The sequence below is a fragment of the Mus musculus genome, chromosome 8, assembly GCF_000001635.26.
Source record: "Mus musculus strain C57BL/6J chromosome 8, GRCm38.p6 C57BL/6J".
Taxonomy (NCBI): Eukaryota; Metazoa; Chordata; class Mammalia; order Rodentia; family Muridae; genus Mus; species Mus musculus.
Genome location: NC_000074.6, coordinates 115,574,011 through 115,718,189, shown reverse-complemented (window position 1 = coordinate 115,718,189; position 144,179 = coordinate 115,574,011). Strand labels below are relative to the sequence as shown.

General features: G+C 44.1%; 1 protein-coding gene, 3 long non-coding RNA genes and 1 other non-coding gene across 6 annotated transcripts in view; 4 read left to right on the top strand and 1 right to left on the bottom strand.

The window, feature by feature from the left end:
* Positions 1-2,268, bottom strand: part of Gm30712 (predicted gene, 30712) — a 14,087-nt gene extending 11,819 nt beyond the window's left edge. For both annotated transcript variants that reach the window (NR_168616.1, NR_168617.1), the window contains exon 1: positions 590-2,268. This is a non-coding gene — a long non-coding RNA (predicted gene, 30712). The remainder of the gene's footprint in view (positions 1-589) is intronic.
* The window catches only part of Gm51552, a 7,087-nt gene extending 1,268 nt beyond the window's left edge, over positions 1-5,819 (top strand). Inside the window, exons 2-3 of the long non-coding RNA XR_003947462.1 lie at positions 4,736-4,886; positions 5,523-5,819. This is a non-coding gene — a long non-coding RNA (predicted gene, 51552). The remainder of the gene's footprint in view (positions 1-4,735; positions 4,887-5,522) is intronic.
* Positions 5,820-11,295: 5,476 nt separating this feature from the next.
* Maf (avian musculoaponeurotic fibrosarcoma oncogene homolog) lies at positions 11,296-14,937 on the top strand. The gene has a single exon (NM_001025577.2). It carries the CDS (start codon positions 11,327-11,329, stop codon positions 12,437-12,439), a length of 1,113 nt encoding a protein of 370 aa, NP_001020748.2. The 5' UTR covers positions 11,296-11,326; the 3' UTR covers positions 12,440-14,937.
* A 58,363-nt stretch (positions 14,938-73,300) lies between these two features.
* On the top strand, positions 73,301-142,614 carry Gm39256. Its single transcript, XR_879215.3, has 2 exons — positions 73,301-81,416; positions 81,895-142,614. It is a non-coding gene; the product is annotated as a predicted gene, 39256 (long non-coding RNA).
* Positions 126,917-127,020, top strand: LOC115487016. Its single transcript, XR_003947653.1, has one exon. It is a non-coding gene; the product is annotated as a U6 spliceosomal RNA (small nuclear RNA).
* Positions 142,615-144,179: the final 1,565 nt, after the last annotated feature.

Sequence of the window (144,179 nt, the reverse complement as noted above, 5' to 3'; positions counted from 1 at the left end):
CAAGGCATCTTGAAGACTCAAAGCCAAGGTAGTCCCTGCATACCTGGCCTGTGTTGGCAAGGATTATTCAAAAGGGCTTGGTAAGTCTGCCTTCATATAGAAACCCTAAGATACAAGGACGGATCTCCAGGAGCCAGTAATTAGGACAGCAGGCAAGAAACACAGAGGGCAAGCAATTGCAGGTGAGTCAGGTCCTACAACTCAGGAGAGAGGAGAGCAAGGGAAGGAGAGAGGGAGGAGGGAGGGAAGGAGGGAGGGAAGGAGGGAGGGAGGGACAGAGAGAGACAGAGAGAAAGACAGAGACAGAGACAGAGAGAGACAGAGAGAGAGAAAGACTTTTTCCAAGATCCAGTGTGCTCTGAAGCCCACACTGAGAACCTGGGTGGCAGAATGCATGCACAGTCCCAGGCACACAGCAAGAGAGCACGTTCTTCTATGCACACCCCACCCAGAAGGCTCAATGCCCAGCACTGGGTACCTCTGTATGCCATACTCATAAGGCCCCTCTCTATCTCTGATTTTGAAGGAAAGGCTGACTCTCAGGATTCCTAGGTAAGGTTCTAATCTCTAGGAAAAACAGGATTCTTACCCATCTTTGGGCAGTGCCAAAGCAAAGCAATCTCCCAGGTCTAAGAAGTAGCTGGCTGGTGATCCACAGGAGTCGGTGAGGGTTTTTTTTGGTTGTCATAGTACCACAGAAGGTTCAGAATGATGTCTGCTTACACCGGCTGCTTCTTAGTGTGGAGATGCAGCAGGTATGGCTCGACCCTTCAGACCCCATCTAGATGGTAAACTCAAAAAGAGCGTCTGACTTAGCTGTCGTCACCTATGAATGCTCCGCCGTGGTTTATCCTGTCTATGAGTGTCCACTTTAGTTACCTGTCTCACATTGAGGTTTGAAGTGTTACAATGGAAACACACTCCAGTATTACCTGGTATAACTCTTAGCCAATCTAGTCATTTTTGTACCCTGAAAGAGAGAAAACTTAGAGGATGCCATTGAGGAGCCTTGCTGGAGGAAGACATTGGACATGAGCACTGATCTTGGAGACAGTCCCCAGGTCAGGTCCCCCTTTCTGTACCCTAGCCTGCCAGAGTACTGTCACGTGACCAGAGCCACCAATCCAGCTTTGTCCCTGCTTCACATCTCCTCGGGATCCAAGGTACTGGGACTTCTCTGAAGAGTCTCTACCATTCTACAGGGCCCCGAAGTCTGCCCCCCAGCTCCCACCAAACTCTCTTTGGCACGAACCAGGTCATAAATAACTCACAAGCTGTTTGCTGCTCTCTCTGAAAGAGGAGGGGAGGCATGAGCCTCAGAGGGAAGGTTTTGCAAAAACTGCACATTTAGGTCCCTTTAAGAGACCAGCAGAGAGACAAGCTGCATTCAAAGGCAGACACATGGCACTCAGAGCTCTTCTGTTCCAGAAAATGCCTTGGAGCCTCCTGCCCTCAAAATTGGCACCAGAAAGAGGCAGGAAAGTTGGTGATCTAAGCAAAAGCAAAACCAGAGAGGAGAGAACTGATCTCCAGTAAGCGTTGTTACCCACACACAGTTCTTCCAAGTTGTTGCTGTTTCTTATTATTCTCAGAGGTCCTGATCTCAGACAACTGCTATGGATTTTGACTAGGAACACACAGGTTAACGCAAACTGTGGGTATTATCTAGTGATCTATGATCCCATAGAAAGCTTTAGCCATGCCATCTAAAACAGAAGTTGTTTTACAACCTACCAGCAAGATACGTGTCGGACATCCAGATGGGACAATTGACTGAAGTCACCACGGTGGGGCTGGGATGGTAGCTTGCCATGCAGGCACGAGGACCTGAGTTTCAGTCCCCAAAACCCACATCTTAAAAGAATTCATCCGCAGTAGTGCATGTTTGTTAGGAAGACAAATAGATTTCTGAGACTCGCTGGCCAGTCAGCTTAGCCCACTTGGCAAGTTCCAAGCCAGTGATAAACCCTACAGGCAATTAGTGGGGCTGAGAGAGATTGGATTCATCTTCTCCAGGTATGTGTCCCGGTTCGGTTTTCCAGTCCCATGCATGCAGTGAGTCCTAAATACATATACCATATATATAGGAACAAGAACATATAGGAACTCGTGTGTGTGTGTGTGTGTGTGTGTGTGTGTGTGTGTGTAAAACAGCAATAATTAAAGAGTAAGCAGCCATACACTTAATAATAGAGGCATGGGGAGAGTTGGAAGGGGCAGAGGGAGGGAGGAAATAAGATAGATACAGTATTCATACATAAAATTCTCCAAAAAAAAAAAAACCATTAAAGAAGAGGAAGGAGGAGGAGAAGAAAGAAGAAGAAGAAGAAGAAGAAGAAGAAGAAGAAGAAGAAGAAGAAGAAGAAGAAGAAGAAGAAGAAGAAGAAGAAGAAAGAAAGAAAGAATCTCTGCCCAAAACAGCAAAGAAATAAAGATGACAGCACTTGAGGACTAGCAGATAAGGTTGCCTTATCGGCTCCACCTGCACAACTACACACCCACACAGAGGCATCTGGGGCAGGTGCATATGTACACACATACACACACACACACACAATTATCAAACAGGCTGTGTTGGTTTAAAATATCCACTGAGGGATAGATACAAACGACCCAACGGATCACATCTGCAGTTACTGATGGATTACGGAGGAGCAGTCTCTCCTGGGAAGCCCAGGACTTTGGCCCTTCAAGTGTTAACACATCAGCAGAGTTAGAAGAACTTCAGAGAATCAACCATTTGTGCAGCCCAGTGGCCCCAGGCTACACCAGACATTCCCTAGGCACAATCACCAGCACAGTATACAAATCTGGTTCAGGCAGGTTAAGTCATTAACAAATAAATGAACATGAATTTCATTTGCAGCTGACTCAAAGCTGGGAAGCAAATTGAAACTAGTCAGCAGCGCAGTTCTCATCCAAAGAGATGAGGACACGCTAGAAAAGGGCTGGAGTGAAGAAGAGAGAGCCTTCTGGGGTCCACTGTTCATTTCTGTCAGAGGGCTTGCCAAGGCTCTGAGCTCACGAAGGTTAAGTAGCATATGGGAGATATGAGAAGCAGCCCGGGACCTGGGCCCATCACTACACATGTGACACAAGTTCCTGGAGTTCTGTGTCTAATGGAGAAGCTTGAGAAATGCTAGTCTGCAGTATAGGAGCTGACTGTGACCAAGGGTGGCTGATTGTCACATTTGCTGTGGAGTGGGAAGATTCCCTGTGCAGTTGGGCTTAAATCCTTAGAGGGCAGAATGATGATCCTGCGACCCTACCCGGAAGTCAGCAACCAGGGAGCATGGCTCTTAGAACCAGATGGACAAACGCTAGCAGTCTGTCTAGAGGAAGCAAAAGGCAGGGAAGGGGTTTTGATAGCCCTATACCCCTGCAGCACGTGAGAACCTTATCAATGCACATAAGCATAGAATATACTCATATACTACTCATATACGCATATACTCATAGACATGAGCCCACAATCAAAACTAATGTATAGCAGGGGGGGGGTCGACCCTAGTACTCAAAGAGAAAAAGACACAAAGCATTTTTAAACATTTTATTTAATATTTGTGTGTGTGTGTGTGTGTGTGTGTGTGTGTGTGTGTGTGTAGGAGCATGCACATGTCACAACTTACCCATGGAGGCCAAAGGAAAATCTTCAGGAGTCAGGTCTTTCTTCCCACAGTGGGTTCTGAATGGAAGTGGGGACTGAATGGAAGTCACCGGGCTTGTTTGCATGGGAATGCTTTTACCCACTGAGCCATCTTGCTGGCCCAACAATCAACATTTTGATTACCTCAGAAACTCTTGGAAAAAAAAAAAAAAGATGGGCAGTATTCAAGGCAAAATTGACAGGAAGTGAGCCCCTCATCACCAGGGACAAACGCGTTGGAATTGTATGGAGACTCTTGTAGGTCCTTGGCACTTTGACTTCTTCCATGGATCCCTCTCAAAAAAAAAAATAATTAAAAAATAATAAAATGTAAAGTAATTTATACCTGCATCTGTTTGGTAGCTGCTACAACCAAAACTAAATCAATATTCCTTTCTTTTCTTCTGGTTTGAAAAGAAACTCGCATGTGCTCTGCCAGCCCGTGAGAGAAATGTTCAATTGGGGATCTCCAAGCACCTTTGCCCCCATATGGGATTTCATTAGAAAATCTCTTCTTTCAAACAGAGAAGCATTCAGGGTCTGCTTTTGAGATTTGCATGGACACATTCTGAAGAGAGTACAAAGAGAGACGTATGTCCATGCCGTGACTCCATTCTGCAAAGCCCAGACTCCTGTACCCTAAATACGATAGAGGCTCATGCCAGAGGATAAGATCCAGGGCCTGGGGTAGAAGTGAAACCTGGCACGTCGTTTATTCAATATCTTATTTCTACTTAAACACTTAGTCAACAAAGAATGAACACCAGAGCTAGGAAATTGCCAGGTAAAATGTGATCTGGTCTATCAATCTGACTTTAGTTATTATTCGGGTAGGCATGAGGAGCGGTCTTTTAGAACAGAGGCCGTGGGGATACCACAGAGTGGCATTCACAGGACAGACAGTACAAGAGAAAGCCCCAGTGCTACACCCATGATGCATCCAGAAACAACACAAAATAGGACTGTCAGGGGCCCCTTGCCACCCTCCCCCCTTCCACACCCCCCCCCCCCACGCCAAACACAATCAGAAACAAGTTCAGTGCATCGAAGTGCGGTTGGTCTATGCTAGGACTGCATTCTTTTCCCTAGGTTGGATGGCTGCTAAATGCTCTGAAACAAAGGGTTACGCATCGTCCTACGGCCAGGTGGGCAGCACTTCATATGGCTGACCCCATCGCCAAGGTGTCCTGAATAACTCACCAAGAAAGGCGCGACCTACATAAAGATTCTTCTCATCAGTGTACGTATTCAATATCCCACCCCCCGGCCCTCCTGTCTCTCATCTCTCTCAGGCTTTTTTTTAAAAAAAATCATGTTTAACTCGAAGACAATAAAAAATCTTTAAAGGACTGATCGCTTTGGAGGCAAATGCCTCCCTTCCCCATATAAGTGAGAATGGGATCAAAAGGGGTGAGAGGGAGGCTAAGCAGCCTCTAATTGAAGGAAGGGGGAAAAAATCTGAGGAGATGGCTATGCCTCCGACAAAAGAAAGGGCAAAGGGAGTCAAGTGTGGAGATCGGTTAATTTCCACGTCAAGAGCAGAGAGCCCAGCTGAGTTTTACATCTCTGCCTACTGCCCGACACCCAAAGAAACCCTTTCATTCCGGTAGTCATTCGTCCCCAAAGCAATTTATTAAATTGAAGCCTCCTCCAGCCAGGCCAAGCCTGAAGTCTGCTGGGTACGGCAAAGGAAGAGAGATGAGCAAAACCTGGGGTGTCATCTCAGAGAACAGCAGAGTTCTCCACAACCCCTTGTGAGCCCCGAAAAGCCACGTGACTGATAGTCTAAGAAGGAAGCCTGGAAAGCCAAAAACACATGAAACAGGAATAAACTAAATCCCCAAACTCTGCCAATGCTATTAACTTGCTTTCCCAGTCCTCCACCCTCCCAGGTAGAAGTCATGAGTGGATTTGTCGGCTGTGACCGGAAGCTACGCTTTCTGTGCGCATCCTCCACTACAAACAACCTTAGGGTTGTTCGAAGAGCCAAAAGCCTTCTGCCATGCTCACACCCTGCTCCCCTCCGTCCCCCAACTGAATGTTACCCTTGGAAGTAAGCCCGCCTGCGAGTCTCATTTGTACAGCCTTTGCTTTCTCTATCTGCGCCAGGAAAAAGAAGATCTGGATTTATTGTACATCTGTTTGTGTTCGGCTTAATAAAAGGAAACCTATATTTTAAGATAAACTTTGTTAGTAATTCATGAAGTGACTATTTATGCTAATCAGGCAGAAATATATTCTCAGGCATAATGCATTACATAAATTTGAATGCAAAATGTTCAATTATGAGGTAAATACAGGTAACGCAAATAATAAATTACCTCTAATAAAAATTATGAAATGCGTGTCTTCAAAGAGAATGGCTCTAGCTTACAACTGTGAATTGCTTAAAGAGAGAAAAATTAATAAAGACTGAATTGCCCTGATGATTATTTCGCCCATAACTCACCTATTCATAACGACTTTTTTGGTAATCAGACTGTTGTTTCTTGCTCTCCGATGCAGGCAAGCCGAGGTTGTTTCCTCAGCAATTTTACCGTTATCAGATTATCTCATCTGATTCTATTAATTTTCTCCCATGAATCTGCTAACAGCAGCCTGTGATTTACTTACCCTGCTAAGTGAAGACGGCTAAAAGGATTTATCTAACACTAGACCTAGGAACTGAGCATGTCTTATCACTCAAGCCCTCTCCAGAACTCTGCCTCAGATCAATGGAGTCGGGTTCCTACTGAAATTTAGTGGACACCGGTTAGCTCGGCACCGTTAAATCAGCTTGCACATAAACAAAGCCCTCAGAAGCTTCCAGCTACATCCTGTTCACTTCAGAGTCTGTATGACTGATTTAAACGTGATACATTTGAGCAGTAGTAACTCAAGATCAGGGAGAGGAAAAAAAAAAAACATATTCCTTTTAGCTCCCAATCTTTGCAACTTAGACACAAAGGGCCTTCTACACCTTCAGCTTTACATGAAGCTACATATATATCAACCTGAAGTTATGGTTGTGTTTTCTGACGCTTTTTTGAGCCTTCTTACACGGCCAGCCCAGGGCTCTCCTTCCCATCCAAGCCGTTTTATAAATATTCATTGCTTGCAGGAACTTTAATGTTACCGGGTTGAACTGGTCAATAATGACAAGCGCATGGTTTCTAAATCACTGCATAGAGCTGGCTGAGGAAGCTGAAGTCTATCTGAGAGCCGGGGTTCCGATTTGTATTTGGATTAGGTTGGCTTGGCTAAAAGCGAAACAAACAGTGTAAGCAAAGAAGTCGCAAGCACTGTGGCCTGCTGTAATTGTGGGGAATCGCAAACCTGAATGGTGCTAAATTAAAATGAGTGCTTGCAATTGTTATCAAAGAAACGCTGCTAACAGCAAACTGTAAATGTTTAGACACCTCCTGCGCATCACTAAACAATGCAGTAAGGGGGGCAAACGATGGGACCTAAGTGCTAAGCCTGAAAGCACTCCAGCTTTCTTTAGAAAATATTTCTGACCTCCTCTCTCTTTTTCCTTCCAACAAAAGTGGGAGGTTGTAAAAGTCTCTGAAAAAAAGAGGAAAAAAAATGCTACGGCTAACAATAGCAAGAATGAAAAATAAACTGGGGGAAAAATGTGTAGCTAATGATAGTTAACTAGCCACACATGGCCCCTGAGTGTCCAGAAAGAGTACATATTTGCGATAATTGGTTGGGTGGCCATGGAGCTATAGGGCATGCTCTCCATCAGCAGCAATTTTTGTTTATGAGATGGTGCCTATTTATAAATATAGCCATCTCCATGTTTCTGGCCCAAAACATACATTTTTTTTGAAAGGCAGGGAGTATACTTTATAGTGTTTAACAAAACCTTCATGTCTAAAAATTATCATAAAAGTGAATGGTTTCTAAAGACACATGTTCATATACGCAAAAACATAAGCTTTAGGCATCTGTGGTTAATAATTTTTAGAAAGACCTAGAAAACCATGGCTAACCAGCAGGACATTTGTGTGATCTTAAACACTGCCTTCCCCTTCGAATGTACACTAGAATCCCTTAACTTCACTGCAAGGTAAAATCTAGTTTAAACGGAGGAAAACGAAGAGAGAAGTCTCTTAGGTCACCTCAGTATTGACATAGTCTTCACTCTTTCTTCCCCAATCTGGATCTAAACATAGCTCATGCTACCGTAACCAAACATTCCTATAAAGCCCAAGTCACCCTTATAAAGAGCTCTGCAGTTAACAGTGCAAGAAGAATGGCGTGTCTAGAAAAAGACCAGCAGGCCCTTTAGAACGAGGATGTCTCTACACGTCTCCCAGGGTGTCTACCAAAAGGGGTGCCAGAGTTTGTGGATGAGAAATGAACACTGGTCTAATCTGGTGTCCCGAGGCAGGCAGTGACACCTAAGGCCTCTTTCTAAACAGCCAAGAATGCTAGGGGCGGGTTTGAGACCACACTTAGGTGCAATGTTCACGAAGCTGGCTTAATATATGACTTAAGTGTCCGAAGTCAGGATTTTCTGAGAATTACCTTTCAGATAAACAATTTTAAGCCACAGCAGTAACTTTGCTTAGGAAAGATGTCTCCTCTATCACTGGATTCCAAGGAACTTTTTAACTCAATCGTTATTGCCACAAATCGGGTTGGAAAGCCTTGCCAGCCCTTTGAAAGAGCCTGGGTCCTTGTTACATGACATCAACAGGCACAGGTCTCTCAGCCAGAATAACATTCTCTGAAGACTGTCTGTGGACCTCTTCCCAAGCCACGAAAGGAAGCCTGAGAGAAAAAAAATTTCAGCACCTGCTCGCAGTGTCTGGAGGCCCTTCCCTGCAAGGTTGGCTTCCCCCACTGTGATCCAACTAGCTTTCTTGTGCCTCTTGCCTCTTTCCACACTAGGAAATCAGCGTCTCAAACCAGAATGAGATCAATTTTCAACTAAGCTTTGCCGAAAGGTGGCGCTGTTGAGGTAAAAACCAACTCTATCCAACAATAGTTTTTACTCGGGATTCTTTTGCAGTCTTTTTGATTCTTTTTTTTGGGGGGGGGGCGGGGGACACCCTCATAGATACCCCCAATATGGTTAAAACAAATACAATCAACACCAGATGCATTTCATTATTCGAAGGAGTCAAGAGTCCCAATTTCCAAGCAGGTGAGAACAGTCTTGCAAATGTAAGGTGGTTTCAGACAACCCTGCTTTCCCAGATTCAGCCTCCACTCTTCTGACTTGCCTATCGCTTTAAAATCTTAGAAACGAGTTGTTAGTTTCTTTTCTTTTTTTTTCTATGCCCACCCCCCCCCAATATTTTTGCATAGCTTTGGAAGAATCAATCAGTGTAGAAAACTGAACCGGTTATTAGCATTTGCAACGGGAGGGGGGCAACCTTACCCCACCCCCAATCTGGGTTTCCGGACTTGTCCGGAGGTGGGGGAAAATATTGGTTTAAAATTTAACCCTTGGAGAGGAGCCGGGAGGGCTCTGGGGTACTGCCCCCGCTTCCCCCCCCCCCCCCGCCCTTCACCACCAAGTTCTAAATACCAAATAATTAAGCGAGGTGGGAGTGCAAAGACGCTCCGGACCCTGATAAACAGGGTTCAGATTTCATAATGGTGAGAATGGTATGGTCAGGGTGTATGGGGGGGGGCATCTCAAGCAGGATTCAGGTTTCATAAATGGAAAAGGTGGTGGATTGTAGAGGGGAGAGAAGAGAAACGGCGGGGGGGGGGAGAGAGAGAGAGAGAGAGAGAGAGAGAGAGAGAGAAGAGAGAAGAGAGAAGAGAGGAGAGAGGAGAGAGGAGAGAGGAGAGAGGAGAAAATGAATATGAATATTTCTCAAAAGCCAAACTCCATTCTAGAGTCCTGAGGCTGAGGGTTGAGCCGGGATGATCAGGCTCAGGCTTAAAGTGTCCCAGAACAACTTGCTGGCACCATCATTCTGTCTGTCCCTCCAAGGACAGAAGATGCTAGGGGGCAGCTAGTCCCTATATACTTTAAGCCCCCTGCTTTTTCAAGAGTTATACTGGTTTTCTTCTCCGCGTGAAATCAAAAAAAAAAAAAAAAGTGCAGGCGCACTGCTCACTGATCCCCGCGCGCATTCTGGGTCCCCGCACCCTTGGCGCCCCCATCTGATCACCTCACTTGCAGAGAGGGACAAAGAGTTCAGTCAAGTTGGGCCCCTGGAGCGTCAGATTCAAGGAAGGAAAGCACTCGGCTACCCCCATCAACAGCCACGAAAGATGCAGAGGATGGATCAAAGATCGAAAACTGCAAGACAAATAAATGCACGTTGTCAGGGTGCGGGACCGGCAGGGGACAGGGGAGTTCTGGCGGATCTCTGCAGCATGAGAGCTGCGGTTCAGCCGGGCAGGCCTCTCTCGAACTCCGAGGAAAGCAAACCATCCTCCCGGGTCCTACCGGATTCCAGCCGCCCTTTTAGTAAACTCTGTCCCCTGGTGCACTAAACTTCGCACCGGCCGGTGGTGGGGGGTGTTGCTCCCTGGCTGCGCCCCAGTAGCAGCGCCGCAAGGGTTAAGCAAACCTGTCCCAGCTGACAGTCAGCTGATTGGGCTGTGATTGACAGCTCCGAAAAGTTTCCTTGTTTCTATACTATTATGCTAATCGCTGCCGCTCTCGCCGCCTCCCATTGGCGGAGAGTGCCAGTCAATTTCCCATTTGAGCCTGACGTCACGGGTGCTATAAAACTCAGCAATTGCTTTAAACTCTTCTCGCTGGGATCAGAGGCTTTAAAATCTCTTTTCATCTTGGAGCTGTAGCTCGGGCTGCTCGTCCGCTCGGCCTCTCCCCCCAACCCTTTTGCTCTCGGCTTTGCCTTGGCCCAGGACTTGCAATTTTGCTTTAAAAAAATAATAAGAAAGAAAAAAAGAAAAGAAAAGAAAAACCAAAACCAAAAGAAAAAAAGTGGGGGAAGAAAGAACTTAACTCCCCCCTCCCTTGCCTCCAGCCGGCCTGCACCTCGGTCTTGCACTTTGCACGGAGGGAGAGGGTGAGAGAGAGAGAGAGAGAGAGAGAGAGCGCGCGCACGCGAGGGATCCGGAGAGAGAAAAGAAAATAATAATAGTAACCATAAGAGCCAGGCAGAAGAGGAGAGAAGCGTGAAGTGTTAACCACTCCGGTGTGGAGGCCGGCGCCTCCGGGACAGCCACCCGCCGCGCCACACAGCCCCGGAGCAGCCTCCGCGCGCGCCCCGCCTGCAGCCCGGCCGGCTTAGGCGAGCCCTCCTTATGCAAAGCGCGCAGCGGAGCGGCGAGCCGGGGACGCCGCGCACCGGGCCGTGCTCCTCCGGCATCCTCTCTGCCGCTGTCATCACCACCGTCACCGCCAGCCGCGGAGGACCTTCCCGAGCCTGAAGCGCCCGGGATCGGAGCTCAGGGAGGCGAGCAGGCGAGGAGGGGGCCCGGGGCGAGCGGAGGAGAGAGAGCGAGAGAGCAAGAGAGAGAAAGAGAGAGAGCACATTGGCGTGAGCAGGGGGAGGGAGGGCGGGCGCGGGGGGCTGCGGGCAGGGCGGGGGGTGTGTGCACGTTCGAGCTTTCGGGCCACAGCCACCGCCGCGCAAGCTAGAAGCGCCCTAGCCCGGCAAGCTGGCTCACCCGCTGGCCACCCAGCACAGCCCGCTGGCCCCTCTCCTGCAGCCCATCTGGCGGAGCGGCGGCGGCGGTGGCGGCGGAGGCAGGAGGATGGCTTCAGAACTGGCAATGAACAATTCCGACCTGCCCACCAGTCCCCTGGCCATGGAATATGTTAATGACTTCGATCTGATGAAGTTTGAAGTGAAAAAGGAACCGGTGGAGACCGACCGCATCATCAGCCAGTGCGGCCGTCTCATCGCCGGGGGCTCGCTGTCCTCCACCCCCATGAGCACGCCCTGCAGCTCGGTGCCCCCGTCCCCCAGCTTCTCGGCGCCCAGCCCGGGCTCGGGCAGCGAACAGAAGGCGCACCTGGAAGACTACTACTGGATGACCGGCTACCCGCAGCAGCTCAACCCGGAGGCGCTGGGCTTCAGCCCGGAGGACGCGGTCGAGGCGCTCATCAGCAACAGCCACCAGCTCCAGGGTGGCTTCGATGGCTATGCGCGGGGAGCGCAGCAGCTGGCCGCGGCAGCGGGGGCCGGCGCCGGCGCCTCCCTGGGCGGCAGCGGCGAGGAGATGGGCCCCGCCGCCGCCGTGGTGTCCGCCGTGATCGCCGCGGCCGCCGCGCAGAGCGGCGCGGCACCCCACTACCATCACCACCACCACCACGCCGCGGGGCACCACCACCATCCGACGGCCGGCGCCCCGGGAGCCGCGGGCGGCGCGTCTGCCTCTGCGAGCGGCGCGGGTGGCGCGGGCGGCGGTGGCCCGGCCAGCGCCGGGGGCGGCGGCGGCGGAGGCGGCGGCGGGGGCACGGCGGGGGCGGGGGGCGCCCTGCACCCGCACCATGCCGCGGGCGGCCTGCACTTCGACGACCGCTTCTCGGACGAGCAGTTGGTGACCATGTCGGTGCGCGAGCTGAACCGGCAGCTGCGCGGGGTCAGCAAGGAGGAGGTGATCCGACTGAAGCAGAAGAGGCGGACCCTGAAAAACCGCGGCTATGCCCAGTCCTGCCGCTTCAAGAGGGTGCAGCAGAGACACGTCCTGGAGTCGGAGAAGAACCAGCTGCTGCAGCAGGTAGACCACCTCAAGCAGGAGATCTCCAGGCTGGTGCGCGAAAGGGACGCCTACAAGGAGAAATACGAGAAGCTGGTGAGCAACGGCTTCCGAGAAAACGGCTCGAGCAGCGACAACCCTTCCTCTCCCGAATTTTTCATGTGAGTGTGACACGCGATCCCAGCTAGCCACCTTGTTAAATGCTCCGTGGGGGTCCCGCTCCTGAGTGGGCTTGCTAGTTGCAGGGCCAAGCTCGCTCGGCCACCACCTCGCCCCCTCCCCTGGCGAGTTTGCTCCCCTTGGCCCTGAACAGACACACACACACACACACACACACACACACACACACACACACACACACACACCAAGCTTGTGGTGGTGGTGATGGCTCTTTTGAATTGGGGAGGGAAAGGGTGTCTGGCTCATGGATTGCCAACCTGAATTCCCCCGTAACTTGCTAGCTTGGTTGTTTTGTTCTTTTTTATTATTATTATTATTATTACAACTACTACTCTTTTTACACCGCCTGCCCCACACATACCCTGGACTTGCACAAGGGTCAAAGATCTGAGCAGCATACTTCATGTAGGGCATAGCTCACCTTTGAACCGGGCCATCAATTGCCTGTATATATATTTTTTCTTCTTCTTCTTCAGCTCATGAGCTGGTGTTCATTCTGTGTGTGTGTGTTTGTGTGTTTTATTTTGTTTGGATTTTCTTTTTTCTTCTTCTTCTTCTTTGTTTTTGTTTATTATTACTATTACTAATTTTTTGGAGCTTGCTGTGTTTCCCAGCCTCTGCCACCCCCCACCCCCACCCCTGCACCATGTTCTTGAGATAAAAGGAAAAAAAAAAAAAGCAGGGTTTTTTTTTCCCCTCCTTCTGAGTTCTTCTGATTGAGCTTGCAAAGGAAAAAAAAATGTGAAATGCTATAGACCTTGCAGCGAGCTGAGTTCCACGGGGGTTTTATCTTAGCATTGTTATGCTAAAACAGAATGAACTAAAGCCACTCCTGAACCTGCCACAATCAAGCCTACATCAACCTTCTGGGTGTGACTTGTGAGTTTTGGCCTTATGATGCCAAATCTGAAAGTTTAGTCTGCCATTAAACAACAAACAAACAAAAACACAAAAACAAACTTACTCTCATCTCATGCATTACGATGCTTGCTACTTTGTCTTAGCAACAATGAACTATAACAGTTTCAAAGACATTATGGAAAAGAGACATTATATTAATAAAAGAAGCCTGCATGCTGGACATGTATGGTATAATTATTTTTTTCCTTTTTTTTCCCCCCAATTTGGCTTGGAAATGGACTTTTGAAGACTTAGCGCATGACATCCATACTTTTGATTTACAGCCTCATGACTTTTTTGAGTTCCAAACAACAACAGAAAAAGTACAACCCCAGAGCCTTCTTCCCTTGACAGTTTGCTTCTACTCCTGACTGCTTTGAGTTACAATGAACTTCAGCCTCCCGTTGTACATGCACTGAAGGCGTTCCTTGTCAAAGATAGCAGAATGGGCTACAAATTTATATGGCAAATATTATAGAACGTAAATTAAATGTTTTCTTTTTAGAAACAATGATGCCTGCTTTGGGGCACTTTAAATTGTGCTATTGCCAAAAGCAGTCTAAATTTTCTTTGAAAAGAAAGAAAAAAAAAATCTGCCCCAATTATTTTTTGGTTGGTTTTATTTTTTTTTATTTTATTTTTTCTATTTTTTTTTTAATTTTTTTGGTTTTTGGTCATTGTCAAATGTGGAATGCTATGGGTTTCTAGTATATAATTTAATTCTAGATTTTATAATCTGTTAGCCCAGTTAAAATGTATGCTACAGATAAAGGAATGTTATAGATACATTTGAAAGAGTTAGGTCTGTGTAGCTGTAGATTTTTTTAAAGACCGATGCACTAAATTGTTTACTGTTGTGATGTTAAGGGGGGTAGAGTTTGCAAGGGGACTGTTTAAAAAGTAGCTTTCTGAAGCATGTGCTTGCAACTTAAATATAAGTTGGGTATGTGTAGTTCTTGCTATACCATGGACTGTATTGAAAACCAAAGTATTAAAAGGGGAAATGCCCCTGTTTATATCTGTAGGGGTATTTTACATTCAAAATGTATGTTTTTTTCCAAAATTAAAGTATTTGGGACTGAATTGCACTAAGATATAACCTGCAAGCATATAATACAAAAAAAAATCGCAAAAACTGTTTAGAACGCTAATAAAATTTATGCAGTTATAAAATGGCATTACTGCACAGTTTTAAAGTGATGCAGATTTTTTACAGTTATGTTGTGGTGCAGAACTGGATTTTCTGTAACTTAAAAAAATCCACAGTTTTAAAGGCAATAACCAGTAAATGTTATTTTCAGGGACTGACATCCTGTCTTAGAAAGAAAGAAAGAAAGAAAGAAAGAAAGAAAGAAAGAAAGAAAGAAAGAAAGAAAGAAAAGGAAAGGAAATCTTACCACAATAAATATAAGAAATCTTGTCAGTTACTTTTCTTTTACATATTTTGCTGTGCAAAATTGTTTTATAACTTGAGTTACTAACTAACCACGCGTGACGTTCTACATGCTTCTCTTTCATTTTCAATTCTGGTTATATCAAGAGAAAGAATAATCTACAATAATAAACTGCATTTTTTTTGATTCTGTTCCGTTTCTTAGTGTACAGATTAACTGGGTCCCATGTCTTGGAGCTTGGATATGAAATACAAAATGCATTCTCTTTGATTTCTGAACAAGGGAGTTGGAGGCAGGAATTCTATTCTGAGAGGCAGGAGATTGACACCATATAGTCAGTAACAATATTTAATATTAATACAAATTATGACATCTTATTTTTTCTCCTCACAGATCTTAGTTTCCTAATAGGCTGAGCTAGTAAGGAAAAAAAGTGAGAAAGAGGGACAGTGAGAGAGAAAGATAGAGAGATAGACAGACAGACAGACAGACAGACAGAGACACACACACACACACACACACACACACACACACACACACACTGAGAGCACATAGGAGCTTTCTGAACAGGACTCTAAGCTTCTGACGAAGGAGCACAGATAGAGGGACTGGGACCAGCAAGTCTGGCTCACCAGAGGTGCATGGGAACATATGCATTTAATGGTAAAGATAAATAATTCTTGCCGTTTGGCCAAAATTGATTATTTTTTCTTCTTCCCTTACATGTTGTGATTTTCTTGTTGGCACAGTCCTGACAAGACTAAACATAAACACTTTGCACAAATCAAAGTTGTTTGATTTTGCTCTTTTTTCCCCCTGTCATTTTTTTTTAAACTTTTCAAGTCACTTGTCCTAAATGGGAAAAAGAAAGTCTATCATTTGCACACAGAGTTTCCAGTTCACACCAGGTTTTATCTATATTATCTAACTATATTTCGAATAGTCAAAGAGCTGTCTCCAAGCATATAAGCTAGGGATAACTACATGAGTCCCCCAAATATAAATATACAAAGAAAACAACATTTTCATGGGGTGTAGGCGGTGCTCTGATATATTGCTGTTTGCCCCCAAAGCAGGTTATGAATGGGGTCTAATTGAATGATCACTTGGAAAAATATCTCAATTACCTTCAGTTGAATTCCTAAACCCTGACCCATTTAAAACTGACACAAATTCCTGCAACCATGTTACAAATACATGGCATTTTCTCTTTCGGTAGGACTCCCTGAGAATTAATCCCATAGTAGACAAAGCCAACACTGTTTTGGAAATATAGCGAAACACAAATGACTTTTGTCTGATTATGTTTTCGATTCTTTTTTCTTTTTTAAAATACTAGCTAATATTGCAACCCACCATGCAGGCCTGATTTCTAAGGAATCGGGTAGCCCTTCAGGCTGGGGAATCCTGGCCTGTTTCTCATGGGCCTTGGCTCTTTTGCACAGAACACAGACTGTTTACACTTCCTATGTTGGCGTCACTCGGTGAGCTTAGACGTGAGTCCTCAAAACACTTAGTTCTGCTTGACAGAGAAATCTTAATGGCAAAACTTCTCTTCTATGCTCTAAGTTAGCCGTCCTCAGCTTTAGAGATTTTCATCATCTGACTACAGCCAGAAAATAGGCACACATTACCAGTCTGGCGAGGAGGAAATGGGTATATCACTTGGACCCAAAGCTCAGCACCAGAAGAAAGAGTTTAGGCAAATATATTCTTAGGCACAAGAGGCATTTGTAACACGATGGTCGCAGTTGTTTATCAAAGAGTAAGACCTGGGTTGGGGTGGGGGAGATGCAATTATATATAATAATTAATCACTTTGATAGAGTTCTATAAAGCAGTTCAATATCAGAAGCCAGTTTGGGCCCTGGACATTAGAAAATGAGACAGCACCATCAGAATAAAGAGGAGGCGGAGTGACTGGCTCAAAGCAAAAGTTAACCTTCACTGAAAAGCGCTTTCAGACACGAGAGACTTCAGAAGATAATACTAAACAGAACTAAACGCAAAAAAAAAAAAAAAAAAAAAAAAAGACGTATCTTGTCCAAATGCCCATGAGTACAAATAGATTCCCAAAGGTTAAAAACAAAGGAAGGAGAGAAAGAGAAAGAAATCGAAGAATAAGAAAGTCTCCTTTTCCCCTTTCCCCTGCATTTGTCTAAATAGTGTTAAAATTCCTATCATTCCAATAATGAAACAGCCCACTGGCAAGTTAGAGTCATCAGCGGGATATGGCACATTTGGGAAGCCCAGCCGCGTGTGCCCAGTGTGAGTGTGTTCATAAAATATGGGATGCCCATAAGATGAATGCAAGCTGTCCATTTGAGAATATTGTTTGTGATTCTGGGGAATGATTCCCATTTTCTGTCCTTTCTAAAGAAAAATGTGTTCGAGAAGAAGGCTAATAAATATGTAGCCACCATACTAAACAATTAAGTAACTACACTCCTTGTCTGAAGGACTCCCAGACTCCCAGGAAAGGGCCTCTGCACTTAGCCATGTATCAGGCATACAACCAAACAGGTGTGATAGCTTTCCAGCTGTGACAATCGTTTTTGTTTTTGTTTTTGTTTTAATCTATTGGAATTAGCACCTCCATGTGTGCGCGTGTGCATGCGTGTGTATGTGTGTGTATGTATGTGTTATACCAACATATCTATAAAGAAAACTTTCCCAAAAGCAAACAGCTAGTATTTTTAAAAGCAAATTCATGCATGCACATTCCTGACAGTATATCTTCATTTTTATTGTTTTCCTGGCAGAGAATTATACTAAGGGGGAAAAAAAAAAGCAAGAATTTGACTTCTCTCCCCAAACCCATGTTAGGGGCATCAGCTTTCTGTGGATGGGGACACTTTAGGTTTTCAAAGGTCCTGGTGATACTAGTATTGATTGGTGTCAAACGTGTCATTTGTCAGACATAGCTGTAAATGAAACCAATTGTGGTAAAATACAGTTAGGTACACACCTTCCGGATGCTCCTCCGGCACACCCCCATATACAGTGTTTTTTCCTCTGAGGCGCTCAACAAAAATCACTTACTTTTAATTTCCTGGCATATGTATATTTCCCCTTTTCAAAAAAAATTCATAAAATATCCAACATATTAATATATTGATATCAAATAGTTGCAACCTCTTCCCAACTGATAAATCATGTGCGCATTTACAGCTTGGTGCCTGAACCACTGAGACCCCCTTTCCACACAGACACTACCTACAATGGGAGATGCTGTTTTTTTGCTGAATGTGTCTGGTGCTAACACCCTGTTCTTTCCTCCCCTTTACCTTTACCAGAGTCCTGTTTATGTGGTAACATCACTTCTAGATTTGGGGGCTTTTAAATAGGACTTCCTCTGGCCAAACCACCAATGTTACTGTTAAAAGCATTCAGATAGAAGAATGGTAGTCACCTTTACGCAGTTCGGCTCTCCAGCCAGGTTCCCTGCGTTTCCTTGTCTCAGTCACAGAAGTTGCTTGTGACGCACCCCAAGGCTTAGGAGCACAGAGCTTTCAGGGTCTTTGTTGTCTTACCCTGCTCTGATTGAGGGAAACTTACCCCCCTTTGCTTACACATTCTTAGCTTGATAAAATACTACTGATGTATATCAGACCAACCCATATTTTTAAAAGTCTGATTGCAACCCTGGCATCATTTGTTTGTTTGTTTGTTTGTTTGTTTGTTTATCATGAGTGACAGCATTTAGACATCTGATCACTGCATACCAAAACCTCCCACTGCCGCTCTGAGGCCTTAATGCTCCTACAAACTGTCCATGAGAGAGCCATCAGAAGTCAGCCCCCCTCGCAGCCCACTTTGGAGGGCTGATTTGCAGGACTTCCCTTAGGGACTGACTTACATTGGATTATAAAACTAATAATTTACACCCTTTCTTGGAAGAGGCACTATCGTTCCATTGTGTTGTTTTGGGGGATTTAGGGAAGTTTTCTCTGCAGTCGAAGGCTGTGGTTTCTACCACTTCAATTGATTCTTCAAGATCCTAACTGAATAACATGGAGTCTGTGCTTTCCTTCAAAACGCTGAAGTTTATTTGTGTTCTCAGCTGATCCTCAAGCTCAGAGATGTCCCAAGTCCAGAGTAGAGCAGCCATAGGGGACAGGGACAGAGTCCAGGGTCCTGTGAGTGGAACCAGGATTTGTTTTTGAATTTGTCTAAAACAGGAAAAGCCTTACTCTGCCTTCTCAAAAGGTAGTTTTTATCACTTTGAATACAGATCTTTAAAATACCAACATTAAAGGCCCCGGGAAGGGGGAATTTTCTCCAGCCGTTTCTCCATCCACACCCCTGAACAAATTAGTCTCTCTCTGGCATGTTCACTTTAGCCAGAAGTTGGAGACTGGTAGAGCTGGATTGTGGATATAAAGCAACGCTGTCCTGAGAAAAACTGGGGGCCCTGTTGCCCTCCAGGGAGGAGTGATGGAAAGAAGAAAGTAAGATTAGACTGCTCTGCACCGAGGATAGAAAAGCCAGGTCCCTACAGCTGCTGTAGGAACCGAGCAAGGAGGGAGACTCTGAAGGCATGGACCCCTAGCATAAACAGTTCTAGGAGCTTTTACCTGCTCAGTGGCCAAAGTCAATGCCAGTACACACGTAAGGCAGGACTCCTTCCTGCCCTGCTTCTCCAGCAGTATGGGCACACAGGAGTTTTTGTTGGTTTGTTTTTGTTTTGTGTTTTTTTTGTTTTTGTTTTAATAAGGATGCAAAGGGGGAAAGAGAGCTTTGAGGAAATCATTACTGTCTCAGTCTCAACTGGAGGGAGCATTTAAGAATGCATTTAGTTGTTTGTTTGAAAGTAGTAACATTTTGGACCAGTCAGACACTTTATCCCAGTATGTGTACAGACACTGCAAGAGGTTTTATGACATCGGGGCAGCTTTTGATCGGTTAAATTTGAGAGGCCTCTGTGTGTGTGTGTGAGAGAGAGGGGGGGGGGGCTGCCCAACAGAACAAGGCTGAGATAGAAAATGCACAGAACTCAGATGTTTATATGAATGCACATGAGTTGGACGGTTTTAAGAAACTCCCCAAACACATTTTCCAGAGGGAGTCCATGATAGGAATGTGGAGTTCCTCCCTGAAATCAGAGGGGGCATCTGCTGAGCACCTCCTCCTGCATCCAGCACAACTCAACTTTTTTTTTTCCTCCTGTCTGATTAAATCACAAATGCTCCCTACCCCCACCCCCACCCCCAGCAGACTTTAGATTACAACATAACATTCCTCCCCTCTGCACAAATTTATCTTGAATTTTTAGTAGCCCACGAGAAAGGGACATTAATTCAAGAAAGGGGACAGCAGTGGGGTGACTCCCTGCTTTGGAACGAAAAGAGCAGGAGGAAAGGAAATAGTTCTGAGAGTGCAGCTCTTACCCACCCTTACTCCAAGCCTGGCCTGGCTGATTCTGCCCCTAGATTTCCCCCATTGGAATCCATGCTGAGTCCCAGACAAGCCTGTTTCCAAACTGAGCTCTCAAATGAAGGTATTTTCTCACAGTTGGTCTAGGGAAGCAGCTACCATACCTTGCAGAACCAGGCAGGGAAGCAGGGAAGAAGAAACTGACATGGTCAGCTGTCAAGAACGGTTATGACCTGCGAGTCAGCACAAGGGTGTGCATGCCCCTTTTACAACCAATATTTACCCAGGTTCTATGCGACAGCATCTGCTTGTGGCCAACCTCCAGAAGTGGCACGGACTTCCCTGTGGAAACTTTAGCAGAAGAGACATGAATCTGATGGCCTCAAGACAATGGGGGCACTTTAATCAAGGCTTAAAATGCAGAGGGAAGGAAGAGATCCTGGCTGCCGGGGAAGGAATTACTGACAAAGGCCAACCTTGACCTGTGACTCCAATTGCCTAGGGTCAACTCAGATCCTCCTTAGGGACCCTCCCAAAAAGTATCTGTTGCTAGGGAGCACTGATAAGGGACAGACAGTTCCCTTAGCCTCACCCCCTTCCCCAGATTGCTGAAAGTAGTAAGGCCCTTAGCACCAAGGTTTGGGAACCTTACTATCCGACTCATGTCCCATCCAGTGTCCCCCTCTTGATTGTCAGCACCCTCCCTTGTCATGTCAGTCACACAAGGCCATGAGAGAGCTCCCCCCACCCCCGGGAGGGGAATGACTTTCCAGCCAGGAAACATGAACCCCAGCACAAGTCATCCTGAGTGGAGTCTACGTGGCAACAAATGCAGAGAGCAAAAAGTCCAGTTATCTGTAGAGAACTGAACCTAGAGATACTTGGTTGTCCAAAGCATAAAGCTCTCTGTGGCTTGAGATGAACAGAAAGGCAGACAGGGGAAAAGACCGAGAGGGACCCCTTTCCCAGGGACCACACAGTCCTCACCATACCACAAAGAGCCCCCGCCCCCTGTCAGCCCCTGCCCATTGATACATACACCAGCCACATAGCTAGGCTCAATTCCTAGCCAGAGCTGAGGGAAGCAGAGTGCTGACTGATGAACAGCAGGTAGGAATCTGCTGGAACCACGGGACTGGCCTGGAAGCCAGAATGGCTGCCTGTGGCCAGTGACTTTCTTAGGCCACCACAAAGTCTCTCGCTGCCTTGCCTGTAGCTGCAGGCCTACATGAAGCTGGTGCATGTTTGGGGACCAGGCAGCCTGGTTCTGGGAGCATCAGTGACAGCTACAACCCTCTTGTCCCTGGGACCCCTGCTAGGCCCAGAGCCAGCGTTCCTGCAGGGAGCTCTGATGTGCTTTGGTATCTAGCTGAACTTGTCTGAGAGGATGACTGGGGAGGGGAGGAGATGGGAGATGGAGGGGAGCAAGCCTTCTAGGCTGTCAAAACTACCCATGGAGCCACGCTGCTGGACCTGGGAGGGAGAAAATACACTGCCAGAGCCCCTCTCCATTTTACATTGGTACTCCGCTCTAGCTCCCAGTACCCTGAAACTTTCTATAAACAAGATGAGCATTTTGGTGTCCAGAGCATCTGTGTGTTTTTACTCTATTAAGTTTGTAGATTTTTCTTTTTTTTTCTTTTTCTGCTTTGAATAGAAGAAGAAAGAAAAGGTGATGAAGGAACTTGCAGATAGCCTGATTAAAAATCTTTAAAGTCTCCCTTTATGCTTTGGACTTTCCGTGGCCTGTGGCTGGGTACCCCCTTACAGAACAAAGCCAGCTGAACAGGTTTTCTTTCTCCAAGAGTTATTTTTGATTTTTCTGGATTTAACACAATGCCAGACAAACTGCAGACACCTAGGTGTTGTCTCCATAGGATGGATGGGGTTGGAATACATTTGGGGGATGGTTTTGGCTCAGGTAGGCAATCCCTGTGTCTTCATGAACAGATATTCTATATTCTAGCTCTCTAGCTTCCGGTGGAGCGATTAGCCGTGAATATTTTGAAATCAAAACAATAAGTATGCATCACAGGCACTCTAAATACTGTTAGATTATTTTAAAAATCCTTTTTTTTTTTTTTTTTTTTTTTTTTTTTGCAGGACAGAAAAATAGAAAGAAAAAAAAAAACCCAGTGGTAACTATACCATACCCAATGGTCACCCAGTGATAACTAACTATACTATACCAAATGGCTACCCAGGGGTAACTATACCTTATCAAATCTGTTTTAAAAACTATTTGTGTAGATCTGTTTTGAAGACAATGAATTGAAAATGTCCTGACCTCTGCCATCCATCTATATGCTTGGCCTCTTTAAGAGTCACATCGAAGTGAGGAAAGCCATTTAAAGATAAATCTACAGTTTCTACTCACAGGGGCAGGGTTGATCTGCCCATTTGGCCCTACATGAGCAGAACTAAGCTTGCTTCAGCTTGTCTTAGAAAAATCCTCACCTATGAAAGACAAATGACACCCTCCCCACGCCTGACTAAGGCCACTGTGAGATACCACAGACACCCGTGACATGCTTTCAAGGCACACTTCCCACTCTCTGAGACACTCACTGTGGTGTGAAGGTATCCAGCCCCTTGGAAACATTAACTTGAATATTCGTGTTCCCTCTTAAGCTATTAAAACAACAACAACCTCTCCAATGGGTAAGGTTAGAGGCTCTATGATGTCAGCCATCCAACCTTGATTATAAGGTCATAGTCCAGCTCAAAACTCTCCTCTCTCACTTTTATTAGAGAGCCCCTGGCCCTTAGTCCCCTCCAATGACTGGTTTAGGCAAAAGGAGCCAGAAAACAACAACAACAACAACAACAACAACAACAACAACAACAACAACAAGCGCACTGGCGTTTGCACTCAGTTCAGGTGTGCAAACACCAGAGTCCACTTCCCCGTAGCTTTGGAAAGAAAGCACCTAGATAATGCCATAGGTTCCCCAGGTAGCTAAAGCATAGAGGTCATCTTGGGGAAAACGACACCAACCATCTACAGAGGACAGCCTCTTTATGAGATTTCAGGCAGGATGCCAAATATTGCATTTAATGAAGCTAATGCTTTTCCTTCCAAAATAACAGTTACTATCAATGACAGGGCCAGGAAGGACAGTGGGTGGCGGTGGCGGTGGCGGTGGGGGGCACTTTTGCAAAGCCCACATCAAGTTATTGCTTTGTAATATTTTTCTAAACTTGTAAAAATGCCCCACAAGTATTTGAGCCCACGTAAACCCTCCCTGTCAAATCTTAACATGTTTGTTATATCCCCAAAGGGTTGACACCGATATTCCTTCTGCGGTCTCCTCCTCCGCTTCAGTCTCCTTCCGCTCCCTCGAATTTCTATAAGAATCTATTGTTCCCAAAAGAATCTTTTCATTTTCCCCTTTGGAAGAGAAAGTTGCCCTAAATGGGGAATTTTAATTTTTATTATTTTCTTTTGTTTTGAGATTAACTATCAGGACTTCCAGTAAAGAACAGATTATCTTAATGGCCCACTTCCAGGTTTTGTGACAATTTTGGTGTGTTTCTTGTTTCTTTTTTTAATCCCCTCTCTTCCTTGTAAAACACACACACACACACACACACACACACACACACACACACACACACACACATGTTTGAAAACACATGATTAGCTTCTGATGGTGTTGGGAGGTAGAAGGGAAAGGATTCGATTATCACTCTTACACTTGAGATAAAAAATGTTCGAAAGAAGTAGAGAAGAGTTAGGAAGCCCAGTGACAGTTTAAGTGAGGGTCACTTGTTCAGCTACAGCAGCCCGTGGGACCAAGCATTGAGGTGACATTTTCTCTATTTTTCCCCACCAATTTGTAAAGCAGTCCAAATAGGAGTGTGGCACATTAGGGGAAAATAATGAAATGTCCTTGTTGGGGGGGGGGGGGAGGAGGAGAAAAACCACAGGATGACTTACCAGTCTGTTGCAGTTATTGTACATAGATTTCCCAAAACCAAGTTGAATCTTTTAAATTAGATTTTAAATATATTTTGACAGCCTGGACTGGTACAATGTGACTCTCCGTGGGAGGAAATGACAGGTCTGTTTTGCTATTAAGCTGCTATCTAGAAAATATTAGGCTCTGCACAGCAAATGAACACTATTTTATCACCTGCATTAGTATAGCTAATAGCAGTAGCTTTATTTTTTTAAACCATAGAAAGGTAAACATATTGAATCATTGGGCTTTGCTAGTCAGTGTAAAACAAAATTTCCTCCCCTCCTTTTTTTTTTTTTTTGTAACCTCATTCCCATTTCAACATTCTGAGTACTACTGGCTACTAATTCAAACAGAAGAAAATGTTAATAAACGAAGGGATGACATCTACATGCTAGTATTTGTTAAGAGAACACGTGAAGTGATTGACAGGAGTACTAGCAAAAAACCACAGAGATGGGGGTGCAGGGTGGGGAGGGCAGAGTCTGGACTCGCAGATGCCCAGTAAGTGCCCACAGAGCTAGGTCAATGGGTCCTCTGAAGAGCTAGCAGAGGCAGACACAAAGTCCGTCAGAAATTGTTCATATTCCCCTTGTATGAACCCAGAGTCACTTGGTTCCCCGTGAGTTAAGAACAGTTTCAAAGCTGATACAGGGTGCCAGGCTTGTGGCAACCCCCTTGAGAGCCATAATCAAGAGGAGGTTTCTCTTGCACTGTGGCCTGCTCCCTTCAATTGAGACACATCTTCTGGCTTGGTAGGGCTGTGACCACCATGCAAGATCAACTAGGACCGAGTCGTTCGTCGCTGTCCTTACCACAGATAGTTAAGCTACCCTGTACATACTGTCCTTCAAAGGCTCTTCCTGGATATTAATCACCCTTTGTTTATTTTAATATATCTACTGAATCAGGTACCCAAGGGACTCCTCTACATCTGTGATGTGAGAAAAGCAGTTGCCCGAAGCTGAACAGGTAACGCCTGGATCTTCGATATGCATGTGCTTGTTTGAATGGATTTGCCATGCGAGGGAGGGATTGCAGGCCAGCCAGCAATGCTACAGCAAGCTCCTCAGACAGGAGAAGTTCCTGTTGTCAGCCATTTTTGTCTCAGTATCTCCTGAGCAACACAAATTGTGATGCCCGGTACGGCAATGGCTCAAGCTCTCTGGGTGAGAGCCGGCATGCGTTGCCGTTCTGTGTTGATTCCTTTCTGTTATCATCTGTCTCGTGCAGAATAACTACTCCAATCTGAGCAGATCTCAACCCTTCATCCTGATGCAGACCTTTCCCCACTCAGAGAAGGTGGTCCTTTGACATGAATGCTGGATCATTGGATGAATTTGAGCAATAGTGACATCCATTGTCTTGATCTGTTCTACCTGGCTTTGGGAACATTCCAGATGTACGATGGTTTATAGTGTTTGTGCTCGCACCTGGAGATGTTTAGCATAGTTTCAATGCACAGAACGTTGTCCATCTTGAATCCATAGGCTACAATGGAGCTAGCTAACTTCCACATCAACCAGAGGCAGAAGGGGAGGGAAGGAGACCCGTGGAAGGCCACGGTCTGATTTTTGTCTACTAGAGAAAAGAAAACCGAGATGTTTAAACGTGTTTTCAACTCCAAGTATCCCAGTGTGGGTTTAATTATGAACCCTCGCCATTTGGAGAGCCGGAGCCACACACTCTCACACCAACTATGACACACTGTCATAGCTTTACGAGCTCCTTTCACTTCTCAGCTGGCGAAACAATGGATAATTCTTTTTTTTTCTTTCTCTCCTCTCTCTCTCCATTAAAAAGTTTGCTTGCTGAAATTTGCATGAAATATTCTTATTTTATTTTATTTTTTTCTCTCTCTGACAGGGAGTAAAAGTCACACTGTGAAATTGTGGCTCTTTGCAAAGGAAGGGTCTTGTGGTATGCAGAGAATGAGAGTATTGGGTTAAAGCATCAAAAAACAACAACAGCAGCAACACAAACAAAGCACTCACACCCCCTCTATTCAACAATAATGTCTGATTATTTATGTCCGGTTGCTATGTTGCAAAAAGTCTCATTTTAAATAACTACTCTGTGACTACACAATATGGTTTCTCTGCAAACCTTGTAAAAATTAAGGTTTTTTAAAAAAACAAAAACAAAAACAAAAACAACATGGATTTCTGCATCTAGATTTGCTCTCAGAGTATTTCTTTGGTTTGACGTGCATGCCTCTATGTGCATGCAGCTGAAATACTTATTCCGTACTTGTGTGGGTCTTTACAATTCTAATTTGAGAGCCGTCTGATAAATACAATGATCTAGACTTACTGGCAGGTTTTGTGACATTGAAACCATCCATTTTGAGCAAAAAGTTAATGAACATTAAAAGCAAGGTTCACACTGGTCCTGACCCGACTGGTAATATTTCATATAAGGTTACCAGTGGGAAAGAAATCAAATTTCATCTGTGAACATGATTGACAGGCAAGAGTAAAGGGAGAGAAAGACATTTGGCCGGGAAGGGAATTTGGGGAGAAGGACAATGCCTGCAGGTTCCTTATGGCATTAGGTATTATAAGCCGATGTATGGAAAGCTCACTGCCCGGTGCTTTGGGGAGAGTTGTTTTTAGAAAGTCACTTTGATTATGAGATTTCACTCCAATAAGTACAGTTATGGTCGACCAGTAGACTCTGCCTCTCGCTAATTTCAGTCAGGAAGGTGTACCTTAGTGGTTCATGTCTGGCACCTTAATGCGAAGGTGAGTTTTGAAAATGGAACCACATTGAGTTTTGAAAATGGAACCACATTGGGCGTGGTGGTGCACGCCTTTAATCCCAGCACTCGGGAAACAGAGGCAGGCGGATTTCTGAGTTCGAGGCCAGCCTGGTCTACAGAGTGAGTTCCAGGACAGCCAGGGCTACGCAGAGAAACCCTGTCTCGAAAAAAAAAAAAAAAAAAAATGGAACCACAAGACTTGGAGGGAGCTATTGAGTTGTCTTTTGTTTACTGTCAAAAATGTAGTCTGGGTTATACAACAACTATTCATGGTCATATTACAAATTATTCATCCAAGGGCTGGGGAGATGGCTCAGCTCTTAAGAGCTCATACTGCTCTCAAAGAGGACCTGTTTAGATCTTAGCACCCATATTTGGTGCCTTGCAACCACCTGTAACTCTAGCTCCAAGGATCTGGACACCTTCTACTGGCCTCCAGGGATATCCAACAGATGTAGATAGATAGACAGATAGACCGACAGACAGGCACATATACTTTAAAATATTCACCTAGATACTACAGGAAGATTAAATTCTCTACTTCAATAACATCCCTTGACTTTGACTAATATTCTCTATTATATGTCATACACCCAAATATGCTAATCAAATAAAATGCATTTAGGCCTTCTTTCTCAAGAAAGTTCTAGCACTCAAGTCTAACACCTAAGCATGGCTTATCTGTCTTCCAGACAGTCTTGCTTCTTGACTGACTTGTCCCACACCTTCACTGGCCAAGGTGTGACCGTTGCCATGGCAATGAGTGATGCTCTTGCCTGACCCTCTGGTTCAGTGTGGCTTTTGAACTAGCTGTCTCCTGACTTGCAGTGTACTAAGGTGTGAGTGGCTCTAACTACCTTCGATTTGCATCCAATTAAAAAATAACCCTTCCTGCTCCTGTGTCTTAAGGTCCTGACCCAGGACTTGGAAGGTGGCAAGGAGTCACAGCCAGTTTATGTGTTTGTTCCGACCATTTCAGATGTTCCTGGTCTTGGCTTAGACCCACCTGGATGCAACTGAGTCTTACATCGCTGTCTTAGGACATGGCAGACAAGGCAGATGCATAAGACAGAGGCTGGTGGTGACTGTCCTGTCATCTACAAGAGATATAATGTATAGAAATACTCTTTGTTCACAGACACTACCCCAGTCTTCACAGCATGGACATGATTTTCTCTAGCCTTCCTTGTACCCATGGGAAGTTACTAAATGTTAGGAAGGCTACCCTGCTATTTTACAAACAGAGTAGCATGAAACCACAAGACAAAACAAAGTCTTCAAAGTCTTGTCCCTGCCTACCTGTCTCTAGGTGTTGCTAGTAAGCCTTTGGAGAAATATGCAAATATATGTTCATAGTTCCCACTGGATATGTGTCCCTCAGCCAGTGTCCCTCACAGAATCTATGAAAATATTTGATAGATCTAAACCTACATTTCCACAAGGGAAACTTACCACCCCCACACTGTAAGTTCTGATTGGCACCTCTGGAAAGACCAAATGTTTGGTCTTGACCCTGTCCTCCGACAAAAGCTGATTGGGGTATCTAGACAGTAAGTCTTTAGACTAAGTCCTGGGAGGAAGAAGGCATTCTCTCTCACTTGAGGGTTTGTGGTGGGGGCCAATCTGGTAAAAAAATTCTCCTTGAGTGTATTTCAAGCTTATTGGATTTTTATATCTTTTGGCTCTGAAACAATTAGGGAAGAGATTTTGCTTAAAGTGTTCCGTGATCTCGACTCAACCAAATTGTTTTCTGTTGCTGCTGTTTGTTGATTTAGATTAGGCTCCTCCCCAACCAGCACGCTGATTTAATCAATTCCTGCCAGCATTCGATCTAGCCTAATCATATCTTGTGACGGTGTAGTTTTTCCCTCAACCCTGACATACTATTGAAGTGGCGAACTTAAAGAAAGAAACATTCTACATATCGGTGAGGGGCGTGGAAGGATACATTTTTGCAAATCCTGTGGCCCTCAGTGACTTAAAACAAAAATGATTCTTTCGTAAGGGCCACGTGTCATAAAGGCACGAGTGTGTTCAGTCATCTGTCGAACGCTTCCACGCTGACATTTAAACTCTCTCTCCTCTCACTAGCAGACTCTGTCATTTCCTTCCCCTGGAAAGGACTATCAAACTTTAGGTCTGTGTTTCTTTTTCTTTTCCTGGCACTTGATGGAATATCAGCAACCAATGAGCTAAGCACTAGGGTTGTGGAGATCTGCTTGTTATTATTTGCTTTCCACTTACTGTATTTGAAAAACATCAGCACAAGGAAAAGCCAGTGAGTTAGTGTGTTACCCTTTCCAGCATCTACTAAGAATAAAGAACAGCTCTTAGTTACCACCACGTCCTCTCCAGTGGCACTAATATCACCCAGAAAGACAGAGGACAGTGTGGATTCAGAGCTGCATGGGAAAAACCAACCCAGCCGCGAGATTTACAGATATTGTCAACTGAATCTTGGCTGCTGAGCAGGGATAGCAGGTGTAAGCCGTGCCAGATATTAATGCCTAATTAATAGTGAGAGGCTGCATCTTGTGATGGAATCAACAAGTCAAGAAAGATTATCCAGAGAGGGAAAGGAAGGGAGACGTCGCTGGTGGGATTTTATTTTCTGCCTTTCGCTCTGCAAGCGTCATCTGATGCAGTTCCTCGTGTGCAGCCTCCGATGGTTTCTCCTTGTCTTTCCTGTCTATTGAGAAGCACACTAAGTCCATTTGCTGGCCGGTAGGCAGTAGAGGTGAGAATTGAATTGATCGCAAATGCTCCGAGAAATTGACCCTGAGGTCGTCTTCCCTTAAATTGGGTTCCACACACAAAGTTCCTTTTCTTCCCTGGCTCCTGCAGCAGAATTGAGTTGTGGGGGGCTGTAATTATTTAAAGGAATTCTTAGGCACCGGAGTTGACTGTCCCTCTGTACCCTTAATCAAAATAGAGACCTTTTGTTACGGCCAGTAGTTAATTAAAGGGCTGGCGTCTATACCACTGTGGTGTGCCTCTGGCTTGTTTATATTTTAAAATGAGGTCCATGCCTGATGTACACGAAGAAAGGGGACCAAAGCTTCTGTGGGGTTATCAACTGTCCTGAACGGTTAGAATAGAGTAGAGCAGATTAGGACCGGACAGAACAACAGAATTCTCTTTTTACCTTTGTTATTTCTCTGCCTCTTTCTGTTTCCCCTGTGTCTCCTATTCCCTCCTCCTCGTTTTCCCCCTCCACTCTCCTCCTCTTCTTCTCCCTCCTATTCCCTCACTCCTTCGCACACCCTGCAATGGGAAACATGGGTCCCTACCAGAGCTCTCAAGGCATACAGTATGCTTCGCAAAGTGGGAGTCTGGTGCTGCATTTACGAGAGAACGCGCCTGCAGATGGCATGTTCGGAGCCTCTCCTTTTCTGGTCACAAAGGGTTGCAGAGAGACCAGAAATTCCTGTACCCAATGCTGACTTTTGTGACGCATGCTAAGAGCTGCTTTCTTGTCCTGTGCTTCGGTGGCTAGCTCACACTTGAAGTTCTGGGCTGATGCTCAAAGGCTGTTGTGGTGTGATTTCTTATTTTGTTAATATCTTTCATTCCTTTTCCTCCTGCTCCTCTCTCCCCGTTCCTCTTCCTTTCTTTCCTTAAAAAAAAAAAAAAAAAAATCTCTCACAGTTTCTTATCATGACCTAGTAGAATATAAAAGCAAACTGCATGGGCGGCCACCCATTTTCTTCTGTGCTCTGGGAGACCAGACCGCTGCTGAGGTTTGCACAGGGAAGAGGAGAGAAACTGGGCTTCTGTGGGTTGCTAAGCTGAACAGGCTGCACTGCCTGAGTCTAAGGACTCCCAGCTGCTCTTCTCTCCAGATACTATCAGGAAGCTCTCCCTGAAGACCCCTTGCTCTGCCGCATCTCGTTCTTTACCCGGACTCCCTGCTTCTCTGCCTGCTCAGTGTCCTGTTGGTGCAGTGAAACCAAGCCCGAATGTTCGTCTCCATGCATTCAAACCCAGACCTCGCTAAGCTGTGTGCCACAAACCTATTGATGACTGTGTAATGTTTCCCAAACATCATTATTTTGGGCAGCGATTTGAAGCATATATTTTGATATTATTTTCATATGTACACATATACATATCTATCTCTATCTATCTATCTATCTATCTATCTATCTATCTATCTATCTATCTATCTTATATGTTTGCTTGGTAGCACTTTATCAAATTCCATTCTAAGAGCAGAAACCCTGCAGTCAAGAGTGAAGCGTGGCCTAGTCCCAAACCATCCCTGCAGATCTGCTGAGATAGAATACACACAGCTCTCAAAAAGCAGGCCTGTAGGATGTGAGCTAGGGAGTATAGCCCTTGGCCCTGGAAGGAGAGTTTCACAGAATATTCTACAATGTCCCTATTGCGTGTGTGTGTGTGTGTGTGTGTGTGTGTGTGTGTGTGTGTGTGTAACAATTAAGGAAGAACTTGCTTGAGTTACTATTTCTTTTGAGCTGTCCATTCCTTTAGAGCCATCCTACTGAGGCATTGGTGAGAGGGCAGGCTTATGGGGGCCACTCCTGCAAGGTAGCTGTGCCTGTTTTTGTTCAACACTTCGTTTACTTTGTTATGTTTTATCTTATCTTTAATTCTGCGTTTATGCGCGTGTGTGGGTTTGTGCTTGGGGCTGCAGCTGCCAAAGCGGGGTCAGAATGGGCAGTGCCACTCAGAGCCCCTGGAGCTGGAGTTACAAGTGGTCATGAGCTGCCCGGCTTGGATACCGCCGGGAACTCTGGTCCTCTGAAAGAGCGGTACACATGCTCTGAAGCCCTGAGCTATCTCCCCAGGCCTTTTCTCAGCAATTTACAACATCACGCCCATCTTCACCAGGCCCATTTTCTTTGACAATAAAACGAAAAAGGCACCTTGCCACCATGCTCAGAGATAATGGGTAGGAATTTCACTTTTGGAAGGAGGAGAGGCAGGGAGGGTCTTCTGTCAATTCATCAGGAGGTCTCCGCAGAGCCATTGAGAACACAGTGATCTTGGGAGGCAACTTCTATTTCTTTAAAATTTAATCAGGATCAGGTTATCCTGTGCTTCTTGGGGGGCTTCTCTCCTCACCTCTTCTTTCTTTTTATTCCCACACCCTCTTTTTTTTTTGTTTTCTATTGCAAGCTACAGCAAATGATGTTGTTGGTTTATAATCAAAGTTCGATGTTGTTAAGTTAAACTGACTTGGGGCTTTTGCTTAGGAAATAAACATTTGGAAGCTAGTATATTCAAGGAGGCTTGCACAGAGGATGCAATGACAGACCCATCCATGCACACTGATATCTGTACATTTATATATCTGCATGCAGGGGTATGGATGGATGTGAGTCTCTTTCAGAGCCTGTTAAAACTGGTTCCAAAAAAGAGTATCTTTACAAACCAAGCTGCTCCTATCCTCTTGCCCATGAGGCTTAGCACAGTCAGGGTGTAAGTTCTCTGGGATTAATGACCTTATAATTGGTGATTCGCTTGCCACCTGTAATTCATATCACTTTATTATATTCCCTGTCAATTACGTTACTTGTCTATCTAATAGTCAGAGTATGTAGCTAGAGTTTTCTGTCTGGAAGCTATGGTGCTCCTTAGCTTAGAAGACTCTTTTCCCCTTCTCCCTAACAAGGAAGCTCATTTAGAAAGAAATGTTTATGTGAAGTGCCTGTCAGCTGGCATTTTTACTGGTTCGCTAACCCAAAGGTAAAATATAAAGCCGCGTCTTTTCCTCGCTGGCTTGTTGTGAGTAGAAGGGTCCCTCCCTTGTTAGCTTGATAAATAATTTCACTAGGGGGACTCGGCTGTGTTTTTATGCTTGCTGTCTATTTTCTGCTTCCTGCAAATAAATTTCTGTACTCAGAGAGTACTAAAACTCCAAACACATGGGATTTTCCCCATTTTACTGCTGGTCTCCTGAAATATTTATTCGATCTAGTGTTTTTAATTAATTTTTTAAAGGAAAAAATACACTGTGATTAACATCAAACCAGGAAAAAAAAAGTATTCATCCATTTGGGGCAGCCACTGAGTTTATACCTGGAAAAGCAGCTCTTTTGAAAGGCTTTGTGTGTTAAACTCCCCATCTGATTTGTCAAACAGAAGACAAGTGTTACTACTTGGGAGAGCCCTGGAGTTTTCTCATTACATTTTTCTTTCGCTGTGTTTCCAGATTTAATTATTAAGCTGTTAATAGGAGAGATAAATAGAGGCATAGGATTCTATCTAGAAATAGGACAATGTACAATAACATCTGTACGTTTGAAAAATGAAGCTAGTGTAAGAGTCGAAATAAATTGATGTAACTGTTGTCTCGCTAACGTCCTGGGTATTTAATCTTTGGGTTCATTAGTACCACAGAGAGCTGGGTACAGCATTAACCCCAACAAATACACCCCAAAACATTGCGATATAGAACAAATCAATACATTCTATAAATGACCAGAACGCTAAACACAGCACTTTATAGGCTCGCGGTGCCGGATGACGAAATGAAATGATGCTTCTGTTTGTTAGCAAAGCAATCATTTGACATTAATGCCAGATGACTTCATTCACGCATCTTTTCTTGTTTTCAGAGAAGACACTCTGCTTATTCGCTCCTTGTTGCGTGCACCCAAGCAAGGTTTTATTTTCTGAAATTGGAAACTATTTTTTACAAAGGTACCTTGGACAAACTCGCACCCAGGATGTCAGTGCATGCGACCAGCATCTTGGATACTGGAGCACCTGAGTAGGGGCTTGTCTGAAGCACGCCCTTTTCAAAGAAGAAGAAAATGTACAGAAGGGGCCCTCACTGAGTACCCTGGCATGCGTGGAGACGGACCGTCATGCTTTAAGACTCATGCTCTCCAGCAGACACTGTGTGATGTAACTTAAGACATTTCACTTTGAACTGCTTAAGCTACGGAGGTTATGAGACTTTTTTTTTAAATGCATCCTTCAAGGACGATTGACACCTAACGTTTGTTGTGGCCACACGGAGGCCATCCCTGTTGGTCGGAGTTAGAATTAACATCCATGCACTCGAACATCTCACAGAGTCGATGGGTATGGTGAGAAGCTACTGAGGAGCCAGTCTCCCAGGAGCCAGAACGTATGTCATCTTCAGTCCTTGAAACAAGTATAGGAATAGACACTTTAATCCACTATAATGATGTGGATGGAGGATACTAGGCACAAAGGAACTTAGAGGATGCATAAACTCTTCCCTACAATCTTGCTTAGCTACCTACCATGCTACTTCCTCCCTGTCAGTCAGTCTGTCCGCAGCCTTCCTGGGTCACACACTCTAGCTTTTAGCCTCAATTTGTACTGTAAGTGCCCAGGTGCCCTCCCCTTGGCCTCTTTTCCTGAGCAGAGATGAGTGTGGCTCAGAAGAAAAGACACATAATGTGATTGGTATCTGGAGGTCTATCTGGCTTCTCGTGGTCTTGACCCCCAAGGACCCTTGTAAGTCTCCGAACAAATAAAGATTCTGTACTTTGGATTTTGCTAGGCAATGGGGAAAGGCTTTCCACTCAAAAGATAATGATTGTCATCCCAGCCGCAGTTTTAAAAAGTAATTGATGACACATCTCCTTAAAACTCCATAATGTGTAAAGAGTCACTCAGCAAATTGCTGGGCAGTGAAGATAAATCACTGTTGGTAAATCTCTCCAACAGAAAGCCCTGTTGAATAAAAGTTGTCAGCGAAATCGGTCCTGGTACTACAAAGAATACAATTTCCACATCTTGAGGATGGGAATTGTCCCTCAAAGGGGAGCATAAAGGATTAAATATGGTAATATATGTAAAGCGCTTGGATTAAATATGTTAATATATGTAAAACACCTGCACTGGGTAAACACCCCCACCACGTTCCGCCATGGACAGTGTTACACGGATGGAATTCTGACCTTGACACTGAACAAGCCTTGGTTTACATTAGAATAACGTTATGATTACAGTATTGAGCTCCACCCCCCCCCCACTCCCCCAGCCCTTCATTTTAAAATAAATGTTTTCAAATATCTGAAAACTGAGGTTGGTATAGCTTATGGCTATTCCTTTATTTAGAAAAACAAAATCCCATCACCCCTAAAAGTAAAATATAAAATAAAATAAAATCATTGTGCTTTGGGGAGTTCTCTGCTCAAATGATTTAGGGGAAAAAATGTGCGTTAAACATTTAACACTGCTGTCATCCATCTCAGAGACTTTATATGCTAATATGTATGCCCTGTATACATACTCTGCTAACACAGATGGCATTCAGTATTTTCCGAACTTGTGTGAACATGGACCCTGCTTGTTTCTAAACACCGGTTTCCTGTAACTAGCATTGTTCCAGGCAATTTTGAGAGAGAGAAAATATGATTGCCTAAGTATTAAAGCCCTGGCATTTCTTTCTTTTAGCACCAAAAGAGTCCTTTTATTGGTTTTTCCCTGGTGGGCATCTTGTCCTCAACGTCTCCTTTGCATTCTGTGTGTTCATTTCAATCATCAGCCCAGAATGGTTGTATGGGATTCCATCTATGATGCGCACTTCCGGAGGGAGAACTATGGGGTGGGGGGTAAATCCTACAGGGCTGTGTAATAATTAGTTCCTGGGGTTGCACTGCCTTTCTGGATTCCGCAGGAAATCTTGGGAGTTCAGCTGGGGACCCTCTGCTTGTGTAGAACACCCAGAGGCATCCTTGAATATGCCTTAGCCTTTCTCCACTGGATGAGCCATCCAAAGAGTGAAAAATTCTGTAAGGAATATGCAGTTGCTTGGGGTTCTGGCCAGGGAGCCTGTGGCTATGGAAACAGCATTCAGTTTGGGGTTCCTTTTTAAAAAGGATGATGGTGCCTCTTGCCAGGTGAATACAAGATGGCTTGCATGAGAACCAGGTATACCAATTCACCCTCTCTGATCCTCTTCTTAGTGCCTCTGCCTTGGGGTACACTTGGATCCCACCTCCACTCCCAAGTCCCACCCCAAACATGTCCTTTGCTCTTAAGGTCCCAACAAAGGTTGTCTGGACAGTCTGGGTTCCCCAACTCAGAAGAGAACTGATTGGCTCACCTAATATCAGATGAGCAGTAGCGAGGGCAGGGTCCTTGGGCCAGCTTCTTGCTTAGTCAGATTTTCTGAGACAAGGGTTGGATGAGACTACCACAGTGGTCGGGTCCCAATGTGAGAGATGAAAATTAGTACTCAAGACTCATGTCTACCTGCTTGGAGGCAGGGATGTGAGGTGTTGGGCACAAGCAGATCTCTGAACCTAGAAGATGGGTTGTCAATCCTGGATAGGTAGTGCTTCCAAAATCATTAGTGCCCCTACTTCAAGCCAATTAAATCGGGGACTTCAAGGGGTGGGTGAGATCACACACCAGTGTTTTTATTTTAAACAATCCCAAGACATTCTAGTATGTAAGGAGGAATGAGGAGTCCTGGAGAAGAATGCAGGGGGCACCAGCATCTATAGAAAACTCAGAGAGCCAAGAAGCCCCTGGCAAAGCTCCCGCATTCTTGTCCTTCTGATAACTCAGCATCTTCCAGGTCCAGTTTCAGAGGAGAGAAGGGCAGAACAATCGCTTTGTGTTTCCCACTCCATCTGGCCTCCTCAGTCCTTTAGAAACATCAACTCTATTCATGATGAGCAAGGCCAATGCAGTCAGATAAGGTCCCTCAGGGAAAGCAGACCAGAGCTCGAAGCCTCCAATTTAAACCTGACTTGGCCTCAGCATAGCTCCAGGATGTGGGTGGGTCCCATCCCCCTAACTGCCTTACAGGATCACATGTCACAGGCTTCATTTTTTTTCTCTTAAAGAGGTGGACGAGGGGCTGTGACTGACCTAGAAGCCAAGGAGGGTTACGAAATCAGCTACACACCTAGCATCTCACAGACTTATTGATGAACCAGAGGAGATAAGGGCTTGAGCTTGGTGGACTGGTACATTTTCACACTGCCATGCCTTTAAAAATTAATCCGCACAGAAAAAGGGAATAATTATTCAGTAATCAAATTTCAAAGATAGATGCATTCTCAAATTATTTGCACAGACTTTTGCAGATACCAACGATCACACACACACACACACACACACACACACACACACAATGCATGTCATCATTCCAGTAGGCACTTCGTGTGTGGTAGGGGTCACTGTGCAAACAAGTCATGGGAATAATGGGTGCTCTCTTGAATTATCCAAAATATTTGACCATGCGATTTCAGGCTCACTGGTTCACTATTGAGGACACACACACACACACACACACACACACATAGAGTCCTGTGTTGAAGACTGTCTACCTTGTAAGAAGATGGTCATGTGAGTTTCTCCTCCCCTCTTGGATGTTGAGACCATGAGATAATAACATCCACACGTAAGCGTTCTTGAGTTTGACTCTGAGCAGTCCGGTGGTGTTTAGCACACAGTAGCCATGGCCCAGTGCTTCACAAACAAAGCACAGCTCTCCCTGAATAAGTAGTTGATTAGCCAAACATACAGGCCAATGTGTGATAACAGCCCTTAGAAGGTTGTGAACCATCCAAGAAGACATCTTTAAAACTTAAATGTTATTTTAACTCTCTTCTAGCTTTTCAAAAAACACAACACAACACAATAAAACACAACACAACAAAACAAAACAAAACAAAACAAAACAAAACAAAACAAAACAAAACACCCCTGACAACTGCTTGTGTGTTTTATGGGTGAAGTTTTCACACCTGGATAAAAATTAAATGTCGCCTGCACATAGTGCTATTTTTATTTTACTTTATTTTATTTTATTTATCTAGCTAGCCTGGTTTCTTCCTCTCCAGCACGGAGAGTACAAGTTTGTACCACCATACCTGTTTTCTGAGGGGCGGGGGTTTATTTGTTTTTGTTTTCCTTATATTTTAAGGATTGGACTTGGGTCCTCACATTCAAGGCAAACACTACCAACTGAGCCTTGAGCCAAGGTTCCACCAGGTGATTTCTGATTTAGATCTATTGACCATTATTTTTCTTTTCACTCTGTTTGGCCTTTTTTTTGTTGTTTATTTGTTTGTTTTTAAATACACTTTAAGTACTTTTCGTATTGAATTAGACAACCACAGGGTGCTATTTGCATACTGGAGAATGGACTCGATGTTGGAGCTGCATCTGGGACAAGCAGAGGACTTAGATGTAGAAGCTGAGAAGGAAGCATTGTCTCAAACACAGTCCAAGACTAGACAGTGCTGGGTAATCAGGAAATAAGAGTGAGGAACAGCTACAAAGCAGGAGTGGGGAGGGAGGAACAGAGGGACAGAGGGAAAGAGGGACAGAGGGACAGAGGGAAAGAGAGTGAGGAAGAAAGAAAGGAAAAAGGGGGCCTGGAGATCTGAAGTACTGCAAGCTTCCCTCATCTCTGTTTGCAGCTAGAATTCATGAGTAAGTGGTTGCCCATCCAGGCAGCCCCTCCTCTTCCCCCCCCCACTCCAGGTCATCTGTCCATCTGTCCATCTATCCATCTGTCCATAGACTTTGCTCCACACTTTTCCCCAGGTAAAGGGGAGCTCACTTGCATTCACTGAATCAAGGCCAGCACAGCACATGGATCTGAAGCAGGGGTTCATCTACTGCTCTTTTCCATATCAGCTGCCTCGTCAGAGTTCACAGTATTGGGGAGAAGAAAAGGAGGGGCGCTTCTTCAAAGAACTACATTGGGGATTTGGTCACGTGTCCGCCACTAACATCAATTGCAGATGCCTGGGCAAAAAAAAGAAAAAGAAAAAGAAAAAATGCCTAGCACGTTTTTACACGTGCCTCTTTGAATAACGTCCCCTCTGGGGTTGCTACCAGACTCCCCTCCACTGATACAGGATTTGGGGGCTTTGAAGTCAGTTGTGGGAATTTCGCTGCTTTCTTTGACTCCAGCAAATTGCTCCAAAATGCTACAAATGTAAAAAAGACTAAGAAAGCTTTAAGTACAGCTTAGAGAAGGAATCCCCTTAAGCCATCGACACACACACAAATGTGTTTCTTCGCTCGGTTTTTAATTTGTGAGTTATATCTTAACACAGCAGTGGACCCAGAGTCTTCTGCCAGGTGGAAGCACCTAGAGAATGGAGTGGAGGGTGGTGGGCAAAGGGGTTTGCAGCTACAATTCTTCAACATTGTTGTCTTTAGGGGAAAAATCTCTGAATGGAGGGGAGACCGCTTACAGAGAAGTCATACATAGTAGCAAGGCCAGGTAGGAGTGGTCTCACCATCAATAAAGGATGGGAATGGGTGTTGAAACAGGTGGACAGTGCCCAGTTCACACAGCGTCTCCCACGGAGGGCACAGAGGGAAAACTTATGATCTGCCTTGAGTCAGATGGCCGTGTTCCTGCATGCTTCAAATTTTGTCTTAGCTCTTTCCCTCAAGGGATGGAGGCGACTGGGCTATCCTGAATGTTCTGAGAAATCCCTCCGAGTTATTTTAGTCTTGCCTTCTCTCTGAATGCTCTGGCAAGTGAGAAGAGAAATACGGAGTGGTCGAAATGACCGCTAGAAGCTCCCTGGGCTTCAGTTACCGACTCCATAAATTTAAGGATTTGGCATGGCCCGGAGGTTTCCAAACTCGTTTTTATTTTGTTTGGTTTCAGCAGAGGAACCGTTTGTAAAATGAGAGTTTATGTGAGATCACCATATAAAAGAGAGATGGGAGCTGCTGCTGAGTGGGGCTGTCCCTCCAGAATACTGCTCCTCCTCCCTGTCATCCCCGGTCACTGTGCAGTTCCGGGCTCTCTCTAGGCCAGCGTGGGCATCTTTGGGGGAATTCTTCTCTCTAGGGTACTGTTAGCTCAGCCAATCTCTGATGTGAAAAAACACACACCTTCATTTTCCTGCTGGAAACATTTGGGCATCCCGAACACGGAGAGTCGATGATGATGATGATGCAGTCACAGAGACACACTTCTTAATCTGGTGACTTTGGCAAAGCCACTTCCCCTCTCCACATGCCTCATTTCCTAATCTTTCAAATAGGGAGAGAGGTGCTACAAAGAGCCCTGCGAGATTGTTATGCAAGTTGAATGTCCCAGCTGAGATGGTATCTAAGAAGTGCCCATGTAAGCTGGCTGCCACCAATGGGGGGGGGGGAGGGGCGGGGCATGCAGCGGAAGTGACCAGTAGCAACCTTGCTTCCTCTGGATCAGAGACACATATTGACTTTCTTTGGGATTGAAGGGGACCCTTTATTCTGTTTGGTGAAGGATAACTGTGCCTTGCTTTCTAACCTCATACCTGGTTCTTCATCCTTCACCTTGAAAGGAAGTTTTCCTGTTATAGCATGCTGGACTGTGTGGGTTCCACAGTCTAGCTTTCCTGCCCCATGCCTAGCCTTATGCAGAGCAGATTCCCAGTTAACATTTGCTGGGTTGACTCCCTGGATTATGGCCTCATGAGAGTGAATAGTGTGCATCGATATTTTCTCAGTTCTACATCCAGGGACTAACAGAGATGGCATGCAACTGTCCATGGCCAGTCTAATTTCAAGAGGGACCAACACAACTCTAAGATGAAGGACCCCTTCCAGATCTCTACACACGTTCCCAGCCCCTACAGCATACCACTGCATCCGGAGGCCCTGGAGAAAAGACTGTTCAACAGGCAAAATAGCAAAGGTGTGGCTGATGTTGCCATGCTGATGAGACACAGAAGAGAAGCCCAAAGTAGGAGTGCTCTGGGGTGTGAAGGAAAAACATCTCAGGAGAAGGCAAAGGGTTTGAGCCGATGTTCAGGCCATCCATGGCTTGCCATGGGCCAAGGAGGAGCAGGGAAGTAGAAGGGCCAGGAATGGCAGGCCAAGGCTACAGAGAAGGAGTAGATTCATGGAGTCTCTGAACTCTACTATCTTACCAATAATAGTTAATCTGTTCCCCCTGATGCTAGCCACTCTTTGACTGTGCAAATACATCTAGTGAACACCCTTCATATCTATTTCAGTGGCTGCCTTAACCTCTTGAGCTGGTTCAGAAACCAACAAGAGTTCTAGGTTGCTTTCTTCTATTGTATGATCAAAAGCAACTTAGGGAAGAAAGGGGTAGCCCAGTATCAGTGGAGTGAGGAACTCAAGGCAGGAACCTGGAGGCAGAGACCATGGAGGGCCACTGTGCATTGATTTCTTCTCAGGCTCACTCGAAGATCCCTTTCTTATTCGTCCCAGGCCCGCCTGCTTAAGGAGATAGCTCTGTCCATAGACATGCCTGCAGGCCAATCTGATGGAGGCAATTCTTTAATTGAGGTTTTTTTCCTTCCCAGGTGCATCAAGTTGGCAAGCAAAGACATTATAAAACAGTAGACACATAGACACATCTAGACACATTATAAGAGAACCCTGAAGTTCAGAAGTGTACGTGTGTGTGTGTGTGTGTGTGTGTGTGTGTGTGTGTGTGTGTGTATGTATGTATGTGTACATCTATTAAGGTGAGAGGAAATACGATTTCCTCAGGAACTATCCCTATACCTTTTATTTGGGAAAGAGTCTGCTATTGACCTGGAACTCATCAAGTAGGCAAGTAGGCTAGGCTAGCCATCCAGTGATCCCCAGGGATCCACCTGTCCCGACCTCTCCAACTCTGGGGTTAGAAGTACAAACATCATGTCTCCTTTTTTTCTCCAGTAGGTTATTGGAATCAAACTTGGGTCCTTGTGCTTGCAAGGTAAACATTTAACTGACTGAGCCAAATGCCCAGACCTCAAGAATGTACACTTCTAACCACACCCCAGATGGTACTGGAAGAAAAACATGTTTGTGCTTTGGAGACCTACAGTTTCAAAATATCTAAAGGGGCACTTAGAGAATCATCTAATATAGGAAGCAGGCACCATTCTCAACTCTGGAGCTCTCCTCTACACAACCTCAACAGTTTGTTTCAGACACCGAGGTTCAACTGTGGATGGCATTGCTTGTGAGGGACATCCGCAGCAACTAGGTTGGCATCATTGGCAGAGAGGATGTCTCGTGCCTACATGCACAGATCAGCACCACAACCCATGGGCCAGCCCCCAATACTAACCATGCTCAAGTAGAGAAATCCAGTCTAAATGCTGTGGTCAGGGTCTGACTTCATGCATACAAGTGTGAATAATCAAAACCAACTTTCTAGATGTCAGTAAGAGTGAATGAGGATCCCCACGGCAGGGAGAGTTCTGAGGGGTCTGATCAATAGACGGTAGGTCATTCTTCACTTCCCAGAGAATCACACAGTGATGTGAAAGGTCCTTTCTAGTCAGTCCCAGGGCCGTCCTCTGCAGAGTGGCCGCAAGGATAAAGGGAGGAAATCTCTTAAAGTTCCCGGGAAATATTATCTCTTCACAGAGACCTTGGTTGTGACAGCTGCGGGAATACTGTCTCACTGCTGCTCACCCTGTGGGCCTGTTAAAGAGAAAGAAGGGCAACTTCCTTCTAGCTTCGAGGTCTCTGTGATTCAGAAGGGACAGCAGGAAAAGGGTCATCTCTAAACCCCAGACTCAAGATGGGAGCCAGTTGACTCCCCCACCCCCACCCCCCAGTGGGACGTGACTAGGGAGAATAAAACCTCACATCTCATTCTGCTAACACATTTGCCATGTACTATGTGGAATACGTGAGTGAGTGAGTGAGTGTGTGTGTGTGTGTGTGTGTTGTGGACATGGATATGTCTGTGCTTGTGTGTGTGCAGGTACACAAACATGTATAACTGAGGGCATAAACGAGCAGAGACCAGAGGATAATCCAGTGTTATTCCTCAGGAACAAACCACCTTTAAACCACCTTTAAAAGAAACCTTCTTTTTTTTTTTTTTTTTTTTTTAGATGTATCAAATTGTATATATGCAAATATATTATATATAAAATATTTTTATATAAATCACCCACACACAAATATATGTGTATGTGTCACAGTGCACATGTGCCACAGTGCACCTGTGGAGGGCAAAGGGTAGGTGTCACTTTTCTCCTGGATGATCCACCTTCTGGGTTGCAGGGATGGAACTCAGGTCTTCAGGCTTGGTGGCAAGCATCTTTACCCACTGAGCCATAATTCCAGCCCCATTTTGGGAAGGATGCATAGAGTGTCTCATTGGCCTGTATCTTACCAAGTAGGCTATACTGGCTGGCTATGAAGACCTGGGGACCCATCTATCCCTGACTCCCCAACAATGAGATTACAGACAGGCTCTGCTAGCCTGGCATTTTTCTGCGGTTCTAGGAATTGAACTCAGGTTCTCCTGCATAGACCCCCTTTACCAGCTGAGCCATCTCCCCAGACTTCTCCTGGGACTTGATGAAACAGGATGTGGAGAAGAGGAAAAGGCAGCAAAGCTCTGAAAGCAGGTGTGGGGAGTGAGCCTGGATTGCTGTCCCAGGCCTCCCCCTTTGGCCTGATGGGGCAGAGTTTGAACCTGGGCTGATTTGTCTCTTAGCCAGCCTGTGGTTCATGCTATGAGTTCCAATAGGCACCCAGCAACGGACACCGGGGAGACCCAGGTTTCACCCACAGACAAGTCCGCCCTACTTCCTCTGCAAAATGAGCAGATCCCAGTAGGAGTTCAGCCTCAGAGTCAAAACATCCTGGCTCTAATCTGCGCACAAAATGGATTTCAGCGACAGCTTTTATTGAGTAACCGACTCCCTCTCCCCCCACCCCCCACCATTGGAAAACATATTGTCTTCTTTACTGTAGTTCATTTTGCTTTCCGAGGTGATTAATGAATTAAGGATGCAGTGTATTTATTCTTTTGCCTGATTACCATTCTGTAATAAATCTCAGCTCCCGAGTCTGTCGATAGGAGAAGGCCAAGCTGCCGCTTTGTAAAATATAGGTTTGTACATTAAGCTTAACTCCCAGCCTCATATATAGGAGAAAAGTCACCTTAGAGCCTTATAAAAATAAGTGGGAAGCTCTGGGGACATCGACTGGTGGGTAGAGCACTCTGTTTCTGAGGACAGCCTCCTTGGACATGGGAAGGTCTGCTACCTGGTCAACAGAGTGTACTCACCGGGAATGCAGAACACTGAGTCTCTGAGGTACCATGGAGGTGATAGGGAGAGGCAGAAGTGTCTCAGCCCTGAAGCACAGTCTCCTGCAACCTAGGCTGGCCTCGACCTTGCTATGTGGTCAAACATAACCTCTAACCCTCCTGCCTTGACCTCTCCAATGCTGTGATCATAGGCTAAGCCACCCTCCCTGGTTATACTGTGTTGGGGATCAAACCCAAGGCTTCTTGCATGAGAGGCAAACACTCTAGCAACTGGTCCAGTGTCACCTTAACCATTTAGAATGGTCTTCTCTGCAGAGTGGCCCCACTTCTAAGTAGTTAGGGTCTAATTTGGCAAGGCACACTGGAGTGAGCTCAGTGGATTCACATTTGTCTCCCCAGCCGAAGAGGAAGGCACTGGGAGATCAAAACAAGTTTTACATGGAACAGAAAGCTGGGCAAGGCAGGAAGGAGTCTGCTGCTGGCCTAGGAGGGAGTCTATTTCTATCAGTTTCGAGCTATGTAATCTTGGGTATTCAGTAGGGGTTTACAGGGCTCACCTGGGGGTTATTGAGAGACTGCCTTGGCCTCTCCAACGTAGGGCAAAAGAACAGGGCAAGGCTTCTGCCAACAGTCAAGCTTCATGTAGCCCCACTAAATGGGACCTGTGCTAGCACAGGAAGGATGGAAGAGAGAGAAGCAAAAGGAACCAACTAGCAGAATTTTCCCGTTGGTTTTGTTTTTATTGAAAGATTGTTTTAAAGGAAATAGAAAACAAACAAACAAAAGCAAACAAAACCCAAAACCAAATACCATAAAACAAAAGTCACCGATTGGCTAATGTGCATACAGACACGCAGGCACATGTGTGTCTGAGCATGTTCACGCACATGTGTGTACATCTGTATGTGAAGGTGAAAGAACAATGTCTGCTGTTGTGCCTCAGATTCTATCTACCGTGTAATTTTGAAGTAAGGTCTCCCACTGGCCTGCCACTTGTCAAATGCACTAAACTTGACAAGGATCTTTCTGGGTCTACCTCACCAGTGCTGGGATTACAGACAGCCACCATCACCCCCTGGGTTTTATTACAAGGGTTTTGGGGAATTGAACTCACGTTTTCATGTTTGCAAGGCAAACGCCATGGTAACTGAGCTATGTAGCTATCATTACACCAGGCATTTTTGTTTTCTTCCACAAAAACAGACAGTATACTGGGTTGGGCTTGCATGGGTTACAGCCTAAAGAACCCATATATCAGATCCTTAGGGATTTTTCCATGATAGGAACTTGAACACTGCGTTGGTACATGTGGATAACGTACATGGTTTGTAGTCTTCGTTCAGAAGTTTGCGATTGGGTTTGGCTCAAAGACTTCAAATCCTATGGCTGGGTGATGCCAGCTCTTCCTTCTGTCCACCATCCTTGGACTTTGGGTCTTAGTCGTGCATGGTGGGCAAGGATCCAGGTTTCTATGAAGCCCATCTAAAGTCAATAGGGACAGGGCTTTGTTCTAGCTCTCAGTAGGTACAAGGAAAGTATCACAGAGTCCATCTGCGAAACACATGACATCTGTGCACACATGACATCTGTGCACACATGACATCCACTGCCATAGCACTGCCTAGGTCTGACAGTGGTTGGCACTCATTATGGGATTCATCATAACAATATCTGGTGCATCAAGATCCACCACATATGCATGCCTATGGCTGTGGGTCCGCCAGATTCCCCCCAGCCACCCTGACTCAACACACTTGCCCACAGTCTTGATTTTCATTAGAGACGGAGGTGTGAAAAGGCCATTGGCTGACACAAAGTGCTCCCTTTAACAATGAGGCAAATAAACACAGAACTCCTTCATGTGTCCCTCCACCAAGACAGACTTTAGGATAACACATCTTTGACTTCCAAGTGAGCCATAACAATAGGTCCGTAATCATTTCCCATGGCCTGCACCTGGGCTGGCTCTATCTTGCCCCTGTTGATCTTATTCTGTGGACTTTTCCCTCCATAGTCTTCCCCATAATTTCTTTTCATCTTCTTGTACAACCAGAAGGAAGAAAGACTCTTCTATGTTATGGCTAGAAAACATATTTCTGCATTTTTTTGGATTAATGATGGTTTTGAGAGGGCTAATTGCTGATGGGGACGGTGCCACCTTTGGACAAGTGGTCCTGGATGGCATACAGACATAGACTGAGCAAGCCACGGAGGATAAGCCAATAAGAAACATCCCTCCATGGCCTCTGTTTCAGTTCCTGCCTCCAGGTTTCTGCCCTGATTTAATTCTGTTTCGGCTCTCCTCAGGGATGGACTATGATCAGGGTGTGTAAGCCAGATAAACTTCCCTCCCCAAGTTACTTTTGGTCATGGTGTTTTAGAAGAGTAACAGAAAGCTAACCAAGATAGAAATTGTACGAGAGGATGAGCTATTGCTGTTATAAACCCAGTTACACTTTAGGGGAGGGCTGCAGAAGGAGTGTGGAACATTGGGCTGGAAAAGCCATTGGATTCTCAGAGCTTGATGAGCTATCTGGGAACATGGAAGCAAATGCTCAGAGCAGTGTAGGCAATGGTGGCCTGGCTTGTGAGGTTTCGGGGAGACGTGTGAGACTCTATTTAGTCTGTTCACAGGATATTTGGAACTAAGAATGTGTGGACTCTTGTCAGGTGGAAGAGAAGAATCAGCTATGGTTTGGAAGAGAACATCATCACGATTGAAGCCTGCCTTCACATTATTGTGCCAATTGTTGCAGATTAGCTGGAGCTAAGAAATTAATAGTGATTAAGAAGAAACAGCATCACTGGGGTAAAACCTTCTGGGAGTATTTTCTCCCAGTCAGCACAAAGAAGCTGTGGTCTAGAGGAATAAGGCCATATTTCATGCTAGTAGCCAAATTTGGCAAATGTATTAAGAGTCTTCCAGATGATATTGTTTTTAAAGGCCTAAAAGGGTCATGGAGAGCAGCTGAGGCTAGGCACTGGGTGGAAATCTCTGGATTGAAAGGGTCATGAAGAGAAGCTGGGGTTTGACTTTGTATGGCGGTATTAAACTCCTTGAAGAAATGTCAGAAGCAGGCTCTGGAGACACCAGCATATTGGAGATGCCAGGACTATGGGACAGCCATCAAGGGGCGTGGCATATGTGGAGTGGAGCTGGCCTGAGCCTATGAGACAGGTATATGTACAATAAATGGAAAAACTAGAGAGGTGGAGCTGCCCAAACACTCAAGAGCAGAGAAGATTCAGAGTAAATCCTAGATACAGTGCATTGAGCTGTAAGATATAATTTATGCCATAAAGTTTTGGATTTTTTTTTTATTCAGATTGTGATGGTGCCCTGATTCTTCCCTCTTGGAGTAAAAGTGTCTAACTTGTTTTTTTGTTTTGTTTTTTTGTTTGCTTGTGGTTTTTTTTTTTGATTTTATAGAAGTCATTAACTGATAAACTTTTGGGTATGCTTCAGAGACTTAGTATCTTTAGAAAATCTTTTTGAAAGAGACTTGGGATGTCTTAAGAGATTAAACTTATAAAGTGTTTGACTTTTTAAAGACTTGGGCATTTACAATTGAAGCATGTTTTGTATTGCAGTGTTGATTTTAGTGTGATCTCTTGGGGGGGGGTAAGTGGAAAAGGAAAGGTTATGGCTTCATAATTGTATTTGTATATCAGGTTGATACGGGCTTAACTGTCCTGGCTAATTCTTTAGCCCCTTTCCCCTCAAGTTACTTTTGGTCATGGTGTTTTGTCACAGTGGTAGAAACCTAATCAAGACAGTGGGACACTTACTTGTCACACTTTTCATATACTCTACTATAGAGGTGAGAGGGAGAGTGGTTATACTATAGGACTTCAGACTTAATTATTCATGGATCTCAGGAGTCCTTGAAGAACTAGCACCCCTTGAAGAGGAGACTCTTGGAAGAAATCTTTGCTCTACTTGAATGCATCCCACCTTCCAGGAAAGGGTTTTTTGTTTGGTTGTTTTGGTTTGCTTGGTGTGTGTGTGTGTGTGTGTGTGTGTGTGTGTGTGTGTGTGTGTGTGTGTACCATGAAATTACAAACATTCGGCAGTCCAAAATGACCACTTCTAATTCAGCTCTGAGAAGACGTTCACATGTTGTCAACATGAAACCTTACAGAGGATGAAAGAATTCTTCCTTACCAGCATTACTTCACAGGACACCTACCTGAGATCATTCAGTAGTCAACCTTACATGTGACTATATTTGTTATTGCTATTTATTTACTACTAAATATATTAATGATATAAGAAAAAACATAGATGGAGCCCCATTTCTAGCCTTAAACTGTTTAACAACCCCCTTTACAAAATGAAATGAAACAGGTGGAAAGATACTTAATAGTATTTTAAACTCCTGCATCAAAATTATCATATCAATGCATACTCAAAAATGCATTCATAGCTTATTTTTATTATCATTTATTTTTTCCAGGTCTTTGAAACTTACTGTGGCTCTCAATTTGGATAATATGTTTTTCACAAAGTTAATGTAAAATTAATTCTGGGTCTGACCAAGACAATAGAGGTGTATGAAGAGAGAAAATGAGATAGGATAGTGTAATAGTTTTAAATATGATAGTGTAATAATTAGATTTAGATAAGATTAATAATTCAGTTCTTCAGACACTGGCCACATTTCAAGGGCTGTGGATATACCTGTGGCCCATGGCTACCACATTGGTCAGGGTGCTAGCCCATAAGTTTGGATGTTACCTGAAAAATCTGGTTCAAACTCTCTAATTACTAGCTAGAAATGTAGACTTCTCTAGTTTCTGAATGGTTCAAGGCTTTATGGACACACATGAGCCAGTGTGTCAAACATGTCTAAGGGGGTAGTTCATAGTTTGTTTGTATAGTAGAAAACACTAGTACAATACCTGCATATCCTGGTGGCCTGGTATTTGCAAAGTGGATGGATGGACATAAGAAGGGACAGAACATTTTAAAAAAACATCTAGTAGACACTTGTAAAGTTAAACAGGACCCTAAGGAGTTTGGTTTTCACTTTGGTTTGGTTGTGAATCTAAAAACACAGAGCAGGACATCTTAACCTATGGCAGAGGCTGGAACAGTGTCTGGGAAAATAGCATTCAATGAATTGGGCGCTCTCAAAAATATTGAGGCTTAAGAAAGAGGATTCTGGGGCTGGCTCACCTGGTAAAGTGCTTACCTTGCAAACGTGAGGACCCAAGTCCTATCCTCCCAATCCACATTAAAAAAAAAAAAAACATGCATGTGCAGCTTTTAATCCTAGTGCTAGAGAAGCAGGGACAAGTGACACCCTGTCTCCTGGTATGTAGTCTTCCTGTTGAGTTCCAGGCCAGGGAAAAGTACCTGAGAAAAATACCCATGGTTGTCCTCTGATTGCATATACTTCTCTCTCTCTCTCTCTCTCTCTCTCTCTCTCTCTCTCTCTCTCTCTCTCTCTCTCTCTCTCACACACACACACACACACACACACACACACACACACACTCACACTCACACACACACACACACACACACACACACACACACACACACACGGACTGGAGAGAGCTGAAAGCTTCATCCTAAAGTCTCCCATCCATAGATGTTAAAAAGTTTGCCCTCTAATATCTATACTCAGGTGAGAACAAGAAAGAAACACTCAGTGATTTTACATAGCATCCAGGGTAAAACCTGTATAGAAAAGCCCTGTGTGTCTGGTTAGATAAGAGGCCACTCAATTCATGATCAGTTTTTCCTACAGGATAAGGACCATGCCTCCAACTCTTAGGTCCTAGCGTACAGTGAGAAAGGACACTGGTCACTTATTTCTCCTCCCCTCTACGGACTCATTCATTTTATACCTCACCCATGGAGTAACTGCCCTTAAAACCATAGAATCCTGGGAATACAAAACCAGCCTTGGCCCTGCCCATCTATAACTTCATGATTCCTTTCTGTAGATGAACTGTAAACACAAATTTCGTTATAATTGTTCAGAGTGCCGTGAAGACTATAGACAGGCTGCTGGGCTAATCATATCTGGCTGTTAGGAGATGAGCAATTTTTTTGTCTATCACATAAATATAGGCAGCATGGCATTTTGATAATTTAGGGACATAGGGATGTAAGATGGAAAGAGTATGTGTTGGACATTTTCTCATCACTATGACAAATATGTCAGAGATACAATTTGATAAGAGGATTTACTTTGGCTCAAAGTTTCAGTTACTGGTCAGCTGACGCCATTGCTATGGTCCTGTGGCGGACATAGAGCCTTGTCAGGAGAGTGTGTTGGAGGAGGTTGCTCACTATGTTGACGAGACAGGATGAGAAAGAGATTGAGAAGCAGGCATACCCTTTACAGTCACATCTCAGATGACCTACTTCTAGCCAGATGTCACTTCCTAATTTGTGTTACCTCCCAAACACACCATCTTATTATAAAGTCATCAATGGGGGAATTCATTGATTCAGAAAGAATCTTTGTCATCAAATCATCTCTGGGTGATTGTATCTACCAGTTGGGGGCCAAGTCTTTAGCACATGGTCTTTTGAATGGGGGTAACACATAACATCTAAGCCATAACAGAACTGAACACTGTCCACTGTGGTCCTTAGTTTGGGGAATAGTGGCTCATGTTGAGACTTGAGGTACCATTGTGACCATTTCTGGCTCCCTCAGAACCTAGCAAGTTGTCAGGCCCACTGAAGGCACTCAACATATATTTTATAAGTAAAAGAAGCCAGATAGTTTCCAAAAGCAGGCCCAGCTTTTGTGGTCACTCTTATAAAGTTCCCAAGAGCACAGCCTCGTGTTTCCCAACCTAGGGCCTTTTATTCCAAGTTATGGGGATTGTTCCAGCTGGCTTTGGCTTAAGAGACGCTTCCATGTCCTTCTTCCCCAAGCACAGTTCATGACTATACATCTGCTAAGGACAGTTGACTTCTAGTTGTATATGCAGATGTATAGGTATATATGTTTATGTGTAATCATGTATGTGTACATTTGTATGTGCACATGTATAAGTTTGTGTATATGTTTGTTGGTATTCATGTGTGTATGAGTCCATGTGTTTGTGTGTGTGTGATGTGTGCATATATTTATGTATGATTGTGTGTGATATGTGTGTGTATTCATGTGTAATTTTATGTATGTGAAATATATATGATGTATGTGTGTATGAAGTGTGTGTAATGTGTGTTGTGAGGTGTGTGGGTATATGTGTGATATGTGTGTGTGATTGTATGTTTGTGTATGAGCAAGTGTGTGAAGTGTATGTATGTGTGTGACGTGTGTATATGAATGTGTACGATGTGTTTGTGAAGTATAAGTGAGTGCGATATGTGTGTGATTGTATGTGAGTGAAGGATGTGTACGAGTGTGTATGAGTATGTGTGGATGTATGAGATATGTGTATGAGCATGTGTGATGTGGTGATGTGTATACATGTGTGTGAGCTTGTGTGTGTGTGTGTGTGTGTGTGTTTCAATGCTCTAATAATTACACTTGCTTTGCAAAGCCCAGATGGAAGCTTTTATTGATATTTCCTCTTTTTTGTCTTGTCTCAAACCCTATTGGTGTCTCTGACTTAATCATTGGGGTCTGCAATACTATATGTGTCCACCCCCCACCCCCCACCCCCATAGAATTGCCTCAGTGATGGGACATGGAGAGAGTAAATCTGATGGATCTAAAGCCGTGGTGTTGTACGGGAGCCCTCCAGCGAGTATCTGCACTCAGCTCGCCACATCTGTCCATCGGATCAACAAAAGCCAACCTGATGTGATGGAGTGTAAAAGGAAGGGATACAGAGTTAAACATGGCCCCGTCAGCAGCTTTCATTTCTGACTGTCCCCTGGATTCTTAAAAGAAATCATGTTTAACATCTTAATTAGGGACTGGTAGTATCCAGCAGTTCCTTTTCTTGCTTGTTTTCTCTCCTTCTTTTTCCCCCTCCTTATGAGCATCTTGTAATTTACTCTTGAAGTAAATTATAGTCAATTTATCTGCAGAAACAAGTCAATAAAACAGGGGAAGTCTCCAGCTTTTCAGCCTCTGGCTTTTCAATTTCTCGGTGATTGTTTCCTGCTTTTTCTACTGAATGGGAGACTGAGCCACAGGTACATGAGTTGGGAGGCGCTGGGTGGCTGCTGTGACTTTGCTCTCTATCCCTTGGAGACTTCGCTGCAAGATTGTTTTGACTTGCCAGCTGTTCTGAGTTTAGAATTTGAACAGAGCAGCACATTGTTGTGAAGAAGAAACCAGGGCCTTCTGGATCTTGTGATGTGGATGGCCAGTGTAACGCAAGTGGTAAAACAAATTGCTGTCTGCTTTCAATAGTGGCTCTCGTAATGAGGGTGTCTGGTGTGTGTGTGTGTGTGTGTGTGTGTGTGTGTGTGTGTGTGTACATGAGCCATTCATGAGCCCAAATCCAGGGCCCTCCTCAAGTTGGGTTCATGGTGGTGCTCACTGAGTTAATAGCTCAGCCCACTCAAACCACAGTCAAGGACTTCGGGTTCGACACTTGTGTCAGAGTTACACTGTGGTTTCAGGGATGGCAATTAGAGTCAGCTTCCCCCCAAAACAAACATACAGGGAGTATGGAGCTAGCCTGGATGGCTGGAGAGGGGACTCTGTGGGGTTTTGTTGGTTCAGGAAAGAAGTACATGTGCCTAGTCAGACAAGGTTAGTAAACAAACCCTGGGCTTAAGCTCCTTCACTTCCAAGGGAGAAAGCAGGGAAATCAGCCAGTGGCCATCTCTAGACTTTCAGAAGCCTTCCAGAATCAGGAGTCCTAGAACATATATGAAAGTCATGCAGGAGGTGGCTGTGACCCTTTCATAAAGATCCTCATGTTGTAGTGACCCCCTAAGCATAAAATTATTTTTGTGGCTACTTTGCAACTGTTAATTTTGCTACTGTTATGAATTGTCATGTAACTATTAGATATGCAGAGCCCAATGGGCTCTTAACCCACAGGTTAAAAACTACTGCTCTAGACTCTTGAATTCAACCTTTGATACTAAGTTGCATAGGGGAGCATCTATGTCACTGAGACAGTAGCCTAGGCACCAAGGACTGTGTCCTTACCTTTAACTAAAACTCCAACTTGCTATGTTTCTTTAAGAAAGTAAAAACCATCTTCACAGCTCACTTCCTTTTGTTCTTTGCTTTTATGTATTTATTTATTTATTTATTTATTTATTTACTTATTTAGACATTTTCTTGTTTTTGAGACACTGTGAAGCTTCACCATGAAGCTCAGGCTGGCCTTGAACTCTAGATCCTCCTGCCTTCGCCTCTTCAATGCTGGGATTGCATGGATATGTCACCATAGCCTGCTTTCTCTCTTTATGTGATAATCTTGCCCAGAGTTTGGTCCACAGTTTCTATTTCATTTTAATTTTAGCCCAAATAAGAACTGAACTTGTGTCATATTAAATTGACGTAGTAACCAAAGGAAAAGACTGCCCACTATGACCAAAGAGTAGGTCCATCAGCCAACTTCCTTCCTTCTTTCCTTCCCTCCTTTCCCCTTTCCTCCTTCCATCTCTGTCTTTCTTCCTGGTTTCACTCAGGTATAAAGGGACACAATTCCCTTTCTTGTCCTTTCTGGGTCTTTCTGACATTCATTGTGAAAATGAAAAAGACCATAAGAGACCAGAACAACCAGGTCTACAACACTGGCCTGCACACAGTAATTCACCTCCTGCTGGCTTGCCCAACATGATGCTCAGATGCCAAGATTGGTCCCTCATTCTGATACACAGAGGTAGAAGAGAGGGTCCAATATATTCCCCTGAGTTACTCTCCTCACATCATCAGACACACCCTGCCTTTCTTAAGCATCCATCAGGCCTCATCTTAAAGCTTACATTCGTGTACTCCCTAAATTAGCTTCTGGCTTTCAAAGGTTTGGCCCCCACAGTATCGGTGCATCTCCTCACTAACACTCATCCCCTGGGCATGAACCTGGTTTTCTCTTCTGCACCCTCACTTTCCCACAGCCCTGGGCATACACGAGGCCTTTAATGCCAGCTAGTTGAACAAATGAGAAATTACACATGACCCCTGAGCTTGCATTAATAATTCAGATTACTGGGAGATGGCTATGCTCTGCTGTAATGCAGAGTACCTTCATTAATCTGCACATCCCCCAAGATTTGGTCACTGGTGTAATCTCTCAGAAGCTTGAACATGCCCAAAGCAATATAAATAGCAAGTGGTAGAACTTGAATACAAACTGTGGGATATGGCAAAGCTCCTATGACCAAAACAGCGTCGTCTTTTGGGCTCACCCTGTTGATCCATCCATCTCTTCTTGTTCACATTCAGGGCAGTTTCCACTCCCCGTATGCACCTGGGAGCCTGGAAAATTCTGTGACAAGATTGTTGGCAGAGAGAAGCTCATTTTCTCTCCCTTCTCTCCCCAAACTGCTGATCTTGGCCATTCTTTAATTTTTCTCCTCCAAAAATGGAAACTTTGGGAAATTACCTTGGCAGAAAAGTTTTGCTTCACTCTTCTATAGCAGCCCAAGTGTTGATAGAGCTGGCAGCAGCCATGGAATTGAACTGAAGGCAAAGGAAGAGTGACATTAGCTGAGGGTTGGCCAAAAATCACTTGTATGTGTAAGGATGGCAGAGAACCCGCAGCGGAAAACCCTTCGTATTTGATGCTCGCCAAGCACATTCTGTGTGTCTAGCACCCTGCTGGGTTCTTCCTGTAGGCTGAATCCTATGTTTGTTGTTAGCTATTCTCAAAAAGATAAGCAGAGAGCTAATCTAAAGTGACAAAGTTCTATAACTAAAACAACCAGGGTACCCACCATACTTGACTTTGGAAGATGAATAAATAACATCTTAGAAGCTTGTTCAAGTATCTACTTCTCACTTCAACTTCACCTCCTAATTTGTCCTCTTATGTGGTTGAATTGACCACAGAATGCCACCAACTAGGTCCTAGGCTTCATTTTTTTTTAAAGACTGAGTTCACTTTCTATATTAGAATCCATATCTAAAGGCTACTGTTTTGAGTGTGGGCAAAGGTAGCTTTTGAAAATGGAGAGCAGAAGATCCAAATCAACATGCTGAAGTAGACCATGGCCAACCTTCAGGAGCTGCTTTGAGGAAGGAGCTTGAACTAAGTGGTAAAGGCTGCATAGGAATCATAAAGGTACTCCCCGAATATATGTGGGTGTTCCAAAAAAGATGCAGTGCTATGATGAAATCAATATGACGCTGATCTGATGGCCAGATGGTACAACATGCTTGGAGACAGTGGTGTGCTGAAGTCAGCTTGTACTGGTTTGCATAATCTGATTGCCAAGTTTTTAGGGATTTTGCAAGCAAATCATTAAACAGCCAGTGTTTAAAGTGAACGCATATAGAATTGCGTATAAATATGTTGTATAAAAATGTAGTAAAGAGGTCTGTCTACAGAGATGGTTCAGTCAGTAGAGTGCTTGCCATTCAAGCACAAGGGCCTTAATTTTATCCCAAGAAGCCACATAAAAAATAACCAGGATTTTGATTGCAGTGCTGGGCAGACCAGAAGCTCCCTGGTGCTTTTTGTCCAGCTGGGCTAGCTGAACCATGAGTTCCAGAGTGACAAGACACCTTGTCTTTGAAGCAAGGTGGATAGCTTCATGAAAATGACACCCAAAGTGGTCTCCTGCCTCCACACCCAATGGCACACCCTCAGGAACATGCAATGTGTGTACAGATGCACATGCAAAAGGTGACTAACAACAACATCATTGCTTCCTAATTATCCTGCTAACTTTTGCTAAACATCTCCTTGTGATTATTCATATGTACATGTCTGTGAATAGGCGTAATTCACATTGATCTGGTATTGCCATTTCTTTACAATTCTTCAATTGCATCATTAGTAGGTTGAAATCAGTCCTAGGGAGAATATTTACACCACTGAAAATGGCAAACACTAACGGTAAGGATGTTTATTCTCTTAGGAAGGATGCTTGTTAAGCACTTAACAGGGTACCATCCCTGAGGGGTAAGAAGGAACTAGACACAAAAGATACTAAATGCACTTTAGAGAGTCCAGAGTATAGCTCTAGGGAACTGGCTATCATAACAGTTCCTGAGAAAAGAAAAACCCGAGGGGAGCACCAGTTTCTAGCCCTTTCCTGGTGTATTCTCAGACATTATAGGTTACAGGACAGTTAAAGCAAGGAGCATGGGAACCCATTCAGGATGATGTGTTACCGTCCGACCAGTGCCACCAGCTCTAAGATGTACTGGCCAGTTGTTTGTTTTCAGAGGAAGCCTCAAGACAGAGCATCAGAAGGAGGAAGGCACAGGGAAGGGAGTTTTTCAGTCATCTCTGCTTGCTCAAAATCCTTCCCAGCCTTGATTAACCCATCCATACTTCTAGGTGTAGTTTCTAGGGAGCCGGAACTCTGTTGGCCCTGCTGTACTTCCTTAGAACCAGACACGTGGAGAAGAATCCCCAACTCTCATGACAAAGTTATGAAGGAGCTGGCCCACTATGGGTGGCACCATTCTTAGGCAGGAAGTGGCTCTGAACTGTATAAGAAAGCTAGCTAAGCATAAGCCAGGAAGGGAGCAAGTCAATAAGCAAGCAAGAAGCATTCCTCTTTGGTTCCAGCCTCTTTGTTTCTACCTTGAGTTCCTGCCCTAATTTCACTCAGTGATGTACTATGACCTGGAGGTATGAGCCAAATAAACACTTTTCTCTCTAAGTTGCTTTTGGTCTTTGTCTTATCACAGCAAAAAGAAAAAAGAGAAGAAACACTCCCGTTCCCAGAAGAACTCTTCCAAAGGTCACTTTTCTAGGACCATCTTGAAAATTTTTGTCTTTAAACTATCCTAATGTGTATCCCAGAACTGAATGCAGGAAACCACATCCAGGAGTGACAAAGAGCTTCCCACTTGTTTGAAAGTGATCTTATCCACCTGCATTACCTCATTTCCTGCTTCTTGTGCCTTCTTCCTTCTGCAACATCATTCCAAATGGTAGAAGTACAAGCCATTTTTTAAAAAACCTGGGCAGTATTTCCCATGAGCCCTCAAATTCCCTTGAGACTCTATCTCAGCATCTTAGATAGATCTCACAGTCTCCTACATGTCTAGTGACTAGACAAGAGAGAGTGGAAAGCCATACTCCAGAGACCAGCAGACTCAGATATGGGTCATAGGCCTGACTTACCTAGCTTCTCTATCCCAAATTTCATGTGTACAATAGAGAATCACACAAGGAACTCTTGCTGCAAGGGCACAGCTCCTAAACATAGCAAAAGCAAACAAAAACAAAAATAAAAAAAAAACCATCATACACTCACTAATATTATTGTCTGGTTGATGTAATCATGAAAGAGTGGTCAGAGCAGTAAAGAATGTAGAACTCTTCCCCAGGGACTAACACACAGGACCATGCTGTTCTCCGTGTGCCTTGCTAAGACCATTCATTAAAGTAGAGAAACGAATAAGAGAATGTCCACTCTCATCAGAGGCTGTGAAACTTTTGGGAAGGAATCTGGCTCCTGGCATCTCTGTGTAGGGCTGAATTGGGTGTGTCAGCACACAGGTTCTGGGTGAGTGGGCAGACTGGGCTGTAGACACGGTGTGCCAATGCAGGTCTTTCACAGAAGGACGGAGTACAAGTTTACTCTAAGCTCTCTGCCAAAGCTCTGCCCCAAAGGAGGTTTCTATATTGGGTGCAAGGTAAAGTTCCAGGTGTCAGCAAGATGGGCAGAATGGCTAATCCAGTGTGGCCTGTACGTCCTAGTGTCTTAAAACTAGGATGTATACTATGTGGCTGATTGGATGGGTGGGTAGATCTCTACAGCAACACTTCAGAGACAAGAAGGTTGCCCTTTTACTTTACAAAGTTTTGGAGAGAGACTATCTTGGGATCTGAATCTGTTTAAGAAGAGAAATAAGGCTAGCTTGAAACTAGCTTGACCTGGGCACCTTTTCAGGGGCTGCAAGATGACCCACTTTGGCCTCTGGCTTCTGGACAGACAAAATGGAACCCAACAAGATCATTTTCAGGGGAATGCCAATCTGAAAGGGAGGTTTTCACACTGGGGATGTGGCCAGTGTAACCGAAGCTGGGTTTGGATGGCTATGCCAAGGGCAAGGCAGAGAAGCAGCCCACTTAAGTCCTTGCTCAAACCACACTAGTTTGTCATCTTGGACATGACTTCAATGACCTGCAATTTTTAAGAGAGAGAGTTAGAAGTGTAACACCTTTCACACACAAAGTAATGCAGAGTGTGTGTGTGTGTGTGTGTGTGTGTGTGTGTGTGTGTGTGTGTGTGTATGTGTGTATGTTTGCCTGTCTGTTTGCATGTGTGGTCTAAAGGTCAAATTCTAGGTATTTCTCTCATCACTACTCTTTGAGACAAGGTCTCTCACTGAACCTAGAATTTGCCATTTTGGTGATACCAGCTGGCTGTTGAGCCTCTGGGATCCATCCATCTTTACTCATTCAGTCCCCATGCAGGGGTTATAGGAGTATGCTGCCTTCCCCAGCTCTTCACATGGCTACTGGGGAATCTCCTCAGGTCTTTGTGCTTGCACAACGAGCCCTTTACACGCTGACCCATCTCCCCAGCCCACAGTAATTATCTTTGGATTTCTTAACGTGCTGCAGGTTACATTGCAAAGTGGAGCAGAGTCAGCCTGGAATAGAACTGATGGTCACTATCCTGACCTTAGCCTTGCTTGTTCAGCAGGAACTTGGGGTTCTCTGTAACACTGACCTCTGCTCAGTGTGCTCGAATTCCTTCAAGCACTTTGTTCCACGCCCAGCACACCATAGTTATTCCATAAGTGACATACTCTCTCTCTCTCTCTCTGTTGTCTTCATTTCTCACAATCAGTTACTGAAATAGATAACAGTAGCCAAATCTCCAGTATTCTGCATGTGTTTGTACATTTAGTCTCTGCCCTAGGGTGCTCCTACTATATCCTAACTTTGCAGAAGATGAGTGGGCTGAGACTGGAGTTGGGTGAGTGTGGTCATTTCTTTTGTTAAAACAAACCAAAGCAACAACAACAACAACAACATCAACAACAACAACAAAACACAAAAACCAATACTTGCTACACTGCAGAATTGTTACATTGGTAAGAGATTAGTGATATCCTTATTTAAAGACACTTTGGCAATGTAAGCAAGAAGGTATGACCTTGGACTCTCAGCCTCTCAATCTGTCCCCATTCCTGGCCATGTTCTGTTCTCTCTTGTGTTTTTAAACATGGTGGGTGACCATTTAGAAGAGATTTTCTCCTTTTGGAAGTTTATAAGAAAGCACCAAGAAAGACCAAGTTCTATAACCCCATCAAAATAACATGTCTGAGGGCTGGAGAGATATCTGAAAGTCTAAAGTGCTTTGTGACACACCCCTGTGATCTGAGTTCTGATACCCAGAATCTAAGGACAAAAAGGAAACACAATAGCCCAGGAGTTGGTAACCCATGTTCCTGTTGGCAATGGGGGCCTAGAGAGGAGAATCTAAAACTCCTTTTTTTGGGGGGGGGGTGTTCGAGACAGGGTTTCTCTGTATAGCCCTGGCTGTCCTGTAACTCACTTTGTAGACCAGGCTGGCCTCGAACTCAGAAATCTGCCTGCCTCTGCCTCCCGAGTGCTGGCTAAACTCTTGAGTGGCTAGTGTAGTTTATGCAGCTGTGGAGAGAGCCTGTCTTAAACAAGGTGGAAGGAGAGGACCCACACAAATGGTTTCCCTCTCACTTCCACATTGACACATGCTGCACTCAAACACATGGACATGCAGCTACACATACATGTCCCAAGATACACTGAAATAAAATAAAAGAATTTTTTTTCTAGAATATATAAACCTCTCCCTCATCAGGGTCATTTAAGTAACCACAAAGAAGCAGTCATAAACGATGTTGCGATAGAATCCCTTTTCTATGAAATTGACTTAAAATGATCAATGTATTTCTAGGTTGAAGATTAATGAAGCACCTATGCATACACACACAGACACACACACGCACACATGCACACACACACACATACACACACGCGCACGCACACACATGTGTGCACACACACACATACACACACACACACATGCCTACTCACACAGGACACACAAGGACGCCTACAGAGGCACTTGCATACACAAGCTGGTATAATGGTTGATCTCAATTGTCACTCTGATGAGATCTCTAGTCACCTGGGAGACCTGTAGGCCAATCTGTCAGGAATTCTCTTGATTGTGCTGACTGAGGTGGGAAGGCCTGCCCAGAGCTGGTGCCGGGATTTCCCTATCTAAGATCAAGGGCTATAGAATAAAAGAAGCTGAGTACAGCAACCTTCATAATTCTACTAAACATGATCATAAATGGGATGTGGCCCTCTGCCCTCACTTCCCCACCATTATGACCTGTAATCTTAAACTGTGAGCCAAAACAGGTCTCTTCTCCCTCCAGTTGCTTTAGTTCAGATATTTTATCACAGCAACAGGAAGAGAAACCAAGACAGCTAGTTTTACCCCATTAGGTTTAAGCTTCTTTTCTCTCTGAACCCGAGAGCTGAGTAATTCATAGCACAATTGGATTTTATAGTTTATTTATGTTGATTCTGATTACAGAATAAATGACTACCTGAAATATATTTTTTAAAAACTCTAATGAAAAACCGGGCATCAATCAAGACCATCTATGGATAACGACTTTAAACATCTCTACTTAGAAATACATATGGCATTCAGAAGTAGATCTAAAAAGACTTATGTAATGTGTTTTAATCAAATCTTGAAGAGAAATTGACCAATAAATCAAATCTTGCCAAGAAATTGACCAATAAATCAAATTTGGAAAGAAAGTGACAGATAGATCAAGGCTAAAAAAAGAAAACAGCTTGTATATCAAGCCATGGTATGTTTATTAAAGAGACTGATTGTATTAAAGCAACTGAATGTAGTTTTCTGTGAGCCTCTTTCTTTGTTGAGCTCAATTATTAAGAAAGCATTTATGGAAAAAATAGTATTGTGCATGTTTTTGTATCTTCCGGCTCTGCACTCCCTCTCTTTTGCTGCTTCTTCTCTCTCTCTTTCTCCTTAAACATACACGCACGCTTTTAAAACCAGAATATATGATGTGGTTGGAGCAGACGAGGTCAGGAAGCTTGCTGGTTGTCTACACTCACAATCCTAGATTCTTTTGCATATCGTTGCTGGGATTCCTGTGGTATGTGTAGCTTTTCTTGTGAAGTATTTCATAACACAGACCCTTTGGACTCCAGTCATGAAGCCTATCATCATCCAAAATCTCCTTCAGATGAGTCTTAACTTTTCATAGGGAATCTAGGTAAATTAATATCATAAAAGAGCTAGTTTTAATATGTCTTAACATTAATTGCTCAGCCTTTTCCACAGAAGTGAGTACAAACGTATTTTTAAGATGAACTATACTGCATGTGTGCATGTATGTCTAATCTTGGGTACACTCATGGACCTGTCACTAGCTAGATATTAAGATGAGCCTTTCATGAGATTATGATGTATGCATATAGCTGAATGAATTTGTGAGATATATAGGTATGTGCACATAGGCTACATGTGCAGGCTATATGTAAAGGAGTGTATGTGTAGGGCTGCATGAACGTACATATCGTAAGTGGGTACATGTGTTTGGGAACAGAGAATTGTCTTCACCATCCCTGTGTCTCCTGTTTTCATTAATAATGCTAGACACATGTGTTTTCATAAAGGAACCTTCCCAGAAACCTCTATTTTACCTTTCCTTGCATCATGTCACCATGTTATCTACAGGACCAGTCCTTCCCAACAGAGACATGCATTAAACACTTTGCATTATTACCATGTCCCAGTAAATGGCCATCTTATTTAGATTCTTCATATACAATTTGAAGTTCATGAGTATGCCAGTGTTATCCATTCCATCCATCTACCATAATTCCTGTAATATTAACTATCTACCTACTGTAATTCCTGCAATATCAACCACCTACCTATCATAATTCCTGCAATATCAACGATTGGTCAGTTGTTGGATTCAACTCCCTGGGTGCCTTTTTTTTCTCCGATCTACAATCAAGGACCTGTGGTGAGTACCCGAGGCCTTTTTTCCCCTCCACCTCACATAAAGGAAAACTGAGGCAGAAGGAGAAGGTAACTTGCCCTAGGTCACTCAGTAGCTGGTGAACACAGAAGAGGAGGCCGGAAGTGTATACTTCTAACTGAGATTGGCAGTGTCCTTTTCCATGTCTGGTAGCATGGCTATTGGCTAAACCTTTGACCATGTTGGAATAAATCTTTACAGAGAGTGATAAGTTACTCATCTTCCTCTTGGGCAGAGGATAGTGTATCTAAAGCCAGCCATGAAATAAAGGAGAAAGTTGATGTCCAAGTTCACCCTCCTAAAGACTATATCCAATGTCCAGTGCTCTGAGTTAAACAACATGGCTTGTCATAATACCTTCACTACCTTACACAGATTTAAATCACTTTCATTTGTTTACATGCCCAGAAAGATAGACTGTTTTAAGCACTGAAAACCATCTTAGTACTTCTTTTATTTTTAACCATGCTGAGACCTCCCAGCTTCTCTTCCATTCCGTGATACCCCACTCCTGATAAGAAATGGAATATATCAGTGTGCCTGACTGGAAAGCTGAGGCCTTAGGCATAGCTTCAGGAGTAAGTCCAGTTTGCTCAGTGATTCTAATTTTCATTAGGGTTGCCAAGCAATGGAATTCAGAATAAAACGGGTTATTTTGGAATGGGAGCAAAGAATTATGCTCATACAAGTAGGATTTGTTAAATGCTGGCAAGGATGTTGGGGAAGAAGAAACTCGAAGACTGCCTGTATGGATTTTAATGAATATAGACTTTACTAAAACCTTTAACTATCATATGACCTAGCTAGACCACCCTTGAGTATACATACCCAAGGCCTGTAAATCAACACACTGGAGAGACATTTGCACATCTGTGTCAGGCTTAACTCTCCATATTAATCAGGAAACTGCTAACCTGGATGTCCATCAGTTGTTGAACAAGGCAAAGAAAAGTTGGAATACAAACAATGGAACTTCATTCAACTGTTAAGAAATCTTGATAAACACAGGAAATGAGTGGAGCTGGAATTCATTAAGAAAATAAAGCCAGATTCATACATCCAAAAAGAGAGAGAGAGAGAGAATTTGGTATTTTTATAAATGAGGTCTCACTGTATGTCCCACCATGGTCATAAACTCAATGGTCATCCTGCTTCCACATCTGGAGTGCTGGGGTTAGAGTTGTATGTCCCAACACCTGGCTTAACTATACATGTTTGTCCTCTGACCAGTGTGGTTGCTTGAATGAGAGATGTCTTCCATATGCTCACGTATTTGAACACTTGGTCCCCAGTTGGTGACACTGTCTAGGGAGAACGTGGAGGTTTTAGGAGGTAGAGACATGCTGGATAAAGCATATCACTGGGGGAGGATTGGAAAGTTTATAGCCTTGCTACACTTTTTAAAAAATATTTATTATTACGTATTTTCCTCAATTACATTTAGAATGCTATCCCAAAAGTCCCCCATACCCTCCCCCCACTTCCCTACCTACCCATTCCCATTTTTTGGCCCTGGCATTCCCCTGTACTGAGGCATATAAAGTTTGCATGTCCAATGGGCCTCTCTTTCCAGTGATGGCCGACTAGGCCATCTTTTGATACATATGCAGCTAGAGTCAAGAGCTCCGGGGTACTGGTTAGTTCATAATGTTGCACCTACAGGGTTGCAGATCTCTTTAGCTCCTTGGATACTTTCTCTAGCTCCTCCATTGGGGGCCCTGTGCTCCATCTAATAGCTGACTGTGAGCATCCACTTCTGTGTTTGCTAGGCCCCGGCCTAGTCTCACAAGAGACAGCTATATCAGGGTCCTTTCAGCCAACGCTTGCTAGTGTATGCAATGGTGTCATCGTTTGGAGGCTAATTATGGGATGGATCCCTGGATATGGCAGTCTCTAGATGGTCCATCCTTTTGTCTCAGCTCCAAACTTTGTCTCTGTAACTCCTTCCATGGGTGATTGTTTCCAATTCTAAGAAGGGGCAAAGTGTCCACACTTTGGTCTTCGTTCTTCTTCAGTTTCATGTGTTTTGCAAATTGTATCTTATATCTCGGATATTCAATTCACTCTCTGTTTCCAGTATGTGGATGGAGATGTGACTCCACACCTTCCTGCCCCACTTTTATTTGCTCTCATGCCTCCTGTCTATAATGGACTCTTCTGCCTTGGGGCAGAAAACCAAAAGAAATATTTTCTTCCTTAAGCGTTCTTTGGTTGTGGTGTTTTATCATGCCAACAAAAAGTAACTAGTGCAGCCAGTGAGATTAAGTTTTAGCATTCTTAAAATCTTCCTTAACCTTAACAATATACCACTTTGTATCATTCATTTTTTAAATGACAAAGAAGGACTCCGTGTGTTTGTAGGATATAATACAATATTGTGATATATGTTTGCATTATGAAATGGCTGAACAGAGCCAATGAATATCAGTGTTACCTCATATAATTATCACTGGATTCTGGAAACAACACGCAAAATTAATTCCAGGAAAATTTCAAGTGTAGAATACATTGTTTTTAACTATAGATGTCATGTTATATGATTCAGTTTTCTTTTTTTTAACTTATTGCTCTTGTCTTACTAAAACTTCAGGTCTTTAACCAATGTCTTCCACCTTCCATTATCCCCAAGCCCTCTGCCCTGGTACCTACCATTCTGTTCTCTGCTTTAATAAGTATACCTGATTTTAACAGGATTATTCAGGAAATGTGTTTCACCCCTGGCAGTGGACTGTGAAAATGTGGAAGTCTGGTTTTATGAGCATGTAGCAGGTTCAACCAAACAAAATCCCACACTTGGCATACTACTCCAGGTACTCTACTTAAAAATTCTAGATGTCCACGTATTTTGTCATTTCCAAATCAGAATAAAATTGAAGCAAAAATAAATGCTCTGAGTCTTCACTCTTGACCATACTGGGCTTGTGAACCTTGAGTATCAACTCAATAGGATCTAGAATAGCCTAAGAGACAAATCTCTGGGCATGTTCTGTGAGGGTTTCTATATTAGGTTAAGTGTGTGAAGAAGACCCACCCCAACTGTGGTAGTCTAAGTAAAGATGTGGCCCCAGGAAGTTCACAGGGAGTGGCATTATTTGAAAGGATTAGGATGTGTGGTTTTGTTGGACTAGGTGTAACATTAGAGGAAATGTGTCATTGTGAGTGGACTTGGAGGTTTCAGAAACTCACACCAGTCCCCACATTTTAGATCTGTGCTGCTGAATACAGAAGAGCTCAATAGCTCTTTCTGCTGCCTGCTGATCCAGATGTAGCCCTCTCAGCTCCTTCTCTAGCACCATGCCTGCCTGTGTGCCACCGTGCTCCTCACCATGATGGTAACGGACTAAGCCTCTGAACACGTAAAACAGTCCCAATTAAATGTTTTCTTTGCTTAGCATTGCCGTGGTCAGTGTGTCTCTTCATAGCAGCAGAACACTAAGTAAGACATTAAGCCTATGAGTGGCACCAGGCTGAAGCCTGGTGTTCCAGACTAAGTAAAACGGAAGGAGTTGGCCTGAGTACCAGTTCCCTGACTATGTATGCCATGGAACTAGCTGCTTCCTGCATCCATAGCCCATCATGGTTCAGTATTCCATGCCACGATGGGTGGGCCCTGGCTCTATATCTTCCCCAAGTTTGATAAAACCCAAAGCTACCAATATTTTGGCAGTTTTTAGAATGTCCCTTCTGTCCCTTTCTCTGGTCAGTTTGCTTTTTCTCTTCCTCTTGTCACATAAGGGTGGAATTTAAATCCTTAGAGGGAAGACTGGAAAAACATCTCTTTAATATTCTGAGAGTTTTGAAGGGAAGCAAACAGAAGGTATGCATGCTAAGTGGCCCCTTGGAGAGCAATACAGGCCTGTGACCTGCTCTAGGGGAGCCAGAAATCCCTGGACTAAGATAGTTTGAATATGTAGAGAACAAAGGGAGCCTTTAGGAGCCTCCTCACTACCAGGGCAGGATACAAAAAACGACTGTGAGAGTATCAGCTCCCTGATGCCAGAGGTTAGCACCTCTTTCTTGGGTCTAACGTTGGCCACTTTAAAGACACAATAATTATATGATTATCAAACAAAAACGTGAATGTAACTAAGGCAGAGGATTCATGCATGGAATGAAATAGGTTTTGATAATTCTCCTTTACTACTGATGTTGATTTCTTTCCATTGAAAAACAAAATGGTGGAGCACCACTGAGGGAAATACAGTTTGAAATTACTCCAAATCCCTTAATGTCTGAGTACAGACCCTCTGATGTGACTGTCTTTTGTGGTAGAACATTTTAGATCTGTGCTGCTGAATGCAGAAGCTGCCCGATCTCTGAAGGTTCCGCCCTTGAAATGAAGCTAGTGTAGTAGGAATGAAATGCTGATCTGAGTATTGTTTTAATAGATTTAAATTTTAATACCCTTGCTTGTTAATTCCAACTAGATTGAGCACAACCACTCTAAACAGTTTCTTTCAGGATTTATTGGTGTGTGTGTGTGTGTGTGTGTGTGTGTGTGTGTGTGTGTGTGTGTGTACGTGAGTGTAGTGCCTAAAGGCATCAGATCCCTTGGAAGTAGAATTACAGGTGTTTGTAAGATGTCTGATATAGGCACTGGGGTCTGAACTCATGACCAAGCAGTAAGAACTTGACTGCTGAGCCATCTCTCAGACTCTATACAGTACTTATTTATCTACATGCCCTGTTCTTTTTTAGTCTAGTGTTTTGTTTTGTTTTGTTTTGTTTTGTTTTGTTTTGTTTTGAGTATTGGGGGTTAAACATAAAAACCTTATATGTGTTAAGCAATGGCTTTACCTTTGGCCTGTATTTCTAGCCCTCATGTCTATTTCTTAAGAGTTAACATAAACTTTGTGTATCTTATAGTCTGAGATTCTATGGTCACTATCTTGACTATCTTAATACAGGGGAAAACGGAACCTGGAAGTTGTTCGTCCATAAATCTCACATTGCAATATGACTAAAGTAGAACATTGCATAGTATAATCCAGATGATGGCTAGTCAGGCTGTGGAAAGTTCCTGAGTGTCTGTCTTTCTCTTCTGGCCTTTAGGATACTATAAAAAGGTGGATGAAGGAAGCTTTGAGCAGATCAGGATATTTATCTTGAGGACATCTATACATTGGTCCTAGCATCATTTGGTCCTAGCCTTAAGCATGTATATAAGGTGTTTAAATCCTTTTGTGACAATATCATTTCCCTCCTCAACAGGAGATAAACCAGACTCAGGAAGGTGGCCCAAGAAGGCTACATGACTTGCATGTTCTGGAACTAGAGCTACACCTTAGTACTTGATGTCTCCAAATGCTACCCTTCCTTCACCTTGCCTGCCTGCCTCTAGGATGCTGGGGGCATAATATCATCAGATGCAGGTGGACCTGGGCAGGAGCAAACTCTGTCTTTCATCTTTTCAAATGCCCAAGAATAGTCTGTTATGTTACTAAGACTCATGATATCAGCCTCTGAAAAACTGTCTAGCAAAATACAAAATGTGCATGATTCTACACTTTAAAAATCCTGAACAATTTCACTGAGTTTTATTGTCTCTGAGCTGAGAAAGCAATGGGGTGGGAAACACAGCACATAGTCACATACAGAATCCAGCTATGGGACTCAGTGACAGTTTCTTTCCTGTCACAGGGCAGGATTGACTGGCTCAGAACATACAGGCCACCTAGAGACTTCCCTGTTAGAAATCAGCCTCCATGAAAGTCTTTTGTTCAAGTCTATCTTGATGCACTTACTGTGGTCCCCAAAGACTGACCAAGGCCACCCAAAGGGGAAGGAAGCTCACCCCTCCCAGCCCAGGAAGCCCAGTTTGCCGCCAGAGCACAGGCCCCAGAAAGTCTGAGCTTGCAAGATCCTTCAGGCCGGGACAGCTTTGCTAAGGTCATCAGATCTGCTTCTATATGTGAGCACAGTTGGGGTTGGAGGGGAAGGAAGAGCAGTTCCCCCTTCTCTGGATGCTTCCCTTTGTTATCCAGGGCCTTGAGAGGCCTGTGTGGGTGGGGAGGCATGACTTGGAATCCCACTTCTGGCCTGGTGCCTGGGTCCCCCAACAACAGATTGGCTTCAGAGTCACCAGGCTGGAAGCTGGCCTTGACCCTATCTATTCCCACCAGCACTCGCTCACCATGCAGCCAGTTCCAAAAATAGAATGCACTAGGGGGCCTTAGGGGCACCAGGCCCATGTACAGTATTGGCCTTCAGGCTCCAGAGTCACCTTCCTGTTCCCATTTATTTTTCCTCATTCTTTTCCTGCTGTCGTTTGCTAGTCCCTCTTCAGGGCTATCTCGATGCAGATACCCAGAGTCCAGTGTCCCATATTCCTGGTCATTTTCCATGTTCATTCCTGCTGGAGGAGATTGCCACCGATGACTGTAGTGCTTGGAGACAGGAGGAGTAGGAAGAATCATCCCAGCTTTTTACTCCTCAAATCATCTCCTGCCAGTGGGAAACTGAGCAAATGCCAGGACCCAGACCTCTTCTTTAACCCTTTCAAATCCTGGCACCTCAGCTGACATCCTGGATGCTGGTAAAAAATAAATGGTCTGGATCAGGAACAAGCTATTCGCCAGCTGCGTGATCTCATACACATCACCTCCATGCCTCAGTTTCTTTCTCTTTCAAAGAAGAGCAACTCCCATGTTCCCCTCTGGTCTGTGTTCTCCTGTGTGTACAGTGAGTCTGGGACATGGCAGACTCCTTTATCAGCCCTCAGTATCATCTCTCTACTCTATAAGGATCAAGGTGCAGGCATACACACTAGTTTTAGGCATGGGTATGGATTCTCCAAGCTTGGGAGAGAGTTCTTGAGAAATGAGAAATAACCATTCAAGTTATGGCAGTTTGCCCCAGGTCTGGAGTGTATCAGGGTTGTGGTGTCTGCAAGCTGCTGAAAGAAGTGAGCAGTTACCCCCGCAGTGATAAGAAAATAAAAGGGGTAGCAATGGTGAGGGTGACCATGATAATGGTGGCTGTAGTGGTTGTTTAGCAACAGTGGTAATGGTGTTATAGATGATACCAATAATAGGGCCAACAAGTGCAACACTATTGGTGGTAATACAGTACTTATGGTGATAGTTGCAATGAAGGTAGCCACAGGAGTACCAGCAGTACTAATACTAGAGAGCAGTGAATTTGCTTAACCCTTTCATGGACAGTTTGGATCCTTTTCCATCTCATTTGCTCTTCACAAGCTCATGCCTCCACCTCAGTGGTACCCAAATGAAGCAGACATTCTCTCTGCAAGCTCATGGTGGACATATGTGTGTGGGAAAGGTAAGCAGGGTTTGATACCAGTTGGAGAAAGGAGAACCTAAGCATCCAGCCAAGCTTCTCAGGAGCTGGCTGGTGAGTCTTTGGTGTCTAGGATGGCCTCGGTTTCAGAATAGTAATGGCGCCTCCACGCTGGGTGACTAAGAGATTGCTGTCAGGGTGGTGAGGTTCTCACAAGCTTTGGGTAGCCAGGGAAGCCAGAGTAAAGAGTGTCTAGGGCAGCAGAGTGATGGCACGATGACGACACACACATCCTGCTCTGTAATCTTAGGAGTAAGATGGTGGGCAGATTCTACTCAGTGCCTCTGCACTGATTACTGGGACCAAATACCTCATACAAGTAACTTAAAGGAGAAAAGGCTTAGTTTTAATTCATGGTTGGTGGAATACAGTCCACTATAATGGGGAAGGTGTGGCATCAGGAGCAGCCCACAACCTTTGCAGCAGTGGCAGGATATAGCTGGTCACATAATTGCAGCTGGTCAAGAAGTGGACAGTTTGACATGAAATGAAGTCTGGACTGGGCTGTAACCTTCCAAGGCCCAACTTCAGTGACTCTTCTCTACCAGCTATTTCTCCTGCCTTCCAAAATATCCATGACTTCCCCAAACAGCACCACCAGCTGAGGACCAAGTGTTTAAACATGCAAGTCTGGGTTGAAGACACCTTTCCCATTCTGGTCACAACAGGCTCCCTTCATCACCTACAGTTTGGTTGTCCCACCTTGTCTCCTGTCAGCCTTTTTGTGGTGGCCTGATGCTGTGAGAGCTTCCTGGAGGTCCCTTGCCATTCCTTCTGGGCATGCAGGGTTTCAGGTCCCACCTGTAGCCTCTTGTGATGAGAGTTCTCTCAGCATTAAGGGCCAGCGCATTCTCATCTCATCCTGTGTGCTTTTAAAGAACGGGAAATGATGGGTCACTGGTTAAGGGCTTGCTAGGTAAACATGAAAGCTGGGGTTCAGATCCTTAGAACCCCAGTAAATAATGCTGACCACCTGTATTAGCAACCTTGGGAGGCAGAGATGGAGAATCTTCAGAACAGCCTAGCTGACAAGACTAGCTATATTGATGAGCTCTGGCATTGATTAAAATAGCCTGCCTTGTTGAATATTGAGAGAGGTTTATTCCTGACATTGACATTGGACCTCCATGTACATGCAGATTCATACCCACACACATTCGAGCATACACACACACACACACACACACACACATACACACACACACACACATACACACACGAAAAAGCATTTTATACAATAAGTAAATAATATCGTCTACCTTATAGTGACAAGGACAAGAGAGAAACTTAAAGCCATTCATAGTAAGAGCCTTTCTTCCCTAAGTGAACATTACTAAGATCGGTTTTCCAAGTGCTGGAGAGATTCCCCCACCCCCACGATTGGGATCACGTGGTATGCATAGGTGCAACAATTGTATTTACCCCCCAAAGGATTAAATTGTGTTTAGTTAGCTAGGGCTAAAATGCAGTCAAACAGTGGAGAATCGCTGGGTTCTGCTTCATGAATGAAGCAACTTAGTCAGCAGGTTGTCACTGCTGCTGAGATTGTCTCCATGTTTTCTGTCACAACCATCTCTCTACCAGACCTCTTTACACCCGAATCTGAGCCTCTGGTGACTTCAGTGTGAGTTCTAATGTGTACAATTATTTCCAACAATGTAATTTAAAAATGCAACACATGAAGTAAATGGCTTTCCATAAACACTGCATCATTTTTTCTTACGACAAACTCTACTGAAAGCACTCACTTTCAATGTGTTAAGCTTATCCAAATTACTCACTTCACACAAGTTTGATAGTCAAGTGAAGTGGCATTTTATACATTAATTTACTACTGAACACAATGGACATATTTTTATCTGTGGTTATTTTCATTCTATCTTCTAGGCCAGGGGACTAAAAGACTATCCCTTCTATTATAGTCTCTTTTTCCCCTTCAGTATGTAAAACCACACGATTGTTGATGATTTCCCACAGCTCTTTGTATAGAGTGAATTTTCCCGGTATTCCAGTCAGAGCAAAATATCCTCAATATTCATCTCTTGCCTTTGATTCTACTTATATTTTAACATGTGTACTATTTAGTTTGTTAATGAAGTCTTTTTGAGTGGAAGGATTTTCTTGGTGTGCTCAGTCTGTGCTTAGATGGGTACATATGTTAATTTTTCACCCATGCTTTCTCCATTTAAATTATCTTTTAAATTACACCTCTTCAAAGTTAGTGTGGAGAGGTATGCCAAGAAGAGAATATGGCGTTAGAGAACATCTTTCAGAATTTGGATCTCTCCCTCTACCATGTGAGTCCTGGACTCAAAAACTTATCAGGCTTGGTGGCAAGTTTTCATACCTACAAAGCCATCTCACCAGCCCTTAATTGTGTTTATATCTGACTTTTAAATCTTCAATACAATTACAATTTACTTTATTATATAGCATGAGAAGCTAGATTTATCTTTATAATAAATAACCATTTTTCTAAGAAGCCTGCCTTTTTCCTGTGGTTTTGATATTTATTCTGCCCTAGTTTTACTTATGCACATGGACACTCATGCATGCCCGTGAGCACAAACACACACACACATGCACACACACACACATACACACACACATGCACACATACACACACATGCACACACACAGACGCACACACACACATACACACACACACATGCACACATACACACACATGCACACACACAGACACACACACATACACACACATGCACACACAGACACACATACACACACATGCACACACACACAGCTGTTTTAAGCACATATCAGCTCACTGATGTATGTACTTGTTGACCCTTGTAGTAGGACAAAACTTTCTAACTGCAGTTTTATGAACCAGTTTTGAATCTGTTAAAGCAACTGTCCTCCTAACTTTTGCTTTGCCAGTTAAGAGGAAGGTGGTAAGGGTGTAGGCCCGTTGGTAGAGTGCTTACCCAGCATGCATGAAGCCCTGGGTTCAATGCCCAGTCCCACATAAACAGGATGTGGTAGTGCTTGTCTGCAATTCTGGAGTCAGGAAATTAGGAGTTCAAGGTCATCCTTGATTACATAGTAAATTCAAGCTCAGTTTGAACTACAGGAGACTCTGTCTCACAAAATCCATAGGCAAGCAGGTAAGTAGATAGATAAACTACAGGTAGGTAAATATGAGATAGATAGAGAGAGAGACAGACAGATCGATAGATATCAGAGAGATACATAGATGGCAAATAAACAGATTGATGATGAACAGATATCATCAACAAATTTAGATAACGGATATTATATAGAAAACCAATAAATAACAGGTAGGGAGGTAGATAGCTGATACCCGAACAGACTGGTTTTTGTTTTCTTTTTCTTTTTTCTTTGTTTGTTTGTTTGTTTTCTCTCTCAATGCAGTTTACAGAACAGAATGCACGTTTGGCAACTAGAATAACAGAAATACATTCGAGGGCTAGAATGACAGGCTATAAACTCAGTTTGTGAACTGTAGGGCTGAGACCTCTGCTGCTCACCCATAACACAGGGATGCTCAAACCAGGAGCAGAACTGTAAGTGCTCAGCCAATGGCCATGGGCATTCTGAGGCTCCTGGGTTTCACGTTCCTTCCCTGAACTCATCTGGTGGGTAAAGAGATGCCACCTGTCCCTCTGGCACCCAGGGCACCTGGGTTTGAATTCTGCTGTTAGGACATTTCAAGCAGCAGATCTCATGGCATCTCAACAATTTCTAGGAGCCATCTGTTCTCAAGTTCATGTGCAGCAAACAGCAACCTGTCCCCTCTTGAAAGACTGATGTCTTCAGACAAACAGGATGGAAGCCAGAGTAGCTTACTTCCATGGTCACACTTGATGGGGGAAATACAAGAATACTGATTCTGGCCTTGAAGGGCAGCTCTTCTGGTCCACTGTTGTGTGAGCTTAGCATTTCACTTAACTCAACTTCTCCCTCTCCCTCTCCCTCTCCCTCTCCCTCTCCCTCTCCCCCTCCCCCTCCCCCTCCCCCTCCCCCTCCCCCTCCCCCTCCCCCTCCCCCTCCCCCTCCCCTTACCCCTCCCCCTCCCCTTACCCCTCCCCCCCCCCTCTCCCTCTCTCTCTTTTCAATCTGTCTTTCTGTCTCATCTATTTTCTTGTCCATGTGTCCATGCATCTATCTATCCATCCATCTGGACATTTAACTCAACTGCAAGGTGAGCCTTGCAGTAATGTAATGCTTTCCCTGTGAAACAATTCTGAGCAGAATGCATAAGACCCTTTTTGGAATGTGCATATGACATAGCAAGTACTTATGGATTTTAGAGGCTAATGGTGATGTTGTTATTGTTATCAGGGATCACATGTATCTGAATGTATTTGTGGAGTAGTCTCAGAGGAAATCTAGTACCATCAAGCTGAAACAAGACATCTGAGTGTGATTTTGTGTTATCTCAAAACAGGTTGGACTTGTAAATAGGTTCAACACATGACCTATTGACCATTCAGTAAGTATTACTAATTTGGGACATTGAGCCTAAGTTCATCCCAGGATCTTAGGGATGTCCAGAGGTCATGTGCCTTTTGATACAACACCCCCACCCCACCCCCACCCCTTGTGCAGTTGCTTAACGATGGATGCGGTTCTAAAATATATCAAAGTGCTCTCTACCCATGCCATTTGGAAGTATGAGACTTCTGTGGTGTTGTTAGCAGGCAGCAATTGGCAGCTAATTCTATCTTCTCAAATTTTATAGACACTGTGAGGGCCAAAGCTCTGTAAAGAGTGTGTTGACCACTTAAGATCCCCACTTAATACACTGTGCTGCGGAAGCCATAGGACCAGGGAGTCATATAACCACCAATCTTGGCATTTTCTCTTCCCCTTTGCATGCCTCTCCTCTGTTTATCTTGTTGTGTCTACATGCCTCTCTGTTGCTGGTCTGTCTCCCTGTCTGTCTTTCTATCTGTCTGTCCTCTGCTGTCTAGTGTTATGTTAACTTGACCCAAGCAAGAGAGGGTCGCTTGAGAAGAAACTTTAATGAGAAAATGTCCCCACCGGATTGACTAATGGGTAACGCTGTGTACATTTTTTTGATTGATGATTGGTATGGGAGGGTCCAATATGTTGTGGGCCATGACCACTACTGCTACGTAAGTGGTCCTGAATAGTATAAGAGGTTAGGCTGAGAAAGCCAGTAAACAGTGTTCTTCCATCGCCTCAGCAGCAGTTCCTGCCTCCAGTTTCTGCCCTGACATCTCTGAAGGATACACTACAATGTATAAGGTGAAATACACCTTCTCTTCACCAAGTTGGCACTGATCATGGTCTTTTATCACAGTAACAGAGACCCTAACTTAGATTCTTTCTTTCTGTTTGTTGTCATCTACCAACATACCCATTATCTGTTTAATTTTGTATCACACCATCTACCTGTCTTTACTTCTTTCTTCACATCCATCCATTTATCTGGTGTTTATTGGTTTACACCAATTATCTACCCAACATAGAGAACTCAGAGGTGACTTGAATGGAGTCCAGATTCTGAAAGTGCTATCCACGTGGGAGGTACGCATGGCAACAGTAAATGTGCTCTTCGACTCTTACCATTTACAGTTCTTTCTTAGTTCTTCATTAGTCTGCTTGGTTTTGATAATGCTGTTGTTCTCTCTTTTCCCTCTCTCCATTTTCTCTCTTCTTCATTTCCCTTCTACTTCTTTCTTATCCCCTCTCCCCTTCTATTTTCTCCTATCCTCTCCCTCTTCTCTATCAGAAAGAAGACGGTTCAGCATCTTCCCAGATATACCCACTCTCTTGGAAAGGGCCAGGTTTAGTTCCCAGCACCCACATCAGGCTGCTTACAAGCTCCTGTAACTCCAGAGCCAGAGGAGTTGATGCCTTCTCCTGGCCTCTAAGGGCTCTAGTATTCCCATGGTGCACATACACTCATTCGGGCACATACATGCAAGAGCAAGACAGAAATTTCCTATAAAATTGGCAAAGGTTGTGAAGGACCAACTGACCTTCTTGAGATTTAGGACAATAAGCTTGACTGTGAGAACATCTTCTAGAGTCCACTTTCTTTTTTTTTTTTACATTTGTCTATTGTTTGTTTAAATTAGAGAAATGGAAAGACCTCTGAGAGCCCTTTATGATTGGTCTTTCATTAGGAAAAGCAAGAGAAACACAAACAATTTCTTTGTCCCATTGCAATGAATCTAGCCCTGTGGGCAGGAGACGACTGCGTGAGTAAACCACTTGATGTATGCTTGTGAGAAACTTAGCTTAGAGCTTAGAGCTGCAAAACCAGGTTTCAGAAGCTGCTCAGGCAGTCTATGTTTGTATTGCTGGGCTAGAGTAGAGGTGTGGGATAGAGACAAAAGGACCCCAGGGCCTTCCTGCCTAGCCAATCTGGCCCCACTGGTAAGTTCCAAGTTCAGTGAGAGATGGTGTTTCATAAAACAAAACTGAGATCAGTGTAGGAAGACATGTTATCATTCTCAGTCTGACCTCTGAACGTGAACACATGGTTATATACACAAGCACACAACTGCTCACACATGTGAGCAACATGCATACAGATTCAAAGACACATTGAAGCATACATGGTGACAAAAATCACAGTCCCTTGAGTACTGGACAAGTGATTCTTTGGCTAATATTCTTAGTCCCTGACTTCAATCCAACTTTCATACAAAAGGGCCAGAGGAGACATAGATAAATATAGAGAGAAAAGAGAGAAACGAAGACACTAAGTTATCCCAAAGGGCATTCCTGGATTAGTCATCTTATAAAAATTATATGTACCACAGAATATCTATTTTTAGAGGCCAGGAGGTTATGTGAAGCCGTTCAGATGTCGGCAAAGACCCACAGGCCGGCTCCCAGCAGTGATATCGGATATTTGGCTATCTGATTTATTTTAACTGTGCATGGCTGGTACTGACCCCATGGGCATGTTGGCCACTTGGAGATGGTGTGCCAGGCCCATATGTTTCTTTAGACATATGGTGTGTTTTTGTATGCTTTTTTCCACTTCCTAGGCCTGGCACTATACACACACACACACACACACACACACACACACACACACAATGCACGAGAGGGGAGAGAGAGAGAGAGAGAGAGAGAGAGAGAGAGAGAGAGAGTTCATGTTATGCCTTTTGAACTTTGATTCCTGGCAAACACAGTTGTCCTTGACCCTCATATAATAAGTCCAACTTTAACTATGGGCTGGAGCGTGAGTTGAAAGCATCCGTTGCTCTTGCAGAAAAGCCATGTTTAGTAGAGATGCTGTACCCTGACCAGTAACTTTAGCTCCAATTCCAGGGAATCTGACACGATTTTCTGGCCTTCGTGGACACCCACATACCTGTGGTATAAATTCACATGGGCTCACACGCAGAAGTAAAAATCAACCTACTTACAAAGAAATTCTGTTCCTTAGGTTTGTTTGTTTGTCTTCTTGCTTGCTTGCTTTTTGTTTTGTTTTATTTTCTTTTGGTTTGTTTTAGGTTGGGTTTGGTAGGGTATTATGTAGACCAGGATGATCTGGAAGAACATGCACAAGGGCCTGCTCATTTCTTCTAATCTGATCAGTACACACAGGCCACCCGCTCACACTCATGACTCTTGCCTGATTTCGTAGAGGCTGGGTCACTTGTTACTTCTCTTTTGGGTGCAAAGAAATCAGTGAAGCAGACTGAAATGGATCACCTCTGAAAAGCAAACCCTTCTCACACATAAACAACTGGCTGATGATGTCTCTGTTTCTTCCTTAATTCATCAAAACTCTCGTGCAAGTTGCTTATATTTATCAAATTCTTATTGGCTTACAAGGCTGCCCTGGTAGCAGGACCATGTCTCAGATAGAATGAGGGTACTGGGGGCAGCTGTGAGACCACAGAAGCTGGGAGCACTCGTCTCTTGCCTGTCCACTTGCTTCCTTCCTTGACTATTCTCAGAACAATGTTCGGCCTTTTTTCACTCCACTCTCCAGTGCAGTTAATGGAGAGCTGTATGGTAGGCGATGCCTGAAATTCTACCCCTGGAGAAACTGAGGTCAATGAATCATGAGTTCAAAACTAGCCTACAAAGTCAGAGCCTACCTCCAAAGAGACAAAACATGTCAAGTACTTGGAGAGCCAGGTGTTGCTGGGGCAAGCTTGCTAGACTTAGAAAAGACAGTGACAAGAAGCCTGGTTTAGTTTGAACATTCGAATACAAAAACTGTATTTTTAGAATAAATAGTTCCCACTTGATGCTGGGATCTGCCTAGAGTTTCTTATCATTTTTCTGAATCTCAAATGGGTGCCGGCAACCTACTTCATCTGACAGCCTAGTATGATGTTCCTTCCTCGGTGGTACTTGGCTAGCTCTAAACCTACCCAGCTGTAGAACATTTCGGTGTCAGGGATGGACCTTGTGTCTCTATACCCCACTGTGTCTGTCCCCCTTTTACTTTTCAGGGCCTAAAGATTTCTGATTTAGGAAACCCATTCCTAATGCTTGTTAAGGGAAGAGACATAAATAATAGGGACTTTCTTGCCCTAACCTTCCTCCCTGTTTTGATTTAATTTCTTGAAAACGTGGGCTACCTCTGAGAAAAGCCCAGATCAGGGAAAGAGTATAAAATTTACATAGTAACAGATGCATGATGTTATGTTGCCAGCTGCTTCTCTTACTAAGTGGCCCATATTGGCTTTGAACTCATGATCTCCCAGCACGGGCTTCTCCAGGGCTGGGATCACCACCTCACCCTACTCTCCAGTTACTTCATTGGAATGTGGAGTGGAAATAGGCCTCAACACCGTTCTGAGAATAGCTCCTGATCCCCCTGCCTCTGCCTCCCAAGTGCTGGGATTACAGGTGTGCACCACCATGCCCAGCTATCCAATTACTTGCCCGGAGGATGGAGCTGCAAGAGACTCTGCCTCCGTTCTGAGAATAGCCTGTGTCTATTTCACCCGCCTGACCCCACAGACACCCAGAAAGTCAGGAAGAAATCTGAGAAACTTGGAGACTAGAGTATTAGGACTTCACACACACAGAAAAAAAAATCTTATTGGCAGAATAAGTTCATGGTATGTCCTCGTTTCCCAAGTCCTTTGGCACCTTCCCCTCCTCCCTCTCCTCCCCATCCCCTTAACAGACAGACATATGTTTGCTTCAAGTATCTATGCTAGCCATGGAGAAACGGCTGAAGGGAAATCAATGACTGTTTCTGCTGTAGTTAGGCCTGCAGGGCACAGTGAAGGGAAAAACTGTGAGAGTTTTAAAGGGAGTCAGTTAGCCACGGTTCACCATTAATTCATTTTGCTAAAACAGTGGAGAAAGTTTGCAAACCTCAGAGAATCAGAGGCAAAAATAACAGTCACTCAGTCCTTTAGTGACTTGAGAAGCCTTGAGAGACATCTGGATCTCTTTCTATTTATCTATCATTCCTACATAAATAAATCCATCTACTCCTTTTTGTGGGTATAACAAAACATGCTTTATAGGATTAATAATATTAACAATGTTGACCTGACTTAGCTCATGTAACACACTATGTGTGTGTTATTCCAAAAAGAAAAAAAAAATGTATGTGCTTTTCACACAATGAAATGTGAGACCTAGGGGGTGTGGCTCAGGTGGCAGAGTGGTCACCTAGCACGTGCAAAGCCATGGGTCCCATGCTTTAAAAAAAAAAAAAAAAGCACTGCATAAACCCGACACGGTCGTGCATGCCTGTCATCCCGTGATTTAAAGACGCAGCACTGAGCCTAAGCCCCACTCTGATGACTTCATTTTGTGAAAAACAAAACAAAGCAAAAAAGTAAAACAAGCGCACAAACAAAACAAAACAAAACCCAGTTCTTTTTACGCCCAAGTCTCACACGTGAGTTCAAGACCCAAAGACAGGTGGATGAGAAGTTCAAGGTCATCCTGTGCCTCGTGAGTTTGAGGTCATCTAGGAACAGGGAAAATTCTGTCTTAAGAGAAAACGAGGTGTCAGCATTTTCCAGTAGAAGGCATATATAACCCTAATACAAAAATCTAAGTAGCTCCATAACCCAAAAGGCTTTCCGTGGGGCATAATGCCACCCAGGTAAAATTTACAACTGACCTCGTGCAATGCCAGGTTACATGGAAAACACCAGTACATTAAAAATACTGCCTGAGGCTGAAGAGGTGGCTCAGAGGTTAAGAGCACGGGCTGCTCTTCCAGAGGTCCTGAGTTCAATTCCCAGCAACCACATGGTGGCTTACAACCATCTGTAATAGATCCAATGCCTTAGAGTACTCATATACGTAAAATAAATAAAATTAAAAAAATACTGCATAAAGTTGTCTTTTACAGGCCTGAGGTATACCTGAGAGTTAAATTAAGATTAGACAGAGATTCTATTCTCAAACACTTGGAGGTCTGTGTAGGGAAAAAAACAAAACAAAGAAACAAAACAACCCCTCCAAAAAAACAATAAAGACAAAACAAAACAAAAACCAACAACAACAACAAAACAAAAACACTCAAACCACTAAGCTGCCTCAGGTTCTGAGTATTGGATTGCAGGATACTCAACTTCTGGTCACATGCATATCTTTTCACTTCCTTGAACCTTGAATTTTCCATTTGCCCTTTTGCTCTCTGAGATAGGATCCTGCTACATGCCTCTAACCCATGACCTCCCTGAGTCAATCTCATGAGCAACCAGGCTACCGACATGTCCCACCATGGCTGTCTGAGTGTGGGCTCTGAACCTGAACTTGCCTTTCCAGGTCCTCAGCGAGATAGGCCAGGCCAGAGGAAGATAAGTTTAGTTCTCTGGGGTTTAACTACCTATAAATCCACAAGGAAAACAGTTTAGTCTCTCCTTTATTTTTGTGTCTCTGTGTATGTGTGAGTGTTCACGTGTGTGCTATGTATATGTTTGTGCATATGTGATCATGGTTGTGGGCACAGGTATGTGTGTGTGTATGTATGTGTGTGTACATATCTATCTATCTGTCTGTGTGTGTGTGTGTGTGTGTGTGTGTGTGTGTGTGCAGATACATGCAAAGGCCAGATGTTGCGTTGGGTTTCTTCCTCAACTATTTCCTGTTTATTTGACTGGGACCGCATCTCTTGATGAACTCTGAACTCACTGCCTTGGCTAATCTGGGTAGTCAGCTCCCTCTGAGATTCCCTGCCTCAGTCTCCCAAGAGTTGCAATGACGGACAGGCTGCCATGTTTGCCCATCTTTTGTACCCGTTCTGGAGACGCAAACTCCAGTTCTCGCACTTGGGGTCTCCCCAGCTCACTCAGGCTTCATAAATGAGAAATGTGAGCCTGGAGAAGTGTCCTCTAGCTAGAAGAAATGTAGACATTTGAGAAGACTCTAAAACAAACAGGTTTGAGGTGTCTTCAGGGTTGAGTATTCCATTGATAAATGCTATTATTAACTTGGTTTATTGGGTCCCCGTTGAGTCCGTCATACAGGGCTTATTATTATTGTTCTTGTTATATCTATTATTATTATTATTATTATTATTATTATTACTGGTTCTAGCTCTTTAAGAGGAAAATATTTCTCCCAATGCTTGGAGAACACACCATTCATCATCCCTTGTCTGAAATTAACTCCAAACAACATTTACCAGCGCTTAGATTCCGTGCCCCATCCATGCCTTTAGCCAACATTCTTGAAATGTCAGCCCTCCACTAGATACTTATACATATTTTACTCCATTTAACCTTTACGGAGCACCCTCTGAGATATTATTAAATTACTATGGTTATTATTATAAATGCTTCTTTTAAAAACATTGATTTGGGGATAATTATAGACTCGCAAGAAGTTGCTAAATTGGAACAGAGAGTCTGAGTGTGTTTCCCCCCCAATGTTCCCCTGCAGGGAATTTCTTTTTTCTTTTTTTTCCTAGTTTTTGTTCTCTATCTCCGTTTGTCTGTGCACATATTAATGAATAAGGCAAGTAAGGCCTGAGACAGCTGTTTTCCAGCTTCCGGCTTAGGGAGGGGTAGTTGCTGGTTGGCTTCAGCTAAGTCTAAAGCAAAGCTCCTACATGCGGTTGTCCAGGCGAAGGAAACACCAACAGATGAGAGCCCAGCTGGAGCTTGTAACCTTTCATTCTAGACCCAGCCTTTCCAGCTTAGTCCCAGCCTGCCTCAGAGGGCTTATGGTGGACCATCATCCACTGCATCCTTCCGATTTAACCATCAGCGGGGAGAGGAACTTGCATTGGCTCTATAAGAAGACAGGTAAAAATAGAATTTAGACACCCCTGATGGCTACTTTCCGTGCCACCTGGGGCTGCTCAGTGGAGCTCAAGGAGACCCTAATACACAAAACGCACAGAAATCCTATGTCGCTGACCACCTAGATGTGACTGGAGGGAAGGCAGGTGACCCTGAGAAACCCCCATGTTTGTGAGGGGCTATGAATGAAGAAGGCAAAGATAGTTTCAGTTTCAGCGTCTGGGGTCATTCTGTCGGTGATGTGCACCAGGCCTCTACCCAGAGCTCTGATAATTGCAGGTCCCTAGCAAACTTCATCTTGGATCATGTTGTCTGCAATGCGTGAGCACAGGTATCTATCTGGAGCCCTGATAGGTGTAGGTCCTTCGCAAGCTTCTCTCTTTCTTTTTCCTACCTTCAGATAGATATCACAAAAACCTTCAGTCAAACTGTGTTTTCTTAGGAGAACAAGCTACTTAAGATATTGCTCCATATTACCCAGGGCCAAGCCCAGCTGCAGCTCTACCAAAGACCTTTCATGCTGAATACAGATGTATTCACGCATCTGTATGTAGGCATGCAAAGAGAGTCCTCCTGCTTTGCTTAGTCTTGTGCGGCTTGGATGATTTGACTCAGTTCCTACCTAATCCGTAAGTAGGGGTTTTTTTTTTGTTGTTGTTGTTTGTTTGTTTGTTTGTTGGTGGTAGGGTGTTTTGTTTCTTTTTTCTTTTTGTTGGCTGGGGGATTTTTTTTTTCCAAAATCAAGATGATTTCCCCAGTCACTGGAACAGCCTCTGTTGGTCATGTGGGTGGTTCACAGAAGCTAGAAGCCTCCAACCACTCGGATGGGAGCTAGGAATTGACCCTGGCCAAGGAATTAAGGGGGCAGAGAACACCACTGGGATGTGAGATTCCTGGCAACTTGACCCAGATTTCATTTCCGCCTGGAAGCTCCTGCCTTATACTCTTTTGGTCTTAAAACAATACGTTACAGGTAATACCTTATCAGGCTCACCCTCTCAGGCAGCTCTGATAAACCTCTTCCGAGTACTCTCCAAACTCACCTGAGATTTCTTACAGACTCCCATGCCCCTGCTTCTTTGATAAGTGCCATCAATGACAGTAACCAAATGATGCGACCTATCTGGGCAGAAGCATCCCAGACAGAACATCCTCTTAGGACACTGAGTTTCTGCATTAAAGAGTGAACTGGGTGAGGAACTGGTCTCCTTCCTTCTCCCTAGCTGAGCTCTAGAACTCCCCTCCTGTACCCGTAGGGAGGGAAATACAGCTGAGCTCTGCCAGCAGGAGATGCTAAACAGCTGAATGACTCCATTTGTTTGGGAGAGCTCTCTGCTTCTTCTCTCTTGACACTACTTAATCCCCCTCAAACAAAACGAAAGGCCAGCTCAGAGCTACACTTAGAAAGAAATATAAGAGTAAGACTCTATATTAAAATGGTAGAAGGACAGGGTTGGAAAGGCAGCTCAGTGTTTAGAGTACCTGCTGCTCTTACAGAGGACCAAGGCTCAGGCTCCAGCACTCACATCAGACAATTCAGAACTAACTTCAGTTCCAGATGATCTGGTGTCATCTTCTGACCTCTTTTGGGCACCTGAATTCGAGCAGTGTGTATGCATACACTCAGGCACACACACACACACACACACACACACACACCAAATAAATGAATATTTTTTGCCCTACCTAGGGATCCATCCCATCTGCAGACAGCAAACCCAGACACTATTGCTGATGCCAAGAAGCACTTGCTGACAGGAGCCTGGTATAGCTGTCTCCTGAGAGGCTCTGCCAGAGTCTGACCAACACAGATGCAGATGTTTGCAGCCAACCATTGGACTGAGCATGGAGACTCCAATGGTGGACTTAGGGGAAGGACTGAAGGAGCTGAACGGGTTTGCAACCCGAGTGGGTGGATGGGTGGAAGAACACCCTCATACAAGCAGGGGGAATGGGGACGAAATAGGGGGGTTGTGGAGGAGAAACTGGGAAGGGGATAATATTTGAAATGTAGATAATTAAAGTAACCAATTTTAAAAAGATGGAATGGAAAAAAGGAAAAAGGAAAGAGAGAAAGAGAGAGACTGGAATTTCACAGTCAGTTATAATTAGAAAAAACTTTGAGGGATTACAATCTAATTAGAACAGATCCAAAAATATGATCAATCTCTGGAAATAGATAAGTTTACTAACTCATTCCAACTAAGCTGTTCTTTAAAGCCAGGATCCCTATGGCACTGGGGTTAACTTGTCCTGATTCATAAAGACAAACCTACAGGTGAATTTTCTGAAAAATTTGAGGTTGACATTATACAAAGCCATTACTAAAAGTCAAACCATGGAAACCTGTGATCAGATCATTTCTGTTTTTAAAGTGACGCAGAAGTCACAACTTTAAACACGTCACTATATTATACTATTATGTTTGTGTTTGTTGTGTGCATCCACATGGCTGACAAGCTTCAAGTGTGGTCCTCCCAAGCCATGCTTGATGACATCAAAGTAGCTAGACATGTGCTAAGAATGTACATAGGCATCCACAGGTAAATACAATAAAGTTAGGTTCCTTAATCCCAGTCTCAGTCTTTCTCTGTCTCTATCTCTCTGTCTCTCTACATCTCCGTCTCTGTGGGTGCACGCGTGTGTGTGCATGAGTATACGTGTGTGTGTGTGTGTGTATGTGTGTGTGTGCATGTGTGCATGTGTATGTGCTCATGTGTGTGTGTCCGTCCGTCTGTCTGTCTGTCTGTCTAATAGAAGCCACTTGTACATGGGTTATCAGTTCTCTGCTAATTTACAAGGACTATTGCCTCATTTGTAAAATGAATTATTGGCCCTCCAGAGTCAGGTGGATGAAGCTGGGTGTAACGTCTATAGATAACCACAGTGTAAGTCCATTTCCATTCCAGGCAAAAGAGGCAATAACCAGATGCAGTGTGGCTGTAAGCTCTTGACACCCACACTGTTTCCTTGAACTTAATTTCACAAATCATTATCAATGCATGATGTGCCTCTTATTTGCCAAATCTGGTCATCCCAAAGCAGGGCGGTTCATATCAAGGAGGTCGTTTCTCTCAGGTGTCTCTAAGACTCTATACTGGAAGTGTCCCAGAATTGTGTAGAATGTGAACGTGGTCAGCCATACCCTTCCTCTAGAGTTCTCATTTTTTTTCTTAGCCCATGAAATCAGAAATCATTATTAGAACGGCCACACACCCTTAAATATAACAGGTTTTTGTGACCCGTTCCTGAAACATTTTCTAGAAGGCCACTTATAGATGTGACCATTACAAAATGAAAACAGAAAAAAAAAGGTAGTTTTGTTTGTTTTTGTCTGCATTGAGCATCTTTCTGTTTAAATGAAGTCAGAACACACATCCCAAAAAATCTGTAGTCGAAGGCACTTCTCCCACTGAAGGGTCCAAAGCTGTACCTTAAAGGGATTTGAGGACCTCCTCTTACCTCCTTCTTTCATAATCTTTCTTTCCCTAGAATAATTTATGTACTTTAATTATGTTTTATTTTGCTTGCCTTCTGAGTTGATCAAATTGCTGTCGATATTGGAAGGAAGACAAAACAAACAAAACACACAAAACCCAATATATTAGACATTTGTCGGTTTCTGGAGGACCACTCTGTCCCCTCTGGGTTTGTGGCCACAGACCCGGCCGTGTTTTAATTTCTGTTATCTTGCGGAGTCTGAATAGGATTCGCTGTTCTTAAGGCCCTAGACTATCACTTTACCCCAAACATCCATCCACTATTGGAGAAGGCAGCAAAGCTCTGCATAGCTATTTATTTTAAGTGCCTGATTAAAATTTCATGAAAACAGGAAGTCGGGGGAAAAGAATAGATCGCAAGAGCAATGAAATCCGGGGCTCTGTAATTTTTAGCTCACAGGGAAAAAAAAAGCGTTAAATCGTAAGGAAGGTATATTTTCAGAATCACGCTGTGGCCACTAATGGCATATTTTGTCACTGGCCGGGGAGCTAGGGAACTAAGAATGGGCCCAATTTTTAAAATCTTATTACACAGTTTTGCTCTCATTTAGAAATTGTCACCTCAGAGTAACCTGATGCTGTTCTACTTAAAACCGACCTCAGTGGCTCTATCAGTGTGCACGGTGACCTGGTCGTCTTCCGTTTAAGCAGATAGCCACAATGTCCTCGCACAGTTGGATGGTGCAGGATCTGCCCACCCCATAAATTGATACTGCCTAAGAACTTAATCTTATCTAATTCCCATATCCAATGGGATAAAGAATTTGGGGGGAAAGCAAGTTAATGACATATCCTCTTGCTGGATGATCAAAAAGTGATTTCCAGATTTAGTCAATGGGAAATAGGTGGTTCCCCACCCCCACCACCCCAACACCCAACAACGTGTCCTTGAGCCAGTCGTTAAGGAAGTCAGAATTTGAAACACAACAATACCGAACGAAACAAAGCCTACCATTCAAGTAGGAGCAATGGCGAACGGCGAGAACACAGGAAGGCTCTAGCAGTTCTGCTGACTTTAGAACTTGCCAGACTGGAGAGAATGGGAGACGACCATGGGGGACCTTTTGGGATACCCAGCTGAGCTCTCGTTTAGCTGACCAGACAGGAATAATTGCAACAGGCTAATGGCTAGATAGATTTCATTTGCCAATCTCAAATAAATCCCCCATCTAAAGAGCAAGCCAATCCCAGAGGAAGGTGTAATCCTCCTGAGAGAGAGGAGAAAAAAATCCCAGCCAAAGAGTACAGTAGAGCCCCCAGCAAAAGCAGCAAATTAAGTCCCTTGCTGAAGGGCTAAGAAGGTTAGATCTCCTCCTAGGCTCCGGTTTCCAGCTTGCCCATTGAAGCTGACCTGAGTGGGGATCAGAGAGTTTGTAGAAGAGAAGCAAACCAATGTCAGATGCTGATGGGCACTGCTGGATGCCAGGAAGTGCCTCTCAGGACTCCCAAATCCCCCAGGGCCTTAGTGGGACTTAGAATCTAGGGGAGGGGGCTGCTAGCTCCTGGAGAGATGCACCTGTATTTGTGCCAGGAAGTTTGGGGTCATTTCATGCTGACTATCACAGGATCCACACAACTATATTAGCCAAGAGAGACTTAAATCATAAGTCAATTCTTCAGGAGAGCATTCACTCACCACTTGCATGGGGTGATTATTGGCTTCAGTTAGCTCCTTGGGTCTCACTGGATGATGGTTCCATGACCTTGCACCTTGCCTGAGATACTCATCTCTGTTTATCCTAAACAGTGAGGCATGTTGTATCTGTCCTTGTCATCTCCGGTACAAGTGGCTCACCTTACCTTGTAATTCTTTACTTACAGTCAGACTTCTGGACAAAGTAATAAAATAATAATGATGATGATGATGATAATAAGCAGCAATAATAGTAGTAGTAGTAGTAGTTGTTGTTGTTGTTGTTGATGATGATGATGATAGAAAACTAATTGCATCTGTACTGAGTAGACACAGACTCTTTCCTCATCATTAGTCCCTAAACAGCACAGTGGCGCAGCTATTCACATGCTGTTGACTGCATCAGGTGAGGCACAGATGATTTTAAGCACCAGAGAAAATGGGCACAGGTTCCATACAAATGGAGTGACTTTAGCATCCCAGGGTTAAGATAGCCATGGGTTACTGAGACCCATTCTCATTTTGTACCCAGGGATGACTATCAGACCATCACTCGCCCCTTAGGACACTCAGTATCACAAATCCCCCTTGAGCTCTTTCACTACACCAAGGGTCTGGCTGCACTGGGGCATTTAGTAGTAAATTTTTCTAGAAGGACTGGATGGATGGATGGATGGATGGATGGATGGATGGATGGATGGGTGGATGGATGGATGGATGGATGGATAAAATCATGCGTATAGATAGTTGTGAAAATTGTAACAAATAATAGGTGTCGGTGTTCTTTTCATACTTCCACAGAGATAACATCATTAGTTTGGTCTAGTACAGAGAAAGTCTTCTGTAGGCCTGTAGACTTCAGGGGTAGAGGTAATACAATATTTTTAAGGAAGAAGAGTCTGGAGTCACTTCTTGGCTGATTATTGATGTGAGAATAGCCCTGGCTATGCAATGATCAAGCAATGGGGACAATAATAATAAGATGTCACCTTGGGCTGCCATATAGAAAAAGCCCTAGGCTCTAATTAACACTAACAATTTCTACCATCAAGCCATGTTGTCCCATGGGTCAGAATGGACCCAAGATGATTAGTAAAGTGACTGAATGGCTGGAGAGACATGTCTTACAACATTTTTATGATTCCCAGGCTATGACCATTCAGTATACCTTTATATTCTTTCCCAATTCTGACCTTACCCCTACGCTGGGGAAGATTTTGAGGCAGAAGGCATCATTTGGGAATCCTAACACAATCCTCACAGGGCTATGGTCCTACTCAGAATTCTCCAACTGTGTGCTAATTTGTGGCGCAAATGACGTTAAGAACCTTAGAACAGGTAGTGTCTTAATCAGCTTCAGGCTGTGTGTTACAGCATTCTGCTGTATGAAATGACTTTTGCCCACAACCCCAGCAAGCAAGCCCTGAAGCTGATCCCCAGCCAGGAGACCTCTTCAGTGCAACTCCAAGCCTGTCTCCACTCTGGGAGTTCTTGTCTGGGATCTTGCACACAGCACATGCTTTGCTGTGCCTTTAGAAACACGATTGTGAACTGTGTGTGTCCATGAGACTTTGTAGCCTTACCACGGCCTCCCAAGGGCAATGTCCAAATGCTTCTTGATGCCCTACCCTGTACCAGGCACGGGAGAGTTACTGTATCTAGCAGACTGTTTCTGTTTATTAGAGTTTTGCTGTTCTTCTAGGTCATGGTTCCTTCCACAGGGTATGTGGTTAGAGGTTGCTTTCTATCTGCTCCTCCGGAGGCGTGTGCAGGAAGTGGCTTCCATCCTTGGCAGGCTCATTCCTCTCTGCTGGGATAACTCAACAAAGTATCCACAGGGATTGTCCTAGTTTTGTTATTGTTGCTGTCACACACACACACACACACACACACACACACACACACACACACACTCAAAACAAAACCCAAAAAAAAACCCCACAAAATAACAACAATCACTTTGTCTCCAAGTGCTCTTAGCTTGTGCTTTCTCCTCTCTCACATGGTTCAGGAATCCCTTTCAAGGGAATGGTGTTGCCAACAGTGGACTGAGTCATCCTATGTCAGCTAATTTCATTAAGACAATCTCCCCCCCCCCTTCCCCGTCCAGACATGCCCACAGACCAAGACAACGTAGACAACTCGCAATTGAGACTCTTCTCTTCAAAACTCTGGCTTCTAGGCTAGGTGGTTGAGAGCCTGATTCAGGAGACCAGACAGCACCAGAACCTTGGAAGGTCAGAAGCATGGACCTCGATCTTAATCTAGGCTCTGTATCTCAGCCATTGTGTGCCCTTGAGCTGTGTGTGCCCTTAACCTCTCTGAATCCCATATGCTTCTCTTAGCCCACAAAGCACCTGAGGCTCTCTGCTTGTGTGTTGGCTCATGGTGAAGTGGTATCTTCTCCACTCCAACTCCTCTTCCTTGCAAACGCCATTTTCCACGGTTCTGTTTACCAGTGTAGTGGAGACATGCCTTTAATCCCAAAGAGGCCAGAATTGTTTGTGGAAAATGAAGAGGATAGTACTAACATCTCTCACATAGGATTGTGAAATAGAAATATATTTAATAAATTTCCTGCCCTGTCTGCCCCCGCCCCAGAAACAAAGTAACGAAAACCATTGTCTTATTTTGTAACTACCTTAAATGAGTGAATACTTCTATAGGAGTTAGTAGTATTATCTCTATATTAGAAATGGGGAAACCAAGTCTTATAGCTACAAGTTTGTTACATGCCCTTCCCCCCCCCCCGTGTGTGTGTGTGTGTGTGTGTGTGTGTGTGTGTGTGTGTGTGTAGCTGTATACACATTTGTGTGGGGGAAAGGTACATTTGTATGTTTATGTATGTGTATGCATGTGTCTGTGTATGAGTTGGCAATCTTTATAGTACAAGAACCTGCAATGAAAGAGTTGGGAAGATGGCTTAGTTGCTAAAGAGAATATGAAGTGCATGCTTGTGGGTGATAGAAAATAACTTCTAGTACTACTCCATAGCTATTACCTTATTTTTTAAGACAGGGTCTCTCAGTACCCTAAAATCCACTAATTGATGGCTGGCCAGCAAGCCCCAGATATCCTTCTCTCTCTGCTATCTCAGCACTGGAATTACAAGCACCACACATATTGAGCTTTATGTGGGGATGCTAGGATTTGAACTCAGGTCCTCAAGCTTGCTGGCAATCATTTGAGCAACTAAGCCATCTCCCCAGATCCTTCATCTTGGGTTCTTGCACTGGAAAAATTGCCAACTTATGCACAGAGTGTGTGGCTGATGGGGAAAGATTGCCTGAAACGAGGAGGAGATGGCTTTATTATCTTTCTTTCTGGAGGACTCAGAAGGAAGAGGGTCCTGTTCAGGGAGGTTGGGAAAGCGGCTCTGGCTGGAATTCCAGAGTCCATAACAGGAAGAACGCCGAGATCCTGTAGGAAATGTTTGCTGAGGATTAATGGTGGGCTAAATGCTGAGTGTAGACTTTTTCCTTCCTCATCTACATTGGGATCTTTTTACCTTTCCTTTTTAAAGATCAATGTGCTATATATTTTTCTCTGAAGGTTCATCTATTAAACCCACAGTGTTTAAGCTCAAAGACCGTTCTCCACCATGTAATTAACCCCCATGGGGGCCCATTAAAAGCCAATGATATTTTATGATTTTATTAACAAAAAGCAAACAGGGAAGGTGTCTGTGGAATGTGGGCCTCAGTTGAGCACAGGGTGGTCCCTCTGGCAGTCCAGATTTGTCATGCCCCAGCTCCAGTACTTTATAGGGTTGTGGCTTTTGGGGTTATCATTTCATTGAGACCTAGAGGGAAGCAGATCTCAAGGGTGAAAGGAGAGTTCTCTGGAGCAGGGTGTGACTCCTGTGTGACTGATACAATGATGTTGGGTACACCATTTAAGCTCTGAGCCTCCACTTGCTTATCTAAATTATGGCAAAGGCAACAGTGCCTCCCTCCTAGGAACACCATAAGCATGCAATATGATCAATAGGTGAGATGCTTAGCAGGGTCCCAGGGACATCGTGGTTACTATTCAAATGCAGTCTTCCTGTGTGTTAGGCCGAGCGGTAAGTCATCCTCCTATGTGCTGGGCACCAGCATATTGTGTGCTCATTTCCAAATCTGGAAGGAAGCTGAGGCAGATGTCCCAGGACTACCCATATCATGGCTGAGCCTCATACCAGATCTACTGTTGTCCAGGCCAGGAAAAAGTGTCAAGGTCTCACTTATTTCTCAGAGTGGCTGGACCAACTACAGAACACCTAAAAGAAGCCATTTCCAGGTCCTGACGCTTAGGGCAGAATCCTGCCCAGCAGAAGGGTCATAAGAGATGAAGGACATGCCATGCTATGTGGGAAGAGTATGGCCTTGGCATGGCCCGGTAGCTCTCAAATCCCGGAAGAACTCATCACGGTAAGGTACATGGAATATACACATCACAAGGGCGTCAAGCTGGACACTCAAGTATCTCCTGGGCTTAAGGTTTACTTTCCGAAAGGTCCATTGGCCTGTGGTCTGATTCCAACTGTGACCGTCACCTTATGCCCAGCACCCTGACACTACCCAGCTTTTGGCAACATGTCAAGCCTGGGAAATACTCAGGCCACATCCAGACCATATTCTCACAACCCATCGTGGTCACGGCACCTCCATCACCTCATCTTGCTCCTTCTGGTGGGCAGGATTCTGAACTGCACCTTGGGGCCTGGAAACAGCTCGTGGATATGAGAGATGCAGTGCAGTTCCCCATCTATGCCATGATATGGGGACAAGCCTCCCGACTCTCCCCACCCCCCAGACCTTCCCCCCAGCTCAGCCTGCACAGATAAAGAGCATGTAGAATGTAGTACCATCAGGGCAATCCAGACTGGGATAGGAGAGCTGTCAGGATCGTCCAAGGCACTAGTTTCTTTTCCTACCTGTGGTGTGAACACAGTCCTGGAAGAACGCCCTGTCATATCATGTGAGCCCAAGGGTTAGGACAGGAAGTGGGAGCCAGCCCAGTCACAGCAGGGCAAACCACAAGCAGGAAATCTGGGCACCCCAGAGTTTGGATTCTTGCCAGGTCATCAGAGTGGTATCCCCTCCTTGACCCCCAAGGCCAGTTGATTGTTAGTGGTGACAGGTGATAAGGAACTGGGTTTTTGCATTGCAGTAGACAATTAGAGGGTAGGGGTGACTGCTTCAGGGAAGAAGACTTTCTAGAGGCAGCAGAGGACAGCAGCTAGCACTCTTGTCCTCAAAGGTGGGAATTGCAGCTCTTGGGTGTAGCTCTCCTTGGCATTCCATTTAGGCAAGGCAGGCGGCAGACCCCAGATGCTTTTTCTGTGTCTTGGACAGGGTTAGTCTAGCCTTTGTGTTTGCACAAACATGCCAAGCCTGCTTGCTTTAGACGTCACCTCATGGGACCTCCTCTGCCTTTGATGTTCCCAGGGAAGTCACATCTCTAGGTGCCATAAATCCAGGTTGGCTAGTCTGTGCTGTGGAGCATTAAGCAAGCCAGTGAACATCTCTCGTCTTTGGGTGTTCAAGGCAAAAATCATGGTGACCTCGAGATGGGAATCATCGCAATTGGCCAAGATAACAAGCATGAGGAATTTGGAACATAGAATAAACTAGATGTTAGAAACACTACTATAGTCTCACTCTATGGATCTTCTATTTTGAAAGAGTCCTCAGATACAGACATGGTTAACAATATTAGTTAAGCCTTAAATATCATTTACTATGTTTTGGGAATTATCCTTAATGTTTCATGTGTGAGTGTGTGTGTGTGTGTGTGTGTGTGTATGTGTGTGTGTGTTTAGTTATAAAAATTACCAGGGTGTACAATGGACTTTTATCACCATTGCATGAATGAGGATACAGAGACCAAGAAACTTTTCCAGAGTGAGGCAGCTGATTAGAACTGGTGCAAAATGAAGTCCAAAGCTGCTGGCTACAGAACCCACACAACTAGACACCACATTACTCTGTCACTGAGCCATATCCCCAACTTCTTTTTTTCTTTTTGGTTTGGAGACAGGGTCTCACCGAATTGCCAAGGTTGACCTTGAACTCACTCGGTGACCTTGAGCTGGTGTTCTCCTGCCATGGCCTTCAAAGTAGCTGGGATGAGAGGTCTTTGCCACTGATTTGGTAATTTGAGAGCAAAACCGAGTGGAAGTGGTTGGTCTCTGTGATTTTTCATCCTGTGGAGAAACCTGGCCTAGGTAGGCTCAGAGCCAAGGAACTAAGATGAGACAAAAGCCCTTAGTGGTTTCAGATTCTGCAACAGAGCGTGATGGACAAAGACCTTGCTGGTGTTGGTGGATGCCAAGTGACTGAAACAGACAGTGAATTTAAAAAAAGAGCAGTGTTTCATGGAAACTGTGACTTTCATTCACAGAAACTGAGAGATTCAGAGAGGAAATGCCTCAGGAGGTCTGTTGGCTCAGGGGCCTCAACACTGCCTAGCTATATACAAGTGTGTTCAAAGAAGACACTAGAAGGGCTGGGGGTACAGTGTAGTAACAGAACCCTTGCCCAGCATGTCTGAGGCCCTTTGTGCAATACTCAACTTGAACTGGATAAAAAAATGAGGCAAGAGTTGAAGCATCTTCAACATTGATCAGCTAATAAATATTGAGAACAGGTCAGGAACCCAGTTCAAAGTTGTGTTCATTAGCTTCAGATTGCTGGGACCAAATGCATGAGGAAGAAGAGACCATCTTGTCTCATTCCTGGGAGGAGCAGAGCTGTAAATGTCTTGACAAACAGCACCAGTCACCGTCATAGACAGTGGCTATGGGTCAGGGTCGGCACCAGACATCTAAATGAATGAGATCTCTGTGATGATCAGTGGCATCTTCTGTATGTTAAGCATGGCCTCCAGGATAGGTAGTGGCATGTCCTGCATCATTTCAGTTGGTCTTCATGTAAGGGGAGATAGGTAGTTTTCCATGCTCCCTTTTCAATTTTAGTATATGCGTGCTGTGTTTTGTGTGGTGTGGTGTGTGTGTGTGTGTGTGTGTGTGTGTGTGTAGATGAGGGTCAGAGGTCAATATTTAGTTTTGTTATTTTTTCTTAATCATTTTTCACATTTACTTACTTACTTACTATTTTATTCATTCATTTAAGGCAGGTTTTCTTTGTGTAGCTGTCTTAGTCAGGGTTTCTATTCCTGCACAAACATCATGACCAAGAAGCAAGTTGGGGAGGAAAGGGTTTATTTGGCTTACACTTCCATACTGCTGTTCATCACCAAAGGAAGTCAGGACTGGAATTCAAGCAGGTCAGGGAGCAGGAGCTGATGCAGAGGCCATGGAGGGATGTTCTTTACTGGCTTGCCTCCCCTGGCTTGCTCAGCCTGTTCTCTTATAGAACCAAGACTGCCATCCCAGAGATGGTTCCACCCACAAGGGGCCTTTCCCCCTTGATCACTAATTGAGAAAATGCCTCACAGTTGGATCTCATGGAGGCATTTCCTCAACTGAAGCTCCTTTCTCTGTGGTAACTCCAGCTGTGTCAAGTTGACACAAAACTAGCCAATACAGTAGCCTTGACTGGCCTGGAACTCACTGTGAAGGCCAGACCAGACTGGTACTTGCACAGATCTTTGTGTCTCTGCCTCCTAAGTGTTGAGATTAAAGGCACTAATCACCAAGCCCAGATTCACCATCCTCCTTTACTTTTTGAGATGACGTCCCACGGACGCTGATGCCCATCAGCTAGGCCAAAATGTTTCAGAGATCTGGTTGTCTTTGCCCCTCTTCACAAGTAATGAGATTTCAGGCTTACATCACTATGCCCAGCCATGGACCAAGCTCAAGCCTTGTGCTTGTATGTGTCATCTCAATCAACTGAGATGACACAGCCAGTACAAGAGCACCCTTGTACACTCATGAGTGCCAAGTAGTGAGTAAGTCAGAGTGCAGAGAGCATTCTAGATCCTAGAGTCTAGGGGAAGGGGAGGCTTGCATACCGGAAGAGCGCTACACAAATGTGCGGTCCTCCAGGGAGGAAGTACGATCATCAATAAAGCGCGTATACCTCGACCAAGAAGTTGGTTCTCAGCATTGGCAAGCTGGCCAGGATCCAGAAAATGGGGAACAACGTGGGTGCTCGTGAGCACTTAGGACCAGCCTCTCAAGGTATAATCAGGCATATCTGACCTTTCAGTATTGAGCTGTCTTTTCTTCTGCAAAGTTACTGCTTGAGATCTATAGCACCAGCAACCCCCCACCCATACCAACCCAACCTTAAACCAAACCAACCAACAGCAGCGGTCCAGGGCTGCAGCTCAGTGGGAGAACGTTTTCCTAGCATGGGTGAGGTCCTTAGTTCAAGCCCTAGTATAAATGGATTCGTTTTTCCACAAAAAAAACCTCATAATATTTTAAGTCACATTTATTATTTTTGTGTTTGGCTACATTCATAGGTATCCTTGGTCGAATGTGGCCTGTGGGCATCAACATTTGCTTTGTAGGAATAGTCAGGGTCTCTTCAGAGGAATTACAAATCTTGGATGATAGTTTTTAGCTGTGTGTGTGCATGCACACACTTGATCACTCCTATACATGTGTGTGGGTACCTGTCCATATGTGTGTACGGGATTAATATGTGTGCCCCAAGTTGTCAGTAAGCATCCTTAATCACTCTCTACCTTAGTTTCTCAGGCAAGGTCTCTCTGCCAACGGCAGGACTCTCAACTCTCTGACGTGTAGTTTGGCTAGCCAGCCTGCTCTGGAGGTCCAGTGTCTTCATGTCCCAAGTGCTAACCTTACAGGCATTTGCATGGCTTCTGGTAATCTGCCCTATGGTCCTCTTGCTTTTCTGGCAAGCACTTTAAACACGGAGCCATCTTTCCAACTCACAAATCTAAGCTCCAAAACTAAATTTATCTGCAAATAGAACTTGAGTTTTTCACCCATCTTCTGGGAAGATAATGGCTGAGCTTGCACCATATAGAGAAAAACAGCTCTCAGCAATAATACCCACCCCCCCCAACCAGGAGTCCCACAAATTTGGAAATTTTGTAGATGTAGTATTTGCACCTGTGCTGGGAGTATTGATGTATTTTTAAAGGAAAATTAATCTTTAGAAAACTCTGATTTGTGAAACCATATCTGTACACGCCACGCAGAAAGCAAAGTAGACTAACTGTCCATGTGTGACAGAGCTCCTCTCTGTGTTTGAATGGCAGGTGATGGGAGATGTGGTGGGGTCTCATTCTAGAGACACCAAGATAAGTAGACAATAAGAACACATTTGCCTTTTCTAACAAGCTGGAGGACATTTTTTTTTCCCTTATGAGATGAGAAACCCTAAGAACTGGGCCAGAAAGCCTGACTGTGATTTATCTGAAAACAACTGCTAAATATCCCAGAAACTAAGCTCACTAACATTCAGGGAGAGAGAGGTTTGTCTAGTTTCAGAGAACAAATATCAAATGTCCCATTTTCCTGGTGAGGGCCAGAGGAAAAGGTGTGTTTTATTGATCCCATTATATTACTTGATGGGCATTTACTGTTCTTTTTACTTGCTTGATTGTTCTAGCACGCTGAGAATTAGCAAGGTTTTTCCCTCATAGGTTAGCTTGGCTGCCGGGAATGCAGTCTGCCCTTTGGAGGTGGATAAGTTCTTCTGGGCTGATAGTAACATAGTGTGTTTTGAAGGCATCCTGTGTAAAATCCTGAAGGCAGGCTGTGTTCATGAGTTTGAAATGGTGGAACAAAATACCTAGTAAAAAATATTTTAGTTGATTATTTAGTCATATGGTTGCAGTGGGGTTAGTCCATGGGTCCCTTGGCTGCATGTCGTACATGCTTAGACAGTTCATCATGGTGATCGCAGCAGAGTCTTTATCCTCATGCTGAGTTGGAAGGATAGCAAATAAAGATGAGAGTGGAAGTCCTAGGACAGCACACAGCTTCTGAGGCTATGCCCCACTGGACCACTTCTTTCTGTTAAAATGTTGAGAACCTTCCAGAAGCAGCCTGCCTCCTCAGCCCCCTTTCCAGCTAGGAACCTAGACTTTCACCCCAGAGCCCATGGAGGGCAAGCCAAATTAAGTCACAGTACAACCTGAGTATTTTTCAAGACTTTATTTATTTAATGCCCACAGTGAGCTCCAGAGGCAGGTGCTCATGCTACCCCTATTTTACATATTTGGAAACTGAGCCACAGCGAGGTTAAGTAACAATTCTGAGACTCTCATTATGAGCAATGACCAGATTCCTATCCCAAGGCAGGAGACTTTGTACCTATTACTCAACCACTTGCTGGATTCATTTCGATGGCAGGGCAACTTCTAATGCAGCACTGAGCAGATTCTATACACCCTGAAAGGCTTTGGGACTGATCTCAAATCCTACTAACACGCATGGGATAGTAACTGTCTTTTTTTATTCTCTCTTTTTGTTCTGTTGAGGACTTGGACACCCAAGCCAGGCTGCAAACCATGAGTCCAAAACAGTGTGACCTGTGCTCAAATCTATTCAAGGTGCTACCCTTCTAAGCTGGGATGCCTTTAAGAGCAATCATTCCACTAAAGACAGCTGGGACAAGAGGTATTGTCCCAGCTAAAGGGCTGGTATATACAGTCTAGTGGGAGAGTGTGTTTACAGGTCTACATATGCACCCCAATATCTCCCCCAACCTTTCTCCCTCCTTCTCTCTTTCTCTCTCTCCTTCTCTCTCTCCCTCCCCCCTCTCTCCCTCTCCCGCCCTCCCCCCACACAAAGACATACCTACACACACACACTACAAAAGGTCCTTTGTAGTGCCCTTATACTTCAGGTATAAGGTAGGCCACAGACTTCTGTGCAGACATAGCTGTGTGGTCACAGAGAGCAGTCAGCTTGAGGAGAAGGACACCCCGCTCCACCTGACATCTTTAGCTACCTGGATGCATGAATGTGTAAGGAGAGACAGGCACACCTGGAGACCCCCTGTCTCTGGGCTTTGTAAGTACCTTCCTGGGGATGAAGGCATTTGTCCTGATCAGCTGTAAGAATCAGATCAATACGAGAAGACCAGCATTCTTTTTCTCTGCCGTAAAACCTGACTTAGTCCTTACGAGGATTTTACTGTTACTTTATATTCAAATGTGGAGGGTCTGTGAGCCATTAAGCAGTTAATTTTTATAAATGGCACACCCTCGTCATTCCAGAGTCTGGGAAAGGACGCTCCCTCATTATCAGGCACGAAGCTCCTCTTGGGTAAAGCGACTCGGGTGGTCATTGGAGATTAGAGCAGATCCTCATTGCTCCCCTAATGGGACACCTTGAAGAGGTTTTGGATTCTAAGTTGCAAGCTGTCTTCCACCCCAAGAGCCTTTGCTCCCATCCCTTCTATGCAATGCTGGGATGACTAGTGCTAAGTTTCACTTAGATGGGAAGTAGAACCATCTGGGAGTGAGCCTCATGATCATGTCTGTGAAGAAGTTTCTAGATCTGGTCAACTGAGATGAAAATACTCACCTGAACGTGATGGCACTACTGCGTGTGTTGTCTTGAGAATTGGATAAAATGGAGAAAAGAAGCTGATTCTGGTCTGTGGATACAAGATGATCAGCTGCTTCATGATCCTGCCATTGTGAATCCACGCCTTGATGGATTGTACCCCTCTAACCACAAACCAAAATAAACCCTTCTTCCTTTAGGTTGCTTCTGTTGGGTGTCTTATTACAATCCTGAGAAGAATAACTAACACAGTAAGCCCAAGATACTGTGGGCTGAGGAACATATCCCTCACACGCCAAAGTCACGTTCAAGTAAGCAAAGCTTTCTCCAGCCTGAGATCAGCAGGTGATGGCCACATGTGCAGGTGTTCTGGAAGCCCAGCTGGCTGGCTTGTGGAAGAAACAGCTCAGGGTTGGAAAATGGTCTGTTCAAAGAGGTAGCCAGTCCACAAGGCTAGGGAAATCTGTACTGAAGGAAAGATCCAACAGGAGATGAGGAGGCCTGTTTCCCATGGTGAAAACAGACACTCTGATTGAGCAAGCTGTGGGAGCCTGGAAGAGGCTTCCTCGATAGGCAATGAGGTCCCTGTCACAGGTAATAATCCTGAGAGTCCAAAGCAGGGAAATCTGGAGAAAAGATCTCTGTGTTTGGTGACAGGCTAGAGAGATGACATCTCAGTCCCCTAAGATGCTTTATTTTATATATGACGGATGGAGCCGTGAGGTGTGTCAGTCTGCGGCTTTCTTGCCACATCTAATCAAGGCAATATTTCTGGATAAAAACCTAGAAGGGTTTTTGGAACATATGCTCGGGAGCTTGAGGCAAGGAGGACCAGGTTGCAGCGTAGGCTCTTAAGGGAACTGTACAACCACAGGTACCTCGGAAATCTCTGCATCCTTGTTTCGTCATCTGGAAGCTGAAGCACAGGTGTCACACAGGGACAGTGTGGACTCTGCAGCTGAGAGAATGCCAAGCACTGGATATAAACAAGTGGCGAGGGCAGATTTGCACTAGCATGCCCACACCCACACACAGGCATGTGCACCCACACATACATGCATGCACTCATGCAGCCAGTGCAGAACCAGGACTGTGCTTTTGGGAGCCCAGCACAAGCACACTTAAGCTATCCTGCCTCTCCATGCACTCTAGTCTTCTTTATTTTAAAATTAAAAAGTGTTCACGCAACGGCATTTTTATTCTCATTAAAGACGATGAAAACTTTATGGCTTCCCCCCTAGAATCAAGACCTGAATTTATTACTGTTTATATTCGGATTTGAGGCTTGCCTAGAACCAACTCATCTTGTGTCCCCCCTCTCTCACACAGGACTGTAGAAAGAGCATGTTTGCGAAGTAATGAGGATGGAGAGTTAGAGGCTGATTTTCTTCCCTTCCCCACTTTTTTTTTCTTTCTTTTTTTTTTTTTTCTTTTTGCAAAGGAAACTCCTCCTCGGAGCTGGCATGGCATTATTAAAAATAATAAAGCAGGAGGTTGGGAAGGAGAAGGTAAATAAGGTGATTCATACATCATCTGCAAAAGACACCTAAGGAAGGCAGAGCGAAATCATTGCCTGTTTGGTGTGCAAGGAGATTCTCATGAGTCAGCGTCTACCGCTTCCGTTCTCCCCCAGCTGCGGCTTCAGGCTTGGCTGTGTCATCGGTGGGTGGGCCAGTTTGTGGCTCCTCCTGATCTGTACATACACATGCGCACGTACACATGCACACGGACACACACACACACACACACACACACACACATGGGCATTAGTGTGTATATGTGTCACACCAATGTGCAAGAGCTACTCTTTTCCAGGACTCAGGACAAGTGTGTGTCCTTGTGTTCAGGGGAAAAACAAAACAAAACAAAACAAAACAAAATAAAAACATGTCAAGAAAGTACTGGAGAACTCACAAACTCAAGAGTCCTCTGAGCTCTGTGAGAGTCAGCTCACACGCCAGGATGCCCTGTCACCTGTTGTGTGTTTTTGCCTTGTGGTTCTGGCAGCAGAATTGAGTGTGTGCCTTTACAGTATCTCTTTGGTCAGCAGTCTTTCAGAGACAGGGTGCACACGTGAGACACGTCCCATTCTGGAACTCTGTAAACCAGAGCACCCTCTATGTGGCTTCACCACAAATGAAAGTAGAGGCTGCCGAAAAGATAGTGGTGACATTCAATAGCCATCACCAGGAACCAGTTGGTGAACCCCATTAAAGCCTGGAAGGAATATCATGGCATCATTTTCCAAATATGCATATCCCTAGGGAAACAAAGGGTATTTTCAGTACCAATAACTTATATTGATTGAGTCACAGGCCATAGCACAGGGGCAGGGGGATTTTGCATGTGCTGAACTCAGAGTCAACCTAAAACATGAACACAGGTGCTGTACCCACTTTTCAGACAAAGAAACTGCGGCACTGGAAGGTCTAGCAGCTTTCCTAAGCTTGCACAACTGGCAAGTGGCAGAGAGGTCTTGCTAATCTACTTCTAGAGCCCTCCCTGGTAATGGCTCCACCTGACGTGCATCAATGCAGGGGCCAGACCCCTGGTCCCTCCTTCTACATCAGCACTCCCTGGCCCATCTGCCTGGAATGTTTTCACATCTCCTTTCTTCCATTCTTTCTATAAATTCTGGGTGCAGACCTTATTGCTAAGCGGTTTCTCCTGGCAAGAGTAGGCAAGGTTCTGACAAAAGCACACTCACCCAATAGGAGTAGTGGCTCAGGCCTGTCGTCCCAGCACCTGGAAGGCTGAGGCAGGAGGTTTCTCACAAGTTGGAACCCAGCCAGAGCTGCATAGGTCTAAGCCAACCACCTCTCAAATAAAAGCTACAGACTGTGTCTAAAACAAAACCTTCACCGAAACCCATGGAATGGGAGAGATTTGGCTCTTTTGTAGCTAGGACTACAGTGTTTAAAAACCCAGGGCTCAAAACAACACACATCCCCCAGAGAAACCAGCAGGCCAGGAGAAGGCCCTGCCAGGCTAGGGCCCAGCTGAGAGTGGATCACATGCTCGGGCCAAGGAAACAGCAGCACTGGCCAAGCTCCCCAGGTCTTTCCTACCCTGCGCTGGCCCAGACCTGCCTGTATCTAGCCAGGAGTGCAGGAGGATGTGGGCAGATAGGAACAGGTCTCTCGGAGCCAGGCTCAGTGCCCCAGCAGGGCCTTGAGTCCCCTGCCAACACGCTTGCCAACCAAGCTGTGTAAACATTGAGCTCTCTGGCAAAGCTGGGGAAGGGGAGACAGAAAGGGCTCCTCATCCAGTGTGGGTGTGGGAGGAGACTGCGCTCCTGGTTTCTTTCCTGTGCGCTCCCTGTCTCCTTCTTCCTCCTGGCCAGAAGAGGCAGAAGGCTCTTAGCGACCACCATGAGCCATGTCTAAGGATGTACCCTGTCCTTTGCTGAACACAGAGCTTGACTCTCCTGCCTACTTCACCCTTCCTTCTCTTCTTCCTCCCTCCCCTTCTTCTCTTTCTTTTTGTACATATGTGTACCTTACCACCACACCTAGGAGTGGGTTTCACCAAGGTGCCATAAGGCCAGTGGCCTGAGTCCTGTGATCACATGTGATGGGTTAGGAACCAAGAAAGATATAGATAAAGGTGTCAGTGTGTTCTCCAGGGCAGCATCCTGCATGGACTTAACTTACTTTTTTTGTTTGGTTGGGTTTTTTTTTTTTGTTTGTTTGTTTTTTGTTTGTTTGTTTTTTGTTTTTGTTTTTGTTTTTTTAAGACAGGGTTTCTCTGTGTAGCCCTGGCTGTCCTGGAACTCACTCTGTAGACCAGGCTGGCCTCGAACTCAGAAATCCACCTGCCTCTGCCCCCCAAGTGCTGGGATTAAAGGTGTGCGCCACCACTGCCCGGCTTTAACTTACTTTTATATATTTCAGGTGAAACGCATTGACCCTAAAGCCATCCACTTGACAGCGATTCTGGAACACTTACTGTGTTCAACCTATAAGCATCAACTCCTAAAGTTACAGAAGACTCCCACCATCCCCAAAAGAAAACATGTCTCAGTCAGTACCCCACGCCATTTCTACTTTCTCCACCTTATTATCTCAAGACAGCCACAAATTTCAGCCCCCAGGAGTTTCCTATCCCATGTGCCACATACAAAGCAGCATGTTGCATCGAGATTCGTTCATGTACTATGTTTTCTAGCTCACTGAATTTTGTTTTCTATGTGCAATGATTTTCTTTATGCTCTATGTTCTGCACCTATCTAAAGTGTATGCACCCATCCATCCCAGCTGACAGGTTTGATGTCCATGGGCCCAAACAGAAGCAAATAGAAAAGATGGATTTTGAAAAAAAAAATATCTCTAGGTTCAGAGTTGGGACATCTCTAAAAAGCCCATAATTACACAGTGTGGTAGTTACTTTTTGATGTTATGATAAATAGTCCTAGGCAACCAACTGAAGAGAAGAGAAGGTTTTCCTGTGGCTCATGGTTTCAGAAGTTTTAGCCCATAGTTGCTTGGCCCCTTGCTCTCAACCTGTGTGGAAGACAGGCATTCATAGAGCAAATGCAAATATCACGCCTGTGTACAGGACTTGGGTCTCTGTGGAGAGGTCCTGAAGCCAGTCTCATATAGATCCCAAGAAAGAAAAACCAAAGGTTAAAAGAGTAGGCCCAAGTTCACTTGGACTCTGTCTTGAAAGTGGGAGGTCAGAAGACTGCTCAAGAGCAATCAATTAAGAGATGATACAAAGAATGGAGGGAGAGGGGAACAGAGATGCTGTGTGGTACCCTGGAGTATGGCTCCCTGGGACCCACAACTGAAAAGTGCTGTTGCATCCTGAGTATGAGGGGGATCTAGAGGGTAAAGAGGACAGCAGGAATAAGCCATGTTCTGTAGGCTACTCCTTAACAACCCTGCGGGAAGGAGACTAGGATGGAGGTAACCAGATTTTACCCAGATTTCCTACTCAGTCCAGATTTAGTTGGACAAACTTAACAGAAAGCTAGGAGATGACCTAGAAATGGCATCCTCCCTGCCTAGAGGCAGGAATGGGGGTGTGTGTGTGACGGGAGTGAGGGGTGGCAGTCATTCTTGCAGAGTACCAAGGACTTGACCCTTCTGCCCAGTTTGCTTTTTCTTTCTCTTACTCCTCCCTCCTCTCTTCTCTATCTTTCTGAACATATGTGTGTGTTGGCTTGTGTGGGCACATATGTATGTGCCAGGGTGTGGAGGTCGTCGGGTGACCTTGAGTGTCATTTCTGAGTTTCCATCTACCTCTTTCTGTTGGGAGACAAGATCTCTTTACTGTCCTGGAGCTCACCGATTTGACTACCATGCTAATCAGTAGGTCTCAAGGAATGCCTATCACCTCTTCCCCAGTGTCGGGATTGCAAGCAGTCTACCCACCTTTTCAAATGGGTGCTAGGGGATTGAACTCAGATCTTCTCACTTACTAGCAAGCATATTACTCACTGAACCATCTCCCCAACCTCTTCTTTATTCCTCTTCCTAGCAGTGATCTGGGTGTGTCATATAGCTTGCCTCCATATCTGCTTCTCTGTATCTCAGCAACACTCCTATGCTTGCTCTTTGAATACCTCTGATGAGTTTTGACTACATCCTTGTTGTCCCCAAACCTCGGGTCATCCATCTCTTTTAGGGACTTCAGAGGTCTCCTTTTACAAGTTGTGCTTTGTATTAGGCCTGCTTGGTACTTGACCCTTCACTCAGATGTCCCCGCTAAAGTCCTCTCTCAGGCCTGCTTGTCCTGTCTCAGGTCCCAGAACACTGGGAGGGGCTGTGTCATTGTGCCACGATTCAGACAGGAAGCAAGAGCTTCCGTACAAGCTGGTGATGAAGAACACTCTTCCCTGAGGAACAACAGGTCCCCTTTCAGAGCCTTTTTATGAATTTTAATCTTCCTCCTTTGACCAACTTCCCCTGTCTCTCGTGACTGAGGGACAAGGACAAACAGCTTTGCAAAACACACAGATCTCTCCCAGCCATCTCTTCATAATGGGACAGCCCTTGTTGCCTTAATGCTCTCTCTCACTGTGTAGGAGACTTAGATATGGAGATCGGCAATGTGAACCTCAGTATTACATTTTTAACTGTGACATGGGGGTGGCAGTCACAGACTGCATGCTCTGTTCCTCCACTACTTGAATTTTTTAAAAAATTAAAAAAATGTTCTGGGGCCTAGGGAAATGACTCAGTAGGTTAAGTACACAATTCTCACACAATTATTGGGGATTCCATATTTGTAACCCCCAAACTCATGTAAAACTACACCTGCTGGTGTGTGTGCCTGCAACTCTTACAGCAAGATGGGAAACCGGGACAGGAGAATTCCTGAATGTTTCCCAGTCTGCTGGCCTGGCATACACAACAGGGACCAGTAGATCTTGTCTAAGGGTAAGATATGGGAACAGATAACTAAGGGTGTCCATGGGCCTCTGCTACCTTTTAAGCCTGCATCCTTGCATACATGAACACACAAGGGTGAAATTATAATTCTATAAAACAATTTGCTTATGAACAGGGTATGTGTTGGACTATGGTACTCCCTCAGCCAAGCTGGGGCCTTTGTTTTACTGACATGCTGTAGTCACAACCCTAGAAAAGAGTCAGACACCCCCAGGAAACAGGATAGCACTTTCATACACTATGTGTGTGTGTGTGTGTGTGTGTGTGTGTGTGTGTGTGTGTGCAATCATAGCCCTGTTGTCAGGGAAAGGAGGTATATTAAAGACACATTATAGTAAGAGAACACAAGTTACTCTCTGTCTGGTTATATCCTTTTTCTATGTTCATCCATCATCCATCTGTCTCTTCTTTCACCATCTGTCCATCCATTGTCTATCCTTTGATAGTCCATCCATCTGTTTATCTCCCATTCATCCATTTAATCATTCAATTATCTACCTATTTTTCATCTATCCATATATCTATTGTTCACCCATTGATTATCTATCAAGCCCGTTTATCCATTCCCATTTTCCCATCTAGTCATACATTCATCCATGCATCTGTCTCTCCATCATCCACTCATCTGTCCATCCATCAATCATCCATCTCTCCATTCTCCACCTATCTTTTGTTCCCTGTACTCACTTAATTGAGAATGATTGGCTAAATCCTCTATGGCAGACATAAAGCTATTGTGTGTGATTCTGATTTAAACCTCAAAATAACCCTAGAATATAAAGTCCTTATTATTTTCTCACAGTCAAGGAGACAGAGGCTTGGAGAAGCTAATAAGCTAAGCCACTTAGTTGTGAGGGGCTGAACTAGACTCAGTCTCTCCTTGAACCATGTCAGGCTGGTGGTGAGGTAGGGACAGGGAAAGGGTGAGAAATGGAAAGGGTTAAGAGGAAAACAGAGAGGAGAGATTGTAGTAGGAACATTGGCACTGGTCTGTCTTGTCTTGACTTTAATGTAATTAATTCAGGCCATAGTGGGATTAGCAAGTTGGATGATCTAAGAAAAGGTAAGAAGTTCCATCTGGTTGACTAATTCCAGATCGTCCTTGGATAGGTCACATATAATAGAACGTTAGTGGATGGGCTAAACCTTCTCAGGAAGAGAAAGACTTACCGAACCCCTGCATCAAACTGGCCAACAGGTTGAAGCAAGAAATGATAGATTTCATTATTTTGTTTATTTATGAATATTTTCCCTAACTCTATCACTGGTTTAGGGAAGATTTAAATAAAAGCAATGGTTAAGAGTTGACTAAACAATAAAAAGGCAAGGACGGGGTGCACATTGTAACTAGCCTGCACATTTTCAAAAGAAGGTGAAGTGAGCAAGTGACCCTAAGGCTAAACTGCTGACCTAACAATTCTTTGATTAGGCCACACATTTGACCATGGGCTTCCTGGTGACCAAAGTAAAAAGGGAAGCAGAGGCAGTCATGTGATTTTCCTTGTACAAGAAGAGCAGACAAGGCAGTTCCTCTTCAGGCTAAGACAAAGAACGATGCATGATGGGAGCAGAGCTGGATAATGCATTCCCAGCATGGATGGTATGACCCAGAGAAGGTAGCAGGGCCACTCCTGTCACAATAGTGGGGGCACATCTCGGGAGAGAGGGAACAAGGATTTCCAGATGGGGATTACATTGGATTGGATCTTCAGTCTTTGAGAAGTTTATTTACTTTAATTTTGCAGTAAACACTTTTTATTATCAATTTTTTTAAAAAATGTTCTTAGAAAATGTTAGCTCTTTTTAATAAAATTTGTAGCTCATCTAGATTCCAGTGGCTTTCTGGCTGTGTGATATATCAAGGGTTTAATGAGGGAATTTAGCTGCTTAGTGTAGCTTCTGGAACATTGTAGATACTCAATAAAAAATCGTTGAGTGAATGCTTAGAATATTAACAAGGGGCGGGGGATAAAGGACAGACTCTACAAAGTACTGAGCGTTCTTCAGTGAAACACATTGTGATAACCTGAGCATGTGCTGGACAAGCCAAGCTCTTCCCGCTCAGCCACCTCACACCTGCACAACAGCGTTTGCCTACCAGCATAAGATCCATATCGAGCACCACAAAAGAGGAAGAGGAAGAGATGGAAGGAGAGGAGGGGGGAGAGGAGGAGAGAGGAGGAAGAGCAGGAGGGAAAAGAAGAGGAGGGAGGTGCCTGAATGGCTGAATAAAAGATGCATAGACATTTGATGATGACTCCGGTTCTTGAAGAACAGAAGGCAGCTTCCCTGTCAGCATCCTAGAGGCCTAAGAAGATGTGTGACAGTTAAGAGTACCCTTTGTTGAGTTTACACACCCAGATCAGCCTACTCTCCTTAAAACAGAGAATTTCCAGCATTTTCTTAAGAATATTTTCAGTTAATTCCTTACTAAGAACCCCACAAAGCACTGAAGTGTTGCATTTTATCCTTTTTCTGTTTTTTCTCCACTCCCTTCTTCTCTTCCTTCCTGTCCTCTTCTTCCTGGCTCTCCCCTCTTCTCTCTCCTCTTCCTCTCCCCCATCTCTTCCTTCTCTCTCTCACATCCTTCCATTTTGGTAGTAGGGCTGGAACCCAGGACCATGTACCTTCAATGCAAGAACTCTACCACTGAGCTATAACCTCAGAGCCCTCTAATCCTTAAGGTTTGTGACCAAAGGAACACATTTTCAATGCCATAGTGTCACAGGATCGGGCATGCCTGGTTTGCAAATTTTCAGGGACTGGGACTCTAATGATTTTATGGGCTTTTGGTAGAGAAACTGGCTGCAAGAACAGTAAAATTTGAAGTAAAGCTTGAAGTGGTAGAAATTAGTCTAAGTTACCCTCTGAATGACTAAGAAAATGGCAACCTTAACTAAATCTTTGAAAGGAAGAGTTTGCTAAGAATAATACCTCCCAGCCACTTCTCAGAAGAGCCCCAGGAGAAGCAAATTAGGAGACACCCTTCCAGGGGTTATGGGAGGTAGTTACTAATAAGTATCTCAGCCACCCAAATATAACATTCAAATCAAGGAGAAAGAACTGCGGTATCAAATACAATGAAAGTTTTCTTTCTCAATGATCACCAAGCCTGCTTCTCATTGTGTGGAGCCCAAGGGGGATTTTAAAGTCAGCATTTACAGGAGGGAGGGAGAAAAACGCTGCATGTAAATCAAAAAGAAATAATCAAATTTTCGGGTGGAAATAAGTTCAGTTGTTGGATGAATTTTGACAATCAGCTTAATGTCTGTGCTGATACTGAAGTTAGGGGGCCAGGGTGTCTCGGAGAGATTTGTATAGGGGGAATTTCCCAACTGGGAAAAGCCAACAGACTTTGGATGCAGTGGGGCCTAGTGCATTTGGGGGTGACATAAAGTCATCAGGCAGAAAAGCTGAAAGGGCTTTTGCCACTTATAGACAACTAGTGTCCCCAGAATTGATACCCACCCAGAAACTCGGTAGTGGCCTTTTGTGAACTGGGTCTCTGTAGATGTCATTATCTATGAGGGGTGATGGCATGGCTTAAATCTAAATTGCATCTATAGGCTTATACTTGAAGGATCTGTCCTTAGTTTGTAGCACTATTTAAGGAGAATGTGGACACAAGGCTTCCTAAGAAGAGATGGGCCTCTGAAGGATGTCCTATGCATGGCTTCTACAAGCCTCTCTGCTTCCTAGTCTTCTGTGATAGAGGCAATCTCCACCACATACTCCTGCTGCCATGAGCTGAACTATTCAGCCATACTGTCCCCATCATGATAGATATAAAGTCCCTCTGAAACCAGGAGCCTAAATAAATTCCATCTCTAAAGTGCTTTCTTTGTCACAGTGACACAAAGTTGACTGATATAGATGAACTCTGTATCTCCATGAAACATGCACAGCAAGAGGGATTAAGTCACAGATTAGACCACTGCAGAAATATGAAGAAACACTAACCACCAAAGCGTAGGGCAGCCATGAAGAATAGCTTCCCAGGACACTTCTGACTTTGAAGGGTCTCTGGCCTTCTGAGAAGTGAGAGAATAAATTTCTGTTATCTTAAGGCTCTCTTAAGGGGTATCATTGATGGCCGAGCTAGGGGCTGGGTCACTGAAATAAATCAGCCCAGGATTATGGGGACATGGAAGAGAAGTGTACTTGGAAAGGAACCTGCAGCTAAGGATGTTTACCAGGTAACCTTCTGGAAGAGTTTGGATGCTAATACCTCCACCAAGTGAAAGGCAGATGCTTCCACATGAACCTCAGTCTGCTTCTTCAAATGTTTTTTCCTCTGTCTAGTAAGAATCAGCAGTGAAATGAGCGTAAGTTTCAGAAACGGATCTCAAAGAATCCTCAGCCTAGACATGAATAAATCAGTCCTGTGGGTCCAGATCATGTCTGATTGCACCCAGCATCACGAGGAGACCAACAGGCTAGGTTGCAGATTCATAGACAGAGGGACTTGGGAAGAGGAAGGAAGCTGCCTTGAGAAGCAGCCATAGTAGTTTGGACTACTGGTCTACCCTTGTATATATGTATATATAGAGAGAGAAGTCTTGCTGACACTCCACATAACCTGAAAGTCTACTGAGCAGAGGGAGGTACAAGCTACACCAAAGCATACCTGTTAGCTGGTGGGTTATGATGTTCACAGAATAATTGCTCTCAGCAATTAGTACCTCTTCTACTAGATCTGGCCCCATTGCAGAGTCCTCTGGAAACACTGACAAATGCTCAAGAACAGGGGAAAGATGGAGGGGGGAAGTTGAGGACAGAGAGGGCAGCATCTATGTATGTTGGTTATACTCTGCTTGAGTCAAGAGAGACATTTCACAGAGTGTGTCTTCTAGGGTGTAACCACCACCCACAGCAGCAACAAGATCTCATAGTGAACCCTTTTGTTCTGTCACTGTTTATTTTTAATATGGAATTCAGAGGCACAGTAAGTTCAATTAGTTCTTTGCCTGTCTTGAAAACTTCCTTTGTAAAACAGAGAGAGACTTTATATACCAAAATTTAGACTCTTTCAAAGGCTGTCACTAGTGCCCTGCCTGTTGGTAGAGGCATTAAAATTGACTTAAGAGAGTTCCAAGGTGGAGAAAAGATGTATTGTTACTGTTACTATTCTGAATTTTTATTTGATTGTATAAATCATTATATTCACTTAATTCTCTGGCTCCACAAGACCAAGAATTATATTGACCAATATCCTCCATCCCGCTGCCACTGTAAAGAACCTTAAATTGTAACTTACAAGAGAAAAAAGAAATCACTATTAGGGGCAGTTATCATGCTTGGAGCCCTAGATTATGTGAAATCAAGATGTGAATTGCTGTAGAGTTGAACCTTCATTGTGCAGCAGTGCTGGCTGTCCAGGGTAAGAGCTGCTGGCCTAATGCCCCTTCCTTTGTTTATTTTCCCAGCACCATTGTTTATCAAGCAGGCACCCATGTGAAGTATCTCGATCCCCACCATCTACCTTTAGAAAGAGAATGGTTTCTCTGTGTGAAGTGCAAACTGAATCCATATGGGATTCTCCACCCATATACATGCAGGCTGAGGTAGAAGGTTTGTTAGAGACCCCCAAAAAGCAAGAAACCACTCCACTAATAAAACTCAGAGAATTTCCTAATGGCAACTGTGATAACATGGCCCTAGTAATACCATGCAGGGGGAGTAATGAAGGCACGGAATTTGTGTTGTGTCTTTAAAACTGACCCACCATGTGTAACTGCTTTGAGCCTGATGATTACATTGGTTCATGCAAAAGAAAATCACAGATCAGAAATTATAGTTGTCTTGAGTCCTGTGTATATTAGGGTATCACACTGCTCCTTGTGTTTTAGTATCTCATATAAAACTTCTTTCAATAAATGCAGCCAAATTCCAATCTGGAATTCTCTAGTTTCCTTATTTGCTACTTTTTTCATAAAACATTCTCATCTGGCATGATTCTTGAATTAGTTGGCTATTACCATGTAACAAACGTCCCTGGATATGGTAGCTTTAAAATAACAACAGTTATCGTTGAAGATTTTATTCTAGATTAGGGATTTGAGTATAGTTTAACCAAATCTTTTACCTTGGCCTTTATTTCACATGCAGCCAAGATAGCTAAAAGAAATATGGTAACCAAGACTGTGACTATGTTCTAGCTTAAATCAGGAAGTACCCAAAAGTAACAGTTCAGAACTAGTTTAGAAACTACCTACTAACCTGTTTATTTTAATGACTCATTTATTTGTGAACCATATCCATCCTGTTGAAATAGAAACTCCAAAAGTGCAGAGTTTTCTGAATTGTTCCTGATTGTGTCCATCATTACTAGAACCTAGCTTGATTTGTAGTTAACACTCAGTGTTTTTTGAATGAATGAACGAATGAATGAATGAATGAACAAACCAATGTTAAGATGGAGTCTGCCCCTTGGAGAATTCTTCTCTTTATCTTCTTTCTTGTCTTTCTTCAGGGTAGATGAATCTAGAGAATTTTAAGTGTCAAAAGTTGAAAGTGTATTTAATTATTTTAGTACAGAATCTCATGTCTCCCATGTTGGTCAGGAACTGGTTGTGGTTGACCTTGAACTCCTGATCTTCTACCTGTAAAGTATTGGAGTAACAGAATTTTGGGCCAATACCCTTGTTTATGCAGCACTGGGGACCAAACTTAGGCTCTCCTGTATCCTAGGCTGACACTTCAGAGTAATGGGTTTTCATGTTTCCAGTGCCCAGGTCTATAATACCTATGAGTATGTCATACTATAGGCCAAAGAAAGACTGCATTACATATAAATTACATATTTGTGTCTTCATCCCGGTTCCTGGCATAAGAGTTTGAAAACCCTGGGGATTTTTTTAATGATTGGGAAAAAAAGGAGCAGCATAATTTGGTCTTCATTAAAAGTCCCACATGAACCCTAACTTAGGGTTTAAACACTTGATCCTCACACTGTGGATCCCAGCATGTAGGAGGTGGCACCTAACTGAAGGAAATATATCACAGATGCAAGGCCTTGGGGTGAGAATAGAAATAAATGATTTTTTTTCCTTTCTAAAGACTTTGTATATGTGGTTGGGTTATAGATCTCAGGGCAGGAGGTGATTCTGGGCTATGACTTACCCTAGTCTTATTATCCGAGTCCTTTAAAGTAGAGAACTTCACAAATATCATCCAAAATCTGGAACCTTCAGCTAAATAGATGTTATGTGACTGGTTCTGAGACATAGAAGCATTGTGTAAGGACAGGAGAGACTCTTCAAGTAGCTGAGTGTGCAACTTGTGCTGATTGCGAGCCAGGAAACAAGGACCCTTGTACTATATAGGCTTGCAGATCTGAGTTCTGCCAACAGCCCAAATACACAGGTCCAGTCCTCCCCTGGGCCTTTCCCAAAGGGACACAAATCACCCACACCTTGATTTTAAGTCAAAGAGACCCACACTGAAATTCTGACCTCCAAGAATACAACCTAATACACCTGCTTGGTGTTTAGCCATTACATCTGTGGCCATCTCTCATGGCAGCAATAGAAAACTAATCCAGCTGTGTTCAGCAGCTCTGGGTTCCTGGGCAGGCTAAACATAATGGAGGACTTTGGAAAACATAGAACACAGGTTTAGCATTTCTGTCACCATGGAAATGACCCAGGACCCATAACTCTTGGGCCTTTTCAATAAGCCCAGTTTGCAAACAATCTCTGATACACCCGGAATTATTAGTCTTAGGAAAAAAAAACATTCTAGTTTCATTAATGGCAACCCACCAAGGATTAGACACAAGGGAGTAAAGGTCTTTTCTTGGTGTTCATTATCACAGGAAGTATAGAAGTTCTTCCAGGTCAACCTAAAGACACGGTTGCCACAAGCAATGTGTGTCAATGCAAAGAAGGCTGGTGACATTAATTCCATTCTTTGAAAGGTACTTTTAATCAGTCTTCACATTATAGTTAGAAATAAATATATATGTAAAGTTAATGTAATATAGCAAATATATAAAAAGTAAAATATAAAAATTGAGACATGCATTATAACCGCCTGTGCATAACTCATTCACCCAGTGTAATCTCGATGTGAATGCCTTAAACCAAAGAGTAGCTATGCCAGCTTTTATAATTTATATGTATGAAATCATCTCCAGGCCTGATGGGACAAGCCTGTCATCCCAGCTACACTGGAGAGTACATTCCCAGGTCCCACATGAACTTTCATGTGAGTTCAGTTTCAGCCCAGGCTACTTAATGAGACCCTGTCCAAAACCAGAAAATGAATAGAAGGCTGAGCACGTAGCTTAGTGACAGAGTGTGGTACCTAGGCAATACTGGAGGAGAAAATGAAAGGAATCACATAGACTTCATCAGCTGTTTGGGATAGTCACTGTCTTGTACATGGCAGTAGCTGGTTTACTCTTCCTGATGACCTGGGCATGTATGAAGAGAGTTCAGCTCACATTGTATGACTGGTGAGGCCCCTATCTGTTTGTACTTTGGGGTTGTTAATGGGAAGCCCATCAAGTTTCCATGTGTGTTCTGTGGCAAACACGTTGCCTATGCATGTTCCTTGAATTTGTACCTGGGGCAGTTCTCAGAATACCTTTCTGTCTTTTGTTAGAGTTGGTGACTATGGGGCTTGAAGATGGACAGGTAAATAGAATGGAATAAGGAAAGACCGGATCCAGTCTTATATACCATTTGGTTTTGCCTCTTGGGCTGTTTCTGTGAATTTTGATTGGCGAAGGTCACTTACAATTCAGAGTTTGGGTGTTCTTTTGATCTCTGCAAAGTTGCATGGTTTCTTTAGGCCCCTATGATCCCTGCCCTTAAATGAGTCTAGGAAGCATGCCGCAAAGCACATCCTTCTCAGATGCTCACGGGAAGTTTGCTAGGGCTGATGGGCTGGACATATTGTCACCACCCAGTCCTTTGATGCATCACAATCCCTCTACCCCACAGGGCTGTCATGCTGTAGTTCCAGATAGGATCTTTTTATTTATAAAGAGCTTTGCAATGAATGTTGAGATTTCACGTCATGAGGAAACATTCTAAGTTTAACTCCCCTCTGTGTGTGTGTGTGTGTGTGTGTGTGTGTGTGTGTGTGTGTGTATACAGGTCATAGTTATCTATCCACTTTGGAACCATGAGGCTAGCTAATTACTCTAGGCCAACTGGCCAGAACATCTGACAATCTTCCTATGTCTGCCTCCAGTGCTAGGATTTCTAATTTTTTTCTTGTTTAATACGGGCATTAAGGATCAAACTCAGGTACTCACACATGGACAGAAATCTCTTTGATGCTGACTGATGCCTCTCACCACCCTCACAAGCTTAGCTTCCCACTACTGAATTCATCCCTTGAGTTATGGTCCCCTGGCCTTTCTTCTGGCTCCTGGCTTTGTAAACAGAGTTCTGGTTAGGCGGAAGGGTTGCTGCACTCAGGGCTAGACAAGATCCAGGGGCTCCTTTCTCCACTGTTCTGGAAGAAAGAGCTGCTCAGCCCTTCATGTCCCATTTCTGCAGCCAGTTCCCCATGTGACTTTCAGAAGAGCGCATACCTGCCTGATGCGATGAAATCTAGCTGAGCGGCTTTAGGTAAGCAAATTCCTCCTAAGAAAAATTGTTCATCAGCTGGCCTAATTTCATCCAGCGCAGAACATCTTTTATTTTGTTACCTGCTAGCTATCAGGCAACTGAGCACAGCCCAGAGCGCACATGCAGACTCATTTGTGGCTGGCTTAGAGGCTGAGGTGTCAGGGATGAGAAACTGGGTATCTGCTCCGGGACGAGGTTGATGGATATCACCAGAGAAAAAACAGGGCAGTGGACAACTTTAGATCTAATTGGGACTGGGCTAGAAAGCTGGTTCTCTTCCTGTTTCTTGTGCATGGCCCTCTCTCATAAGCATCCACCGTAAGTGGGTAGCCACACCTCACCAAGAAGAACAACTCTTGCTTACTAGTGAGACCCCAGGACCTATCCTCATGTCTGGGTACATTTTATGCTCAGCCACGACATGCTCATCTCAGGCTCTGAGAGCTGAGCCCTGCGTATGCTTGCTCCAGTGTGTACATAGTGTGTGTGAGAGATCCCTTTTTTGGCTAGTGTTCGTGGCTGCTATTATTAATCTCTTCAGAGCCTGCTCAGAATTCACTATAAATCTCTATGCATGCAGCATCAGCATAGGAGACTCCAATGTGCCATCCTACCCCTAATGGCTTCCCTTCTGCACCCCATTTCACTCTTCCTTCTCATCTTTTCTGGATGTGGGCGGTGCACAGCACAACCCATCTATCCATTGCCCCCACTGTTTGCTCTGCCTCTTTACAAGAGTCCTCCCACATGTACCCAATGCTTTCCTTCAGGATCCCCATTTGGACTCATAGCCTGTTAATTCAATCCAACATCCTCAGTAAAATACAGTTCCTTCTCTGTCCTTTCCCTTGTTGCAGAAGCCACTGCCGGGGTATGACAGCTCAGGAGCAAACCTAAATACCTAAAAATATCAGGTCTGTGTGACTTACCTGTGTGACTATCACCACCATTTTGTTCTGGCTAAGAAACAAATATATCCCAGTATGTCTTTATGCTCAGAACATGGCTACTCAAAGTCCAATCCAATCATCCCACCCTGCCCAGCAATGCATATAATTTCCCCAATTTCATATTATAGTAAATGTATGCATGCATTTCTGGCCTCACTTCACCATATTCAGAGCTGTCTGTTCCTGTCAGTATGAATACATAGCTCTGACATGTTCTTTTTAATGGCTGCGGTGAGGTGTTCAGTCTGAGCACACTTTTATTTATGCTCCTAAAGCCAGGAAATCTTAGAGCTCAGGGATGTCATGGAAGCTGGGAGGGGGGTGCAGTCCTCTGATCCCCGTTCATAGGATGCTAGACCTCACTGAGAGTGTGGGGTACCTGATGTACATAACGTTCTGGTCTTTTAAGTAATGTCTTTATTTCTGCCTCCTCTAAATGGCCATGTCTCTGTTTTGAATATGTGAATGCAACACAAAAATTCATACAGACAGGCCATCTGTAGCATCACTCTCCTGTAACATTTGGGGATGCAATAGATAAGTTCATAGCTGGAAGGACAAATGGATGGATGGATGGATGGATAGATGGATGGATGGATGATGGATGTATAGATGGATGGATGGATGATGGATAGGTGGACAGATGGATAGATGTATGTATGTATGTATGTATGAATGGATGGATAGATGATGGATAGGTGATGGATGGATGGATGATGGATTGACAGACATATGGATGTATGTATGTAGTATGTATGTACGTATGTATGTATATATAGATGATGGATGGATGGATGGATGGATGGATGGATGGATGGATGGATGGATGGATGAGTGGGTGAATGAATTGATGATCTTGTCTTAGCCTTGCCTATTCTATGATGTTCGAAAGAATATTGGTCCACTGGTGAGAGAGTTGGTGAATATAAATAGGGAGGTCTATTACAAAACAGTTCAGGAATTGAACTGCCAGAGCAAAATTGAGGAAACTTAATTTAAACAGGGTTGAGATAGAATGGCCCCTTGAAAGGTACCAGAGTATCTCCTTAAATCTCCCTAACTAGTAAGACCAGCAAGATTAATAGAAAACACACTTGCCTCTTCCAATGTTAGGAGTATACCTGCACTCCTGGCTTCTGGCTCACCTTGCTCCTCACTTGTTAAGGTAAACCCCCAGGGCAAACACAAGAATCAACATAATGTTGAACTTCATCTTCTCTTTGACATACAGGATTGTGTAGATTCTAGAAGTTTACAACGATGTGCAAGTAACAGGACCACATCTTCAAATCCTAGTCCCACCCAGAGCCCAACTCCTGGATGAACGTGAAGGAATAGGGGATTAAGGAAGAGAAACTGGGCTTACAGATGTGAAAGACCACACCCAACATTTGACACAGGTTCTCGGGATCCAAAAATCAGTCCATGAACTTGTTTTCCTTCATACTATATTTTAATATCCCTACTTTATTATCCACAGAGAGATGAAGCTGCAGAAATTATTCGCTGGAAAGCCACAGAGCAGAGGCAGAACTCTACATTCCCTAAATGTTCTTCAGAGTGGAAGTGGAACAAACAAGTGGGACACTAGTACCCCATTTCCCATCTCCAGGGATAGACGTGTGTGGTATCTGCCTATGTATACACACAGAGGTCAGAGGAGGACATGGAGTTAGATCAGTGACCAGAAAAGCTACAGACTCCTGTCTCCACTCCTCCGTCACCACAGTGCTGGGGTTACAGATGTGAGAGAACACACCCAATATTTGACACAGGTTCTTGGGATCCAAAAATCAGTCCATGAACTTGTACAGCAAGACCTCTTCTCTACTGAGTCTTCTCTCCAGCCCCAGGAAGAGAACATTTTACGGCCCAAGACTTCAACTTTTTCATTCTTTATTCAAACACTTCCCCCACTGATTTTTAGTCATATCCATCTCCAACGCACAGACTGACAGGTTGTCTAAATTTCCTGGTATCTTCTGGATTCGAGTATTATGAATATGCCCCCTTGTCCCCAGTGTAGAGAGGATTCATTTTCTATGCAGACGGGAAATTTCATCCATATGCAAAGAAGAAAGCTCATCTTTCATGAGAAGTAACAGGAGGTTTCTAAGAGCCCATGGAAATTATCCATAAAATGGGGTGCTTTTGAGCCCCCCTCCCCATCTCAATCCTTGTTCAAGGATTTAGTCTCCTGAGTCTCAGAATCATGAGGTCTGTGCAGAAAGGAAGCCATTTCATTCTCTGTCTTAATTCACACAGTCTTTTTGTGTTCTGGATAATAAAATAGAATCGTCCCCCAAAGGAAGCCCTGGGAATCATTTATATCTTGTGAATGTATCTAAGTGGATTAAAGGGCAACTTCAAGTTCATTATCTTCATTTAAAAAAATTCAGAGATGCCCCCAAACAGGGAACATGCCTTCATTGGGCCATTCCAGTTCCCTTGATTTATTTTTAATTGGGGTTAAACAATGTAGTTAAGTGTTCATTTTAAAATAGATAATAGCTCGGTGACGATGCATATGTATCTGTATGTGGTATGTGTGTATGTGATCATGTAGGGGGTGGGCGCATTGTATGAAGAGACCAGAGGTTGGTAATAAATAACCCCATTCCATACCTTATTTTTTTAAGATTGGATCTCTCACGGAACCTGGAGCTTATTAGTTCAGCTAGATTGGTTGGCCATCGAGCCCAAAGAATCCTAGCTCTGCCCCGCTGATGCTGGGATTGCATGCATGTGTTACAGCACCCATCCTGGTTGTTACATATATAATTCAAGTCATCATGCTATCTCATCAAGCAGTTTATCAACTGATTTTTTTCAATGATTCTTACTTAACATTCACATATATTCTTATATCCTCCACTCAGATTGGGATATAGGAAATGCCCAACATCCAAGAATCTTCTATCACCACTTTCCAGTGGATTCCTCCCTCAAGCAACCATGGCCTGGCTTCTGCCATCATCACCCAATGTGGAACTTAACAGAAGTGGAGTTGTGTATCATATGCTATGTGTTCTACTCTTAGATCTAGGCCTGCTCTTATCTTGAAAGCCAGAGCTTCTGCAACTGTGAGGTCCCTGTTTAAGCAGTCTTATTGGAAGCATGAGCACCCCTGTTTGTGTGTGGGGGGGGGACAATTTTAATAAATATTCTTTCAAAATACAGTGAGAAAGTTTCAGCTTCCCACTCGCATCCCCGTCATCAGTGAGAGGAAATGAAAATCACTGGCTCTAGTTGTGTCACGTTTAGGGTAGACGTCTTGCAATCTGCCCTACTCAAAATACACTATGTAGGAGACGGGGGGGAGGTTCTCAAAAGAGTCATATGATGCATGAGTAGGGACAAAGTTGATCTCTGATAAAGCCCGTGTCTCACACAGGCCACCTGGGATGAGGTGCAGCAGGGATTTATCTGTGTGCAAGTATGGAAGCTGTCCCTGCAAGTTGTTGCTCAGTATGGCAGGGTCAGGTGGGTTGGGGGAGTGTTTCATGATGCACCTTCATTTGGAAGGTTCATGGAATTCTGCATGAATTACCCCCATTAAAGGCACTGACAAGTCCTGTTGCCAAGTGACACATTTAATTGTTAGGTGTCTGTGGGCTCGGTGTTTGGACTGTGCAGAGTCCTGCACATTGCAGCAAAACATCCCGTTCTGCTCTATTCTACAGCACAGAGCAGTCCATGTGCATTTTAACTTAGGTAGTGGAAGGTACCAGACGTGTTATCAGTCCATAGGTAGGATGCTTGCTTTTGGTTCTGATACTCGAACATTCTGTATCCGTTCATATTCAGGTGACCCTGGGAGTTTTCTGAGCATAGTGAAATGACCAGGATAATGACAGGGCCATCTCTAAAGCCTTTTCGAAGGATAAGTGGGTACAATCTTTCAGAGACAAGCAGTCTCTTCATTTCGTGCAACCTCACTGTTCTTGCTCCCTAGCTTGTTATTTTGAATGGCAGGGCCATCAAACTGGCTTTTCTGGCTCTCTGTGACACTTCTAAACAAAATGAAAGGTGAGGCCTGTGCTCATAAGAAAGGTTCTGAGAGAACAAGACAACAATGGTTTGTTACCGAGATACATGAGGCCTTTCATAATAACCTCTAGAATTACTTTGAGAGTATCTTTCCCAGCTTCTAGCCAAGGCATGTGAAAAAATTTCAGAGGTGTGTTTCCAGGACTCTTCTCCATTACGAGTAGTGGTCTAGTTTCTATCTGCAAGAATCCAAGTGACCTCATTGAGGAGGAGTCTGTCCAATTATCATGTGGACATCCCATTCATTTTCCAGCAGAAGTCATCCCTGCTAATTTACTAATTCGTCCAGACATCCCCTGCCAGCCAACCCTGAACACCCTCCAGCTTTTTTCCTTTAGCCAGACACTGAATCCAGAAGCCACTTTCAGTTGTGTTAGCCCTTTGGAGGTAAAGAGGGCACAGGAAGGACCCATAGATTCCCTAGGCTTCAAGGAGATGTGTTGTGAGGCTCACAGCCCTATGAGAGATGCTTTTTACCAAGGAGCAAATCCAGGTGGGCACAGAAATAAAGATAAGGGCATCATCTGCCTGCCCCCATCATTACGTAGCAAGGATAAGAGGATAGGAACTAAGTTTGCCAGTAGTTCTCCAAGCCTGCTGGCTGGAGCTTCCATGCCTTCTGGTCTTCAAGCCTGATGATCTAGGCTGTTGGGCTTTTTGTCTTAACCCCCATCCAGTCAGCCAAACCTTTGAGTTCTCTTGTCTGGAGCCTTACATCTGTGTCTACCTCACTAGAACAGAGCAAATGCTTTCTTCTGTCTCTACAGCATTTCCTCAGAGGAGCTGCTGTGGTCTGTTCTCTGCTTTCACAAGCTGTGTGCCCCTTGATCCTAGCTATTTACACTCAGTGCATCCTGTCCCCCACCAGAGATGGAAGATGCTTCTCCTTTCCCTACATACTCTCCCCTCCTCTCCCACTGCTACTTGTCTTTCCCTATTTAGATTTGTTTTAATTTCATGTGTGTGTTTTGTACATAGGCATGTATGTGTACATGGGTGCCCAGTGACCACAGAGGCCAGAAAATGCCAACGAATCATTTGGGACTGGAGTTACAGATGGTTGAAGGTTGCCCTGATGATTCTAGAAACTGAATGGAGATCCTCTAAAAGGATAGCAAGTGCTTTTAACCAGTTAGGCCACTTCCTCAGCCCCTATCTGTTCTTAATTTTCCTAGTATTTTCTTTCCACCTTGGTGTGTCTCTGTTTATGTATGGAGGTCCAGGAAGATGGTAGAAGGGGAAGTAGGAGGAAGAAACAGGAGAGACAGGAAAACAAAACAAAAAAAAGAACATAGAAGAAAAGGAATGAGGAAAGAAATGAAGAAAGGGTGGAGGAAGGATATAGAGCTACTTTTCTGGTATCTGCTGTGAGAAGGTAGCAGCCTTCCAACCCCCACATCCTTCCCCATTGCACAGGCAATGGCAGCTGTGCTTTGCAGGAAGCTGCCAGCTTGTAATTCCCTCTTGTGGCTCCAACCCCAGGGACATGGTGTGAGCCCGCTGCACTTTGAATTGTGCAGCAGTGGGCTCAGAGCACGTGGTGGCACACAGGAAAGGCTGAAGGTGTGTGGCTGGAGGTGAGGAGCTCCTCGTTCCTAATGGACTGCAGCCTTCCCTCCTGGACGGGGCTGGTCTTATCATGCAGGAAGCTGGCAGGCTGTGTGTTAATCAATTGATAGCATCACTTGGCATCCCGCAGCCAGCTTAGGCTTTCTAAGAGAACACGTCGCTGATTTCCAATCTCTCCATCCGCTCAGAGGTTGGAGGCAGAGGGAGCAGTGGGAATTCTCCCAGAGCTCTGGCGACAAGCCAAAACCTGGCACACTGTACTTCCCCTCCGGAAGGAAATGAACCCCCAGATAGAGGGGAGAAAGGAGAAGAAGAAAATGCCAAGAATGTCCCTGGGGAAATGAAACTGTCATATGACCAGAGTCTCCTTTTGTTGGGAGGATGGGTAGGTATTAACCAGGACAAATTCTACTCCAAAGCAACCAGCCAAGCAATACAGAATCTTGTCCTATTAGCCAGCCCTCTGCAGTTGCAAATGTTTTTCTCATCTCCCTCTTTTGCTTTCCTCTCTACCCCATTTTGTGATCCAGAATTCTCTACCTTTGTCATCCACCCCTCTGTTACCCCCTCCTGATGCTAGGCTGACCTCCAAGATTGCAGCTTATTTAACTTTCCTGCAGTCTGAGAAAGTCTACCATTCTTTAGTGACTGCTGTTGAGTTGACATCTTCCAGAGATTATTACTCCTATCCAGATAGATGTTCCTCGGGGTCTCTTGATCACCATTCTGGTTTCAGGGCTGACACTGAGAGTAGAGTTCAGAGTGTTATCAGAATGTGTATATGAGTAAATCATACATGGATGGAAAGATGGGTGGTCCATGGGTGATTGAATAGATAAGTAGATGGTTTGGCAGTGAATGGCTAGATGGATGGATGGGCAGAAGGATCTGTGGGTCATTACATGGATGACTAGGTAGACTGGTGGTGGCTGAATGGATGGATGGGCAAATGGACAATCTGTGAATGAATGAATAGATGGGATGATGGGTGATTATATGAATGGATAGATAGATGGGCAGATGAATGTATGAGCAGCAGATGGTGCATAAATGTATGACTAGACAGAGGGGTGATGCATCAACAGTTGAATAAGATGAGTAAGTGGATTTATAGGTGAGGGGATGGATGGATGGATGGATGGATGGATGGATGGATGGATGGATGGATGGATGAGCATGAGCCAGTGGATGGCTGGATGCACAGAGTTGTAAGAATAGGAAAGAGGAAAAACCTGAGAGGGGATGTGTAAAAAAAAGGGGGGGGGAGAACATTCAATAAGGTCAACAGCCAGCCTCTAAGATCAAGTTTTCAGGATTGGTGACCTGGCAACTCTGGGCAAGTTTCTTGCTCACTGTCAGGCTGGCTTTCCTTTCTGACAAGATGGGATTGTAACAAAGCTTCCTTTGTAGGGCAATTGCTAGAAATGAAAGGAATCAAACACTGGGAAGCACTTTGGTACTTTGGATGTTGATGATGTTGAAGGAGAAGTGATGGGATGAGATGGGAAAGAGTCTGTGAATGGGGGTTCACACTGCTCTAGTTCCTGTATGGATCACTGCCTACAAAACATATGCTCCCGTACCCTGCAGGGTTCCTTTCTGCTTTGCTGGTTTGGGGATCTATTTTGTTTCTGCAACCTATCTACTCCTTCATCTTATTAAGAACCTTGAGCTTCCCTCAGTCTGTCCTCCTGAGTCATATGTCACCTTACCTATTGGATAGAGTAGATTAAGAAACTTTTTTAAACAAACAGGAAAAAAAATCAATTTTTGTGTAGACAACATCCCATAAGGTTAGATGCACCTGGTTGGATGGATGTCTTCCAAGGAGTAGTTCAGGGTCTCCAGAGCGTGACTCTGACACATTTTTTTTCTTTCCTACTCTTCTCTCTACTTGCCCAGTAGATGGTGAAAGAGAAAGAAAAGTGTCAAATGGAAAGCATGCATGACCCAGCTTGGAAATGAGGTGGTCTTCCACTTCACTTACATTCTGTTGGCCAAGAACATTCTATTGGTAGAACACATGGGAACTGCAAAGAACGCGGGATGCCACTGTTTTCTCAGAATAACTTCTGGTCTCTTCCCCAGAGTTACCAGGTCACCAATATTGACCAACAAATCATTCCTCAATTTGTTGAAGACACAGCAGTTTCTGATATGCCTGCCTTTCAAGCCCACCATGAACTGAGACATAGGCTGTTGTTTATGGGGTCCTGAAACCAAACCTCTAGGCCAGCCTTATGCAATCCCAGCTCTGAGATGCCATGCCAGACATCCAACCCCCAACCTGTCTGATCTCTCCTGTAGTAAAATTCTCAGATCACCCATTATAATGCCAGGTATAAAAGAGAGCAGGTTGCCTGGTGAGAGGAAGCCCACTCCTAAGGGATTCTGTTTTCTTCTCACATAATAGCCATACACCTGACCTCAGGCTCTGGGGGAGCCTCCCCATCCCGCCTCATTCTTCTCATCACAATCTGGGTCATACCAGTTTATACTTGGAGTTAGCTCGTTTTTTATTATTATTTTAAAAATCCAAACCAATTAAAAATATGTTTTGTAAAAGAATCCTTTTTTAAAAAAAATTGTCTTTTACCTCAGTGGGGAGTTCTGCCTGCCCAATTTTAGCTGGAAAAGAATTGAACCCGACAACATGTTACTAATTGGGGAATCTGTACTATCCTTTCTGTGGGGAACAGGGTTTCAACAGCCTTCCTGCCCTGTGTGGATTCTCCAATTTATAGAACAGAATCAGACCAGAGACCAAGAGGGGTGTTGTCTCAGAGACAAGGAGCAAGGTGGTCAAGGTATGTTTGGGGATGAGAGCCCTATGTCTGTTAATCTTTCACCTTGGATCTGAAACCAAGTAAAAAAAAAAAGGAAGACTTCCTAGATGACCTCCCATCTGCAGGCCAGCAGAGAGCGGTCAGAGCAATGGATCCCTCTACACATGTAGCATGTAGTATAGGATTATAGGTACAAACCCCAGCCTGGCATCTGAGTGTAGAAGCAAATTTTAAAGCTGATGTCCCTTCCAACCTTGAAAATGAGCTACCTACCTGTCATACATATCTAGGAAATTATGGTTGCTGAGTTCACAGAACCCACATAAGGATAGTGTTGGGATACATTGGGACAGAATGCAGGTTGACTGTAATGGGCCCACATGGGTGCTAGCCAGGGTCTTCAGTATGATATCTGGTCACACTGGGATGACAGGCAAGATTACTAGAATAATACCCAAGTATGCTGATGGTTCCCCAGCCATGCTAGAATATTATACTGGAGTGGCTGGTTCACAGGTCCACCTGAATTGTTTCCAGACCCATAGAGATGGTACTCCAAGGTAACAGAAGACCACAGCGTTGGCACCACAGTCCTGGAATGGTACACCACATAAAAGAATGTTACCCAGGTCTCATGGGATGGTTTCAAGAAACACAGGGATAAAGCTCTTGTATACAAGGATGGAACACTGGAGTGGTATACAGGTGATTTAAGATGCTACACTAGTTCATTGGGATGGCACAGGCAAAGATTTGGTAAACAGAGAGGCTAACTAGAGTCTAGAAATGACCTAATTTTAGCCACCTCCAAGACTCACTTCTCAGTGTGTGACCTTGGCTGATGTTCTCTTCCCTCAGATGGAATCCAACAATGAGGCACAAGTGCAGAATAGGCTTTGGGACAACCCTCAGGTTCCCTAGCTCTGTTTCATTGCTCAGAGCTCTTTGATCTTAGGTGGCATCCCAGGATTCCATCGGTATAGCTTTCTTCTTTCATTGCAAATGTGGAAACGAAAAGTCTTCTTTGCAAGCCTGTAAAGTGTAAACAAAGTGTGGAGTGAAAAACTAACAAACAAAAGCAGAACTACTTAAGGCTACCCGACATTACAAGTGGCCCTTAACGGCGATACGACAGGAAAGCAAGGAGGAGGAATACTTCAAGTTATTACACAGACAAGTTTAGACATTTGAGCTGCATTATTTAATGTAGTACCAAGACATTAGGTAAGTCCTTATTACAACCTTAATCTTATCTTAAATGAGCAATAATCTTATTTATAAATGAGATATAATCTTATCTATAAATGAGGTAATTCTACCTAACTGACTATGAGTACTTTTTTTTTAAATAAGTTGCTTCTATCAATAATGAATTTCGGGAAAATTGCAAAAATCTCCTATGATTGGGGTGTGGGTACAGCTCAGTTGATGCTGTGCTCATCTGCCATGCACAAGGCCCCAGGCTAAGTCCTAGCACCGAATAAAACTCGGTGTGATGGTGCATGCCTGCAACTCTACAACTCTGGAAGTAGAAGCAGAAAGATCAGAACGTTAAGGGCCTCCTTGGCTACATAGAGAATTGGAGGCCAACCTGGACATGTGACCATAACACACACACACACACACACACACACACACACACACACACACACACACACACAAATACCTCCTATAATAATAATAAGGAGAGAGAGAGAGAGAGACTTTAAGGGGGGCACCAGAGCAGGACACAAGTCTAGTTTCAGGTGTGCAAGCACAGAGATACAAAAACCTTGACCTTATTGGTCCTATGATAGGAATATGATAAATTCTAGGCTACCCGTACATGGAAACACGGGATTTTGCGGTAGTTTTCCATAAGAAAATATGAACATTAGGCTCCCTGGGCTGGACCCCTTCACTCTGAGTAACCCGCATCCAGCTGATTCTGCTGGAGAATGGAAAAGCTACTTCCATTTCTGTGCCCAGGTGCTCCGTGCCTTTCTCCTCTCTACAGATCCGTGCCTCTGTGGCTTTTGAAGTGCTATCATTCAGCCGCAATAGGCCCTCACAGTCATTAAAATGATCCAGTGGCACCTCGTCCCAAAGAAGAGGAGTGTCCTTGACAGCTGTGGCCACTGCCAAGTTCAAATTAAGGTAATTACATCAGTTCCCTCCTAGGTCTTTTCAACCACCCCCAGTGTCCTTGCTCTCCATTTCCTGGAGTGTTCTGGAGATTTCTATTGGCCTTGTCAGAAGGGTTTGACCTGGAGGTGTTGCTCATCATCCACATGAGAATATTTGAATTTCGACTACATAGCATCTAATACTCTTAAGATGGCCAGAGATGGTAGGTGGATCAAGGCTTAGTTCTGCGGCTATTACCTTTGGAAATCATATTTTAAAAGATCTTACTGAGGAGGCTTCAAAGCAAGGAGATAATCAATTCTGTTACCTGAAGTTACCTAAAAGATGGTGACAGCAGTTCTCTACCACGTGGTTTCCCGGCTGCTCCCCCAACTGTCATCGCCACAGTCGTATCTTATCTGTCCTTTCTTCTAACACAGTACACACTTTCAGTACCTCGGTCGTCCATTTGTGCTTCTCACAATGATCCTAAGGGTGAATTTCTAGGATTTTGAAGAAGAAATCATAGATTATGGAAGATAAGACCTTGGTGGGGAAAAATACAGTTGGATAAGACATTATACAGAAAGTGAGGGGCCTTGGAACACTCAGCACTAGCTAGGATGTTTCCATCAATTCCCTTCCCCCCAGGGCTTGGGAAAGTCTGGAGAAGAGAATAATGGTGAAGCCTCAGATGAATTCTCTGAGACTGGAAGAGCATGCCCAGGTCTGCACAAGATCTCTGCATGTATGATATGGCTTCCAGTTCAGTGTTTCTATGGGACTCCTGAGTGTGTGATCACAGTAGATCTCTGATTCTTAGGTCTTCTCTTGAGCTCTCTTCCTTCTGTTTGTTTTGTCCAGTTCCAAAGTGTTAGTTTTTATTTTACCTTGTTATATTTTATTTTGTTATAGTTTTATTTTATTATTATCCCTTAGAAGCCTGTTTGTTTTCTAATGAAAGACAGAAAGGGAGTGGATCTGGATGGGCAGAGGAGGCAGGGGAGGCACTGTGAGGAGTAAATGAAGGGGAAAGCCGAGTCGTATGCTTCGACAATGAAATTTTATTTGAAATATAGCTCAACAAAGATATAATTTAAAGGGGAAAAAACAATAAAATTACATAAAATTAACTGAAGAGTTGGTTGTCTGGGGACAGATTTAGCAGGTCTTATTTTCTCTTGGAACATGCAAAGAAAAAAAAAGCAAGCAATACATAAAGCAATGAGAGGATGCTACTGTTCATAACAAGACAGTTTGTTTTACTGATAAGGTGTGTATTGCCATTAGGCTATGGCCTTGGGTACTTTGAGAGATCTCCTAACATCCAGGTATGCTAAGAACACGTCCCCTATAGGGATGTAGAGGAATTATACTCTTTGATTTCTTCATGGTGGACAGCCCTGGCATGTACCTGTGGATCCGGACAGTGCTCAGGGCTTTCCTTCCTTACCAACAAAAGGAACAAGTAACAAGAAGCAACATAGGTGCTTGCTTTGGTAGTACATATACTAAAATCGGAACACAGAGAATATTAGCATGGCCCCTGCGCAAGGATGGCATGCAAATTAGTGAAGTGTTCCATATTTTCAACATCTGAAATGTAAATAAAGAGAAAATATCTAAAAAAAAAAAACCCACACAAACAAAGAAGCAACATAGACCCTCACAAAATCAAAGCAATAAGGAAAGGAACAGACATCCTAGATTTGTGATCTGAGTCATTTATTTCAAAATGAGCCTAAGTCTCTACATACTCTTCTCAGTTTCCCCAGATTTATAGGAGGGCCAGGTGCAAGAATGATCTGTCAGGCAGACAATATACCCATGAACAGCCTCCCATCTCCTCTGTTCCTCTCCCCTCCCTTCCCATCTCCTGGCTTAAGCAGCTCCCCCCTCCACCACTGTACCCATGCCCATTTCCTCTCACTCTCAGTTGTGACTCAATATTAGCTCCTTTCCTGTCATAGCAAATGACAAAAAGCCAGACAATACCAACTTAAAGATGATCTTGTGTTGAGGATACAGTCCATCATTGCAGGGAAGACATGGTGCTGAGGGGAATAAGGCAATGATCACATTGTACCCACAGACAGGAAATGGGAAAAAATGGCTTTGGTGATTTTTTTAAACAAAATCCCAGTTGTTTGATTTTTATGTATAGGTAAAAATCAAACTTTTATGTATAGGTGCCAGATACAGCTTAACCATCTTTGCCTTTAACAAAAGTGACTCCTAACATCTTTGGAAATAATAATGTAAAACATGGAAGGGGATGACACAGAGCACAGCCATGTTTCCATAGACCAATTTTCTTTGGTGTCATCAGAAGGGATTTCCATAAGGGAACAGCCTTTGAAATCTACCTTAAAGATTACAAACAATGCTAGCCCTTTCTGCCTTTTCATCTAAGTTTCCGTCTCCCATTCGCTGGCTGTTGCTATCTCTCTGCTGACTCTCTCCTCACAGTTAGGGGAGGTCTATTTTTTTTTAAAACTAAACAAACTACCTCAGTGGATTGATTCCTGAGGAGGAATGTTCAACATCATTTGCTTGTGTCTCTCAGACCTGAAAACATGACCAGAAGAACTCCACAAAGGGCAAAATGTGTAGGGTGATTTCTCTCTCTCTCTCTCTCTCTTTTTTTCTCTCCCAAAGATCTGATTTCTTTGTATTTAAAACTTAACAATGTCATTAAAGCCCTCCCCAGATCAGCTATTTCTTTAAGTGTAAAATCTATTTTAGTGAGGAGAGCCTGTGCTATGGCTAAGCCTGTCCTTTTATTGTCTGTCTGGGCATGCTGCTCCGCCGCAGGTGGATAATCAATCAATAATGTCATAAAGGCAGGCTCATCCTGTGCCTTCCCCACAGTTGGCTCCACTGTGCCCATACTTTCAGAGAGAGGATAAGATCTGTGTGCCCTGACTTGTCTTGGATCTAGGAGGCTGGTAGCTAGTTCTCATTTGGTTATTTGTCTGACATTGTGGCTAAGACCAAGTGTCCTTTCTCTGGGTTTGGCAAGTCTTTGTGAAGGGAACATCCATTGGCCATTTGAAGTAGAGCAAGAGTACCCCACGAGATGATAGGTCTGAGTCCTTCCTATCTGGGAGATGTGGGAGTTGTGCCTTCCTTTAGGCACTCCTCATGGCACCGTGCAGGATGGTATCACAAGACGACCACTGCCAACTTCTGTAAAAGAGACTAAGAATCCCTTCTCCCTATAAAACATAATGTGAACACGAGAGGGCCAGTGTGGTCCATTGTTGTGAGTGAAAGGCATGGATGGGAGGCTAGGAAAGAAGGTATACTCTATCCATAATTCCATTTCTTTCTTCATAGGCCATCATGAAATGTGGCACGATACTGAAGCTCATCTTTTGGGGTTCTTCAAAGACCTTAATACAGCTTTCACTATGGGGTTTTACATAATTGTAGAATATGCTGTCCATCCGAATGCATACTCCATCAGGGTAGGAGCTGGGTTCACTACTAGGGGTGGCACCAATCTTTATTACAAACATGTTTACTCACTGGCTGGCTGACACTCTCCAGACCTGCAACTGACACTTCTAACCATCCATTTCCTCACCAGGACAGAGTTTTTCTTCCTTTTTTTTTTAATCAGTAATGTTATGAAGATAGATAGATAGATAGATAGATAGATAGATAGATAGATATAGAGATATAGATAGATAGATAGATAGATAGATAGATAGATAGATAGATAGATAGATGGATTAGAGAGATGATAGATAGATAGATACATAGATAGATAGATACATAGATAGATAGATAGATAGATAGATAGATAGATAGATAGATAGAATGATAGAATGATAGATAGATAGATAGATAGATAGATAGATAGATAGATAGATAGATAGATAGATAGATAAGATAGATAGATGATAGATAGATAGATAGATACGATAGATAGATACGATAGATAGATAGATGATAGATAGATAGATAGATAGATAGATAGATAGATAGATAGATAGATAGATAGATAAGATAAGATAGATAGATGATAGATAGATGATATATAGATAGATAGATAGATAGATAGATAGATAGATAGATAGATGATAGATAGATAGATAGATGATAGATAGATAGATAGATAGATAGATAGATAGATAGATAGATAGATTACAGAGTTGTATAATTCTTATCTTCTTCCAAGTTTAGAACATTTCTGCTACCCAACAGAATAACCCATGGTCATAAACAGGCTCTGCCCACTTCTTCTCTTACCTGAAAGTTCCTGGCAAGTACTTGTCTACTTTCGGTCTCTACAGATTGTTTGTTTTCTGAACATTTTACAAAATTAACTCCTAGACATATACCTCTCTCTGCCTTTTCCCACTTAGCTGACTTTGGATTCTCAAGGGTGGTCACTATCATGTCTTCTATTGGGAAATCCCACACTGCTGTGAAATGTAACACATTTTGGTTATCTCACATGTGAATTGTTGCCGTGGCCAGAGGGAGGTTAAGGCAGGGAGGAGGTTCTAGCTGATGGTTCTAGTGGTGGGAAGGTATGGTATGGTGGCAGGTGCCGGAAGCTAACCGCTAATATCGTACCTGCACACAGGAAACAGAGTGAGCAGTAAGTGGGATAAGACTATAAACTCTCAAAACCCACCCCTAGTGATACACTTCCTCCAGCCAGGTTCAACCTTCCTGCGGTTCCATAGTATCTTCCTACCATACTAGCAACCAAGGATCGAGTATTTAAGTACCTGAGCCTCTAGGGAGACATTTCCCATTCAAGCCACCACATCCCTTCACCAGTTAAGACAGTTCAGTGATTTCCACCTTTAAAAAAAACCAAACAAACTTTGATGAATGCTGTCACTCCAGATGCCTTCCCATACAAGTCTTTGCATGGAAATAAGTCTGAGACAAGGTCTCAAGTACTTCACGATGACCTTGAACTCGACATGTTCCTAAGGATGACCTTGAACTCTTGACCCTTCTGCTTCCACCTCCAGAGCACTAGAGTTACAGGTGTACACCACCATGTGGTATGAAGACAAGGAAGCCAGGATTCCATCTATGCCATGTAAACACATTTGTTATCAATGAGCCACATCCCTAGCCCTGGGCATACATTTTGTGCCATGTGGGTAGATTATGGAGAGTGGCATTGCTGGGTTTCTACTGGCAGTTTGTCATTTTATCAAGTGACAGCCTAGTTCTCTTCTGCATCTTCAGCCTTTGAGCTCACACAGGGCATGCTGGAAACTTTATCCTCTCCCTACCTGTTCCTGCAAGAGTCGATCAAGATGCTCATATATAATGACTGCTTTAAAAAAGATACCAGAACTCAGGAAGAGGAAAGGATTCAAGAAGTTTCCTCAAAGACATCTGAGTTGGGTAGAACAAGAGAAGATGGCTATAAGTTCTTTTTTTCAGCAAGGAAGCTGTGCTTTGTCCCAAATCTGAGAAAGAAATTATGTCTGTATTCGGTAAGAACAGTTCTTAAAAATAAGTGATTTTTCTCATTCTGCCTTTAGGCACTTTTTGTCTTCAATGGTAAACACAAGTTTACACAATAAAGAAGAAAATGGGACACCCAGAAAGCGATATCACTGACTTTGTCATATGTCAGCTAGTCCGGGTCAACACTCTGCTATCCCATCATGCCTTGGTTACTTGTAACTGTGGAGAGAAACATGCTGATTCTTTGGAACTGTAGTTCTACCAAGCTATGTGATACCTGTGGGTCTTTTAGGGCCTATAAGACAGGAGAGAGATCTCTGCAAGTTCCTGAGTAGAGAGGCTCTGCTTGTCCACCACACAAAGTAATTCCTTCTAGCTCCCACCCACTCTTGTCATGCCTGCTTCCTGAGCTGGTATACAAAGGGTGAGCAGCAAGGGAGGGAAGGTCATCTGGAAAAGTCCAACAGGTATGGACCTATAAAATGACAGGCAGCCACATGTTGTTGAAGAAACACCGCCAAGAGGATTGTGGGGACAAGCAGAATAGAAAAAGAGGGATGTTTATAAAAGTTATGATGGCACTGGCTTCCACTGAGAGACTTCCTGCTGTCTCCTGAACATGACGTAGTACTCTTATCTAGCTATCCATACGCATCCACCCACTCACTCACCGATCCATGTATCTTAACCAACTATTGACAACTAGTGACAGGGGCCCAGTGTTTTGGATGCACCCTCTTGTTCTTTCTCAGGCATGAAGCCATCTGACTTGTGCCAGGCACCTGGGCCAGGACCTGGTGTAGAATAAGAAACACAAACTTATGCAGAACCACGCCTGCCAGTCTTCCAGGCACCAACCATCTCTCCATCCGTCAGCACAGGGATCAATTCTGAGGTCCGAACATCATCTCTGACAGCGGAGCTCTGGCTTCCCATGTCTCTCTGTGGACAGCAAGCAAGCCACCCAGCCCTTTAAATCTTATGCCTCTCAGCTGACAAATGGAGGCAAATGCGTTAGTACTTATAGGGTACTGTGACAAATAAAGTCTATTTATTTAGTGCAGGTTTCCGAGTTCAGCAACATTGACTGTTGTTGCAGGCAGCAGTATTGTGCTTACTTTTGAAAATACGGACTTTTATTCTGGGAACTCGTGTTGGGGTTCGGGTAACACCCTCAACTTGTAGAACCCTTTCGGCAGCCAAGGCAAAGGGGAAGGTCCTGGTCCTATTCCTGCAAACACAGTCCTGGGTGGTAGGACCCTCAGAGTTTCAGGGGATCAGGCACTATGGCCTGACCCTCGCACCCCCACCATGTTCTGCCAGGAAAAAAGGATGGGCGTCTCTGCTGGCAAAGATCCAACCAGTACAAGTGTCAAGGTTCAGAGGACACAGGAAAAGGACATTTCAAGGAACTTCCTACTTCCTCAGAATCAGTGTTCTGGTCTCCCCCGCTCACATGACCTCCTGGAAAACCCTTTACCTTCTACAAGCAAACACATCCTGGAAGAATGCCAGTGTGGGTCTTGTGAGGGACTAGGGTTCTCCGTAAGTATCCTGACAGGGTCTGTTCCTGGGGAGGGAAAGGAAATAGGCACACTTCATATCTGCAACCCATGGTGACACATGTCTATCCTGTCAACGCATGCTCTAAGAGTTGAGGCATCTTGTATCTGTGTGAGAGCAGTAACGGGGGCCTGTGCTCTTTGTGGATCTAAAGGAAACTCCATAGGTAAATGTGCTCCCCGAGCAGAGAGTGTATCTTAAACCCTGTAACCTGCTGCACCTGCATAAAGTTCGGTGAAGTAAGCAGGCAGGAAAAAAAACTTCATGTGCAGAGAGGTAAGCTTACTTACCCAAACGGCCACACAGCTCAGAGGTGGGAAAAGCCTTCCATAACGGATCGTTTCTCATCTCTGAGTTCGCAGTCGTTAGCATTAGGACCAGACTTTCCTTGTTTTCTAAAGAAACGTGGGGCCTTATGGTCTAGAAGGTTTCTGTTACTACTATCCAGCCATCATAGCACAGGAGCAACAGTTGTGAAGGAATAAACCAGGCTGCGTTCTGCTCGGCTTCGGAGCAAGCCTGGAGCACACCTTCATGAGGGTAGGACACACAAGTCTGCAAGCAGGGGGCCGTCTATGGATTGTCCAGAGCACTGTTGTCTTGCCACAAGATGGCTACAGAACATAGGCGCCTGTGACTGTTAGAGGCCATTGAGCTGAGTTCAGGAGCTGCCATTGGACGGCTCTCTTTCCCAGCATCAGCAGCAGCCCTGACCCAGAACAAAAGTCGGGGTGGTTTACAGTGCTCCAGGGAGCACTCACGTCTCTGGATTTTATTCCCTGTCATCTAGATTTTCTTGTCCTCAGACATCACCTTTCTCCCACCAACAAAAATTCAAACCTCCCTGTGCATGGCAGGGCCTTTCCATTATCTGTAACTTCCCAGAATGCTCTGCCTGCTCCTCAAGCCCCGCCCTTCCTCCCTCCACCCCGGCTTGCCCCAGGGAAACTGGGCCCCACAAGTTAAGGATATGTTTGCCTTGAGGCTGGAGCCCGCTGGGGCCACTCCAGACCTGTTTCTGGGATGGCAGGTGCAGCCACTAACTGACACCAAAATACATTCCTGAGGCGGGGCAGACAGGCCAAACAAGTGCAAGGCTCCCCCACCCCACCCCCCCAAGGACTAGGCTTCCTCCAGAGGACACATTTGCCTGGGAGGACACCCCAAGTGCTAATCCTCTCATCCAGGGCATCTAAGCATAGTCAGCATTTTAGCCAGGGGTTGGCCCGAGGCACAGGCCTTCCCCCAGTGGCTTTTGGCCAGCCCAGGGCACCAGTAAATCACACCACCCTGAGAGGTACTCTTGGATTCTGCAGCTGCTGAAGACTCCTCTGTGGGCGACATAAATCAGAAGATCACCCCATTTTACCTGCAGCTTCGTCCCCGACTCTGAGAAGATGACAGAAGCTGAATCCAGCTGGGCCTGGACAGCCATGGCCGTGGTCTCTTTGTCAACTTATTACCTGAGATTTATGCATGACGCAGCCGGGTCTGCTCAGTGACACATTCTAATTTAATTAAATTTCTGTTGGATTGATGTCTGATCAATCAATAATGTTAATGTTTTTGCAATTTGGAGATTAAATTATGCTCAAGACACGGCAACGCCCCAGCTACTGATTTCACAAGACTCCTTGGATGGAGGCTTGCTGGCCTGCATTCTGCCTTCCTCTCTTCCTTTCTCCTTTCCCTTTTCAAGCTGTTATTTTTAAGAGCCTAGCCCTGGGGGCACTCAGGATGGAAACACAGTTGGAAGCAGTAGTTTACAGGCCTGAGGTAACTGCAGCAGGAAGCCAGGTGGGGTGCGCCTTGCAGGGTCTCAATCCCTAGTTTCTGATGAGCCATCTCCAGCACCAGCAAAGCTGGTATTGATGGGCCTTGGAACCTCACTCTGATAACTAGTAACTAAATAATAACTAGTAACTAAAAGGTCAAAGAGAGTGATCGGTGGAATCACATGGGTTCCGATGGCATTTGCAAACTGTCTGCATTTAGGCACGGGATTTGATTGGCTGATGTCTCCCCGTTTCTTAATCCCCAAGATCCTGTGTTTCCCTGTCTGGGAGGGTATAGGTATAAATTGGTGTGCATATGTGGGCACATGCTTGTGGAAGCCAACTTCTGTTGCCAGTCCTTTTAGACACTGCCCATTTGTTTGTCCATTCCTTTGTGCGTTCATTTAGAGACATTCCATGCCCTGGTTCTTGCTGATATAGTGAGGCTGGCTGGCCAGCAAACCCCACAGATGAGCCTTTGTCTAAGTCTTGTCTCTACAGCCCTGGGATTATAAGCCTATACCACCCAGAATTGACTCATTCGTTCTTAAAAACGCAGAGCAAAGCAGCCAGCTTCCTGCTCCCTCGCAGCTTCTCTTCTGGAGAGCTTCATGGGTGGTGTGATGAACCAGACAAGGGAAGGCTTTAATAGAGGTATTTGGTGTAACTAAGAGCATTTCTTTATGAAAAGAAACTGAAGTCCGCAACAATGACCAGGAAGTAGCAAGGGACAGAAGGATTTGACAAGCAATCCTTGTAGGCCATTTTAATGTATTTATTTTCTCAGTCTTCAGGCCCCAAAGGATGGGTTTTTTTTCAAAGTTTGAAAGCAAAAGAACAACATACAAATATAAAGAGGTCTTTCTACATAAATTTTAGGGTAACACTTATCAGGGGGTTGAGGAAGGATGTATGGGGGTAACGACTGAATTAGGTCCATCTCAAGCTTGAAAAATCTAGGCTTTTCTAAAAATCCAAGTCAAGGACTAGTCTACTTCAGGATTCCATCCAGACCCTTGAGTAACAATTCCTTGGAATTCATCTTTTAGCAGTCTTAAGTCACTGAGCAGCCACATTAATTTTGACACAATTTTCCAACATGGCCTCCTAGAGCCGAGTTCATTCTGCAAGGCGAGAATTCTCTAGAGCTGAATGGGACTTGGGGGAAAATACTTTATTCTTTACCATCGTGTGAAATTCTGAGTTTTAAATCATTCTGTATTCGAGTTCATCAAGAACATTGTACCTGCAGAGACGTGTCAGCTGGAAAGTGAGCCTTACTGTTGTCAAGTTGACAGTGGGGTCTTCTATAGCAAGGGCTGGGGTGGGGGTGGGGAGTTGGGTATCAATATAAGGAAGTGTTGCTCTATTTGCCCTCACAGGTCTTGACACACTGGAGTGGGATGAAGCTAGTACTCTCACATGACACCCCATGGCCACATCTGCAGACTTCAGTCATTCTCTACAAGACTGTCCTTGTAGTGAACCCAGTTGCTAATCCCCTAATTGCATACAGGAGCCCCCAGTGCTGCTTCCATCCCAAAGTTAGTGCTTACGTGGTCTTTCCACGGTGAGCAGGATCCTTGCCAGCTCTGGGGTCTGTTTCTCATGGGAGAAGGTGGAAGCAGAGAGGGGCCAGAGGCCTTCTGCTTTCCGCGGTCATCTGGCCAAATTGCATCATCGCCTCCCAATCTCTTCCCTTTCCTCTCCCTCCAAACTTAGCTCAGAAAGCCCTTGTTAAAATTGTGTCCTTCACATGTTTTTTTTTTTTTTCTGCAAGCCTCAGCTCTTCTTAGGGTTTTGTCTCCCAACACCCTTCATACAGAAGCAATGTCAGTTTGCATTTGTGGGCTCATGCAGCCCAGAATGGCACAACTGCAGAAATGACTCAATTAGAGAGAGAGAGAGTCTTATGTGTCGCAAAGTTTGCAGTGGGCTCATCTGTGTCAAGGAAAAACATGTTAGGGCAGGTTTTTGTTTTTTTGTTTTTTTAAATCAATTATACATTTCAAGAGACTGCCTGGAACTGGAAAAATGGTTCTGCTCTTGCAGGAGACCCAAGTTTGCTTCGCAGCGCTCCAAGCAGACTTCTGGTCCCTGAGGGCACCTGTTTGTATGCAGTACACATTAGCTCACATAGGCACACAAACACACCCATTAAATAAATAAATAAATAAATAAATAAATAAATAAATAAATATTTAAAGCTCTTAAAGGAGTAGAAGCCTAAGTTTTTTAACTATATACGTATATTTTTAAAATTACAACCCAGACTCTACATGTGCCCCACCCACCCACCGCCCCATGCTCTTTACAGCAGATGCAGGCAGAGTTTGCCTTGACCCAGACTCCAGGCCCCATGTTTAGTCCCAGTTGGAACTTTGCAGAATGCTCAGTGGCAGTGTCCTCGATGCACACAACATAGGGAGTGACCTGGCCTGGTAGACAGGCCTGATGTGGTCTATAGTACAGTACAGTACAGTACAGTACAGTACAGTACTGTGCTGTCCCTGATGTGAGCACAGAATTTTCAAATCCAATTTTTAGTGGATGCTAACAGAATGCCTTCATATTCAACCAGAAGGGAGCCTTTGGGGATATCAAGTTGGTGTGATATCACATGACCAGCAAGAATGATCTTAGGAAAACTGAAAATCAGATTGGATGGTTCCTTATTGCTAGTTCAAGACCACCCAGTGCTGTTGTCCCTTGCTACACTGTGAGCCCAAGGCTCCCGAAATCTCTATAGAACCATGTGATCCAACTCCTGCTTTCTCTCCAAGCCTGCTGTAGCCTCTCTGTCTTGCCCCATGTGCCCCTCCCTCTGCAGACTTAAACAAGTCTCTGTTCCTTAAACAAGCTGAGCCCATCCCTATCTCAGGCTTTTGTAAGCTGGGGATGGATTTCTCCCTCAGGTTTCTGGGGCTGCTTTCCTCACTGCACAGCTTGTACCCATGGGCTTACACATGCATTCCCTAAACGAGAGCTTTTCCTTAAAACATCCCCTCTATCACTATGTTCCAAGACCCCATGTGTCTTCATGACTGTAAGCAATGCTCAGATCCTGACTTCAATTTTACCCGTCTCTCCTATTGAATAGAAAATTTTAAGAGAGGCCCATGATCATTCTGTCCAGCTCACATCGGCATCACCAACAGGCAGAGGGACAAACATTTCTAGATCAAGTGGGCGTGGTCAACAGGGGACAAGCTAGCATGGCTGAAACAGGGGACATTGGCCTTGCACTGCTCTCTATGCACACCTGTGTTACACATGCATGTGTGCACATTCCTGTCAAAAAGAATGCTTGCCCAGGAACTCATCTGTTAGATCAGGAAGACATTGTTAGCTGGGTTGGGAAGTTTTTGTTTTAAACTCAGATCAGTGAGGAGAACTTCTAAACCCACAGCATAGAAATTCACATTTAAGGCATAGGTAGATTGATGCCAGTGTTCAAATATTCCCCATAATCTGTTCACTCGGGCAAGCTACTCACCTTGCTGAGCTGTGCCTCCGTTTTTCAATGAATGGAAAAAGAAATCTCCCTTGTAGTATCTCCCTTGTAGGATTCTTTTTTTTTTTAAATCAATAGAAAATCTTTATTATTCAGTTGGAGACTATACTGGGTGTTCGTGATCCCAATGTAGCCCTGGGACTTTCTCAGGGTGATTTTTCTTTTTTTTTTATTAGGTAATTTCCTCGTTTACATTTTCAATGCTATCCCAAAGGTCCCCCATACCCACCCCCCCAATCCCCTACCCACCCACTCCCCCTTTTTGGCCCTGGTGTTCCCCTGTACTGTGGCATATAAAGTTTGCAAGTCCAATGGGCCTCTCTTTGCAGTGACGGCCGACTAGGCCATCTTTTGATACATATGCAGCTAAAGACAAGAATGTTCAACATCCTTGTAGGATTCTTAAGAGGAACATTATAGAGCAGAGTAGTTTTCACAGTGCCTGGGAAGAATAGAGGGATTAGTTGACTTCACCATGGGTGCAATTACTGTCCTTATTCCTAGTCCCAAATCAAAGCAGAAATCAATCAATGAGATGGCTCATTGAGTCAACAAGCTTGCACGGAGCCCAGTGGTCCGAGTTCAGTCACCTGGATCCACCTAGTGGAAGGTAAGAACCAACTCCTTTATGTTTTCCTCTGGTCTCCTCCACACATACACTCTAGAAGCCCATCTACACACAGAGAATGCATTATGTGTCAATGTAAATATATTAATATTAATAATAACTAAGTAGGATGGAGGATTTCTGAGGTGACTTGCTGCTGACGGATCTGAGTGGTCAGGGATGGATTAATGTAATAAATAGGAGGGGAGAGTAAAGAAGGCAAGTAGCTCTTAGAACCTGTCTTCATCAACATCTTGCAGATACTGACAGGGCCCTTCTTACTGAGCATAGTCCTGTCCTCGCTTCCTCCTAGGAATGCCTAGATGACACTTCACTCTGATGGCAACGTTTACTGAAAGGATAACAAATCATATAAGAGAGAGGTGGTAGAAGACACTCAATGAAGCAGAGACTTGCTCACCTAAGCATGCCCTGCTTCCTTCCCAGGTTGTTTTCTGACAAACCACACAGAGCTAGGAGTTCTGTCTCTTTCCCCAACAGTGATCACACATGATAGTGCACAACCTCATCAGACACAGCTGTGTGCTTGACAACCTCACCCTTGTTCTTCTGGCATACTGACAGACAGGTGTGTCCCAGGATCCTTCAGTGTAGGGTGTGTCACATGCCCATGCTCAGGCCAATGAATGGCAGGGTCGTGACACAGAGATCTTTCTGGTCTGATGCAGGAGAATCATATGTATTTCTTGGTGATTTTTCCTCCCATCTGTTAGATGAACTGCAATGACTTCAGTGACCAGGAGAATAACATAATGTGGAAGGAGACTGCCTCTCCCAAGTCTTCCACTGGAGGAGATTCTAGGAGTTTTGAAGAAGCCCCCATATTTGAAGGCCAAAGGAACAAGAAATAAGTTTTGCTTATTAGAAATACATTTTTGTCTATTACAGCAACTACACTACCCCAACTAAATACTCTAGCCTTGGTAAAGTATTGTCCAAAAGCTCCATCACAATATCTTAGCCATATAAATATTTTAAAAGATGGTGGGCAGCATTGAAAAGATAAATGAAATATACATAAACTCTTACTTCTGGAAGGGCTACTGAAGCCATGAGTGTTAAGTCTAACACAACAGCAGATAACCACCCATGCTTAGACTCACCAGTATACGAGGAAGGCAGCAGTTTTGGTTCCCTAATACACAGGCTTTGCTCTGCCTGTATAAGATATGATGTGTCTAGAGAGAACCATACTGTGGCAAATGTAGACAGTAACAAAGAGAAATGAAGGGGGGGAGCATTTTAAAGGAATCACCTAAACACCAACAATTAAAGTTAGAAAATTGTTCTCAGAAAGGGAGAGGAGGTACAGAACAGGAGAAGGAAATCTCTTCAATATCTTAGGATAGAGTTAAAGGAGACTATGAAAGAAGATTTACAATTACAGTTTTTAAGGTACCCAAATAAGCCTTAGGGATTCCACTGCCTCACATTTAACTGTACAGTTAAGAAATTTCAATCAAGATACTAATTAGGAATTTTTTAATGACATGTTAAATTCAAAGATCATTGGGATAAATTAATAAGCAGAAGAACCTATAAAAATCTATCTGATGGAGGAATTTTTTAATAAAGAACTCCAGTTGATAGGTGCAACGGTGAGGTTACTGACTCTTCTATCTGCTATTCGAATGCAATCATTAAAGAGATTGTAACATGGGTGAAATAAGTGAATTCAGGAATGAAACAGACTACAGAGCCCCAAATAAAATAAGATACACAGGAGAATACGTAGTGTATCATACAAGTAATATTTCCAATTAAGATAAAACAGATGACTGAGATAACTGGATATCTACATTTTTGCTAGTTACCTACGTACATTTTATTTTAAAATTACATGAAATATTTAAAATTTTGGAATAAGATCTTGAGAGTCATATGCCAAATGCTACAGGAAAATATTAATAAATTTGGTTACTGTCATGGCGAGTTTTAATTGTCAGGTCAATACAACTTAGAACCATCAGGGAAGAACATCTCAAGGAAGGACTGACTAGATTAGGTTGGCCTGTCGGCACATCCATCGTGGGCTGTGTTCATTTCGTTGAATGATATGGGAAGATTCTGCCCCAAAGAAGCTGTACCATTCCCTGGGTTTGATCCTATTCTGCATCATCATTAAAAAAAAAAAAAAAAAAAAAAAAAGGTGAAATTGAGCTGAGTACAAGCAAGCATACATTCTCTCTCTCTCTCTCTCTCTGTCTCTCCTCTCTCTATGTCTCTCTGTCTCTCTCTCTCTGTCTCTGTCTCTCTGTCTCTCTCTCTGTCTCTGTCTCTGTCTCTCTCTCTCTCTCTCTCTCCCTCTCTCTCTCTCTCTGAATTAGACTGTGAACGGGATCAGTTGCATCTCCCTGGTAAGATAGGCTCTAGCCTGGACCTGTGAGTTAAAATGAGCACTTTCTCTCCTAAGTTGCTTTTGTTGATATTTTATCATAAGAGAGACAAAGCACAGTTACCACGCACTGCAAACCATTTACATAATAAGACAGCATAGACAAGATCAGGAACTTTGTTTTAGGGGACATTTCAGCAAGGATATGGAAACCTAGTGCAATGAACTCCCTGGGGATTTAGGGTATGTGGGTGGGGGTGGGGGTGGGAAATAGAGAAACTACTCAAGATGCAAATGTCCTTTGATCATCATATTGCCACTGTAAAGAAAAAGTGTGTTCATAGGCAATAATTAAATATTTAAATGAGGTTGAAATAGGCAAAAGGAATAACAAGAAGGTTTTTGTTTGTTTGTTGGTTGGGGGTGTTATCAGGGACAAGGGTATAAAGAGTTTAAGTAGAATGCACTGTTGACACAGTACATATACTCTTTTGAATTTAAGAATAAAATCTAGCCAAGACCCCAAAGACAAGCGCATTGAAAATGGTCTTGGCGATATTGCTGAAAATAGTGAGACTCATAAGACTATTGAAACAGCTGTGGAGATGGCTTGGTGGGTAAGGTGCTTGCTGCACAAACTTGAGAACCCCATTGTGGATTGCTAACATTCATATAAAAGCCAGGTACAGTGCTGAAGGTCTGTAGTCAGAAAGAGGCAGATCTCTGGAGCTCACTGGTCACCAAGGCTTACACAATCAAGGGTCTTCAAGTTAGTGAGAGACCTTGTCTCAAAACATTAGGTAAAAGGAAATAGAGGAAAGTGTCTGACATTGGCCAATGGCCTCCACGTATTTGCTTGAACATGTACATGTACACTCACATGGACACATGCAAACATACTCATGCTCACACACACACAGACACATATACACCCATACATACACTTGCACACACACACACACATGCACACACACATATATACACATGTACATACATATACACATACACACATACACACACTTGCATGCACACACACATGCATAAACACACACATGTATATACACACATGCGTGCATACACATAGGCAGGAATAATAGGCAAGAGCTCTGAGAATGCTTCCGTTCCGATGAAGCTTAAGACATGGAAGCAGCATGGAGATGCAGGAGAACAGGCAATCACATAGGAGATGTGTAGAAAGAACTTTACACACTGCACAAGTATCCCAAGGGATGAGAACTCCAAAGGAACAGGGGTTGTCACATCAAGTTCAGGACAGTGCCTGTTGTCCAGAAGGTGGTAGAAAAAGGCCTGGCAGACCAAGATGTGAGTGGAGCATCTTGAATCTCCTGTCCTCAATCTGCCACCTATATTTCTATCCACCTAGCTATGAATCCCTCACCTATCCATCTATCACCTATGTAGCTATGTTTCTATCATCACGTATCTATCATCAGTCATCTATCATATATCTACCATCTATCTATCATCTATTTATCATACATCTATCTTCTCTCCCTAATATCTATCTTACCCATCTATGTATCATCTAGCTATCTTTCATCTCTCTACTCAGCCATCTACATATCATCTATCTAAGGTTTATCTATCAATCCACCCTCCTGTCATCTGTTTTGATACTTCTATTTATCTGTGCACCTATGTATCTATCATCTGTCTACTATCGCATCATGGTTTAGACAATGGAATTTTATATCAGCCAGAACTAGCTGACAGAGATGCATCCTATTGACTATATTTACCTCCTATACCAATCATTGTACAGAAGAATGGTCCCTAGTTTACCCAGTAAAAGAGAGACTTGAAATAGCTCACATGAAACATGAGCTCAGTGGATGTTAGCCACTGTTCCAGATGCTGTGTGGCTTTAGCCTCTTCTCAATAAAGCTGGAAACAGAAAAGAAGTCATGGGTATGGTTCATTTTTTAATTATATTATCATATTTGTATGAATGTTTTGTCTGCCTGTATGTATGTGCACTTCATGCATCCAGTGGCCATAGAGATCAGAAGAGGTAGTCCAATGCCCTGGAAATAGAATCAGAGAGGGCTATGAGTTGCCACATGGGTACTGGGGAATCGAACTCAGGTCTTCTACAAGAGCAGCCGGTGTTTTTAAACCACAGACTGATCTGCCTGGCCCCAAAGCAATGTGTATATTTAAGATAAAAGGAAAAGCAGAATCAAGTCCCTTCATGTTTCTCTGCATTTTTCAGTGGACTATTTAGTATCTTTGCAAATCTCTGTACAGTAACAGACCTCCCTGGGCCAAATATTTCCTAGAAACCTTAACTTCTGATAATGCCTGAAAAAGAAATGAGCTATATTCTACCCTTTAACCTTTGCCTGGTATACACAGTCTATAAAAATCTGGCTATCACGGTACATATCTTATAATCCTACTCTTCCTGGGTCAGTGAGCTCCAGGCTTAGTGAGAGACCCCACCTCAAAAATCGGGTGGGGACTAATAGAGGCAGAAGCCAGATGTCAACCTCTGGCCTCCATACATGCACACACAAACATATTCATATGCATATACACATGCCCACTTGGCAATGCCCACATACTGTTTAAACTTGAAGAGGGCCAGTATGTACAATGATGTTGAACCTCCTTCAGCTGGCCACACTTGCTTTTTGCTTCACATTGTTGAGTCAACCTGGCCTCTCCCTCTGAAGCTGATTTCTCACGGCATTCTAAATCATAGACATTTTTTTCCTGGGGTGTTAAACAATCAAGAATGTGTAAGAAGAAGAAAAAAAATGTACCCACTCATGAAATAAAGATGCAGACACATACCCTGGCATCTCTGAGGACCAAGTGGTTTCTGTCATGAGCACAGCGCTCTTCTGTTGGTAATGGACTTTAACAGAGAAATCCACTTGGATTCGTTCTTCTTTTAAAAGATGATGAGAGAGGCCTGTTCCTCCTCAGGCCTGAAGAGACAGGATAGGAAAGTCTATGGCTTGGGCCCTTTCCTAAAACAATCTACGCCTAGTGGCAAAGTGCTAGGGTTAAGTGGCCAGATGTGAGAGCTGAGCATTTATGCTATGCTATTTGACTGAGCAATGATATACTAAACACACATGCATGCATGCATGCACACACACACCAGCATCCACAATCATAATGAATTTTCTCTCTGTCCTTATTTTATTGTCCACATATTTAACAAAAACAACAAATTAATTCCAATGAGCAACCATGGGGAATTTAGGAAGGATTGGGGATTTCTTAAAATTATAAAAATGTGTTGCCATAAATATTTCAGGACTGTGAAAGAGCAGGGCCCGAGTTCAACATAGCCTCTTCATACAGGGGAGGGAGCCATCGGCAAAGCTAGCCCCAGTATTCATCATTGGTGGTGGTGTTAGAGGCCTTGATAAAAGACGTTCTAACCTTCTGTAGGACCTTGACCACTCTGGGGTATCTGTCCCATCACTCCATATTAGGTATTAATTGTCATCTG

Coding starts and splice junctions, on each gene's coding strand:
- Maf (NM_001025577.2), top strand. CDS start 11,327: ATGGCTTCAGAACTGGCAATGAACAATTCCGACCTGCCCACCAGTCCC.